This window comes from Aythya ferina (genome assembly GCF_964211825.1).
Source record: "Aythya ferina genome assembly, chromosome: 3".
In the NCBI taxonomy this organism is placed as follows: Eukaryota; Metazoa; Chordata; class Aves; order Anseriformes; family Anatidae; genus Aythya; species Aythya ferina.
Genome location: NC_140298.1, coordinates 66,619,710 through 66,753,178, shown reverse-complemented (window position 1 = coordinate 66,753,178; position 133,469 = coordinate 66,619,710). Strand labels below are relative to the sequence as shown.

The following is a 133,469-nucleotide window of genomic DNA, read 5'->3' as shown; positions in this document are numbered from 1 at the left end:
ATTTTAAAGTACATCACGAAGTGCACCTCTTCCTTTCGACACTGTGTATTCCGATGCTGAAATGTGCATCAGTTCCCACAGCTTCGTAGTTATGAAACCGAAGAAACTTGTAGGTGTCATCTGTCGGAAACCATTTTTTCGTTACAATCTGCGGATTTAATGCCTTTTTTTTTTTTTTCTTCCTATTCATTGTTTGTGCTATTAGAATGAAATCTAAATAAAATTATTCAGATTTTTTTGCCTGATCGCCCGTGGACCACTGCCCTCATCTTCCCCAGTGTCAGCGCCTTGAAGTGTAAATATTCAAATGTGCGTTTAGAGGAAGACGATGGATTAACCTCAAAGTTTCCCTCTCACACGGAAAAATACGGGCACACACATAGAGGGATTCTCTCTTCCAAAACTAGCAGGAAAAATATTCTTTTTCTCTGACTATTCCTTTCTCGGCTTTTTTCATTTTTTATTTTCGGGTGGCGGTGTGTTTTTAATAAACTGAGCTCTTTAAATCATTGGCACAGTGAACCCTTCTTAAAACCGGGTGTGAATTAAGCAGCTCTCGGAGTGCCCGCATCCCGATAGCTCCGTGTCACCTGTTTCACAGTCGCGGTGCCTGCCGCATGGGTCCCTCTGCCCGACCGCGGTGATTTGTCACTACTAAACCCATGCTTAACCCCGTGTCCCGAGGTGTTAGAAGCCAAAAGCGGGTGTGCAGACTCAGAAAAAGCTTTCCCCTAGCCCGTGTCAGCTTGAGCAGCTCTCGGACGTGCGCAGGATCCGGCCCTCCCTTCCCAGCAGGGCCCCATTCTCCGGGGAATGGAGGAGCCGGTTTGGGGGCGAGCCTCGAAATCCCCCTTCCCAGAGGGCTTTCACGCCGGGAACCCGTCGTTTCCAGCAGGGAACGTGAGCCCGGTGGCAGCGAAGGGACAGCCGGTGGCCGGCCGGGGGCTCCGGTGCGAGGAGAGCCCCGCACCCCGAACACCAAAGGAGCAGCAGGCTGAGGGGTGCTCCCCGTGCTTCCCGATGTGTGCTGAGCTGGGAGGAGGTGGGGTTAAACGGCGGAGCCTCCGTGACCCAGAAATGAAAACACTCTGAAATACCAGGCTACCCTTTGGGGATGCCGTTTTGGTTTGTTTTATTAAATGACTTTAAGTGCAGGTCGGAAGGAGATGGCTGAAATAGCAACGTGATCAAGGAGTAGTCGCAATAAAGCTGATAGTTTTAATCACATCTCTGTCTCTTGTTATTTATCCTCGTGTTGTAAACTGATCTATTTTCCTCACCTACTGAATTCGTCCTGAATGCCTTCCACACAAAATACTAAACAGTTGCCTTTGCAAGGTTCCTCTGTGTGTGTGTTGGGGGTGAGGGCACTTCATATAATTAAAAAAAAAAATCTCCAATACAAATCACTTGCCCCTAAAATTGTTGATCAAGACAAACAAGACCCTTATGTTCAAATATTACTGAGCAGCTGTATTTTTACTTCATATATATGAACATGATTTGTGGATACTTACTACCGGTTTGACATGGGGTCACTTCCAGAGTCACCACTGCTCGAGTCCACCTCCCTCATTGCAAAACATAGCCTAAAAGACCACCGCTATTGGAAAAAAAATATCAGACAACTGTCACATTACCTAACTTGGTGAAATCATAACAAAGGCTTCCATTAGAAGTGACATAACATAAGCTGGAAGCGGTTTTCAATTCCACTTACACTTCTTTTGCAGTTCCCCTCTCCTTCTCTGAAATGTCTCACATTCTCGTCATGTTTCGTGGAAGCTTGATTAAAGTCAGGAAATCTGGTTTCGTACCACTCATTCGTTTCCTGAGGGGATATTAAACAGAAGAGGGCAAGCACGAATGCTTATTGTCAGATCTGCGAGAAGATACATACTGTTTTCAGCTATTAGATGAATATGTAAACATGCAGAAAAACACGGGAGTATTGGTGACTATTTTTTGTGTACAACTGAGGGAAAGGGCTAAAGGAAATGTTGTATGTGTTATTCTGGAGGACCTATGAAAAGAAACAGAATGTGCTTCATCCTTCACCCATTTTTATGCTATTTATAACATCTGGATTGGAAGAAGCACTTATTTTGTAAAAAAAAAAAAAAAAAAAAAAAAAAAAAAAAAAAAGAGTCTATCCAACTATCCCATGTATATTTATATCTAGTGATGGACTAGTTAGTATATTCAATATGTTTGTGATGGGTTTTATTAGGGGGGCAGAGAGGAAAGAGATCAGCAAGAGCTGACAGATAATTTCATCTCACAGATAGGATGAAGTATAATTTTACCTGCAGGTTCTTGGCTGCGATTTTTTTCATCCTACATCTGACTGTCCCTCAGAGCAGCAGCCAGGTCCAGGGCTGAGCAGGAGACATCAGCACACAGAGCAGCACTGCACATCTGTTTCATGAAATCTTCGTTTTCCTGCATTGACAGAAACACACAGAGAGGACATGGTAAATAATGTGATGCTCGGCACACCTCCTGGAAGAGAAAGGCTGCAAAGCAATGTCAAGGGAAAAATCACTGCCCTGCCTGCCCCTTGCGATGCCCCTGCCCAGGAATGCACCTCCTGGCTGGGCCTCCAGGGAGATGGAGCCACAGCAGCATCTGCATCCTCCAAGAAACACGGAGAGCCGTACACGTCTGTCAATCGCCCCCACACCACGTAACATGGCCCCATGGCTCCAAAGCAGCCACAGGACTCCTAGCTGACAGTGGGCATCCCCAGCACGCCCCAGTCAAGAGGAGCCCTCACCCCTTTGGGGGCAGGACTGGGAAGGACCCCCCTAAAGCACTGGAAGCCCCCTGGGTGCCACACTGAAGGAGGCTCTCCAGCACAGCAGGGTGTCTCTTTGTAGGGCAGCAGAAGGGTGGCTGAAGGGGTAAATGGGTATCCCAGGGGGGGTTTGCGGCTCTCTGGGTCTGTGGGGCAGGATCCTCCATAGCACCGTGCCGGCGTGCTGTGAAATGGGGTCAAGCAATGCAAGGTTTGTCCTACAGAGAAAAGGAAAGTCTGGGAGAAGGGCTGGCATGACCCTGCAGTGCCAAGTACTCCTGTTCTTGCAGTGCTATATAGCCCCTCCAGAGCCAGGTGCAGGGCAAGCAGAGCTGTCCCCTATGCCCTGGGTGAAGTGTAGCAGCAATATTTATCATAGCTATCCTAAGTCTCCCACCCAGTCCCTACTATTTATTTCCTGCAACACTGCAGCATGCAGAAGCACAAATCACCAGCATGAGGTAGCAAAACACAGGTATCGAAGCAGAGTGAGTAAAAGGCAACCGGGCAGGTAGAGAAGAATGGTGAAACAGAGATCCTTGCTTGACATGATAAGCAGTAGCATGAGATCCACTGCAACTCTGGTTCTCTATTGTGCTGAGCGAAGCGATAACACTCTTTTGTGCAGTGGCTTATCTCTCTGTGCTGTCTCCTGGGTGCTGCGCTAGCAGGGTGTGATGCAAATGGGGGAGGCAAGGGGGGCTGCGATCAAAAGGTGCATACTGGCAATCTGGTTCCCCTCATTGTAGCTGTGACACTGAAATAGTGGAATAAGGAATTTCTCCTTTGCATTTGCATGTGCTCAGCAGGTTCTTCAATGTCTGGATGTTTTTTCTGAGAACGATGTCAGGTCAGAGAGCCTCCACAGAAATCCCACAGAACTCAACCTTCAGCTTTCACCATGTCTCCTTGCTCTGCAAAGAGAAGGTTTGCAAATTCTTACTTCCCTTCCTCACCCCTCACCTCACATTCCTACATATTATTAATGTATCAAACCCGGACTCTCTAACAAGTCAAGAAGTGTGTCTCCTTCCCCAGTGAAGCCCAGAATTTGGAAACACCACTGTCTCCATCTTCTTTCATGCATCTTCTTCACTTCATAGCTCTTTATACAACTCTAGCATCTTAGCTATCCCATCAGTAGCAGCAGATCACTGCACAGTGCTGTAGGACTGGACCTGAAATGCCTTTCAGGGGTACTTGGTCAGTCTGAGGACAACCAGTAGGTGCTTCTCACAGTTCCTGCTACTCAGTTCTTGGTTTACTGCTCCCAGTACCCAGCCCCTGACAGTTCCAATGTAATGCTCAGACAAAGCGTGCTGCTGGGGCAGAAAGGGCATTCACGGAGCATCTCTACTGTGACAGAATGAAGACAGCATTCAGATTCCTCTACACAAACAGATGCGGGTTTTATATATGTATTTGTATATACATCTATGTACCTCCAGGCTCATCTTTGCTTAACACGATGCCAAATAGAAACATATATACACATATACATATATATATTAATTTTCCAAAAATACACAAAACTGCATTTATTATGTTCTCAATGAAAATGTAGAAAGCTCCTAGGTTCTCTTGATTGAAGCCGTTTCCTGATGATAGGTGATGGTGCTGTGGGTTACCTTGCAGCAATGTTTACCCATGGCTCTGCAAACAGTTGCTCAGATCAGGTTCCTGAAGCTGAAGGAGATGTTTGAGGTGGTGAATGAAGATGGAGTGAGCAAGCTAACTATGAGGAGAATCCTTTGGGTGTGTGGACAGCCAAGGCATGCTTACATTTTTGAACAAATAAGTTCTGTCAAACCACACAAAAATAGTCTTCATGTGCTGACAGGTCTTTACAGCCATTAGCACCAAACACAGTCTTCCCAGCAGGACAAGCCAGGAGTTACTCCACCTTGCTGAGGCTCTGTCATATTGGTGCCTCTTGCTGCCACCATGACTGATGGTGGAAGCTCTCATGAGTTTTGTGGGCATGGGGACAACCCCTCCGCTGGGGGGTCACGGTGGTTTGAGAAGGCCATGGGGGTTCTCCCATGGTCTCCCATGGCTGCTTCCAGCTGCTGTCTGTCTGTCTTGTGTGCAAGCATCTTTCCCCCTTGCACCCACACTCAGCCCTAACACTTGGGCTTGGGGGAGGAATGAGTACATGCGCTCAGGTGTGTATGGCAGCGTGGGCATACGTGTGTATTGGGTGAGGGAGGAAATAACACCCAAAATACTGGATCTAGGTTCTGCCACATTAGGGTTCCCATTAGGGGTGACTAGGTCAGCTTTCATTTTGCAGATTCAGAAAGCAGGTATATTGCAAATACATTGGGGTGCAACATTACATCTCGTGAAATGAAGAGGTCCCTTTTACTGCGTCCACATTGCCTCCTGGGGCACCTGCCCCACATGCCAGGCCCTGAGGGCACCCACAGCCTTGTCCTTGTCCCTGTCAGGAGGTGAAAGGAAACAGTGTGAAAGGGAAGGGACAAAGGACTTGGGGCCTGATCCTTACAATGAAGTTGTCCCAGAGCCTTTCCCAGATGAGGAGAACCCAGCTCATAGCCGAGCTCTGAGGCCATGGGGACAGACGGGACATGGGGGCATATTACTTCTTTATTATTTTATTACTTCTTTATTGATCACCAAACACAACAGCTTCAGCGCTCTCCCAGCACCCACCCCCCGTTCCCGGGCACGGCGCGGGACGGGGGCAGCGCGCTGCGGGCCGAGGGGCGCCCCGGGGCTCGGGACCGCTCCCTCCGCTCCGCTCCCGGAGCTCGGCGGGGGACGGCCCGGCCCTGCCCGGCCCTTCCCGGCCTCGCTCGGCCCCGCCGGGCGGAACTTGCGAGCGGGGGGAACGCTTCGCAGCGCCGCGTGTTGCCGCCCGGCGGCGGCGGCGGCGACGGGCACGGGGCGGTGGCGGCGGCGGCCGCCTCCTTCCTGGGGCCGGCGGCGGTGGAGGCGGCGGGGCCGGGGCTGGGGCCGGGGCTGGGGCAGCGCGGGGCCGGGCGCCTCCCCACGGCTCCTCATGGCCGGCAACTTCTGGCAGAGCTCGCACTAGTGGGTGCCGCGGGTCGGGGGCGCCTCCTCCATTCATTGCCGGGACCGGGGCTTCGTGGGGGGGGGTTATGGGGTCTGGGGGGGCCCGGGGCGCCCTGAGGGTGCGGTGGTTTTGTCCTCAGGGGGAGGTGGGTTTGTCCCGGGCGGTGTTTGTGTTGCTGTGGGTGTTGGGCTGTGTCGCCGTGTCTCGCAGTGAGCACCCTGAGGTTTGGTTTGCCTGGAGGCTGCTACCCCTTTGGTGCTGAGGCACAGTCTGTGCAGGAGACGCTCGGTGTAGTGTTCATAAAGGCTTATTGAAAGTGTTTTCCCTCCCTCTAGTTTACAATGGATTTTGGATAAGCAAGATCTACTGAAGGAACGCCAAAAAGACTTGAAGTTTCTGACTGAAGAAGAATATTGGAAGCTACAGATATTTTTTACTAATGGTAAAATTGTTTTTATTTTCGTTTCTGCCGTGTGCTTATATGTTATCTGCCATGTCTAAATGCCACTTTTCATTTAGAGAGTGTGGGTTTCTTTATTGTTTTACATATATTTCCCCAGCACGCTTTAACAAAGAGCTGGACCGTTGACAAAGCTGTTCAGGCAGTTGTACTAACTTAATTTTAGAAGAACTTGAAGTCAAAGTGGCTACATACATAATGTTTGAACCTGTGGTAGGACAAAACATGGTACGTTTTCTTATTTTCAAGAGGTTCTTACCAAAAAAAGCAGAAGGAAAGGGAAGCAAGCAGAAACTGCTCAACTAGTATATTAAAGGCTCAGCGACAAGCAGTAATACTGTGCTCCTTGAGCTTTTGGTGGGTTCTGAGGATGTGGTGAGTATTTTAGCTGATGTGAGCTGTCCTCTTAAACAACACGGTCTAAAAGCTTGTTACCAGTGTTTGGTTATGTTCTTTGAAACCCACACCACAGCCCGTGTCTTGCCTTGCGACCAGTTCCCAGCAGTGGGTGGCTGGCAGATTGCGCAAAGTTGTCTACAGCCTGTTCTCCCAAAGAGTTTAGGGCTTGTCTGTGAGGTTATCTAAGACTTGATCCTGCAAAGCATTTAAACAAATGAATGCTGCGTTGGATCATATCAGATTACATAGGCACTTAAACTCTTTCCTGTGCAATTGTTCAGTATTTAAAAAGAAAAAGGCTCCCTAAGAGGAGGATGTTGCAAAGCAGTAATTTGTTTGCAGGCAGCTATTTAAATATTTTACATAGCAGTCCTTTAAAGTAACGCTTATTTTTTCATCTATCTGGTCAGACATGTTTGAGACAGAAAAGTGAAGTGACTTTGTCAAGGCCACTGCAGGATGTTTTGTCTGTACTAGAACTGTAACTGAAAGATACTTATGATAACGTCTCTCTTAGGTTAGCTGTTTTAAATTGAGTATGCTGCAAATCTGATTGCTGTTGACACACCTGTGTATGCTTATACAGGAACAGCAAGTCAAGCTAGCAATGATGTATCTGTTTGATAAGTTCATAAAACTCCTTGAGGTTAAAACAAAGTGTCATAGCTTCCTAGTGCAAAAAGAAAAATTGGGATGCTGATATTTTTAAAACTATTTCTGTGTTAATTTTCACTAGTATTAATTATGAAACAGGCCTCTTATGTTTCATTTTAACATTTTTCTGGAGTAAACAAAGGTTTACAAAGTAGATAAGTTGGATTCAGTTTGTGGTTCTCAGGGTCTTTTTTTTTTTTCTTTGGCATTCCTTTCCTGCCCTGAAGGAAGGGTTCAAGACCTATGGTAGCTGGAGAATGGCTCTGCTGCTGTCTCCTCTGCATGTGTGTGAACACAGCAGGCCCTGTAGGGAAGAGTGGTGCTGGAGCAACATCTTTTCTGTGGTAATGAAAGGCACCTGCATGGAGAAAACAGTCCGGGGCTGCTCTGTACTGGTGAGAGCTCATACAGCGTTTGCTGCATTGGAGCCCTCAATATGTGTTGTATCTCTTCACCTGCCTCTGAATCAGGGGCTCTGCTTTGGATGTATAGAGCTTCTTCCATGCCCTACATTGTCTGGGCATGGCTATGAGCAATGGTATGAGTTGTAGTGTTCAAGATTTCTTCCCCATGAGATGGTCAGTTGTTCCCCAAAGCAACTGGAAAGTTACCCAGAGAGAGGCAGTTTCCTGCTGCTTCCCTATTTGGAAACAATTGCTGTAGATTGGCAAGTGATAGTGTGGCCGTTAAAACTGTCAAGAGGGAAAACTATAATCTTCTACAATAGTTCAGAAAAGAGAGATTAATGTCCACTTCTGTCTTTGTATCACTGAGGTTTTAATTGAGTCTTTGGTTGAAAAGCATATTAATCAATTTCTCTTTCTGGTTTAGTGCAGAAGCTGTGAAGTTTGTGTCATAGGACACTCAAGACATTTGGATTTGGAACAACATTTTTTTTTTTTTTTTTACTTAAAACAAAACAAAAAAACACAGCAACCTGAAACTACTTATTTTGTAAACATAAGGGAATAAATAACCCAACAGCTCCTTTAAAAATATTTCAAAAATGAATTGCGAGTATTGGAATTTTTCCCAGCATATAAAAGCTTCCATTTCATTAAGTCTCTCTAGGCTTTTGTCCATTTTATTTCCCTAAACCTCACTTGATTTTTCTCTGACAGCAGATGGCCTATCTGCTCCTGAAAATCCCATGGGAGTGAGAAACATATTTGGAAAATTCTGTTTCGCTTGATATTTGGATTTTTCTGACACCTTAATATTAGGACAGCTTTTTAGCCCCATCATCAAATCAAAGAGAAAAAAATCTTTCAAACCCCCCAAGATACACTGATAGATATTTTAATGCTTGTGCAGGCACTCTGTTCTGGACTTGACCTCCTTTCTGGCAGTGTTGCCTGTGAGTCCTACAGTTACTGGCAAGCTGGTCCCAATTTGGCATTCTTTATCTTTAGGAAAAGAGTGATATGACATAGAAAGGGACTTAACAAGGCTTTCAGTAATCATAGTGGGTGACAAATTAGTTACTTTTCTGTGTTTAAAAAAAAAAAAAACAAAACCCTATGTTGTCAGTCATCAGTGTTGGTCAGGATGACTTTCTCCTACGTTGATTTGTTTTCCAGCCAGCTTTGTGTTTGCATGTTTTTAAAATGTTCATTAAAAGGGAGTGCGGTGTGTACCCTGGCTATTCCCAAGGAGGAGGGGATGGGAAAGAAGCTGGACCTTTAGAAATTCTTGTATACTTAAGTGGAGATTAAGTATTTAGCAGTTACTGGTAATAGAATTCTTTGCTTTTCACATCGATGGCTGCTGCCTTGGTATTGCTGTATATACACTTAAGTGTATATACACTTTTATTTATATATATATAAAAGTGTGTGTGTGTGTATATATATACATAAATGTATACTTATAGTTACATGTATATTAAATGATCATTTTGGACATTCCAGATGAGGGAGGAAAATAAGAAGGAGTCTTAACACAGCCAACCGAGCCTTGCTCAGGATAATGGCTGTGAAGAAGTATGGGAAAAATACCAAATAACAACCTTATGTTTCACTCTGTCACTCTGTATATCCAACCCCTGCTCTTAATCCCAGCTTGATGCATCTAATGTGCTTGGCACCTTTCCTTTGCCTGGGAGGCCAAACAAGAGCTACCTGCACAGATGACACCAGGGTTGTTTCTTGGCCAACTGGCAGAGGACCACTGTGATGGAGCAGCTGACTGCATCCTCTGGTCTCCCACCCCCTCTCCCTGGACTAAATATGTCGTTTCTTTAACACCTGCTGCCTCTGCCAAATTTAATGACCATGTTTGTGTTGGCAGCTTTAGTTGTTTGAAAAAAAACACATCCATTTTGCATGGCCCAGAAAAGCCATAGAGTTAGATTTCAAGCATTTGGGTTTCTTTTGCTATAAAATGGAAAACCCAAACTTGACCCTTTGAGATTTGTGTTGTGATCTTCCTAAAGGTCATGCTCACTTTGTACGTGATGAAGTCAAGTAACCATCCCCTCTTTTAAGGTGCCCGCAAGCCTCAAGATGCAGCAGCACTTCTTCACCTCCAGGTCTGTAGGTTTACAGCAACGTGTTTTCTCCCTGGAGTGGTGTATCTGAACTGAAGGAGAAGGCTCCTTAGAGTCCCCAGCACTAGCTGTGTTTTGAGATCCTTTGCTATTCGGTGTCAAATTGTTGTAAAAACTCAATTCAAGCTTCTGTTCATTTTATTTTATTTCTTTAAGTTATCCAGGCTTTAGGTGAACATCTTAAATTAAGACAACAAGTTATTGCCACTGCTACAGTCTACTTCAAGAGATTCTATGCCAGGTAGGACTGTTTATTATGATGGTACAAGAATAAAACATTTGTTAGGCACATTTTGGCACCCTTTTAAATTCTGTATTAAAAACAGTGCCACTGTTGTTTTCTGGATGGTGTAAAGCTTTTATGCTAATAAAAGTTAACTTTTAAGCTCTGCTTTTCAAAAGGAAGTGTGGTGCTCTTAATAGATTAATCGTTCTACGTGTGTGAAACAACATATTATAATTTTGTTATAACATTTCAGATATTCCCTAAAAAGTATAGATCCAGTATTAATGGCTCCTACGTGTGTGTTTTTGGCATCCAAAGTAGAGGTATGAAGTATTATAATTTTTTAATGTAAAATTATGTGATGTATAAGAGTGAAAAAACGTTTAGGACTTAATTTTTTTTTTTTGTCATTCCTCATGCTTTGTGGGTTGAAACTTTTTTTTTGTATGGATTTCTATAGCAGTTCAGGAAAAGGAGACAGAAGCCCTTCAATCATATTATTTAGTATTTGATCTTTCTCAATTTTATCTGAATTACTAACACTGAAGGGCCTCTGAAGATTTTAAAGAATGTTTTGAGTATTTTAAATGTCTGTTTACATATTTACACGGACTATACCTTAAATTGTTTAGTTTTGCTTGAGTGTCTCCTTTCTGATGTGTTTTTCCTTATTTGTTTACTCAAAGTTTAAAAAAGAATTAGATACTTTTTCCTAATTATCTTTTTAATTGAAAGCATGTTGTAGCTCATATGCAATCTTTGGGAAGGAACTGACTTGTTAGGGTAATGGTAAGAAGGCCTCAATCCTCCACCGTTAGAAAGTCCACTTTAAAGGTGGCCAAAAGTTAGTATCAGCTAGACCCTGTTCTTCCTTTTCTGTAATGGAAGATGTTTTTCAGGAGTTTGAGAAGTGTCTGCGTGATAGGACAAAAAAGAGCAAGTCTATGATACGTTAGCATTCGTGAATTTCATGAGAGGAACTTAAATACGTAGAAATAGTCCTACTGAACTGATGTTCATATGTGATGCTGCAGTCTGTACAAATACTGTGATACCTTCCAGTGTTTGGAAGAGATAAAGGAAAGGAGAAAGACACAGAATATTGGAGAACGTTTGTTTTTTTTTTTTTTAACCAGCCTGTTAATTAAGCCTTTAAGAAAAGTGCAATGCAGACATTATGTATATATAGAGATTTACCTTGCATTTTAGAGTAAGTACAAGAAGATAAGTGTAGGCTTCCTTAGGCTAAGGCTTCTGCAGATTCAGAGGCCAGCTGTAGAGGTAATGATTCTGCTGTGCACATCTCTGAAAGAAAACTTTAAATAGATTTTTTTTTTTTTTTTTGGCTTGCTGAGACCCTCTGTGGAGAAGCTAAGGTTTCATAGAAATGTAATCAAAAAGGTAGAAAACGACAGGTTTATAAAAATGATTTTCTCTCAACGTGGGATGGGAAAAAAGGCACATGTTATAGATGCTCCCTTGTCTATTTTATATGTAGGACGTTACTAAACTAATCTTCAGGTACTGTGGCTTTAGTACCTTTTATAAATGTTTATTTTTCCTCATTCTTCGTAACTCAAACAACAAAGTAATAAATGGAAAAAACCTCTTTAAGTAAGATCATGTAATTTACACTGTTAACCTTTAAAAAGAAAAAAGGGGAAGAATGAGAAAGGGGTGGGGGAAAATATAGTACTGCATAAAGAAGGCCATTATTTTCACTTGATAACAATGTGAATAAGTGGTATTTCTGGTGGTTCACCTCATTTACCATTCTTTTTCTTCAGGAGTTTGGTGTTGTTTCAAATACAAGATTGATCTCTGCTGCTACTTCTGTATGTAAGTATTAGTGATTTTCATTGTACTGAGTTTATTAAGTCATGGGTGGTTACATGTTGACTGCAAGGAGCCAGTTAAAGCTATTTAGCATAAATAACTTCTGGTTTTAAATATGGAATCAGAAGGCTCCTTTCTTTATTAGTTTTGGTTGCTTCTGGTTGGAGCTTGTGACGAGCATAAATAAAAACAAAATAATAAAATTAAACTACTTCTTAGCAGTCTCAAGTAGTAAATTGATTTCTGAACTGCTTAAAGATAGAATTGGAAACCTACGTCTTTATAACGGGTATGTTTCCATGGAAATACCTCTTTGCAGAATTTTTACTAGACTCCACACCTTCTAACACTTTAAATCCTTTTTAACCATCATAAAATCAGTTTTAGTACATGATACTTATTTCTAAGTGTACATTTTAAAACCTAAATATTGTTCACAAAGTTAAAATGCAATAAAATCATACTGTAGTTACTTCATTTTCGGTCTTTCCCACCTGCCTTGTATTTCCCAGTTCCTGTAACTTGCATCTCATCCATCGAGTTCTTAAAGTGATGGCTTTCCTAACTAAATGCAATAATTTGACCCAGAAGGTCCAGCTGCTCTCAGTAGGCTGTTTGTCACTGTGCTCTTCAAAATGTAGGTCAGTGCTTTCAAAATCACTCTTAGCTGCTGAGGGGACAGGTGACTGGCTGCATCTGTAGCTTCCGCATGCATTAAGTGGATCAGTCCATGGGGCTGGCTGTATGACAATTCCACCACCAGGAACTGAAACACATCTTCAGTGCCAGCTTGACCAAGACCAGTACTGGATTTAGCAATGAAAATGCTATTTTTACAGTGGAAGGATCTCAAAGCACAAATCTGTGTGGCTGTTTCAGTACACGAATTAGAAGCTTAGATGGATTTTGGCAAATCTGCAGCAGTCGATTTTGCTTTGACTTCTACTCTTCAGCCGTGCTATTTCTGAAAATCCCAAGGCTTGGAATCCCACAGAAGATTACCCTCGTCGTTCTTCCTTCAGAGGTAGAAATCCCTGTGTGCCCCAAGGATGGAAGTGGGGACAAAAAACAATGGGTTTTCTCCTAGCATTTATGTGTCTTTTAATCTACCTGGTCTCCCTGTACTTGAGATGCTTTATCAGCACACATCCATTTTTTTGGAGGTCTCAATTCAAAAGGAGAAAAAAGATGAGATGTGACAAGTAAAAGGAAAATAGCAGTACAAACTGACTAGCATAGTAGTGGTCAGATTGTTTTTAGGTAGAAAAGTTGGAAATGGTACCACGGGCTTCCTCTGTAAGGAAAATACTTCAGATTGGTTTCTTGCAAACTCTTCAAAAGCTTTTCTATGCATTTCCACGGGTGACTAAAAGGACAATTCCATGTGGTTGTCTCCAGCGTGTTTTCTGGAAACAAATGTTTTGTTTCCATGCTTTCCCCTCAATTTGTTTTTTTACTATGCATTTCTTTAGTTTGCATGCTTCTCAAGAAGAATATCTTATGCATTCTTCTCTGTCTTGAAATAATTAAAATTTCCAACCAGCAGCCTAACCTTACTGTCCTAGAGCAAGTATTTTAGCAAAGTCCACCACAGGTCTAAATGTTGAATGCTTTTTATCCAAGTGAGTTGCATATGGATTTTCCAGCAGTAGTATTAGTTCATAATTGACTGTCTGCCGTTAACATCCTGTAAGTGCACGGTACTGCAAATGTTTGATGTTACCTGTTTTTCTTTGGAGAATGGGGACTTAAAATAGTTTTTGCACATTTCACTTGTAGAAATCTCAAATCCACATCTTCAAGGATATTTAAGTTTTCTTTGCTCGGCAATTTAATTTCAGATCACTCTTTTGCTGCTTAACGTAATTCTTAATGGTGCACTGAATACCTGTTCTCCTTGTAAAATGCACAAGGATAATTAAGTATCTATATCAGGGATCATCATAAACTAGAAAAGTGAAGATGTATTTGAATGTTCTCTTGAAGACAAGAGCATCTTGGATTGTATCATGTGTCTAAGTAGATGCTTTTAAGTGCGAAAACTCAAGGAGAGAAACACCTTTGAAAAATCTGATAATCTAGTCCCTTGGACATATATTTGCATTGTGGTGAATTGACTTCTTGCTTTTAATTTGAGCCTTGTTTTTGCATATCCAACATCTTTACAAGTATGTGTGTACAAGATCTCTTGGCTGGGCTCCTTCCCACCCAGATTTCCCATCTTGCTTTCCCAAGTCTTCATTATATGATTTAAAATGTTTCATGCTGAAGGATCAAGTCTATCTAAAAAATCCATGACAATTCCATTTGGGTTTAGTCTTGGGAGTGAGATCCTAAAACGGTCTCTAGATTGGAGTGACATGGGTAGGTAGGCAGCTCTGCGAATGATAACTTGCAGGAAGTTAGGTACCCACCCATACGGCTAGAGTCCAGAAGATTTAATTGTGCCCAGAGCATTAGACAAGTGTCTGGCTAAGTACTTGGGGAAAAAGTGGGTTTGAGGTGTATTTCTCTTGCCCTTTCAGGATCTTAAATCTTACAACTTAACTTTTCTCTTTTAAAACCAAACATTTTCATGCTGCAAGCAGTTTTGCTGCCAGCTGGATTCAAAGGGCACTGTGTAGATTAATTAGTACAATGACAAATTAGTAAAAGTATTAATTGCATCACTTTTAACACAATGGTTTCTTTTTACTGTAGTGAAAACTAGGTTTTCGTATGCCTTTCCGAAGGAGTTTCCTTATAGGATGAACCATGTAAGTATTCTCTACAAACTATAACTTAATCAAAATAAATTAAAAGGCAAGTAATTGTTAGGAGGAAATGCTATCCTTTTAAATTCTAGGAAGGAAATATTTTCACGCTGGTATGTCAGGTAACTCATAATCTAACCAAAATTAATTATTAGAATAGGTAATTTAAAGACTAATAAATATTGTATAGCCTCCTTTCCTTAAATGTGTGAAAGGAATGCTATAAAGAGAAGTAAAGTGACTGAGTGACTAAAATACCAATTTTTATGTGGTATGATAATAAGAGATTTAACTTTTTTTAATCATCTTGTTTACAAATATGTTGCTCCAGGGAAGATAAATAGTTCTTGCACCTGGGGTGCTTCGAAGCGCACACGTAAGAGCAGTTGGCCTACAGTTTTATTCTTGCCTATAAAATGTAATGGCTTTTGAAAAATAATTTTTATTTATTAATTAAAATTTAAATTTACTAGTGGTTTTCAAGGCATTCTCAGTTTCAATGCTAAGGAATTTTGTAGACTATTTCTTGAAACCGGTATTGCTATATGCTCTAGTATTTTCAAAGTAAATGCATCTAACTGTTCTTTAGGTTGACTATGACAAGTGCTACTTTTTTGTGATTTTGCTTTTTGCCAAATTATATATCAGAATATAAAATATCTGTAAAACAGCAGTGCAATTTTATCACAAGCACTTAAGATAAAGTCAAATGAAAATATATTTTGGAGTACTTTTCCTGTAGCATAAAGAGTTGAGTCTTTATTTCGATATGATCAATCTGTTACTTTCTCTATGGAAAAAGAGAGTCTTTCTTAAATAGCTACAATTGTACAGAATATTTCATATGTAATTAAATATGAAAGTACATGAAAAGGTGATTTGCCATGTTAGTTGCATGCTGAAAAAGCTCTAATTCTAGGCAAGGACTTCTGTATTTCTTTTAAGTGCTTATAAACTGGGAACAATTTTCTGCTTTCTTCTTAAAACAGATCTCAGATGAGTACTGCCAATAAAGTAGTCTTTGATAGTAAACTTGATCCAAATGGTTCAAAGGCATTGCTATTATGATTGGGGTTCATTTATAATGGTGGTAAGGCAATGCCCGATAGTAGTATGGTTTTTGCTTGGTTTTGTAGTTTCCTATGAAATGCAGTCAGGAGTGTTGAAAATACATGTGTTGAGAATTCCTGTGCATTTGTGTTATTCAGCTGGATGCTATTAATTCATTCTGCTGTCTGAAACATGCTACTGTTTAATTGTGATGTTACTTTCTTGCAGATACTAGAATGTGAATTCTATCTCTTAGAATTAATGGTAGGTGAGGTTTTCTGTTTTTACTGCCACCTCAGTTTACTCTTTATGTATTTAAAATGTTTTGAATTTTGTGCTATGGAATATGTATTGTGCTGTCGTCTTTTTTTTTCACACCGATTTTAGTATGAAGTTCATGTAGATCTATCATGTACATTTTCAGCAGCATGCCATAATTAGTGTGCTGTCATCTGGGCTGAGTGAGGGCGTTCTCAACAGTTTGTTGAGCAATGCAAACTTCAATGCAGAAATAATGCAGATTGTGGGAGCAGTGGGGACGGGGCGCATGTATATCTCTGTGTCTGGAGCACTACTGGGAAGAGTAAACCCTAAGGTCTTTTTCCAGGGCTCTGTTTGTTTGTTTTTAAAGAGAGGTAACAGTACGTTACAAAATCCTAAAATGGAGAGTAGGATATTGGTGTCTTTACTTGCTCAGATGAATGACCAGTCAAGAACATAGAGTTGTATTCCTGCTGTGTTGAATGTCTACTGATTTTGTAACCTCTTTTTAGATATCCTGCTTAGATTTAGATATCCTGCTTAGGTTTAGATACCCCTGGTATACATGGCAGGAGCTCTTGTGTTTTGTATATTGGAGTTTTACCACAAGTAACTGCATTTACAGAAAGTTACATTTTGGCAATTAACTTATTTTTCCAGTATGCTATGCATTATATAGTATCTGTAATAACTGTCTCTCAGTGCTCAGCTTTTCCCTGTAATATCCATGCAGTTGACTTCTTTCAGTGAGTTATTCCTTGTTGTATACATCAACCTGGGCCTGGAAAAGAGAGATTTCAGGGCTCTGTATTTTTTTCCTCTTTCCAAACCAGTGTCAATTATTTTGGCATGCTTTCCATGTATGGTATTTAGTGACAGACTGTTTTCTGGCAGCATTTCTTATTTCCAAGTGGGAATTACGGGTTTGTAAGCAAATGAGGTTTCACTGTGCTGCAGATGTGGCTTTCTGTGTCTCTTGGGGAAAAGACATTGACAGACTGGCAACCATGCTATATAATGGTATTCTAGAGAGAGCAGTGCCCTCATTATAGCAGGGTTAGGTGTCATAATGCTACTTCAAAAAATCAGTAATTGATTTGTGAATCAAATGCTTCTAATGCGAGCTGACAACATGCTCTGCGTTGTAATCTAACTTTTATCCCACTGATATTTTTCCTAGGACTGCTGTTTGATAGTGTATCATCCATATAGACCTTTGCTCCAATATGTGCAAGATATGGGCCAAGAAGACATGCTGCTACCTCTTGCATGGTAATGCAGACACTGATTAATAATAGTGCCTCCTTTCAGCAAGAAAACAAGTGTTTAACAGTTATGCCTCAGAGGTGGTTAAGCAGGCTTAATATTACAGAGTACCCTATTTAATTTACGCAGGTATATGTTACTGGATTAAATTATTGTCCTTGTTGTCTCTTAACTCTCTCTAATGGTATTAAATTGAAATGGTCTAGTTTTTTTATTATTAGACTAGATCTAACAGCACAGTTTTTTATGCTTTTGAATGATGACTATGAGTAGACAACTTCTCTTTCTGCTAACATCTGCTTTTGGTAGAAGTAGTAAGTTGTTTCTCAACTAGGTTAAGCAGAACTCCTTAAATACTTTGTTTCTCAAATACAGATAGTCGATAAAAAATACTGCCTTTATGTTTGCCTTAACTTGCTTATTTGTGAAATGGGAATAATTATTTTATGGTATAGGTGAACACCCTCTGCAGAATGATATTTGTGATGCTATAACATACTGCTTCCAAATAAACTTCTGCTGTGACTACAAGGAAAACAATTAGTCTTTATTAGATTTCTACAAGGGGAGAGATCTCAGCTGCTCTATTTTGCCCTGCGGACTTACTGTTCCTACAATTTGGGAAATGGACGAAACATTTTAAAACTGATAAGTTTATGAATCTCATAGTCTAAAGGTGAATTTTTGCTCTGTTTTGCATAGGAGGATAGTGAATGACACATATAGAACTGATCTTTGTCTGCTGTACCCTCCTTTCATGATAGCTCTAGGTAAGTAACACAAGCAATATACCCGTCTTGTTTAAATGGATGCCTTCTGTACACTGTCCCATAACAAGTATTCGTTAGAATGCCCTCATAAGCTTCACCAGTCTGTGTTTCATACAGTAGTGACAGTATAGTCTTGCAATTTAGAAACTCTTGAAGAAAAATTGGATAATTAATCCAGAGTGTTCTCTGTTGAAAACTGGATGAGGTTGTTTGCAAAGGAAATGAAGAACGCTGAACTCCATAGTATTTTGCCTGACATACGATGTTTCTAAATGTATTTAGAGTGGATTTTTGTTCTATATCCATGTCACCTGATCTTTGCAGCTTGCCTACATGTGGCCTGTGTTGTCCAGCAGAAGGATGCAAGGCAATGGTTTGCTGAGCTATCCGTGGATATGGAAAAGGTACTCTTTTTACCTCCTGCCACCTGTTAGGGACTGACCAGATATGTTAGCCTTGGTTATAAACCTGTCTTGCATACGTGTGATACTGACTTGAACTTCATTCAGCGATCACGTTACGCACTGTTGAAATTAGGTAGGAGAGAAAAGAGGTCAGGCCATTCGGTTATCACCCTGCCCTGAAAGCCAAGACTAAAATGCTGCATAATGACAAAGTGCTGCTGCTGGTGACATTTCTCAGACTGAAATATAAAACCAATATCCCATGCTTTTTTTTTTCCAGAAAAAAAGATTTCGTAGTTTTTATCATTCAACCTTCAATGATACTCTAATTTTAAAATTCTAATGTGTGTAATTTTCTGATTCACCTTTCAGCATCTTGCCTACATGTAGTTCTTAATTGCTCCCTATTGATGGATATATAAAACATTCTTGACACTTCCAGGATGACAAGGACTATGACTTCAGTCAATGTTAAACAAGGGCAAGCCAAGATAATTCAGATGATTTTCCTGCTACTGCAAATTCCGTGTCAAATAATCCACTTCATAAATTTATTAGACTTTTAGGTGCAGGCAGTTACGCTGATACCAGTAATATTCTTCAACTTAACTAGTTCCTTTTGTCTTCAGTTGACTTCCTGAGTGCATTTATCCCTCTGTAACCTTTGTTTAGCTCAGGCAAGCAAGCTATACTCATACTCATTCCCCTTATCACAACGTGTCATTCTGCACATCTTTTTCAGTCTGAGTTTACATTTTTTGAATCTGAGTGCCCCAAATGGAATAGAGTATTTCAGATGAGGACCCTCTGTGCCCTCAGTATTATACTTGATCCCACTGATGATATCCTGGAATTGTATTTGTATTCCAGAATGCATCTTCAAATTTAAGCAGTGTGGATGCTATGCTGAATCAAGATCTCTGAATTACACTGTCATGCCGGCAAAAGCAGAGTGATAATAGATTGGCAGCACAGGAGAAACTACCTATATTTGACAGATGAGGTTACATAAGCTTGCTGTTGAACATGTTTGAATGTTTAAATGTCACTGTCCTCATACCAGTGATACAATCTAAGCTTGATTTTATTTATATTTATTTTTTAACATTAACACACCATGGACCTGTTAGCTAAGAGGTCTGAGTTTAACTGTAACTTTTCTTTCAATGATAGATAGTGATCTAGCATTTAATTGAACTCCATGAATTAGAAAGAAGAAAGTCTACTCTGTTAATTTAGTGAATGGTGAAACAAATCATGAACCAAATATCCACCTTTTGCGTAGAATATCGCATTAGAAATTTAGTAGGAAATTACTATAGCTGAGGTGCAGTAGATAGAAAGCTTCCACACTGGTAGAGAATATTTATGCTTCTGGAAACAGAATATGAAAACTCAGTGATTCGTATTTTAAAGTATTTAGATACTTCTTTGCTCTATTTTTAGAAGTAAGGAACTTAGACCAATGTTGTTGCTTTTTTTTTATTTACGCTGTGCCTCTGATGCATATAGAACACTGATGGTCATTAGATTCTTAATTGGTAATCTGTGTTTATCCAGCTTCAGTCATGCTGCCAGGTGTCCGTAGTTTCCCAGTGGCATGAAGTATAAGCTGTAGCAGTAAAAACAAATTAAAAAAAAAAAATGTTCAGTTCTTGGGGCAGGAGAAGTGGTCAATACAGTGGGAGGAAAATGGAATGGGAGGGAGGGAGTGAAAGCATTGAGGCTTCCATTCACAGTTAAACCAAAAACTATTTACAGAAATGGTTGATTGCCAGACTGGGTTATACATGAGACGGACCTATTTCTGGTATGAAATTTGCATTTCTTAATTTAAGTCTGGGGCATAGTTAATTAACTGCACATTTAAAGTGACTGTGATAAATACAAAGTCGCTATTGTGTCTGACCTTAAAATCTGTTTTCTTTCAAATCAGATTTTAGAAATAATCAGGGTTATTCTGAAACTGTATGAGCAGTGGAAGAACTTTGATGAGAGGAAAGAGATGGCTTCTATTCTTAGTAAAATGCCTAAACCAAAACCACCTCCAAACAGGTACTGTACTTCCACGTACTGCACTTAATGTATCTTTCATACAGGAAATCTGAACTACTATCTTAAGCATGCTCAAATGTTTAATTTGAGGTATAGTGTATGCTTTTACAATGCAGCCCTTTCTGTTACAAGTACACAGTCAGTTCAAGAGCTAGAATATAACAGCAGAATATTTGTTGTTTTACGGAAAGCAGTAACGTAATTACAGTGTGATCAATACAGCCTAGCAGATGAAGGAAACAGCATTGTGAGGCCCAGTGGAGGGGCCTGATTCTTTGGAATAGCGCCTGTTTGCTGCCAGAGTTAATTACTGTGATTAACTATCACTATTAGGAATCTGCACGTGCAAATTCCTGTGCATGAGCTTACATAATATGACCTGTAAAATGTTGATTTTGGAGGTAAATTCAGTGTATTTGAATAGTAATTTCAATACGTTCTGATACAGCTAGCTGCTGAAGTTATTTATGCATGCTTAGAATAATATTTGCATTTTTAGTGAGGCTGCACGGAATATCTTACTCTATTTGCATATGTCTATATTTTCCTTCAAAAGGCCTTCAGAATACTGTATTTTTTCATTTGAAAAAGGCAAAAATGCAATATGATACTTCTTTTTTGAAGACTTTTTTTCCCCTTTTCTGTCTTCCTAACAGTGAAGGAGAACAGGGTCCAAATGGTAGCCAGAACTCTAGTTACAGTCAATCTTAAGACATTCCAAAGAATTTCTTCATGGACCACTTTGACTCAAGACATCCTGGGATCTTTCCTGTGTTCATGAAATGGACAGAAGGTTTTAGTAACATCTTTACAAAGAACTTGAAGAGTAACTAGCTTGTTTGTGTCAAGCATTTTGAAAGCTTTTTCTTTAAAACTGTATCATTTTCTCTGACGCTGGAGTAAACGTACTAAGATTTCTCAGTGTAAGGAATCAAATTTTAAACCAAGCTGCAAAAAGATTAACACTATCCACTCAAAACAAATAGTTCATTACTGGTTTTGTTTGCTTTGAGAAAATTGTAGCTTGCCTTTAAAGTGAACTTGTATTTTTAAGGAGGCAGTAACCTTGAAACCTAAGTGTAACTATATTAATGACCTGTGTTGTCTTCATTTTGTTGGTGACTGAAGGAAGATAGTGCACTGTATGTTAAACCTATCCATTACCTAGAGTTTTTTTTTTTTATTTTTTAAATGAATCTGGATTCTGTAACAAGTGAAACAGCAGTCCTTCAGAAACAAAGCCTGGAAGAGTCTGCAGAGAATGTTGTTAGAATTCTAATGAAAACTGCAGGAAATAAATTCAGTTCCTTTTGGGGGTTAGAAAAATACTTGTTTTATTCAGTAGATGTGTCTGGATGTTTTTGCCTTGAAGCCTAGTAGCCCAGCTTACCAGAAAAGTGCAATATGTATAGTGATTCTGCAGTTTTCTTAAACATTTCAAGTGTTAGGAATTAAAAAACAAAAACCACCAACATACTTTTTTTTTTTTGCAAGTAAACGTACTGTATAGTACAATTAGAATATTTTACAAACAAATACAAATCTGGGTATGATTGCTATTTTTTATTGTGGATTTTTTTTGTACAAAAGATATACACTGTTAGTCTGCCTTCACTGTTAGTGTGAATTTATGTGGCTCATTATAGAGGTTATTTAAGAGGATCAAGCTTTTGGTGAACTTCATACTGGCTAATTTTAATTGTGATTTTAGGAGCAACTCTTTAGGATAACTGAAACGGGATTCCTTGGTTAACTGTGTGCTGGAGAAAATGTAATCCTTTCAAACCGAAGGCCATATCCTGTGTTCCTTACTCAGGCAGATATCCCACTGAAGTCAGGAATTGGCCTACATCAAATGTCATGATTTTTAGGTAACTTTGTTTCTAAATAATTTCTGTACAACTTCATTTTGAATGAGAATGCCGACTTGCCCAAGTATAAAGATTGAACAATAAAATAAAGTGAAGTACCATTGTTGTCTAGCTTCTCTTTTCCTGAAGCAACGCGTTTCACTGGTTTAAAATATTGGAGTTCTTGAAAACCCTAGCTCTGTGATGTGTCTTGGTTCAAAAAACAGATCCCTTAAAACAAAACAAAACAAACAAAAACTGAACAACATACAGGTTTTGTAAATAAACAACATCCTGGTTTTGTAGATAATGTCCCTCTGTAATTGGCTGGTCATTCACTGATATATAACTGAAGTGTATTTGTATGTTTACTGTGATGTTGAAGGAAAGCTGTAAAAACATGATGCTGACATGAACAAATTTAATTTCCCCCCTTTTAGACATACCTGTCACACAGAAATGTGACTGGCTTAAATTTTTAAACCCAGTCAGTGACAGCGTCATAGGGTAACTAGTTAAAGAACACGCGAATTTCTCTAGGCAAAAAGCATCTATGCGTGGGCTTGAGTTTGTAAGACAGAACCACTCTTTAAAAGATCCAAACCCACCGACGCATGCGAAGCTTGAAGGAAGTATCAAGCACCCTCACTTTAAATGAGAATAACCTGGGTATGGTATCACTACATGATTGTCCCGTTTTATGCTTTTCCTCAGATGCTTGTTACTGGTTGCTGCAAAACAGGAAACGATGAATGAGACGTCATGGTGTGACCCGATGTAACCGTTGTTAATGTTTTGTTGACAGTGTACTTTCAGATGTTTCCAACAAACCCAGCTGTAGTAACAAAACATGATTAAGTTTAGTTGAATAGCTCTCCCTGCTTTGTTCATCTGTATGCTGAAGTCTGGTGGTAAGGTCAATATAGGTAGGCACGATTAATTACACACTTTGCTTAATGTTTTCAGTGTATCTCAAATTTTCCATTAAACCTGGCCCTAATGATTTAGATCAAAAGGCAGCACTAGTCCTACTGAGGCCTGGCAAGACTCAGCCAACAGTGGGCTTCAGTTTCATCTTTGATTATGTGTCTGCAGCACTGTGAAATTGATAGTCTAGGTCATGTTGAACAGGCAAAACTAAAAGATTGTAGGATTTGGCCAAAGCCAACAAATGTGGTGGCATCTGTTACTCCTCCCAATCCTATCTGAAAAAGATGTTTCAGAGTAAGGTACCAGGAATTGCAGGGTAATTGACCACAACAAAGTAACGCCCGCACAACCTGACATTTTAGTTTCATCTTACTTTTATTATTTATCACTTAAACTAAACCAATATTTTGGAAATTATACTTAATTCTGTCTCTTTACATAAGTGGTTTGTTTGTTTTAATGGATTGGAAATAAGATACTGACTTTTTAGCAGTCTTACTGCACTGATACTTCAAAGAAAAGTGTGTTACTCTCTACTACGACAGCTTTGCTACTGGGTTTCTAATTATTAGAAGACAAGAAAATAACCCTCTCCATAAGACAGGGTAGCACAGTTAATGGTTGTCTGTACCATGTACAGGTGCTCTCCTCTAGGAACAAATTGCATAATTTATTGGAAATAAAATTCTAACAATTAGTTATTTTTCTTGTGTTACCTAAGCTTGGTGGGGTATATTTTTGATGTCCCTTGCTGTCCATGCAGAGTGGCCTGTCAGAATAAAAAAAACCTCTATGATAAATTGCTGCAATACCCACGAGAGCAGAATCAGAAATTTTAATTCCCTTTTCAAGACATCCTGCCTAGTCCTGGATTTTTGTGTTACAAGCTAAGCTTTCTAGAGGGCAGAGCAATTTAGCTTTGACAACTCTTTCAACCTGCTAACAGCATTTAAAAAAAAATTCCTTAGAATTATGACTATGCAAATTTATAGGTGTGGATAGGGTGGGTTTGTTTTTCTTTTCATGTTTAAGACAGAGAAATTAATGTACACAGAAGGAAGGGAGTTAAGTAACTTCTCTGACACCTCAGATGTTCCAGCTTATCCTCATAATAATAACTTCAAGTATAGGCAAGTTCTCACTTGATGTGACCTACTGAGGGAACTGAGCCAGCTGACTGCTGTTGCATGTTGTACGCAGAAGCAGACTGGTGTATATAAATGGATATTCTCTTCAAATAGGAATCACACAACATCTTGAACAGCAAGTATTCTAACATCAGGGCACTTTCTCTTTGTATTTTGTGACCGGTACAGGAGTTTTGGCCTTGCAATCACATAGTACAAACCTAAAACTTTTCTTCTCCATTTATAGTCTTGCTAACAGCAAATATTTTAACATCATAGCTATACATGAAGAATAATAAATCTGTGCTTAGGACAGTTACCCCAATTCCATTAGAACAGTTAAACTACAGTTATTCTAAACAAACTATCCAACACAGTTATTTGGAAAGGATAACTTTATGTGTATTATCATCATTTGTTTAAACAGTCATAAAGCAGGTCATACAAAATTCTTTTCACATACTTCTAGCACCATCATAGCACAAATTAAAGGTCAAACAAATTTAACATCTATTCATGTCATAGTACTTAAAGATAATTTTAACCAAATCATTAATGTGTATTACTATTTAAAGGTAAATGCCCATTTACACAGGAAAACAGAAGAGGACTGTATTCTGAAAGTGGAATGCAGGCAGTGCTAAAATCTACAAAGCATTCTGAAGGTAGGGCAGGGATGGAGGTAGTCATCTTCACTTTTTCTCTGGATGTTCACGTTTTGCCCATTCCTCAAAGCCACCAGGATAGTGTTGAACTCTGAAAGTTTGCAGAAGAGAGAATGTTAATGAAGACTCTTCCTCAGAAAGGTATGTAAAAGGACACAAAAAAGAAAAAATAGAGAAAAAAGCATATAGAAATTCTCTGAAATCAAATACACTAGTACATTGTGCAACCAGCCAGAGAGAGTACAAGGAATGTCAAACACTGTCTGCATCCAAGTGGTGTATTCTGTAATCCATTTCTTCCAAATGACACAATGCTGGAGATCAAATACCAAGCAAGTAGTAACAGACAGAAACAGTTTGCTGCCTTTTTTTCCAAGGTAAAAAAAAAAAGAAACAACTCAGTGTAGTGAGAGATTTGCATGACATTATGCCCAATACTTCAGATGTTACGAAGATCTTTAATTCCTTGCACGCTTACATGCTACATAGGCCTGACATATGACTGTGAAAAACTGGCCTCGAAAAAACAAAACCCACCATGAAAAACAATACTGACTCCTTCAATATGACAAATGGGTGATAAAGTATATTTTGCACTTATTTAAAACAATATGTTTATAAAACAAGGGCACAGTCCCCTACTTTTGACTAGAATTGGCAGGGATATTCCGATTCTTGATTTGCAGTTTAGTAAAAACCTATTTCTGAAATTCTACCCACAGTCTTCAATTCAGCAAAGCACCTTCTGTCATGGGCATAACAATTCTACCAACCCAATGCTGCTCTTGCTTTCGTGCTATCAATCTTGTTGTCTTTTTAGCTAGTCCCTTCAATATTTTATACCTAGCAAACAATGCACTGCTTTACTGAAAGCAAAGGCTTATTTTATCATTGGTGAACTGTACAGGTGAAACTGCAGTTCTACACACAGTGTGGTTTCATAAACTATTTAATATAATTTAAGATTGTACTTCTACAAAAATGAGCCTCTTCTACCTTTCCAATCATCATCCTGCACGTCAGAACTAGCGTTTATGAAGCTGTACAAGCAACATCTTGGCAAGGGAGACATAAGAGGTTGAAGAACCCTTCAGCATCAGCGTGGTCTTGCAGCATATGGCATCACCTGCAGCATATAAGCAGAGTTGCTGTGTGGTCGCTTTACAGGACATCTCACTTTCCCATAACACCAGACGGCATCTTTCAAGGTTCAGTGGAGACATAAGGAGGTACTGTTTATAAGTTGTCTAACTCTAATATTAATCTCTTTGTTCATATTCCACATTAAAGATTTTATCCATACCCGTAAGAAGCTCAGAGAGAGTTCTAGTTTACTTACTGGGGGAACTTGTATTAATTCCACCCTTACACATGGAAGCCACACACTTACCTGCTGAAACCCAAGGACGTGGCAAAATTCAGTGCTTGTTTACTTCTTGATCCTGCGAAGCAGGAGAAAACCACATGGTCTGACTTGGCAGGCATCTTCTGATTGTACAGCTCCCTGAAATCGGTTGGGTTCATTTGCAGAGCTTCCACTAATTCGTTCACTGTGAAATAAATAAATAAATAAATAAATGCTCACATGTAAGTTTACATTTAAAGGTTTCAAATTCCTCTGGGAAGAAAGAAAAGGAAGTTTAGTCTCCCAAGGTACTGGATGCCGTTTAGCACAGCTCCTCCTTGCAAGACACCACCCCTTGTCCACAGACGGGACCACCACCACCCGGACATGAGCAAACATTGCTGGGTAGCATCACAAACAGCTTACGCGGTATGTTGATGGAGGCCGGGATCTTCCCGTCTCTGTCAACCTCCCACCTCTCCCGCACATCTATGTGGACAACGCTGGATTTTTTCAGCTCTTTCAGCTCCTCGTAGGACACGCCGCGCTCCGCCTCGGCGCAGAGGCGGCGGGAGCTGCCACCGACCGCCCTGGGCTCTGCAAGAGAGGCGCAGCCCGTGAGCCCCGCGCTCCCTTCCTCCCCTACGGAAGGCCACCGCCGGGAACAAAGCTCCCCCGGGGTCTCCCCGGTATCCCCCCGCCTCACCGGGCACCGCCGGCCGCCCCCAGCGGCTGCCGCTGGCCGCCCGCAGGGCCCACAGGGCCCGGTGCCCGCACCAGCCGCCCGCCGCCATCCGCCCGCCCCCCGCACGCAAAATGGCGGCGGCGCGGCCCTGCCCCGCCTTGGGGCGCCCTGTCCGGGGGAACCCCGCCGTGCCCGGCCCAGCCCTGTCAGAGCCAGCTCTGGGACCTCGTCCCCAGCTCCAAGGGCTCCTGGTGGGTTGCAGCCGTGGTTCCAGAGAGGATAAATGGGGCCTTTCGATGTGCTTTACATTCCCTCGACGTGCTTTCAGCCTCTACGTACAGCGTGCTTGCTACGTACTGGCGATGCCAGTCTAAAACTGACCATGCTGAACCTCTCCTGCCATAACCACATTTTGAGGGCTCCATCGTTGAATCTTCACTAATGTGAGTTTTTTTTCTCAAAAGGAGAACAAAAATACTTCTCGGTGCCGGAAAGTGTGACAAATTGGAGCTGGCACGTATAGCTGGTTCACTAGCTGCCCTTCTGCCAGCCTCTCCATATGGCCTCCGTGACAGACATTTGCGAACTGTCTCTTTGAAGCAGTATATCTATATATGAGTCGAAGTTTTATGTGTTTTCCGTTTGTAACAAGATACGGGTAGACTGAATACCTCCTCTTCTGAGTTATCTTTTACTACATATTTTACCTGCTAGAAGGTAATGATTCAAAGATCGAAGCCGAAATTCCTTTAAGTGGTATATTCTTTATTGCAGCGCTGGATGCATGGGGGATCTCTCCACCTATCGTGCATACCCAAAGCGGAAAGCAGTCTTGAATTTATGCAATCAATCTATCAATATTCTACAAGCACCTATACATATTCATTACCTATCCCCGCCTTACCTTGCTTCTCATGCTAATTAGCCTTTTGGCACCTTGCGCCTGCGTAGAGCCTCCCAAGAATTGTGGGCAGGGGTCTTTGGGAGGAAGACCCCGAGTCTTCCTCACAGTGTACGTTTCACCTTTGGTCAGGAATCTGCTGAGTTGGCATGTTTCTTAATTGCAAGAGCTGGTTGTTGCTAATTCTTCCGTTTGTTGTATCTTTATAGTGAATTCCAATGTCCAGTTTTGAGATTTATAGTCCTTACATTTGTTTCTCTGTCCGTCTGCCGCTTCCTTATCATGAGTTCCAGTGTCTTGTTTCGAGATATACAGTCCTTGTCTGGGGATTGTCCCTGCCTCCCCAATGCCTCCTCAATACCTACTTAATATTTTCTCTGCCTCCCCAATGTCTCCTTAATCAGTAACAACCAACACTTCTGTCCATTTGCTGCATGTACTGCTGTGAAGAACTTAAACATGAGCTGTGGTGTGTCACAATGCTTTTCACATGAAATGTATATTCATATGGGGTCCTATTTTTATAAATGATTTTATGGCTTTAATTTGACCCTGCTTCACACGCACATACACACTGAACACACTAGCTTGTTTGCAAAAATAGGAACAATTCACAAGGCGTCTTTTGCAAGGTTTGGTTAATTCAGCAGGCAATGACTAAATAAACAGGAGAGAGAATGATGAGCAGCAATATTCCAGTGAACAATCCTTGCTACGGTATCACATAGATCACTGTTGCTAATAACTCTTGCCCATCTTTTCTCCTGAAACAGCACATTCTATTCTTCTTTCAACTATGGGCTATTGCCATTTAGCCTCTTTTCAGCCTCTTCTCAGCAGCTTTCTTCATTTCACCTTTTGTGTCTATCTTAATTTCTGCAGACTCCCACACTCATACCTGGTGGCTTCATTTGCCAGCTGACTGTTCAGTCACATTTACCCTTGCATGTTCTGTATCATCATCTCGTATGACTTGAAGTCACCATCGAAGGCAAGGTTCACAGACCTAGGCTTTCACCAAGTGTCACTTCCTTTCTGATTTTTCTGTTACTGCACTTCTGACTATCATATTTTTACTTTTTTTTTTTTTTTTTTTTTTTTCTCCAACCAAACTGTCAGCCTTCCCATACACTGGTACTTCTCTTTCCCACAGAATCCTTCATGATGCTTTACATATCCCAGTTTTCCCAACACGTTGGAAGTCTGTACATACATACTTCTGTCCTCACTCTGCACAGTCCACTTCTTTGGGGAAACTTCCTCATCTTTTCCACGTCCTTTGCTTGCCTTCCCTCTCTGTCAGTGTCCTGATATTCTTCTATCTGCTCCAGATATTCTCTCTTGCACTCAGTAAATATATTCCCCTTTACATCACACACTGTTGCTCTATGTTCAGCTTCCCTTCCTTCTTTCTTTAACCTTTTACTTTTTCTATTACTCTTGCAGTGCAAGAAATCTTTAACCTGTCCCATGAAGACGAGGAAGAACCTCCTTCTTGATCCAGTTTGTTTCCCTGTTATTGCTCCATATTCTTCTCCCTTTTCATGTTCAATGAACATGGTGTTCACAATTAAGGCCTGGTGCTCATCTGTTATATGGCCTGCAGTCTGCCTCCTGATCCTTGTGCTCAGTTGTCACTGCTGTCATCAAAGTGCCTAAAGAATTCCTCCTACCTAAATCAAACCCTGCTTGGTCTGTCAACCTCTTTCAACAATACTGTTCTTGATAACTTGTCTTTGCTCAGACCTATGGCTTCCATGTGGTTCCCTAAGCATTCCTAAAACCTGTTTGTCGGTAGATCCACTACAGGCTCTCCACCCTTGTTTTCTGTGGAGTCCCACAGTAATGCTCCCCTTCCCCCCTTTTTTTCTTCTCCATGCCATGCTCTAGGTGGCCCTGTGAGAAACTAAGTTGCGCTTCTGCAGTAAAGAACTAATTCTCTGACAGCTGTGTAGTCATAACAAGGAGAAATGCTAAGTAATTAAGTGGACAGTAGCAGAAGGCCTCACTGGTCGAAAATAAGGTAGGAGCTTGAGAAAAACAGGATGAGCAGTGCGGGAACAGTAAAACAAAGATCACAAGTTCTCAAAACATAAGAAAGAGAAAAAAAAAAAAAAAAAGGAAACATGAGAAATTAAAGTGTTGAAGAAAAAAATTATACATATTTGGTATAGAGGAGCGCTGAGTAGCTTGTGAACCTGTAGTACTCAGCCAATGAGGAAATGGGAGGTGATCGGGTGTCGGGTAATAGGGAATAAAAGGTTATGATTTGTTTTACTAAAATGTGCTCCTAGTTGGCACGATGCCTGCCATTGCAATTGCGAATAAAATAGCTTCACGGAAGATCCCGTCTGGAGAAAATTATTAGAGATTTTTCTCACAGCCCTGCTTGGGCTGGGGGGGTTGGACTAGATGTGCTCGGGAGGTCCCTTCCAGCCCCAACCACTCTGTGATAAGGGCATTCTGATAAAATCAAACTTCAGACTCGCCTCCTGTCCAAACAAAGGTGCCCCCCGTGATGCCCGGACACGTTTTGGGGTTCAGCCTTGAGACCTTCAGCCTTGCACACCCACAGCTCGGCCTGGGACGTGCTCTCACTCCCCTCTCCCCTGGGGCACACCGCCCGGGCACGACCCTCGGTGCCCGCGTAACGCCCCCATCCCCGGCCACCACAGCAGCCCCTTCTACCCCACACCCCCCAAGCTGCCTGCCTGGGGCCCGCTCCCTTCCCTGCCTTCCCCCCCGCCGCCCCGGCCCGGCCCCCTGGTCCCGGGCGAGGCCGGGGGCGGGCCGTGCCGGGCGGAGCGGCGCGGCGGGGAGCGGCGCGGCGGGGCCCTGGCTGCGGCCCAGCTTCCTCCGCCGCTTGCTGCCGCCGCTCCCTGCCTGCGCGCCCCGCCGCCGCTCCGTGAGTGCGGGCCGAGCGCGGGGGGGAGGCCGGGGCCGGGGTTGGGGCCGGGGCTGGGGCCGGGGTTGGGGTTGGGGGTGGCTCCGCTGCGGAGCTCGGGGCTCGGAGCCCGGCAGCGCCCGGCCGGGCCGAGCCCCGCGACATGGCGGCGGCGGCAGCAGCAGCAGCAGGCCGGGGCCGGACCGGGGGCACGGGGGGAGCCCGGGGCCCGCTGCCAGCCCCGGGGGCCGAGCGGGCGGCGCCGTGCCCGCAGGGGGAGGCTCCGCCGAGCGCCCCGCTGAGGGCTCGGACGGGCCCGGCGGGGCCCGGCAGCGCGGCAGGTGCCAGCCCGGGGCCGCCTGCGCCCTCCGAGCCTGCAGCGGCGTGAGGCGGCGGCCGGAGAGCGGGGATGGGTCCCTGGTACCCCGGGTTTGGCTTCCCAGGGAGGGAAGGAGAGCGTGGGGCTGAAATCTGGTGTTACGGACCCGCAGCGCTGTGCTCGAGCTCGTGCTTCCGTTCGCGATGCGTGGGTTTGTGTAGGGCTCCAGTTCCTGCTGTCTGAGTGCTGCTAGGGTTTCAGCCGGCTCTTGCTGTGGATCCGCTGCTCCTCGCGCAGTTAAACAAGATATATGCGGGGCTGCCTGTTAAACACGGAAGCAGGAGAATAAAGACGTCAGGCAAGCAGAAGCAGGTGGCGGTAACTTCAGGCGTCTTGCTGCATGATGGCTGTGGCTACAGGTGTCTCCGAATTCCGTCAAACAACCCTTTTATAGGGGAAAACTCATGTTTTAAAGGCTTCCTTCCCATCTCATTTTCACATGTTTTAGATACAGGTACAGTAGCGGCTCGCACATGTGCCAGGTTGACAGCAATTTTACAAGGCGTATCCTACTCTGCAGCTTACTACGGTTGTAAATATTTTGTCAGATTTCTTCATGAAATATTGAAGAAGTGGTGTTCTGTAGTTTTGTTTCCGCCAAACCGACAGAAATACAGCTGGCGTCTCCCAGGTTCTGCTGTGAACATCAGTCGTAGATCAAGGACAAGTTGTTCTACTTTAGACATGTCATCAAAACAAACTGGGGCAATTTGTGCCTGGGAAGATGATAGAATGAAATTCTTTGCTCTCGGCAGCAAGACTTTGACTTTCAAAAAGCCCAGGCTAGTTTTTCATAGTCCTTTGGTTTTATCGATTTTACCACCATTAATTAGTTAACTCCTGCAGCTTCCAAAGCAGATGGAAGGCTTTGCAGAGTCCTCATCTACCTGGGATCTGCTCTGATTCAGACCTTTAGGTGTGGGACTACATGGGTCTCTGGCACTGAGACTCTCAGCTTAAGTATTATCTTGGGTGGGCTTCATTCTGCTATCTCAAGCAGTGTGCTACAACCACAGTTCCTTTTCATTACTTGCTATTGACTTTAAAAAAAAAAAAAATTGGAATTCACAGACATTTCTTTCCAGTTCATCCTTTGCTGATACTGCCTTTTGTTTTCCCTTATGACATCTCAAACCACTCTTTTCCAAGGTTTTGTCCTATTGCTCTCCTGCCAGGGTGCTGTGAGTTCAGTCCATTTTCCAGCTGTTTTGGTTGTTACTCCCTCAAATTTTCGGTGGTGACAGCACTCTGCATCACTGTTCATGCCATGTGACTGCTTAGTCCGTCAGCTCCATCAGCCAACCGCCTTTTCACACACAAAGTCTTCATTTGCAGGCCAACACCATTACTTACAAGCTATGGCTCTTTTTATGGTGTCTATTTCACTTTTTCAGGGATGTCTGTGAATGTGTGGGAAAATCCATGTTAGACCATGAACGCATCAGCCCATATGTTTTTCCCTCTTGGCCTGTTCATGTTTTTGACAACATGTTTAAAGTAGGATAGAGAACATAAGCAAAAATTGGATTTGCTTTGTGAGTTGGATATTGAGAGGAATCCTTGAATTTTTCCATAAGACACTAACAAAACCTTTGCTATAAAGTGCCAGCCAAAATATGTCATCAAAGAACTACTCCTTTATCCACTCAATCCTTGTGTTTACTTTAGTCATAAAGCCAGCTACAGGCTCTTTCTGTTCCTGGGCACATCTGGTTTCTGTTCATCATTAGAAGTAGTTTTTGTGTGGCGAGTGGGTTGCAGTAGCAAAAACAAAGAGGATTGTGTAGGATGCAGACATGAACACTAACAGACCGTGCGTAGCATGGGCAGATGAATAAAAAATGATTAATGAAAGTACATAATGCTGTGGGATGTTTAATCTCACTTGGAAAGTTGTATCCAGTAGTCAGACATCTCTGTCTCACTTCTCGTGCAAAAAGTACGTGAGTGTCTCACCCTTCTGGGGCTGCAGTACGATGTCAGGGCTGGCGTTTGAGCTCTGGTGATGGTGCAGGATGTGTGATGTGCCTTTGGGCTAGGAAATCTCGGAGATGACACTTTCAGAATTTCAGATGACATTTTCCAGGGGAAGAAGTGTGGCTGCCACTACCAGTCAGGAGTTCTGGTCCTTTTACTGCTCCAGCAGGCAGCGAGGGCTTGTTTGCCGCAAAGGTTTTGGTGGCCGTCAGAGCGCGGAGCGCCCCGGCCCGCTGATTGATGACACTGCCCAGTTGCTGACCGTGATGGATGCGGTTCTTGCTGGGATCGGATGACATTTGATCTAGTAGCGAGCAAGCCAAAATGCCACAGGTAATGCTCTGAACAGACATCCAAAATATATCAACTTGCAGCTCGCATCAAAACATGTGGCAGCTCTGCAGTGGTCACAGAGGATCTGGCATTTCTGACCTGTGCGAGTCTCGTCTCTCTCTACTTTCACAGTTAGAAGGAAGCTTGTAAAGCCGCATCACAAATATGCTACAGAGCATCTTGACCTTTTGACTTAATCTGCACATCTTTTCTGTTCAACAGCCCTGTGTTTCGGTGGTAGTCTGCTCTTGGCAGCTGTACAGTTCTGTTAGGATACATGAAAGCCCTGTGCTAATTTTTGGAATGCTACATTCAGTGTTCTCTATTGCTTTTCCTGTCCAATGCAATTTTATTTTTTCTTCGTTAGCGACATAAAATTGTGTAATTTTAATTGGGAAATCTGACTACAAATGGTAAGGCAGCTGGAACTTAGCATACCCCAGCTGAAAAGAGGTAAAGGTAAATATATTTGCCCCAGCTCCTTTCAATTCAGATGCCCACTGATGAAATAATTAACACTACTGGTTTCACAGTTAATGACCAGTCCTACTGGGAGAGTCTTTCCCATATCCAAAGTAGTACCTGGAGGCCATCTGGAGACCCATGTAGCTATATTTCATAGGGTAAGCATGCTTAGATAAGCTAATGGTTATGATGCCATTTTTATCTTACCATTTGCATTCTGGTACTGCAAATATAATCCTCCCAGTTTGTCATGAATCAGGAAAAATGTTGTGATAAGTATTATACAGATAAGAGCAAAAATACGGCTCTTGCCTGAAAGAGCTGGCACCTTATTATAATATTACAAGCAGCAAAGCTGTGGCATGGGGAAGCACGCTGAGGCTGCACGTTTTGCAGTTTAGCAGGTGAGCTGTGGGGTTGTAGGAGGAGGGACTTAGCCTCTGAGTCAGGTGTGCAAGGTGGGAATGGGTTTTGAGGGGTTCAGGCAGTGAAGGCTGTTTGCTTCTCCACCTCTGCTGCAGGAGGATCCTGTGGAGAGGAAAGACCTGCTTATTTTTTTTCCCAAAAGAAAAGCAAATTCAGGTTCACTCCGGCCTTGTATCTTCTGTTGGTCTTAGCTCTACTGAGTTTCAGTAAGACATAAAACTTAAGAAATAACATTTATTTTAGGAACTGTATCCAACTCTTCGTAGTTCCTAAATGTGTACTTTACTAAGAGGGTGCATTTTTGTGTTAAATACAGTCTATTTCACACATACCTTACAGTAAAAATAGACCAGGTATGCCTTAGGTTTAAGTCAACAAATTTAGCACTGGCATCTTAGGTTGATTTTTGGCACTTTGACAAATCTGAAGCTTTTAAAATTAGGTAGGCAGATTGTTCTGCTACTTTTGAAGTGTTTTGATCTTTCTAGAAAGCTGGAAATTAGCAGTTACAGTGAGGAGCTTCTGATCTTAATCAGCTTTTTGTAGGCAGGCTGCCATTAGGAGTCTTTTAAAAAGTAAGTGAACCAAGAATAGCAAGTGATGATGATTACAGTTCAAACTCTTGTATGCTGAGCTCAGAGAGTATGAACAAGTTTGGCAAATACTAGTTCTTAGTTTTGTATGAAATGATCGTTGAAATGGGAGAGATTCAGCTCTTTCTATTTATATTCTTTATTTTTTCCATGAAACTGAGTAATTTTTGTTTAAGATTTTTACTGCGTGCTGAGTAGAGATCAGGGTGAAGGTAACATGCTGGCTGAACTCAGATTTTTCTACCACAGCAATCTTAATTTATTTAAAAAAGTACTTTTTTTATAAATTTATCTATAAAAGTACTGTACTTGTTATTCCATCACAAAAAGAAATTAAAGAAATTCCAAGCAAGGCTTCTTCCTGCCCATGTGTTCGGAGGAAGTCTTTCTCCTTTAGTACACTCCTCAGTTGATCACTGTAGCCACAAATTAGTCTTTGAACGTATTCAGAAAAAAAAAAAAAAAAGAAACTGGGGTTGAAAGAGACAAATCATGGGAATATTACCAAGGTATTTAATCCTCAGTGTATCAAGTTTATTTCATGTGAATTGTCTGTTCCCCCTCTGCCTGCTTGTCCTGAATGGGTTGCTCCTATGGCCAAAAGAAACCTAGAGAGTTTCTCTCTTAATTTTTTCTTAGCTATATTCTATGCTTTTTTTATTTTGGCTCTATTTTTGTCCAGGGCTTTCATTTCAATAACCTATTAATATTTTATTTCACATAAACTGAAGCAGGTCTGAGATGTAATTTCTGAAGCACCTTACATTTCCTCCTTGTTTTTCTCAGCTAAATGTAATAATCACATGGCTGGCGTAAGCGTTTTGAGTCTGAATTCATGGCCGTGATCTTAATCATCAGATTAAAATTCTTACTTGTAATGTTTTCTGTCCTTGAATGTGCTGGAAGAGGTCAAATAGTTCCATGTCTCTACTACACTACTTGTGTCTTGGATGCTTGCTGAGCAGCTGCCGTGTTCTTACTGCTTCATCCCACTTCCGTGCTTTTCAAAGTCAGGCACAAACCCTGGCTGGCGAGGTCCTTGGTATTCTGTGGCTTTTCTGAGAGCTCTCAGGTCAGTAAACATTGTCTGATGGATGCCTCCATGTGTGTGTTTATGAAAATTGATTAATCTAATGGTCCATGTTATCTTCTGCTGTGCCTGCTCTTACTCAAAGACGACTGCAGAATCTCTGGGTTGGTCAGTGGATTCCCAAGCCTGCAGTGTCAGTGCTTGGGTTTCCTGCCAGCGTTTGTTTCTAATGCCACGTTGATTAAATTCAGTTAGAAATGCCACGTTTCAGATCGTTCTTGGTACTAATTGACACTCAGCCTTCTCCACGTGTCCCCAAGGCTTGTGGAGAGTGGGTTCCAGCAGCGGGCAGCTCCTGCCCTGCTCCAATAGTGCCCGCTGGCCACGGGTTTTCAGAGGTGGAAAAGCCTTGCTTGCATTTCAGCTGGCTGGGGGCAAAAGCGTTCTTTTGTAAAGTTATCTGAGATCTTGAAATGACTTTCATTTGGGTGAAAGCTGTGGCTTGGACAGCTTACATAATCTGTCCAAATAGATAAAGGATTTTCGTGCTGAAATGAACTGGTAGATCATTTACGTAAGTGCTGAATAACCTAAACACAGCTATGTTCCTTTAGGGAGGGCATTTTGCTGCCTTTGCTATTAACTCTTTACATAATATAACACAAAATCCTCAGTTTTCTAACAGCAGCTGTATCAGCCTTGCTGTCTCGTGGATGTCCTGATGAGTCTTGTGCTTGGTTAAGTGGCAGCACAACAAGTGGTGATGTGAGGTTTCACAGGAAGCTTATGTGTGTATATATCATGAGATCCCAAGGTAGAAATAAATATACTTTTGAAGTCGTTTGGATCTGAAGCACATTGTACTGTTTTGGGGCTGCTGTGTTGTGTGGCTGTTGATGTACATCAAGGATTTGAAATGTTCTTGAGTATAAGTAGTCAAGAGATGAAATATTCAGATCTTCTTTACTGCTTGAGCGTGAAGTACAAACCTGCAAAGTCCTGAATTTAGCAGCGTTATTTACTTGAACGTCTAAGCATATGAAGCTTCATACCCTTAAGTACAGAAAACTTGGAAATCTATAATTTAAGAACCTGACTGTGTAGTGTACATTGATTGTGATGTAAATGTAGCATTTCACAAAAAAACAAAGTGTGTTCTCAAAGGCTGAGGGACATGAAGCCACCAGTGCGAGGAAGCAGAGAGCGAAGGTTTCTTTCTTACTCTATGGGATCTTGGAATCTGGACTCTTCCACCGATGAGCTTTACAAATACGAAAGGGGGAGGAACACCAAAATCAAGATTTAAAAGCTTAGGTAGACAAACTTTATAAGCTTTGACAAACTTATTTACTTGATCTATAGTAAGGGTATTTCTTTTGCAGTTCCCAAGTGTAGAATATTTCAGAGGTTTCTTATGCAACAATGTGGTAGGACAGTTAAAAATGGTATCAGTGGGGCAGGTGACGTTATTAACTTGTATGTGGTATGAGTATATGACTGTCATATATTCATATGCTTTTGGAAAACAGAACATATTTTTTTTTATTTTTTTTTTCCTGAAGCACGTTGTTGAAACACATCCTGTAAACTAAGCCAGGGAAGCTGTGATGCACAACTGTACTGATTCAGTGAATTCAGATTTGAATTTTGATTAAATGACAGTATGCTGAAATCTCTGAAGTTTTTTTTATTCATTTTTAAGTGTACTGGAAAATATTTATAATTTAGTTCTGTTTCTCTTAGGACTCCTTTACTAATTTCCTATGAGAGCGTTCATTTGTATGGGTTCTCTAATGTGTAATAGAGGAGTCAGCTCACACTGCGGTTTGTTCTTACTTGTAGTTGTGGACAGTTTCCCAAGAATCAAAAGTCTTCTGTATTTTCTTAAACTGTCAGAATTTACTCAAAAGGTTTTAGGGAATGTGCACGTGTGAATGGTCACAGAATCCTTTACCAAGATATGTTAGAGAAGAGAAGCTTTTATTTTAATGAAGTTTTTCTTATCATGAAAGTTACCAGTAACCTACCAGAACCTAAGGCTGGAACTTCGTAGTAGTTTAAAATGACAGAAATAAAGTCAATTGCAGTCTCCCAGATACTTACCACTGCTGCCTGGAAGAGTGTAGATACAGTTTATAACGTCATGTAATAAAACTGATCTTACAGCAATTCTTAGGAGTTCATTCCTGATACATTTGTATTTTTTATTACAAGATAAGTGACATTAGTCAAAGTCTGAAACTGTGTTCATGAGATTTGAATATGTGACTCGATCTTACACTTTTAGAGTTTAAACTCAATAAACCTGGCAAAGGGATTAGAAAGTAAAGTAAACTCTGTTTCTCCTTCCTAGTAAATAACAGATGCGGGTGAAAGATCCATCAAGAGCCAACCCTGAGAAAACAAAGAGAAGCAAAAGGCCTAACAGGCCACAGGATGAAGATTCTTCAGATGATATTGCAGGTAAATACATTTAAGGGTTTTTTTTGCCCTAAGGTTGAAGGCTAATAAAATCTATGTTGACTGATGAAAACCACATCTCAGTTGTACCAGGTAATACTTTTCCTGTTTGACTTTATAACAAAATGACCTCAATCAAGTCTTTCTGGCATGATAGGTTGTTAAACTACTTGACTGCCTTGAAGGGCATGGCAGCTTGTTGGTCTTCAGTGGCAAGCTCTTCAGAGCACAGGGATGGTCCTTTCCAATGTGCAGAAGTTGAGGTGTGCATGGCACAGAGCTGCTTGGCTGAGCAGGGAGCTTCTGACTAAGCTGAGGCAAAAACGAAAGACAGAGAGGGCAGAAGCATGTTTGGACTGCCCTCCGAGGGCCTCCGATTATGTAGGGATGGGATTGGGTAAGCCAGACTCGGAATTGAATCTGGTAGGGATGTGAAGGGAAAGAACAGCATGTTTGGGTACTGTGACAGCAAAATGAAGACTGAGGCAAGTATGAGCATGTAGCTTGAGGGGACGGGGCCTAGGGATAAGGGACTCAGGAAAAGACTGAACATTTTTTTTCCTCCCCTCTGTCTTCGTATGTAACATCTGCACACAGTCCTCCCTGGTGCCTGAGCTTAGTGGCAGACTCTGGATTTAAGCATTATCCAGAATAGAAGATGATTGAGAGCTGTTAAGCAAACTGATCCGTGGGATCGGGTGGAATGTATCTGAAGGTGCTTAGAGAGCTGGGTGATGGTGTCATCATGAGGCTGCGCTCTTGTCATCTTCGTGATGACAAACTGGGGAGAGTGGCTGATACCCTGGAGGGTAGATCTGCCATTGAGAATGGCCTGGACCTGCTGGCAGGAGGAATGGGCTGGCAGAAACTTCACGGAGATCAACAAAAGCAAGTGGAGAGCCCTGTATCTGGGCCAAAATAACTACATGCAATTACAGGGTGAGAACCTGGAATGGCTTGAAAGCAGGTTTGCAGAAAAGGCCCTGGAGGACCTAGTGCACAAACTGAGTATAAGTAGGCAGTGTGGCTTGTGCCCATTGTATACAGGTATTTGGAAATACATATTTTTTTTCAGATAGGAGTCAACTGCCTGTGTTGTTATGTACAAAAACAGATTTATGCAGTGTTTCACTGTTGACAAAACCAAAACAGGGTCATTAATTTTGTACAATAGTAGACCTATTAATAGTCCTAATACAAAGAAGCTTATTTGTTTTAAAGAGGTGGTGGTTATTGACTTGAAAGGGTTTTTAATTGTAGGAAGACTGAAATAGATCCTTTATTAAGTTCAGTATATGGGGAGCAACTGGCTGATGTTCCCTAGTTTTGTTCTTTCCTAATGCTGACTTGTTGAAGATCCTTCCTCTTTAACGTACATGTGCTCCCTTTCATAACTATTATGTTTAATTGTGTTATGTTCTGTAGGCTTAACCTGCCAGCATGTGAGCCAAGCAGTGGATGTGCATCATGTGAAGAGGGCGGTAGCTCAGAGCATTTGGTCAGTATGTTCAGAATGTCTGAAGGAGAGGCGGATGAGCGATGGCGAGCCCGTGGCCCCTTCAGACATATGGCTGTGCCTCAAATGTGGCTCTCAGGTAAGTGTGTGTTCTAAATTTAGTGGTGGATAGGCCCTGATTTTCTAAAGGATATGACTGGTACAGATCCTGCCTGTGTGGCATCTCATTCCTTTCAGTGAAGCGGTATGACATAAGTGCTTGGTTGTGAGAATCTATGCTTCAGCTTTAATAGAATGGGATGTGGAATTGTGTTCGTGTTTGATTTTTGGCAGTATTTTGAGTTACTTTTATGCATTGTGGTGCAGTTCAGCCTTGTAGGTAGTAGGTGATGGTTCCACCTTTTCTCTGTTCTTCCATCTCTTGCTACATATGGAAAATTAACTCCAGGAACTGTACAGTTGCAAAATGCATCAGTTCGTCTGGCTTATCGGGCAGAAGATACAGCCGACAAAAATGCATGAATAAATGAATATGTATATTCCTGAATCAGCTCATACTATGGATGCTCAGTTGCTAGATTTGATTGAAACCAGGGAGAAAGGACTGTGCAGGAGTGAGAATGCTGCTTTCTATGGCAGCTAGCCATTAGTCCGGATCAGTTATAATGTCAAATTGTGGTCCCAGAGTTTAAAATGGCAGGTCCTGACCCCAAGGGCTTGTGCAGGTTTCTGGCTTGTGAGTGAAGTAAAGGCTGATGCAGAAAAATTCAGTTTACAGGCAATGTCATGCTTAATTCAGCTAATAGTTGCCAGAAAAAAAGCATTTCACGTTTTCTCTTAGACTTTCTGTAGGTCTTTCTAAGTAAGGACAGATGCCAGCTTCTACCACGATTATCTAATCCGATTTAATTTTGTGCAGAAACATGCTATTAACATGCTTCAAAAGATAGTTAAGTAGATTTGAGGAGAACTCAGATTATCTCTGAAAATTTTCAGTTAAGGACAGCTTTTAAAACAAGTTAAATCTATGTGCTTTTTCATGTTTATGTAGTCAGTAGCCACCAAAACTCATGCCTTGTTCAGAGATGAGTCTTTACTTCTAAGTCCTCTTCTGTAGATACTTGAAAAACTGCAAATGCTTTCTCTTGAATTTGCTGTACATAAATGGTGTATTCTGAGTATATTTTTAGCGAAAAAAACAATTTATATGCCTTTTGCATTTGCTGTCTGGAATGCATGTAGCATTCTTGAGCAGTGAGGCTTACCTATGCAGTCCTGTCCTTGATATTCCATGTCCAAATAAGCTACATAGTCATTTCCTTCACTTTTTATTTTTAAAGAAAATTCTTATCTTTGTGAATGGCATAATTGTCTTTTTATTGACAATTCTTATTCAAAAGGTAGGAATTAGTTCTGTTAAATCCAAACAAGCTTAAGAACAAGCTATACTTGAAACTGATTTTCCCAAATAGAAAAGATGGGATTTTTTTTTTGTGTTGTAATGGGTTTTCCTTTATTAGAAAAAATAAAATGTGCTTATTTTTGCAAAAAGTTAATTCATATCTTTGTAATACTGAATTATAAAGAATGTTTAACCTTCTCAGGCATTGCAAGTGAATATTTGGGCACTATAACTTTGTTTAGTTTTAAGAAGTAAAGTTTTTGTAATTTATTTACTAATAGCTTAGTCTTTATCTACTTCCATTTTTTTCTTCATTGTGTTATGTTTCCATTTTTAGGGATGTAGTAAGAACTCAGAAGGCCAGCATTCTCTTAAACACTTCCAAACAGTGCGTACAGAACCTCATTGCATTGTTATCAGTCTTAGCACATGGATCATATGGTAAGAATGAGTATGCAGGTATTCATTTATGCTTATATATAAGGATTTCTTGTACCTTAAAGCAATGCCTTCTAATTAAAAAGAATCATTTTGACAGACAAAATGAATATCTTATATAGATCTCTAAAGAGTAGAGAGGCAGGCTTTCTGGAGTGAAAATTAGTTTGTCCTTGTGACTCTCAGAGAGGTCGGAAATTAAGTAAAGTAAATAGTGGTTTTGGTATGCTCCCTTCCTGCCCACCCGGAGAGAGCTTTTTTCTCTCAGTACCACCTCCATTGTACAAACACAGGTTTCTTCCTGCTAAACAACATTCAGTCACATCACCCACCTTTTTCATTGATATCAGTTGTGTTTAAGTAGACGAAATGTCTTGAATTGCCACTGAACTATAGTTTTTACAGTGGCCACAACGCTATTGCCATAGAAGATTAAAGCATACCAAGATAACTGTGAGTCCATTGTGTACTATAGAGAATTGGCTGGTTATAGGAGTTGTCTTTCCTGCTTGTTTTGGTATGGTTATTTTCAGGGCTACAAACTGATTTTAATTAACTCTGTTAATGTTGAATGCATTAGGGCTGATCATTAGGTGCTCTTCATTAGGCTTAAAGAGCATGTATGGGATGATGGGATTCATTTTTATTAATATTTTTAGTACTAAGAATTGAAACCTAGAGCTTAAGTAATTTGTGTAAGCTTTTTTTAAGAGGGGTCAGTTAAAACTGGGAGGTAAGTCCAGATACCCTGAATTCCAGTTCATTTCCTCTTTTGTTTAGGTGTTACGAATGTGATGAAGAGCTGTCAACACATTGCAACAAAAAGGCCTTGGCTCAGATAGTTGACTTTCTTCAAAAACATGGTTCCAGGGCTGAACCAAGTAAGTTTACACAAATAATTTTATCTGAGACGTCTGTAATGTACTGTCCTTAAAAATGTGCATTTCAAATTTTCAGTCATATTAATCATATTATTGACAAGTTGTGTGTGAGTGTAACACGGTTTGTAACTGCAGAGTTACTTGGGCAAGTAGTGATCATTGTAGTGTTTTTTATAAAAAAAAAAAAAAAATCATTTTTTTTTTTTATCGAGTACAATTAAGGGTTTAAAATATCACTGTAGGATGGTTTTCCCAGATTTTGCCTTTAATGAAGAGAAAGCTGTTTACTGTAGAGAAGATGTACCTCAAGTAAAATGCTTTATAAATTAATGCACAAAAACATTACAAAAGAATTAGTGATTTGAATTTTTCTAGTGTGGATGTGTCGCATCTTACAGTTTTCGATTCAGACTTGTTTTTCATAGTTAATTAAATTTGTGTAAGAGGATCTTCTAGTACTCTGGTGTTGGATTTACTGCTTTCTGTTCATTGATGTCATTGGGTTGTGATATAATGCTCGTTTATGTTAATAGAAAATTCTCTTAAATTATTTTCTTAGTTCAGGAACCTCCTATATCAGTATATATGATAGTAGATAGAACTTCGTATGTGTGGCCCTCAACTGTCTATTCTTGATAATGCTGATGTTATTCATTCCTACCATAACACATACTTCAGCATTTCTGGCTTGTAATTTATGGTATACATCAGATTCCAGGTTTTCTTTGCAAAACAAAACCAACAAAACAAACAAAATCACTTAACAAGCTTGTAAAACAATTGGTTGCAGATTTTAGCAGATGTTGGTAGTCACCTGGTTATAAGACCGGAAAAGAATGCCTTAGGGGATTGGACTACGTATTCCTTCAGCTGCATGTGTGCAAATCCTGCTAGTTCTAAGGGGTGATATGTATTTTTTGAGGGGGGAGAAATCCAAGGGTCACTCAGAAATTCATATTTTATATTTTGATCTAGTCACAAGTTGTGTGTTAAGTTGTTTGTAGTACATGGGTGAATTGCTACTTTTTGCATCTTTTTGCCTGGAACAATGAAAATGCAGTATGTGATTTCACTCTCATTCACAGTTTCAGTTTCACTTTACATAAAGTAATAAATGGGTTTTGTAGCTTGCTTGCAGATTAAAAAGCTGTAGTGTTTAATTTAGTTAATTCAATTTTTGAACTTCTGGATAAGATTTTCAGAAGCTATATGATTCGTTGGGCTTCATGTTTTGGATTCATACTTTGTGAAACTTGAAAACCTTTAAAGTTTTCTGAGTATGGTGCTTAGGAGTTTTTTGTGAAATGTCTTAAATTAAGCAACTAAAATTCCAATCTAATTCAGAAAATAGTAAGCTTATCTTTAAAATCAACTGCTTATAGTAGAACGGGGCAGAATGTATTTCTTCTATATATTTTTTTGTGTTTCATTTTGATACTCTGGAAACATATTTCATTTAAATATCTGCCAGGTATAACTGGAAACTCCTTTCTATAACTGGAAATTAGAATGTATTGGTTTTATTTAGGGAATAAACTTTTTTTTTCTTAATTGATTTAAACCTATCATCCAGTTTTAGTTTGTGGTTACATGGTTTGTGACAGTAGCCTATGGAGTTCACCCTGCTTGTTGTGGTGCCTCATAAAGTGAGGTTCTGTGGCAGCGATCCGTGGTATTAGCAGTAACTAAGTGCACCCAGTGACCCAGAGCTTTTACTGTGAACACAAGGTAGTGAGCGATGCAATACAGTTGTACGTAAGTGACAGACTAACAAGTCCACGTTCCCAGCACCTCACGCTGTCTGTGAGGTTTCTGAGGCAGTGCTGCCTCAGAAGCAAAAGCCCTACAGCTTGCTCCTGATCCGTCTTTCCTGGTCATTCTCCATCGAATTGCTTTGGGAACTGTGAGGGGCAGGATTCCTGCTGGCTTTTATCTGGTCTGGATCAGCTCCACAGAGTGATCCAGTGCTGGTGAGAGCAGCACTGTCATGCACCAGCGTGGCCGAGTGGTCATCCCCTCAGCAAGATGGCTCCGGAAGGGCCTGCGCCCTTCCAGGCAGGCTGTGGCCCACCTGCTCTCAGCCTGCACACCTCTGCTCCACGCTTGGAAGTCAGCGGCCCTTGGTCAGGCATCACTGCTGTTACCGGGAGCTCTGGGATTATCTGCCCAAAGATGTTCTGCTGGGCTTTCTCGAGTGGCAAGGGGAAGAGGAAAAAGTAGCTTGCCTGTCACAGTTGGTTGCTTCGGTCCCAGCTACCTACTGGAAGAGGCTAAGAGACATTGATGTGTTGATAAATAAATAATAGGTGTGAGCAGAAATTTCCAAAGAGTACTGAAGTACTGTTATTTATTTATTTATTAAGCTAGAATGCCTTTTAAATATTTTTTAAAAATAAAATCTGAAATCAAAGCCTGATTTGTTCCATTGTCCAGAAACAACACAAAGTATAACAATGAAAATTAACTCTACCATTGACAAATCATCTTTTATTTTATTTTAAGCATAGCATTTCATTTCATGTTACCACAGTATTTCCAGTATAACTATCATCCTTTAAATTCTTTGTTGGCCTAGATTTAAAAAAAAATATATATATATATATATTTTGCATATAAGTCAATAATAAACTACTAATTTTAGCCCAGGAAATAGGAATTATTAGCTGTCAGTTTTATGCTGCTTGTTTCCTACAACTTACTTTCATTTCTTTAAAATTGATATAATGCTTTTATTCTATTGCTTTTCTGCTTCCTTCAATTAAAAACAAACAAACATATTTACTTAATTTTCATACCCAAATGTGGCACCGTAAAAAAGATTTATCTTATATCTGGGTTGCTTTCTAATCTAACAACTGGTCGGCATGGTACTTCGTTACAATTCATATAGCATTATCTAGAAATTTCTGCAGAAATGCAGTATGAGCATAGATGTAAGTAACATGAGAGCTGTTAGGATTTTTTTTTTGATTATTGAAAGTTTAGGAGTCATTTAAAGATAAAATAATCAGTTTAAACATGTAAGGGAGGGTTATATAGATTTCCTAATTAATGCATCTTGGAAAATAAACAAAAGCAAAATGCTTGTCATTTGGTACTAATGTGGTGGAATAGTGTGGCAGCAGGATCCCTGCTTTTCACTCAGTCTCTCATAAAGATTCAACTTCACTTCAGCTGTAAAAATGTGCAAATTACATTACTACTACATGACTGACTTTTGTAATTACATTAAGCGATTGAGATAAATCCCAGTGCTGGGTTCCCAAAAGAATGCTTGCAGCTGTGTGATTTTCGCATCTGATCCTATGGTTTGTTGTACCCAGCCATGCCTGCTATTTTTTTCCCTTTTTTTTTCCCTCCCCCTTCTCTGTAGAGGAGTCTGTTTGGTTAAGAGGTCATGTTGGGCACAAGATGGAAGAATAAAGCAAGATTGCTTTCTAGGGTGTACCACCCAGAAATTTGTTTTGTGGAAAAGGTTAGCAGGCCATGATGATTTTCACAGAAAGGCAGGTGCAGTATTGTCAGTGTGGCACACTTGTGAGCTTCACATGGACATAATGCACATGTAGTACACAGGAACCATGCTGAGACATTGCTAGCTGGGTGTCTGCTCATTTGCTGGAGAAAATAAATAGTTTTGTGGTCTTAAAAATGCATATTTTCTTTTATAAAAGCCAAATTAGACATTGTTTGAAGACATAAGATTGCATACTGAATTTGTTTATAGAGCAGTTAATTTGTTTGTGTGGCAATAGAATGAGAAGGAGGAATATCTGTTCTCAAATTCTGTAGTTAATTTTATTATTGGGAAGTTCAAGCAGAGGAATGAGATTTTGCTAGTAAGTTCAGCTGCCCAGCTTTTGCCAATAGGTGAAATTTAGAAACTTGATTTATGGTTTAATGGGTATAATTAATATAAAGCAAAGATTAAAAAATATATGATTGTACAGTACAAGTAATGGGTGTTAACTTGTCTGGAGAAACAGTTTGAATAATTTAAACTTAAGCAAAATAATGCAGAATATGTTGACTATCCAAATCTGAGTTACACTTCAGCAAAGAGATATTTCTGTTCACAGTCATAAATTTTCTTTCAAAATTACTTATTGTTAAAAAAAATAAATAAATAAATTCAACATTCTGTTGTTTTTACCTGCAGGTTCTTCCCTTTACTGTCTGCATACTTAACTTGTGAGGTGTAGCACAAGTCATTTAAGCGTAGAGCATCAACATCAAGGGTTGAATAGGTTGCTTTTTCACACTATGCAGATGTGGTTTTTAGTTCGTAACATTTTGACAGAATTACAGTAATAAAGTTGTAGTCCGTAATCTTTAATTTGGTAGGATTGTAGCACCATAAGAGAAATCAATCCTTTAAAATGTAAAACTAGTGACCATTTAAGATGAGAACAGTGCTGTTTTCCTGAGGCTAGTCATTCTTTTCTACAGTGTTGGAAAAAAAATGATTTTTTTTAAATAAAAAAGGAGTGCTTGACAATTTAGTACCATTTCATAATATAGCATGATGAGAACTTAGTAAAAGAAAAGAAATCTATTAACCTTGCTTTCACTATGAAGACCTTCAGCTGAAGTACCAGAGCTCTATTCAACAAAAAATGCTTGACCTTGGAATAAAAGTGCATATTCCTGGAACCTCATTTTTAATTACAAAAAAACAAAAAACACTCACATTGAAAAGATGAGCAAAAATGCTTGCTCCCACAGCTGAAAGAAAAATTGGATGTCAGTTACATTTTTGCTTACATACCATCTGCACCCCCAGTCATATTTCAGTTTCAGCAAGGTAGGTATAGAAGACCAGGTACACTGCAAATGTTTGCAATACTGGCAAAACAAATAAATACAGAACCAGTGTTAAGTTTTTTGAATGTCTTTTGCCAGTGGGTGTGCCAGCACTGTTTGCTTTTACACCTGGTCTAGTGACTTCTTGTGATTCAGAAATTGAATCATTCTCTGTATAAAGGTAGGGTTGGGACATCTTAGTTGCGTACCTGTACAGCTGCTGCTGTGCAACCATCATTTCCCTGCCCTCAGAGCCTATGAGACAAGACTACAGCCAAGCAGGAGGAGGTAGAAAAGCTTAAGAAAACATTGGTGTGATCTTGTTCTGCATCGCAAGCAGTGCTGTAGCAGAGGAGCAGCCTCTGACTGCTGCAGGTGTTGTGAACTGGGGTTGCTAGCACTGGGGAGGAAAGGACAGCAGTGGGTGGCATGGCCAAGCACGAGGACTGTGCTGAAGCACAAATGCAGTTGTTTGGGAGTGCAAGAAGTGAGCACTTGGGGATGGATGTTGTCGCAGACCAGAGGCAGGTGCTGGAAGGTGGTCAGAGGGGCATGGCCAGCCCTGTGTAGAGCTGGGAGATGGTCTTGGCAGGGAGCCTGTGGAGCAAGATAGCCTTTGCAAGAGAAAAGGAGGCTGCAGTGATCAAGGCACAGCGTGGGTGGGGGTTTTTCCCACATGACAGGATGAGAAAGGACACCTCTACAGAAAAACTGCAGAAGGAACTTGATAGAAAAGTGTACTCTGAATGTGAGCCCCCCAAATTGTCAAATACGCTGTCCCAGTTATGAAGGGACGGGCCTGCGTGTGGCTGATGCCCACCCTGTCTGAGAAAGGCAAAGAAGCCAAGGGGAACTGTGTTAACTCTGAAAGATGTAATAGTGAATTACAGACAGAAATTAAGCTATGGATTTAGTCAGTTCCTTGCTTTTCACCCACCTTGCTCCAGGGAACACTAACAAGAGTTAACTAACAATGTTCCTTTATAACACCTACTGCTACGTGTGGCCAGGTGGCTGGAAGCACTTCTTTTCTCATAATGCTGTTCAGCCAGGAGTTGTAGACCCTCATGGATAGCAGTAGATTATAAACATTTTGATAGTCCTTTTGCTAAAATTCTTCTCGTATTTATACTGACTTAAAAGTCACTTTTAATATCCCAAAGCACTGCTGTGAAAATACCACAGGACTGCAGGATTCAGTTAGGAAGAGTCTGAAACAGTTCAGTGCAAATTCACTTTAAAAAATTACGTATTACTCTTTGATTAATAACAGGCTGGTAGCCTTGGGTTAATCTTGCAGAAGGACCCTTCAGCCCCAAGCTGTAAAGTATTAGCTATCACAGTCATCACCAGCATCTTCTATTAAGACTGACCAACTCTTCACATGTCAACTAAACATTCAGCTTTAGGCCTGTCTGTCATCTATCCCCAATCTGGGGATGCTGAGCAGAGTTAAACACTGCTCTCCTTCCTCTGGCTCTGTATTTGTCCTTAAAAGTGTTTGCACAGGGTAAGCTAGAGAGCTGATAGTGGTTGTGATGGCGAAGTGCCACTTCTGTCAGGATTTTTTCACAGATACAAAAAAAAAAAAAAAAAAAAAAAAAAAAAAAGAAGGAATATCATTTGAGATGAGCTTGTAAAAAGTATTGAAAAATCAAGGGACAGTAGTTAAAACCTTTGTAATGAAAGGAGACACCTAGACTTCTGTAACAACACACAGGCATTTTCTTAATTTACTGCTACTTCTCAGTGTGCTAATTACTAATTTGTGACAGTCGTATGTCTGGTTCTCATGCTCTGCATTTCACAACTGCGTATTCACTCGGCTCTTATCACAAAACTGGATGCTTTTGCTTTGTTTTTCCTCCCTCAATAATTTATATGTAAGGCTCAGCAAATGGAGCCTTGCTACTTGTGTGAAGCTGCCATTTAACCATGAAGTGAAATGCTTTTACCGGGTTTGCCCTGCAGATATGGTCCGCTGTGGCAGTGCTGTCCTTATTTGGTGGCTGTGCAAGGAGAGCCAGGTGGTGCTGCAAAGCATAGCACAGTGAAGCGTGGACAGATCTAGGTTTGACATTTGTCATCCTGTACTGCTAAAGGGAAGAGAAAAATCTGCTTTTCCATATGCTTATGCTTTAATTTTTGCCTGCAGTTTTGTCCAGATGGCCTTGTGAACATTGTTTACTTTAAGATGCTGTCCCAGATGTTTTTGAATGCCGATGGATAAATGCAACAACTGTGGTATACTAATACACAAATTATTTACACAATTTTGCCCTTTTTTTTTTTTTTTTTTTTTTTAACTCTCTCTTCTCCCCAGCACTTCTCTGTATGGCACAAATTATATTATTAAATTTCTGAGAGTGAGCAGTGCAGTGCAGATACGTGGACCTCTCTTTCTCCTGATAAGATTCTTTTGTAGTTCTTTGTGGATGGAGGAGTTTCAGATGCTGTAGTATATCCCTTGTAAGCATGTCGAGTAAAAAGTGTTAGTACACATAGCCTGTAAAACCGTGATTAATGTAGGGTGTGAGCAGCTCCCAAGCTATTTGTCATTTATTGTGTTCAAAAACTCTTTGCTTTTTCAAGGAGAATTTATTCGTTCTTTGCCCTTGTACTGTCTTCATTCTCCACACCAGTGGAATGGAGTATATTTTAAAGCTGCGTAAGCAGTATTACCAAGAACATTTAAAAATACTTTTAAACAGCAAAGCACCTCTTACTGCATTTTGACAAACTCAGATGCAATTTGGAAAAATAATTATGCCTTGATGGCACTATAGGGTGCAGACAAACTGCGTCAGAGGCTTCTTGCAGATAAAAAGATATTTTAATGACTTCTTTTTTTATTTAATTATTTTTTTTTCATCTTCTAAGTAAGAAACTATGCAGGAATGTACATAAAAGAACCTTTTGGCATGAGCCTTTCATTAACGTAAATAGGCTGGTTAGTTATTTCTCAAGAACGCTTTAATGAGACTTCAATGTGAAACTCATTAGAACAAATATATGAATTCATATGTCAAGGCATAGATTGCAGCATCACAATTCTTGGCATCTATTAAGTCCATAACTCGTTTACATTGACATGCATTGTTAATCAATATTTAAGACACTGCAGATGTCAGTAATGTTCATATTTAGTCCTGCAACCATGGCAATATGAAAGTTGCTAGTAGAATCCCAGGCTAAATATTGTTATCTCAAGTCTTTCCATTACCTCTAGGCTACAAGTTAATGACTGTCTAACTTTGCTGCCTCCATCTATTTAAATAATAAGGGAAATGGGAAACCCCATGGATGTTATACCGGTAGCGTATTCCACTGCAGTTTCACCAAATTTTTGTGGTTTAAAATTAAAACAACATCGTTGTATGCATTTGGGTTGTGTTAGCAACCCCTCAGGCTGTGACAAAGGGAGGTAGGTGGAGGAGTAAATGTAACATTTGCGAAAACTGTTAACAGCTCCAGTTCAGTTACCTTGACCAAGCTGTACAAGACAGTTTAAACAAAGCACAATAATTTATAGAGACTTGCAGTATTCAATTGGTAAATTCTGGTTACCTCTCCTTAAATGCACCAAGGAGTAGCCTTTGTGTGGTGTCTCTAGTGTGTGTAATGACACTATATATATATATATATATATATATATATATATATATAGAGAGAGAGAGAGAGAGAGAGAGAGAGAGAGAGAGAGAGACTTCCTGTTGTTAATAAACTGACAGAATCTGTTTTACTTTATTTATTGCTTAGGTAGTTGAAGAAGTTCAAGTCTTATGGGACAATCTCATTGTTGTGGGAGGCATTTACTGGTTACATGTAGCTGGGGGGGAGGATTTTTTCCAGGGATTTAACTGCTGATGTCTCTTGTTTTTTTTAAAGACTATGCAGAGCAGCTTAGAGTACCATCAAGGTATCCTTAAGTACATGTCAAAAACTATAAGTGTAATCCATGGAAGGACTGAATTGGTTAAACTATACAATTATCTAGTAACGTTAATCTATAGTTTAATTACAGGTTCATCAAAAATTATACGACTCCGTGAAGAAAACAGTGAAACAAGTGAAATACTGAAAGGCAAAAATTCTGGTAATGGTGCATCAGTTCCAGTTAAAGGAATAAATAATTTAGGAAATACATGCTTTTTTAATGCTGTCATGCAGGTAAGATGGAAAGCTCATATAGTCTTAACTCTATAGATTTCAGAAATAATTGATCTGTATAAACTGTAGCCTTCATAAAAGGTACTGAATGTTACCAGTTTTCATTCTGCTGTCTGGAGGTCCTTTTAAAATGGTTTTCACTTCTGGCTATCTAAGCACTATTTCCTTTTATAACAGAAAAGAGTTCCTGGATCAGTAGCATTTTTCAAAGTACTGAGACAAATGAAAATGTCAAGTATGTTACACACTGCATATGCGTGTGGGTTGTACTCTAGCATATGGTTTTATTTGTAGTTCAGCATTAGGCAGTCATGAGTAATGCATGGTATTTACCATACTGGTGGGTGTGAAAAGTGGTACTTTATGCATAATTTAAATTATCAAGCACCAATGTTGCCTGCACAGTGAGTTGTGATGATTTTAAGCCCCTACAGAGGATGCAGCTATAAAAGTACTTTTATTACTATATTTTTTTTTTTTCTGACCAGATTAAGAGAATGAATTATACCAATGTACTTTTATTGATTTGAGCCTATAAATAATCCAACATTGTAAAAATAGCAGCAACCCTACTGGATTTTATATTGGAACATCTTAATGCCTGCTGGTTGAGCAGAGACACCTGTAAATCTGCAGACAGGAGTGAGCAAATGAGACAAAACTGCTACAAAGGTGTTCTGAACTGTCAGGCTTTACTTAGCATTAAGGGTGGTGTTTACAAAACTTAGCCACCAAACAGTACATTTGTAAGGAGTAGCATTACTGCAGGTTGTTCTCTATGCATACTTGGAGCACTGTAGAAACTGAAGCGACCTGCAGCAAAAAGTAACTAAAAATAAAGGGGGAAAAAAAAAAGCTGAGATGTGTTGAGTTGGTTTCTCTCTTAAATTCAGAGAGGCGGTGCTTCAAAGCATTGCAAAGCCCCTGTGCTTCCTGGAGCACTATGAGGGAGGCTGCAGAGTTCAGAAGAAAGGAATGCTTTCTCATATTAGTGTCCTCACCATCCAAAATAAATAAATAAATGAACTTGGTTGTACAACAAAAATAACAAAGTTATTACCAGGAAGCTGTTTCAGAATTACAAAAGCAGAAGTACATAAAATTTTCAAAACAGCCTAAGATTAGTGATAGCTTTTACAAGGATGATGCCTGCTTTTTCTAGTGGTCTCACTTAAATTACCTCAGTTGTACATTATTGAATATGTCTGTTTTTGTCTACCCCTAACTAAAGAAAACTGTATAGCTGAAAGATCAGTGTGAGTTTCTTGTTTGTTTTTGTTTTTTTTTTCTTTAAGAACTTGGCACAGACTCACATACTAAATGAACTGATGTATGAGATGAAGGAAAAAGGAACAAAGTTAAAAATCTGTCATACTTCAGACTCCCAATTGGTAAGTGTGCAGTGACAAATACAAATTTGGGCAAATGGGAAGAAACAAGAGAATGGGAAATCACATCTCTGTTAAAAATACTCTTATTCTCTCATTTGTTTTTATCTCTTTATAGTCTAGCCAGTTGATGATATCCATGAACACACTCCTATTACAAAGCTAATTATTCAGCCCTGAAGGAGGGGAAATAATCACTTCCTTTCACATTTTGTAGCAGTGAAGTAGCAAATAATACCTGACCTTAAGAAAGAGTGGCTTATTTTTGTTTCCCATTTTGTTTCTTCAGTATGCATACATAATACAGAGAACAGTATTTTTATCTCTGTAAAGTGTTTATGAAATATTTTATTCCAGTCTGTTCCAGCTCTTCATTGATGAGGCTTGTAAAATTTACTGCATGCTTCACAGCCAGAGGATTAAACTGAGAGAAACAAAATTCTATTGAAGACTAAATTTCTTGTCCTCAAGTTCATTTGAGGCATGTGGGAAAGAAACTAGTTGTTATTATCAAAATAATATGCTGCATTTCCCAGTCATTTCCTACAGCTTTGGGTTTTCACAATAAGTTTTTACCAAGTGGGGTAAAGATAATACCCCTTCCCTCTGCTAGCTAGTAAGGCAGTTTTCAGATGCTGGTTTTTTTTGTTGGTTTGTTTGCTTTTTCTTCTTTTTCTGATGTTTCCTGTGACCTTTCTGGTGATGGTAAGGATTGAGAGGTGGGAGTCTGTTTCAGATACCTCTGACATTGCAAAGAATTCTGAATGTTGATGTTGGTGATGCTGAGCTTCTCCAGGCAAGGACAGTGTGAAATTCACTGTACTGTTATCTGTATTACCTCTAATGGGAGTTCTGAACAGCAGCATGTTTCACTAAGTTATTCCTGAGCCACAACTGAGGTCTGGAGCTTGTTTGTGCCTGGAGGCTCAGGAAGGCAGTGGTATGTTGGTTTATGCTCAATGTGAACCTTGCACAGCCGTAAGGTTGAAAGATTTGTTCTCTATTTAATGACAATGCTTATGGTGTAAGATCTGTGGAGCGAAGAATGCATTTTCTGGTCTCTGTATGTCAACAGAGGATTAGAGGACTACAGTAGCGTAACAGATAGTAATGGAGAAACTCCTTGCTTCATGCTTGGTAAAGGGTATTTTTCAAGGTTTGGTAGAGTATGCAATGTGAATACTTGATATTTGTGTGTATCCACAGAGATTACGTTTTGTTCAGTTCAGTTTTTTGGACAAGGCAGTCTCTCTAGTTGTTTGTCTGGAAGCTGTTGTCTGTTTTTGTGAGACTCCGACAAGCTAGGAAGTAAGCCCTGTGATGAGATAAGAACCTGGCCGCATGTAAGGGAGAGCTGGTGATCTTGGAGCACAAGCAGCACTGAAGCAGCTGAGGAGCATCTCCTGATCTAAGTCTATGTCAGATGGCCACAGGCCAGGTCCCTGCAGCCCTGGGGCCTGGTGGTATGAGCCTCACACCAGAAGGGGCTGGGTGAGACGTAGCATGGCTCCAGTTCTGCCTGCTCCCACCAAAATATCTGGCCTGTAGTGGTCTGCTGCTGGCCTCTGCTTGTGAACCACTGCCCCTGCCTTCCCAGCTCCTGCCTCCAGCAGGAGCAGTGGGTGCTCCTGTGGCCATCAGATGTGTGAGGATTTCAGGATACTGCTCTTGGCTCAATTCACACAGGAGTAAATCAGATAAACCAAGAGGTGTATGATGCAAACTTCCACTTGGCATTTACATTCTGAAAAACAGAATAAGTAAGCTTTCATAAAATGTGTTACTAATTAGTTTCAGAGAAGAAACAAGAGAAGGTTCCCTTATGGCTAGCTTTGATGTCCCATAGCCTGGCAAAATAGAAGAACTCCCTGTTTAAAAACTCATCCATATTTCTTACCTTAAGCATTATTGTATTACACTTTGTTCTAGTAATTATTGACATGCCTGTTTCTAAAATTATTGGTTAACCACCAGTTCACTGAGAATTGCTAGGTATTGTGGCTATTATTGTTTAATTATTAAGCTTGCTCGTTCACCATTTAAATCATGTAGGTGACATCAACCTTTTTTTTTTTTTCTTTTTTTTAATATTCTGAGACTAAAAGTCACATTGTTCTTTCTCATAAGTATGTTAACATGAAACAATACCTGTTTATCACTCATTTTGAAATCTGATGCACAATTTACCTTTGCTTTGAAGGATCCTTTGGTGGTAAACCTCTCTAGCCCTGGACCCTTGACTTCAGCGATGTTCTTGTTCCTTCACAGCATGCGGGAGGCTGGAAGAGGTCCTCTTTCTCCCAAAGTATTGTTCAGCCAGCTTTGTCAAAAGTATGTATTGTTAGCATCTTTTTTTTTCTTTTCAGTGATATATTTCTAAATATGCCATATCTGTTACAACACAAATGTCTTTCTGTTGTAAAATTGCAGGGTTTCTTGTTGTACTCCAGGGTTGTACCTGTTTTTCATGAAATGTATGTGCTAGTCCATAACTGCTAACATGCAGTGGGCTTTCACTAGGGTTTTAAGAGGGCAGAAGATGACGTAAAACCAAAAGAAAAAATACTATAACCTTTCAGATTTTGTTGACAGCTGTATATTAGCTTAAAACTGTGCTAATACTGCAAGATGTGTGTAGATGTTTTGGAAAAAGAAGAGTAAGCTTTTAAACGGGAAAGCTCTGCTTTTGCAAAGAGCTTACAAGCCCTAAAGAAGCCTGCATTTCTTGGTGTGGAAAATGTTTACAGTGGTGCTTTGTAGGTGTCTTCAATTATGATGCAAACAATCTTGCTTTTTAAAACACCTGTAGAATACCTATTTAAAAGTTGATACAAATATTTGATTATTGACCTTACAAGTAAAAGAAGCTGTAGAAACAAAGTTAGGAGGATCTTACAGCTGAGTCTCACATCTTAAAAGTTGTGGAAGTTAATTATGCATGTTAATTTATTTGCTATAATATTATTAAATGGAATTGTAAGTGTTCAGCAGCAAGAGAGTTAGGAAAGTTCCAATTTACTACTACAGAGTTCCAGGGTAACAACCTTGCTGTGCAAATATGGGTTTAATACAGAAGCTTTCAGACTAGAGCGAAGATTATTTAATTCTGATACAGAAACCAGTTACTATTTTTTCTTTATCCTCAAAATTCACTTCAGAAACTTAATATTATATTTTTTTCTATTATACTTCCTTTTGACTCTTTTGAGCTGTAAAAGGACATGTGTATAAAAAGTCCTTATAGTGACTTTGAATAGCAGTGTTCTCTGTTTAGTATCATCTACTTGAAAGAAAAACATACAGGGAAGTTAAAATATGTTGTTTCGTCACTCCCCCTCCTGTTTCTAGGAGGAGTCAAAAAAGTGGTTATAAAAACAAAATCTTAGTAGAGAAATGGAAGGGAAATGATTAAATAGGAATAGTAGCTTTCCCTCTGTAAGTGTTAAGGGTGGAAGGGAAAGGATAATATTGAACATGCTCTGAAGCCCACGTTAGCAAACTCATTGCAAAATAACCTCAATGCACTGCACTTCAAATGGCATTGGCACTTTTGAAATGAGAGCTGGTTTGTATTTGCCCGTTGTGTATGTGTGTGTATGTATTTGTGTAGTCATCAGGCGATGCAACAGTACTAAATCTCAGATATCTAGTTTTTGTTGTTGTATTGTCATCTTTAAGATAGGTGTATGCTTTAGCTACCTGCTAAAAGTTCAACGTTTTTTAAGTGGGCAGCAGACTTTTGCTGCTCAGATCTGTATCTGTCAGCTTCTGCCATCTCTTACTTTCATCCACGCTTCTTAACTTTTGTTAGCCTTGCAGAACACACAAAACTGCCAGGGTTTTTTTCCTGACTTAGCTTATGTATCAACGATGAAATGTCAGCCACAACCTGTTAGCAGGAAGTTAAGCAATCAGGGACAGTAAGTGGCTGCACAATTATGACAGAAAGTTTTGGTCTTTTGAGTCTTCTGTTGATTATGACATGGGCAAGAAAGGAGGAGAATTTCAGCAAATTCAGCAGTCTGCAGTGGTAGAAGTAGGAGAAGGATGTGGTGGATGTGATAGTTGAAAGACATGAGCTAGGCAGTAAATCCTGTAAGATACATTTACACGTATTTTTTTCTTTACTATGCTTACAGATCTGCTGAAAATGTTAGTAAAATTAGGTTAAGAGGACAAAAAAAAATTATTCAGGGTCTTGAACATGCTGCTTGGTTCTAATGGCAAAACTTAAGTGGGAAGGGTTAGTTGTACTTGGAAACACACTTAAGTCTATTATGATTTACTAAAGCCCATTACTGATCAGTTATTCCATGCAGGTTAATTTGCCTGCTGGGATGTACATTGGAGCAGAGATGCCTGTTTTTTTCTGTTTGGAGGTTTGCTGACGTTATTTTGATGCTGTGGCTAACTGACACTGAAGTGCCTGTACAGAGTGCAAAAATACTCAAAGCTTTTATTGAAACTGCTGTACAGATGTGTTCTGAATTATTGATTTCTAGGCAGTACTAGGTGAAATAATCTGAAGAGTTCAGTAACAAAAGTGATGAGTGTACCTTCTCTACCTGAGTGTACCTTCTTTCTAAAAAATGCCACAATTTGTATGTGTGCAGATCTAGGCAAAAAGATCATGTGTCTCATTTCAACTGCTAATGAAGGATGTTCTGTTCCATTAAATTGATGTGAGATCTTTATTTTGTCAGTTCTATTTCCAACAACTTTTCATTTTCAGGTAGAATGACCTGGCTCTCTACACTCTGTACATGCTTAAAACTGGAGGATGGGGGTGGGTATTAGCTTTTGAATATTAGAACTATAAAAGCTTCCAGGGAGGTAAAATTGCAAACATCTTTCCTAAAGAGATGAGAGGATGAAAGTGAAAAGGGAAGACAAGTCAGCTAACTCCCGGGGAGAAGGGCACAGGGAAAGACTTTTAACTCTATTGTTTAGTTTTATATATGCTACACAGAAGTTTGCTGAGTCCAGTTGCAGCTTGGTTTTCGTTTTTCGGTTTCTTCCTTCCCCATCACAGATCTCAAGATCTCACTGTCTGCGTCCCACTACACAGTATGTGACTGTACCTTCCTTCAGTAAAGAATTAATGAAGCAGATAAGATAGATAGGATAGGATGTACTTGTCTGTGATAACAGGAGTCAGAGTCAATGACCCAGTCCTTCCAGCCCTGTATTTGCCTTTACCATGACATTATTTTCAGTATTTGCTTGTAGTGTGCAAAATAGGGACGCACACAAATTAGTCACAAGTATTTAGATTTTTTACTTAATGCTTGGTATCGCTACTTCCAAATCCTATTGGGTTTCTTACACACGTGAATAATTGAAATGTTGAAGCTGTCAAGCAAGTGGTATGCAGTATTTCTTTACATACTTACATCCATCTATTGTTCAATCTGTTATAGCATGTTTTCTAGTCAAAAAGTAACACGGTGATTTCCTAATAACGTTTTTCTTATTTATAGCAGGAGGCTGATCCTTTAAAAATGGTGTCTTTTCCCTGATGACATAACTGTGGTATTTATATATAAACTTAAATTTTGTCTATCCAGCTATCTAAATCTATCAGGGCAAGCACTGGAAGCTCAGAGAAGAAAATTGTATTTTAAGCTTTTTATCTGTCTGTATCTCTATATCTCTATTACATAAATTGGTATGTCTGGGTTTTATTTATTTATTTATTCATCTGGTAGTTGAATGGTTACATGTTTTCATATTGGATCAGCTGACACAAAATATAGCAAAGGTAGCTGTATAATTTAACACCTGACACTTGCCCTTATTTGCAATTCAATACTGGAATAACTTTTGAATTTGATGTTTGGAGTTGTTTATGTATTTATCATCATTATTATCATTCCCTTGTAGAAATTTCAGACTTTACTTGTTTCAGGTGTTCCAGTGTAAGTGTGAATGCCAATATTTGAACTGGACATCCTTACTCAAATTGTTTGAAAAGTGCTCAGTGAAAGAAAACCTAAGAAGGCAAGGAAGGAAGGAAAAGCAAGAAAGGAGCAGATGAAGGCACTTAGGAATGTGGCTAGATGTGGACAGGGCACTTGTAAAGAAAAGGAGCAGGTGCTTCCTTCTTCAGCTGACAGCAGTGACATAGTGGATTCCCACAACCTGTAAGTGAAAACACTCAGGAAGTGGATGCATATTTTCTGCTGAAAAGCAGTAAGAGAACTGGGGCACAGTCCTTTCAACGGCAAGCTGCGTATTTGAGAGTCTAGGGAGATCACCGAGTGAAGTTCATCATCCTGTGTATGAAAGGGTGTTTGTGGTGCATTTTTTATATAAAATAACAAAAGAGAAAAAATGATACCAAGTGTTAATTTTATCAAGTGGTGGGGTAGCCAGGTTGAAGAAGAGGAGAAGAAGAAAAGAAATGGATGAGTCTTTCTATAGCAACTGTTTAGCGTCTGGTACTAATTCATCCACTGTTAATTTTGTTAGTGTTGCAGCTGTCAGATGTTTTGCTAGGACAGATTGTGAGCATAGCTACAGGGCCCTTCTGTTTGTTTTCCACTATTCTGAATATTAGGACTGCAGACTTCTGACTTATCAAGAGACTTAGTGACTAATGCAACATTTATGTATGAAGAGGACATAAATTTTCTTTCCCTTATTTGTTATGATTATTTTTATTGATGGATGAAAGCTTAGATTTGTGTAGCAAGTTAGTCTTGCAAATATAAGTGATTAATCTAAGAAGTAGTTACAGAATGTTAGAAAAGCTGTTTAAAATCTCCACCAAATAATTATTTATAATGGTACTATATAGATGCATTAGCAAGCAGGAAAAAATACTTCCCTAACAAGATTTTATTGATGGTCTTACAGAATACATACAGCTCTTTATTTATTTATTTTTCTCAAGGGGTATTAATTGTTTTTTATGCAGAAAAGTACAACTCAATATAGAGGTTTATGTGGGACTGACAAAATTCAGATTGTAGGTAGTTGGGACTATAGATTAGTTTTGGAGAGAAGCCTGAAAAATGCTTGGAGCATTCCATAATCACTTCTGAGCAGAAATGCTCAGGGGAGACAGGCAATGTTGTACAAGATTTTAAGAAGTGAAGGAGACAGGATTTTTCTTGTTAATTAGGAGTCTTTTGATACTTTTAAAATAACACTGCTGTAGAGAAAAATCTCTTCTAAAAAAAAAAAGATTTCCAACTTCCTTATTTTTCCAGTTTGACTTTTGCTATTTCAAGGAAAGGGCAGCCAAACACCGGGTTGATGTTTTTTTGACCAGTTGCCAAGAATTACTTTGGTCCCTCTTTGTGCCCACATGCGTGGTGCCGACAGTGCTGTGTTAGGTTCTGGTGCTCTCTGACAGAGGAGACCGAACCATCTCCTGCAGCAGAATTCGAGAGATTGTATCTGTCTATTTCAGTTCAGTTTGTCAGTTTCCACAATTTACAAACAAGTCAACAAAAAATTGAATGGACGAGGTTTACGAATTCAACCTAGTTTAATTGTATATACAAGTCATGTGCATTAGGAGGAATCATCTGCTTTTGTTCCTGAGCTTTGTGTTCACTTCTTCCAATCAAGAGGAAGAGCTGTACGTCATTTTGGACAGCAGAAGTATTTGCAGTGTGCGGTGTTGGTGATGTTGGTAAGCACTGTTTGTAGGTATAATAAAGAAGTAAAACAGTAATTTCATTAGATCCACCAGAGGTGTATCCACAGCTGGAATGTCCATGCTAACCAGAACAGAGCATTACAAGATAAGGCTCCTTCAGAGCTTGAAGGAGAGGTGACAAAGATAGAAACACTTCATGTGAAGAGGGACTTGAATATTAGGAATTCAGACAGGAGAGGAAATGAAAAGGGAGACGTTACAGCGAGAGAACACAGTAAATGATAGAAGATAAATTAGCTATGTTTATTTAACTGCCCTCATCAGAGTTCAAGGAGCTGTCTGTGAAACTGAAAGGCAACAGATTTACAGCCGGGGAAAAAAATCTATTTATTTAACATTCTGTATAACTAAGCTGTAGAATTTGCAATCACAGAGCACCTTTGAACATATTATCAAGACTTAAGGGTAGAAAGAAGAATTCAATGTCTATATAAAGAGAGAACTTCTTTGAAGCAATACTGGACCTCATGCAGAAAGACCTTTACTTAGCTACCAGCTGGTAGTCAGGAAGAAATACCCACAGAAGAAGAAAAGATATTTCAATTACTCAGTATAAAGAGCCTTATTTTCCCTCTGAAGGCCGAGTGGGAAATGGATCTGTTCTGGCATGTCACCTGTGACGTCTGTTGAAAGCTACTTCGAACCAGTACTTTTTGCTCATGTGTCAGCATGGTGGTGCATTTCAAGAAAGTGATGGTGTCTTATTTCCTTTTGGGGAAGATGAGGCAGAAAAAGATGAAGGAAATCATCCAGCAAATCAGAAGGAAAGCTAAATCCTGTCTGTTCGTGCCATCAAGATGGGACAGGCACTTCTCTTGTTTGTTAGAGCTGTGTGTGGCAAGCCCGTGTTTATTCCTGCCCAGCACCTCATGGTAGCAGGATGTTTAAGTCTCTGTGTCAGGTCTGAGATAAAGATTAGGAAAAGCAAGCAGAACAACTTTTCAGTTAGCTATTCTTCATTGGCAGTAAATGGATACTGTACAGTGTCACTGAGAAAGGTAAGTCCTGTGCATTGCTGTAACTTGTATAAAATGACCCTTCACCTATTTATTGGTAACTGATCGGTCTTGAGGAGAAATCAACGTCATCAGAGAGGCAAAATCTCTTTTCTCAAACTGGTATTAAGTAAACATTTTACTTTGCTTCTCTGGAGTTTACTGCAGTATTAAAGGAGTTCCTCTGCATTTTGCACTGCCAGAAAAAAAATCCCATAGTATGTTCTGCGTTCTGTTTCCAAGCACTTAATTGTTTATAAAGTTTTCCAAGGTGTTAGGTATTTCTAGGGTATTCTGCTCAAAGATAGTAATTATCAGAGAGATGACATCAAGAGGATTTTTATTAAAGACAGTCTATTATGTTAGCTCTGTGCAAAATGATTGAATGACTGTGATTGTGTCCAAATTTTGCTCTTAAAGCATAACTTAATTTCCCTTAAATATAAGATAGGAATTAAAAGTTTTAGTATTTAGAGGACTCTTTTTTTTTTTCCCTTTAGCAATGTATGGTACTGTGCAGTGTTTATTATTAAAAGCATTATATGAGAGAGATCATCACGAAAAATAGTTCTGTAACCGATAGCCAAGCAGTTACAATTTGTCTCCAGAAGAGTAGTGAGGAAATAGATAAGAGGCATGCATGTCGATGTCACAGTTGTCCTTCACCACTTATGGCCATTAGCGGGAGTTCAACCTGTTCTGTCATTATACTGCTGACACTGTACAACAGGTTGTATCGCGTTGGCACTGGCTTCCATATGTCAGCACATCTGTGAGCGGTCAACTCAACCAACCATCTTAAAGCCCCCCACTTTTGCCAAGGATCTTGCTTGAAGCATGTTTTCAAGGAGACAAGAGCGCACATCTTTTAGTTGTCAGATTTCTACGTATCAGCATGGATTAATTCCTCCTCCGCCCGCTGGTACTGGTTTGTAAATGTAGGAATTCTCCACTAAATGCATTATGTGAGGTGAAATTCCCTCCCTTACTCCTCTTGTTGTTTTTCTTTTGTGTCTTTTCCCTGAAAATAAATTTACTAACCTGATTTTTTTTTCTATAGGACATGAACTACGTAGAATTATGTAGCATGCTACAAACATGAATGACCAATTAGCTCTATATTAATGTATTGACAAAGACATCATTTGTCAGTCAAAATAAATGACTCATACCTTTCATAGCATCTTTGCAAGTCACTTGCCCTGCCACTTCAGTTTTAAAGTGGTAACTGTTACATTCCCATCATCCTGACCCCTTTAAAAGCCCAGCATGCAGATTTAGGTGAGGCTGGATGAGGATTTGGTACAAGCACAAAGAAGTGTAGATAATCTTGCCCTCATAGGTGGACTATGTGCTAGTAAAATGAAAGATTAAGAGAAACCAGTGCTGAACCATTGAAAGCTTCTATAGCTGGGTTCATTTTTTCCCCTTTCATTTAAGCTAATAAAACTGTGTAGAATATGCAGATGAACTATTTTCCCATGAAATATCTTTTAGGAAAGTAACTGTCATTTAAAATGAGTATTGTATGGTGCCTATCTGTGGGAGGTTATACTGCAAACCATGAACAGTAATAAAAAGGGGGGGAGGGGGGCTTTTTTCCTGATTTGCATGGAAAATCTCACTCTGGTGTGCCTGCAGTGGGCAAAAAAAAAACACAACTCCTGTAACTGTGATTGAGTTCTTGACTGCTTATTTGTCAAGTCAATATTCACTTTTCTTTCTTTTTACTGTATAGTCTTTTGTAGTCCTGTGACCCTGCTTTTGTGACAACAACAACAAAAATGCTATTAGTAGAAGGATTCAGTTTGGGTAGATGCAAGAATTTTGTTCTATCAGTATACACTGGAGCTATTAATGTGCATATATTGGAGGAGGTATGCTGAATATGCCTGTGAACTCTCACTGTATTGGGAAAACAAGACATTTCTCATAAATAAAATTAACAATTATACTGTGGATAAGTAGGTTTATCAGAATTTAACTGATCTCTGCATATGGGTTTAAAAAAAATTATTTCACATTCCTGGCCATTTAATAAAAAAAAAAAAAAGATGAGAAGACTGTTGTAGCAAATTGAAAAATGAAAATGTGTGTGTACATTCCTTAAACGTGGCCATGCAAGTACATATGTCATTTATTGTCCTTTAAAGTAAAGTGAATGTTGGATCCACCAGAAAGGTTCAGTGCTTTTCAGAAATGACTTGGCTTTTCTAATCAAATTAATTGGAAATAAAACATTTGATTTTAAAAGAAGCAAAAAAAATGCATGTTGATAGTATTAAGCCAAAATGTTTCATTTCTTTGGAGGAATATTTCAAATTTGAATTTATTGATATTTTTGTAGAATTTGAAATTAATTTTTTGGTTAACATGCATGTGCAAAAATATTTTGTTTTTATAGTAAACTTCCTAATAAAGCTATGCCATTAAGTCATTTTTAACCATGGGTATCGTTAAGAAGTAGATACAATGCACAAATGTGGAGTGACTGTGTTTGTAACTGGGAGCATGTTGTTTTGCATGTGCAAGTGCAGATTTATTCCACTTAATTTTAGGCACTGACCTTAGCTACCTGGCCACCTTAGCTCCTTCTCCAGTTACGTCCCAAAGCGCTTCCAGAGAGGGGTTCAAAACAGACCTTGTATCACCCACATGCATGGCACGTGGCCTGGGGCTGCCGTGCTTCTGGCTTGACACCTTGCCCAGCTTTAAGATTCGCTGTTGTAGGCACGTTGCGTGTCTGATGCCTTTTCTTACGGTAGCCTCTAATTTCTGCTGTCCTTGAGTGCCAATTTCCAAAGCAAACCTGGGTAGCTGTAGTATATTAGTAGGAAAGAAACCTCATCTGCAGGAATCCTAGAACAGCTCAAGAGCACGGCTGGGCAAGAAGGATTATTGCGTGTTGAGAAAATACTGATACATATTTACAGCTCAGTGCACTGGTTAGTCAGAGCGGGCAATCTGTGGCTGAAAATGAAAACTGGCTCAAGATGCACTTAATAAAATTGAATAACCGAGCGAGTGGTTGGTTTTTCTGGACACTCTGCCAGTTTGATAAAATTCCCGTTTGAGCCCTGCACAGCCAGTTGTCTCCTGTGCTAGATTTTGGAAGGTTTTTAGCACATGGCTAAGCCTGCATGCTTGCTTCTTACTGTGCAGCGGGAGGCACAGCTGCCATTTGGTGGCATTGCTGGAAATAAACAAAAGAGCCCTTTCGGATCCCAATTTAGATGAGTTGGTCCAAGATGTTAATTAAAGTTCAAAGGAGTAACTTGTCTGTAAACACACAGGCATGCTTTGGCCGGTAAGTTATAGTTAATGTAAATAAGAGTATGTTAATAGTGAATATTTAAGTCTTCATTTGGGTTTATAGGAAGCCAAAGATCCAAACTGCTGACAGAAGCCTTCCAGCTGTTATCTTAGTAAGGACAACACCTTAAGTATCTGTCCACATACTCATAGGCATGTAATTTTTACATAATCCATACCTGCAGAATAGTTACAGTGTATTTAAAGCAGTACAAAAGGAGTCAGCACTTTTGAGTAACAGTAACTACTGAATGCCTGTTTTACAAACAGATGCAACATCAACCCAGTGCAGTTGACTAAAACATCGCTGGTATAAGTGGTAGCACGGTCTGAAACAGATGCTTTTCCTCTTCTGGCTTACGAGGGACATGTGGATGCTGCTGGTGGTCTTTTTTACAGGAGCTGCCTTTCCTGCAGAGGCTTCAGTATCCATTTGTCCAGCACTGTGAAGTGTAACAGCAAATAACCAGCAAGCGCCAGTGTGCCTTCTGCATCCTTGGGCTGGCTTGCAAGCTGGCTGGCCTCTAGGTGCTGGTGCCAGGCACCATAAAGGAGGACAAGCTGCTCAAAGGACGATGGAGAGTGAGAGGACAAGGGCAACACCAGATGTGTGTTTCCCAGGACATGTAAATCCTTTCCTTCAAGACTCCTAGTTTCTAGAGATGAAGAGTGTGGAAGCGTGCTGACTTCTTTTTTTTTAAGTAGCTGTCACAGTCTTTGATGATTTCTCTTTCTGTTTAACCTGACTAGTAAGTATATATTATTCTAGAAGGTGGGCTTATTATCTTGGTGTTTCAGACAGTCGTTCAGTATCAGACATTCAAAAGGTGGGGGCATTATTATTTATGCAAAAGCAGTTTCTTTTCCAGTTGTAACTCAAATGCTTTTTAGCTTGTGGGCATCTGAAAAAATACCAAAAAATCCTCGCTTTGTTCAGCTTCATTGTAAAAAGGAGGGCTGTAGCACAGTTACACAAGGAGTGCTTGTCACTCACCCTACAAACAAAATCACAGGACAGCTGGAGAGCTGTAGCCTCGCAACTTTCTCCTGCAGGCCCCTGCACATGCTCAGCCTGAGATGCTGCTCGCTGCCGTGTTGGGGCTGGCCACAGGGAGCTGCCCTGCAGGAACCCATCCTGGTGGGCTTGGGGCTGGCGTATGTGCCATCCATGCTTACAGGTCCAGCTCAGAAATGAGGCTTTAAAGGATTTTACCCATGGTTATGAAGTTCTGGTGGAATGGACCCCGTTATCCCATGTTTTCTAAACTAGCTTGAGGAAAACGAGCTTGCTATCATGATGTTCTTTTTAATGATGACTCTTCAGATTAATAAACTCCTGGCGATAAGGAAATATAGCAATATTAAATCACAGTAACAGTGTGGATTTTTTATGATCTTCCATGGTGTATACAGATGACTTGTTTGCTGCACTCAGGAATTGCAATAAAAAGCTAAAATTTATGATGTTTTTTATTCAGTGTGCAGTGGGAGCAAAATACTTTATACACTTGGTTGTTAGGATGGTTGGGTAAGGAGGGTTCCTTTGAATTAGTGTAGAAGACGTGAAATTTGAACCTGTCATCTTTTTTTTTTTTTTTTTTTTTTCCTCACTCTCAAAACCAGTTGGGTATAAGATTCCCTTAAGCAGCTTTGGGAAAAAAACAAAACAAAACAAAAAAAAAAACAGATATGTGATTTATGACCTGTTTTTGCAGACCTGATAGTTTTTGGAATCTGTATTCAAATTCATTGTGTCAGTCAAAACATTTGAAGAGATTGTGCCATCGGATTCAGGCTCTATCTGTTCTAGGTATGAAGCAGTGTTTTGTTTGCTCTTAGTAACACTGTATGGTTTAACATCAGTTTCAGACATGATGTTTGACGTTCTGCAGTTTGTTAGACTGTAGAACAGAAATTTGAATGCGTGTGTGGAGTGATGTAGTGTGATAGGTGGATGTGATTCACGATGGTGAAAGGTCCTTTTAAAACTTCTGTGAAGTAAGTGTAACTCTTACCTGATGATATGAGTGATTAACTCTGCCTACCAAGAAAACCCACCCCATGCCCTGTCTTTTCTCATTATAAATACTTGTAGAATGGAAATTTGTTCTTTATTTATCTCCAAAATCTATAATATTAATTGCATAAATTTAGTATAAATAAAAGTATAATAGAATACAACAGAAATTTCAGATATCAAGATATGATAGTATTATCGTTTTCTCCTAGGTTTTCTTAGTACTATTTTGTTGAGGGATTTTTTGAAACAGCAAAAATCCCTTGGCTTGCTGTAGCTGAGCAAACCAAGCTACCAGGGCAACTATGAGAAGTTCCCATGACAGCGTTCCCACATCGCCCAATTGAGGAATTCAGAAAAATATTGTTACCAGTAGCTGGCTTCAAGGACAAGGTCTATGTGACTGCTAATCACAAGGGGGCTGTTTTCTTGCAGGTGGGGTTGTTTTCTTGTAGTTGTTTGTCTGAGTGCTTTTGACCAATAATCTTGTGTGAAACACTGTCCGCCCCTGTTAAGTTCACTATAAAAGTTAGGCTATTCGGGCAATAAATTGGAGCATGATCTGACTCTACTGGTGTGTGTCGTGCTTTCGGCCGTGCTTCCTGCAACACCATTTAAAATTCAAATATTCTGTAATGGTAGTTATTTTAATGTTTAGCATCCTAGTCATTAAGTGTTCATTCAGTTCAGTAAGCTGCAGATTAATAGAATAATCGACTATGGAGCTGTTCTGAGGAGATGGCCATATATACTTTGTATATATGAAGTTAAGATATATATATATATAAAATATTTGTATATAAGAAGTTAAGATACTCGGATTCTGACCTGCAGTTTTTGTTTGTTTTGATGCACAGCCTTGTGACTTCCCTTCCATTTCACAGTAATCTTTTTTTTCAATTCAGATTATTGTGCTGCTTCTGTTTTACAGTAGACAGACTGTTTCATGTACATCTGAGATTTCTTCTCAGTAGAGAGAAGGGTGGAATATCTGGAGAGGTTAAGCACTTTGAAAACCTTTTTCTTTGCTCTGTGGGTCTGTTTGACGATGAGAAGTACTGGTATTGTGTCACAAAGTGCCACACACTAGTGTGGGTGAAACTGTGCTGGCCAGGCAGTATTTAAGTCGAGCCATTACTAAGAGGGTCAGAATGCTTTAATCTAGGTTAAAGTGCAGCCTTGGTGAAACATACCAGAAGTTTCCTAAAGGGATTGCACCTATTTGTACCCCAGCAAGCAACAGGAGTCTAATGTAGACAGTATCTCCAAATGTAAAATTAAATTCCTTTCACAGGGCTCCTCGATTTAAAGGTTTCCAGCAACAGGACAGCCAGGAGCTTCTACACTATTTGCTGGATGCAATGAGGATCGAAGAGACAAAGGTAACACCTGTGTGTGTGTCTTTAATTTAAAGAACTTGACTGTATGGTAAACTAATAGCCATTACTACACTATTCTTCATGTTTCCAGTGTATTAAAGATGTCCTTAATAGAATAAGAGTGGCTATTTTGTTATCTTGACAAAAATAATGACGTTTTAGAAAGATGATATACTAACGTTCATTTTGATGTCTTTAAAATGGTTGACTGAAATAAAAGTTTCAGGGAGCAGTAGAAAGAGTGTGGTAAGTAGAACTTTAGGAGTCTGTATTGCTTACATTTATTAAAAAAAAAAGGGGGGGGGGGACGACAAAAAAGCTCCTTTTGAGGATTCAGGAATGTAGGAAGAGATCCTCTGATCTGGTTGACAAAATGCATTTTAGGATAAAGTTTGGGGATAGAAATTAGCAGCACATACCTGCCTGCCCACAATTTTCATTGGAACCTATTTCAGTAAAAAAAAAATTGGACAAAAATAAAATCTGGCAAAGTTTCTTATAATCTCTTGAAGGTTTGAAAAACTGTTTGTTTTATAAGTAAGGTGCTGCATTATTTAAAATGATTATTTATAATCTACAGCTAAGAAGGCAAAGTGTATAACCAGTTATATAAAAAATGTCCCTGTGTGTTTTTTTCCATGCTTCTTTCCCTTTATCGTTTCTGCCTCCTGCATTGCTGAATACAAGAAAGTGTTTTTTTGTTTGCTTGAACTATTTTGACTATATCAGATTTCATCTGCCTGACTTAGTCTTGGAGCCTTCTTTTCAGATGATATTTTGGTACATAGTCTTTTCTGGGTCTAGGCAAAAGGAGTCCCTTAAACATCGCACTGACCAGTGTTCTTCCTCTTCCGTCTCATTTAATAGCATGGTGCATGTAATGATCCTAAACTGAACTCTTTTGGAAACAAGTTATAAGCTGTATCAGAGCCCAGTTCCTGGCATCAGAGTAGCACTGCCTGAATCCCCATCCTAGCAGAGTATTAATAGAGGTTGGTCTTGTCAGCAGTATATTTAATCATAAACAGAACTAGCTACAGAGAAAGAGCTAAACCTTGGCATTGCCTCGCTTACAAGACTGCCTGTCAAACTGGGCATGGCACAGAAGCAGGTGCCTGCTGCTGCTTTCTCTTTGCAGTACAAGCAGTTGTCGTGTTTTTTACAGGAGAGGGAAACTTTATTTTGTTGTTTGTTCATTTTCATGCAATAAAAGGTGGAAACTGTATTTGCTTCACAACTGAGGATTCACCAAAAGCAGAGTCATTGCAAATAAGCTTCTCTGGTGACTGGCTGCTCATCCCCCTCCAGTCAATCTCCTGTTTCATCAGTGAACGTGCCATCATCACGATAACCTGCATTTTCCTTTGAAATCGTTTTATTATTTATTTTATGTCCTTTGAATCGTTTTATTAGAGAGCAGGACAGCTACTGAAGCTGACATAAAAGAGTAATGGAACATGTTGAGAATTGAAATTGTGTTTTAGGCAGCAGGGTATTCCTGCCACCCCCACCACTGGGCAAGCAAAGGTTGGTTCCACCCTTTGGTGCAATTTCACCCCTGTTTGCCCATAATGGTGCATTACCACAAGCACTGACTTCATCACCTCAGGCTGCTCAGCGAGGGTCACGACTAGTAAAAGCTCTGTCTTTTTTTTTTTTTTTTCCCTTTTAATTCTGTTTTTCGGGTCTGTAGATGGTGTGACAAACGGAGAGTGTCAGGCCCATGGTTCATTCAGCACTGCCAGCCGTGCCAGGCAGGCAGGAGCAGAGCAGGAGCAGGAGCAGCTTTGTCTGCCCTGGGAACGCCGCAGCTGTGAGCCGCACGCCTGCTGCCCGGCCCCGCCGCCCTCTGGGCTGCAGCCGAGGAGAGCTCCCGGCAGGATGTCTGCCACCAGAATCCTTTAGAAAGGATTACAGCCCCTAACATCTCTCCTTCATGCCGCTTTGAAACTTGGCGCCCCGAAGCAGGCACGCGTGGGCGACAGCCGTGCTCGAAGTGCCCGCTTTGTCCTCCACCTGCCAGAGGTCTCCTGGCCGGCTCTGTGCCAGGCCGGTACCCCCACTGCGTTCATCTCTCCAAACCGTGAGAGTTTTGGTGAGAAATTCATATAACATAAAGCACGGCAGGAGTGATAACAAGTTGCATAACTCACACAAGTCGCACTTCACGTTTGCCCTTGACGCCTGTTTTCACGTCTTAGCAAACAGCTTTCTGAAAGCAGCGTTCAACTTTTTCCCGTCCCCATTAAAAGCGTTAGAAAGGGGGGTATGTACACAAGTGGGTTTTTAAGATAAAAGGCTGTCGATACGACAATAAAACCGGCATACTGTCTGCTGGATCCAGCAATGTGGGCCGGAGATTGTTTCACACCAGGGCCCGACGTAGCTGAACCCTGCTGCTAATTGATTAATGTCTGCTGCCATTGTCGGCAGCACCCTGCCCATTCAAAGACTATGTCTTTCTTTGACCTAAATAAATGGTTCAACGCGCTAATCCCAACAAAAGGCTTGCTTATGGCCCTAAACCCATTTATGGTGTTCAACTTCATGAATTATCTATTGATTAGTCCTTTTAGTATATTGTTGGCTTTAAGATGAACAAAGCTGAGCTCAGGGCAGTGGGAGTTAATTCACAAGCCAGGTCACATACTCATAAGGTAGGAGTGTGACTTAGCCTGATGAGTGCCTGAACTAGAAACCAAACCTCCGGAGCTGCCTGTCGTCATCAACACTTCAGTAATCGATGGCTTGAAAGTGCACTTCGCTGTCTGCAAACAAAAGTTGCCATTTTTTTCTACTGGTACCCAGGTTAAGGGTTACTTGCACCATGTTTGGTATCGCCCTTTGTTCCTAGAAGGGTACCTTGCTCTAACTGTGACTTCAGTATCACATTTCGTTGTATCATTTGCACACCATCAAGTTTCTGGACTAGAGAGCAGGTACATTTGCCAGGAGAAAAGAAAACCCAGGTCAGGCATCCTGCAGTGTTCTCTGGTGATGGGTCTCATACAATCCTCTGCTTCCCTCTTTACAGTCTATCACAGGATGGGCCGAGGTACATTTTGTACCAGCAGGTACAATTGTGTTACCAGCATATTTATCCAAATAACTCATAAGAGTACCTCATTATCCCAGTTGCAACTGAGCAACCCCAATTTTGAGGTGCAACTACAGCGCATGTGCATGAATTCATTCTTCTGATTCTTCTTTCAAAAATGCAACTGTTAGGATTCTGGGGGCAAATGTGGATTAAGTTTACATGGATTCATGAAAAGCTTGTAAATCTCTTCTAAGGTTTTCTGACATTTGAAATGTACAATGCTAGAAAATGAGCAGAAGTAATAAAAACACTGGATTAATATAGCTATTGAAGTCTGTCTATTGAAAGATACTTAGCTGCCTTCAAGTATTTTGTATCCCAGTCAGTCAGTAATAGACCATTTTTCTGTTAGCATGTTGTTGTTGTTGTTTTTTTTTCCTAACTGTGGAAGAAATGAAAAGCATTTGTTGGCAGAAGATCTCATCATTTGTTGATAACCTCTCCAGTGCTCTGCACAACTGCTCCCTCTTTACAGTGAGGAAATTTTGGGATGGTTACTTACTAAAGTTAAGGTTGTGTAGCTTTGACAGTGTTAACGAATGACGACAGTAGATTTAAAATGTTAAAATTATGCTTCTTTTATGGAAATAGGAATGGAGAAAATCTAACTGTATATTAATATTTTTTAGAATATTTGCACTTAAAATACTTCCTAATAATTATTTTTTTAATATTATAGCGTATACAAACCGGTATCTTAAAAGCTTTTAATAATCCAACAACTAAGACAGCAGATGAAGAAACTAGAAGAAAAGTCAAAGGTATGCAGTGCTTTATTGAATCGGTTTATAAAATGCACACATTTTTAAATATAATTTTCTTCAAAATTGACTATTGCAAACAGCAATCCCAAAGTATTGTAGTTAAAATATTTTTATTATGTATTATTCTAGTGCCACCTAGTGCATATCTAAAGTATAGAGAGTTTATTATGTACTAACTTTATATCCAGAATAAAGGCTTCCACTGCATTAATAATGCCTTCTGTAATGCTACATAAAATTTAATTTTGTTTTCTAAAATAGTCTGCTGAATATTTGGGTTTGTTACATAGCCACAATTATTGTAGCACTCAGAGCGGTCACTTTCCAGAAGTAAAAATGATTTCTGCCAGCTGACTGATACTATGAACACTCTAAATATGATTACAAAGCCAAAATTGGAAGCTGTTCAAAAGAATGCTTGGGTTTCTTTTTTTCACAAAACAATAGGTTTAAAATTATTTTTTTCTTCTGTGTATATGCAAAAAGCTATTTTTTTTGCTTTAATTAAAGTCTAAATACTGATTAACTTTCCTAAATCTGCAACAGTTAAGACATAGAACAGGCTTTTTGTTTTTTCGTTTTCTGTTTATTTAGTTAGTTTTATATGTTTTTTATTATTTAGTTTTGAAGACTATATATATATACTATGCATTAAAAAAAAAACAACAGATTTTATTTAAATGCTTCTTGAGAGCTACTGTATGATTATTATGTTACTGTAAGTGGGGAAGGGAAGTATAAGGGGATTGTATAACTAAATAACCAAGATGTTTTAAAATGTTGGAATACAGTATATGATATATTAGTTACCATGTTGTGTTCAACATGTTTTGAATAAGTATAAAAATTGTTTTCACAATAAATCTTAGAATTTTGTTGTACTTATAGTGTGGCATGGATCTGTTATTTTTCACATTTAAAAAAGGCAATGTTTTTTCAGCATATGGAAGAGAGGGTGTGAAGATGAACTTCATAGATAGGATCTTTGTTGGTGAATTGACTAGCACTGTCATGTGTGAGGAATGTGAAAATGTAGGTATTTTGGAATTTGGTTTGATGTGGAATAGATCACATACGGGTTTGATTACATTGTCTTCAAAGTATAAAATTGTATTGTCAATTTTATACTTGTTTGTTTGTAAAAGCAAGGCTATTGAAAGTTTCTCATTTAAAATGACTTAACTTCTGCCTTTAAAGCATTATCCTCCATAAACGTAAGAAGAGGGGGGTCATTTGAATTCAAAACAGATTCAAATACTGGGCTTCGTTTTTCATCTGATTTAGGGCTGGAGGTTCCAAATTCTTTAATCATCTGGGTTACACTTAAATTTTTATTTGATATTTCTGAAACGCCTACCTATCTTAAAATATAAATCCTCCTGCCTACTCTTCTGGGATATACCTCAAAATTGGGAATTACTTACTTTGAATTAATATGAGTGGGGAAATGCTAATTATTTTTTTCTTGAAGTATTTTTGAGAATTAACGTAATATCTCTAATGAAGAGCATATTCCTTTCATAATTAATATTACTGACATTTCATCATAAATGCTTTCCATGATCCTTATCATTTTCTTTAACTTTGGAAGAGAAAAAAAATCTTATTTGCATGACATTTTTAATTGAATGCTACATTTGTGTTTGGTTTAAAACATTCTATTTCATATTGTAGAGATTAAGTAAATCAATCAGAGTACTTAAGCACAATTCTGCAGTGCCAGGTAAACTTTCCTGTGTGTGATGTGCAGATTACACTTCAATGTGCTACTAGTATCAATGAAGAACTTCAGCTATATACAAAATAGATGTAGTATGTATTTTGTGTGTATCATTTATTTTTGCTGGATACTTACATTCTGCCTGCACAGGACTCAGGACTCGCTAGCTGTAGCTGTATGAGGACAAGTTTAGTAGTCTCTTACCTTTGCCTGCATTGGCAAGGGTATTTCTGACTAGTGCTTGTTCATGCAAAGTCACTCTCTAGAGGAACCCCAGTCTGAATATCGCTCATCAGTCAGCGAGTCAACGTAGTTAAAGTAGTTTTAATCTAATATATTGTTTTACTGGAACCTAAATTGTGCTGAGTCCCTCACACAACAGGTAAACATAAGCTTTTTGCTAAGAGGACCCTACAGTCCATATCTAATGTTACAGGTGGAAGGTAGGGTCATAAATACAAGAGAAGGGCAAGGGCAACAATGACAGTAATTGAGGGCATGACTGTGTTCAGTAATTTGCGTGCACATCATGATGTTATTTTTAAAGGCTTTGTTTTTCACAGTCTTTCCAGAGGTAAGATAAGTCAGTTTTGGAAGGAGTTTGAGAGCGGCAAGGGAGAGAGCTTAAGAAACAGGCTTGGACGGGACGTTGTAGCCATAAAGGCAGATGTGAAGTGCTGTGAGAGAATGTCTTTAGGTATGATTTACCAGATATTTCCAGTTTCAGCTTAGATTTTATATGGTTTATAGAAGGGAAAATAAAATTGTAGAACAGACAATAAGTTATTTTTTTTAAATAAAAAAGCCTCTTTTCCCCAATAATTGGCTTTATTTTAACAATTACTAGTGTATGTTATGTTATGTTATAAGTATTTCTAATAAAACTTCTGGCTGTAACCAATAAGCCTGATGTAATCTTTTCTGGGAGCATCAGGCTAGACCCTGTCATCTAACTGTCATTAACCAGTTCTTGCTGCTGAACAATGTACAAGATCAAATGCCTGCACAGATATGTCCAGCATCAGGAAATGCTTAAAAATTAGTTTTTCTATACAATTCTACTGGATTTGCTGCTTCTGCTGTCCAAAAAGTTGTGATCCCTCTAGATGGCCCCCATGACTTGAAAATCTGTCTGTAGCTCTCAGAAACTGAGCACCAGAGTGCTTCTAGTTTGTGCCTAGATGAATGACCTTGCCCTTTCTGTTTGGGTGCTGAAATTTTGTGCAGTATTAGAAAGAAAACCAGAGCTAAATTAAAATTGGAAAAAAAAAAAAAAAAAAAAAAAAGCCTGTGGGAAGTTCTTCATTGTAGTTTGATGCATCTTGAAACTAATTAGCATGTTGCATAGTTTCTGATAATAATTTGATTTAAAAAAAGGGGAGGTATGCGCTAAACCTGTATATCATTCTTTGCATTTAATATGCTTTTTTTCCTTTTTCTTCAAGATTTCAACAGTAAAAGAACCTTTCATTGATCTTTCACTTCCTATAATAGAGGAGAGGGTAAGATACAGAATATATAATAGATATTGTTTCCAGTGGATTACTTTTACATACATTTAAGAAGACGTTTCTGTATGTATATATGCACAGTTTTGATTTCAAGTCTAAAAATGCACGCTTATCAGAGAATTGTCTAAGTTGGAAGAGACCTCCAAGATCACCCAGTCCAACCTCTGACCTAACACTAACCGGTCCTCCACTAAACCATATCCCTAAGCTCTACATCTAAACGTCTTTTAAAGACCTCCAGGGAAGGTGACTCAACCACTTCCCTGGGCAGCCCATTCCAATGCCTCACAGCCCTTTCAGTAAAGAAGTTTTTCCTAATGTACTCTCATACTGTCCATTTGTTTTATGGCTTTTATATATGTATTTATATACATGTATACAGATAGAGACACATGATTCTATGATTCTTATGTCATAATGCACATACATTTTTCAATTAGGCCAAACTTAGAACAGATGACTTATTTATGACTTATTTAGTTATTTACAGCATATGTAGGTGTGACATTAGTTTAATTTAATAGTGCTTTGAGCATATAGATTGTTCATAAAATTATTTTTGAAGGTCCAAAAAGTTAGATTCTAGCTTATTGGTTTGCTTCTAAGGAACTGAAATGTACCTAAGGGATAAGTCAGTGTGAAAATAGACTTTATTTATACTGGTGTTTTGGCATAAATAGTTTGCAGTATGTCTCTATTAACTGCAGAGGAATTGCATTACTTTTAAAGACATAAGCTCTGTTTCTGTGGGACTTGGGGTTTTCATTTGGGATTAAGGGGATGGATTGGGAGTGGTTCTTCCCCTACCCTGCCTGTGTTCACATACCTTTAAGGGAGAGAATTAATTTTACTATTTAATCCTGTATGAAATGTACTTGTCTTCAAATACCACTTTTGCTCATAATAATAGTAGGTTTTAGAAAATAGTAAGTTACTATTTTCTAAAGCCTGTGTTCATGTTTCCCGTTTGTTGCAAGGGAATAAAAAATTGACATATATCCTTTCTTAATTTCCTGTCTAATTTCTAAGGTTGCAAAACCCGTGCCTTTGGGAAGAACAAGTAAAGGTAAAAGTGTACAAGAAGCAGATCTGGGTCAGTGTAACTGTTCTTCCATCAGTACACTGAATAATCAGCCTAAAATTGTCAAGAAACACACCCTAACAAAAGATAAGGTAAGAACCTAAATACCCTCGCTAGTCAGTCATCTTGAGTTTATTCTGAAGTTTCAAGGGTTACAGGGTGCGAATACTGACAGTTATAAATGTTCTTTTTAAATATATATGTATAACTAACAGATTAGCTTTAAAATATTTAGATCATTATTAGAAGCGTGACAAATGATGGCCTTTGTGAGCCATTCAGTTTTCAATTATGGGGTTTCATTTGTAAGGGAAAAAAATATGCAGGTTAATTTCAATTCACGTTAATTCAGATTTTCTTTCCGGCTTTTTGTTTATTGTGCCATTAGTGTTTTTTTTTTTTTTCTGGCTGCAATCACATGAATCATAATGCTGGCCAAGAGAGCAGGCAGGTCTGCATTAGTGCCATCAGAGGGATTAGCTGACAGTGGGCACAACAAAAATAGTACCGGCAGCAGAGACTCATGGAGGCTGGGAGCGTGATTTCTGTGAAGCACTTGGCCTTCAGTAACCCCAGGGATGGGGAGGTCAGCCCGGCCAGCCTCCAAGTGCAGCCTTCTAACACAGTCCTTCCTGAGGGCAGCAAAATATGCCAACCTAACAGAATTATCTGTGTAGTTCACGGATTCAAAGAAATCTGTAACAAGTATTGTGCACATATATTATTATTAATGAAAGAAAAGCTCTCAGTGCTTATTAATGTTCTAGTTTTTTAATAAGCCTTATAATCCATTTAGGATTATTTGCACAAATAGGATCTATCTTAGAAGAGAAATGGGAAATTCCAAAATAGGGTGAATAATAGTATTAATACTGATGCATACAAGTGTGGTTACTGAATGGTTTTCAAAATTAAGGAGGTAAAGTATGGTGTGGTTTCAACAAACTAGTCTAGACAATAGTATAAAGGAGGCAACAGCTCTGCTTTCAGTAAGAACAGGTAAAGTGATCTGCAAGGTAAGTCGTTCTAACTGATGAGGCTTTGTGATTCTGTGCTCCCCCTCCATCTTTTTGGACATATATTTTTTTTCTTACTTTTGAATTATTTCGTAAGATGTCTGTTGGTTCTGCAGTAAAACTTCTAACCCAAAACAAGCAATTGTTGAATTCATTTAGCACATGTTGGTATTCTGTGAGTTCTGTTAATCAATGTATAAGTTTGCTACAGAAAGTGGGGTAGTCCAATAAGTGGTTTTACAGCTAACAGAGTATCTGAACAGAGGGTGCTGTGCTTTCCTCCTAAAATGGGGACCTTCACAATTCTAAGAATTCTTTGAGTTCTGTTTGCATAATACTCCCAAAAAGTAGCAGTAACTTCACACGAGTTCCTTTCCCTCTTCTCCATCTATAAAGAAATAAAACATAACTGAGATGAGAAATGGTCCTAGTTGATAAGTGTTTGGGTTTTTTAATTATTTTCAATTGGATTTTATTCCTTTTTTGCTAAATTGTTCTCTTGCTTTTAAGCTTAAGGACTTTGAGTCTGAAGGAGAATGTTTATTGTAACTTTAAGCCCTGCTTAGGAAAACATTGAGGAATGTTATTTGCCTTTTATATTGACTTCATTTGGACTTAAGTTCTTCCTTAAAGCTTAAAACTGAGTAAGAGCTGAAGGTTCTTCAAGAACTGAGCCTTGGTGTGTATTTAAGGAATAGCCTGGACAAAGGTCGGACAGATGCCTGCAAGATAGGCACTTAACTGTAGTGCCAAATGTGTTGGTCCTTGTGACCTGGAGTGGGATACGAGACTTCCAAGATTTACCTCTATGTGTAACAAAGAGAGTCCAGAAGTCCTTTCTACTAAATGAGAATCTAGCTTCCAAAGGTTTTCAGCTGAAAGAGGGTAGATGAAGACTAAGGAGGAAATTCTTCACTCAGAGCGTGGTGAGGCCCTGGCACAGGCTGCCCAGAGAAGCTGTGGATGCCCCATCCCTGGGGATGCTCAAGGCCAGGCTGGATGGGGTTTTGGTCAACCTGGTCTGGCAGGAGGTGTCCCTGCCCATGGCAGGAGTTTGGAATTAGATGGTGTTTAAAGGTCTCTTTCAACCCAGTCCATGCTTCTAAAGATAGTAGGAAGTCCTAAACATAAAGTCATGTCTATAATTAGATGTTTGCTGCTACTTAGGCACATGACCAAGTGTGCAAAAGGTATTTCTGTCCACTTAGTTTTCCTGTTATGGAAGCAACCCATGAAAGTTACTTTCTGTAGTTTGTTCTGTGTAGGCAATGATGTGTGTCAGTTGTGCTGTGATGGTCTGCTCCCCGCCTTTTTTTTTCTTTCCTTTACAGATATTTTCTTAGTGCCAGTAAGATTTAAATTTGTGTGCCTAATATCAGAGTGAGTCCTACTTGAAGGATATGTGCTCTGTTGGGGACTGTAAATACTCTTCTGAATCAGGTCCTAACACAATAAATGTGCAGAAAAAATAACAATAAACATACCAGAGTGTGATAGAAAGAGAATGAAACAAGCATAGAAAATAAATGGCTTGGAAGATGGAAAGAAAAAAGTACAGAGATCAATTGTCATAGGAGAAAAGATATAAAACTTTAATTGTTGAGGTTAATGGAAACTCCCACTGGCATCATTGGAATCTTGATCAAACTTGGATTAAAGAAACAGCAATGAGGAAGGAAAATTGCTCGTTTCTTCTGGAAAGAAGCCAAAGAAAGAAAGAAAAGAATCATGGATACTTAAAAATAATTTAAAGTTATGACAGCTTTAAGTATTTTTTTAAATATGTAGTAGTAGTTTTCTCTGGCAGCAACACTTTTTGTTCTAGCTATCTGTCTTCAGCCACAGTAAAATATACAAATTAACAAACCATACTGCTAGGGATGGTTAATTTAGTTCTAAGATAAGTGCCTACAAAGGGAGAAGAAGGTGCTTGTCAGCTAAGGCCTCACGGAAGGTTAGCTTAAACTTGAGAACCTTTGGGAAGCTTAAGTTAGATTAAATGATACCATTTCAAATGTGCCATCCACAGCTGTCACAAAGTGAATGCAATTAGTTGGAGGAAGTATTGATCCCACAGTAAGTATAATGCTCTTAGCTGACTGGTGTGTAGGTTTCCAATCCTATATTAGTTTAAACAGGTCTTAAGGAGATCAAGTAGCTTAAGCAGGTGAAAGATGGAGAAGATAAAGCATTAGGTTTAATTTGCTTTGAATTTTTTGTTTCAACAGTTATGTTAGATCACAGCCCTGTTTTCTGTTTCTTCCCTGTGTTCCTAAATTAATAATGCCATCATTTACAGAATCAGTTGAACCAGGAGAGAAGGCTTGCCAGAAAAGCTTCATCTAATGAAGAAGAAAGAAGTCCTATTATCATGGAGGAAAAAAACAAAACACGTGAGCTGGAAGGTAGCTCTGGCATGCTATACCCCAAAGACCCAACTGCTGAATCTGCTGTGAACGGGAGCCAGACTGAGGGCAGTGAGAAGGAAGCCAGCCGCTCGGAAAGCAGCTTTGATGCAGACAGTGAAGCCTCTGAAAGTGAAAGTGCTTCTAAGCAGTCAGCTTTTAGCTCATCCAGCAACCTCTCTGCTTTGCATGTCAACCACATCAACGTGAAAATGCCGCACACCAAACCAAGTGACAATAGCGATGAGGTGATTTCCAGTGCCATATCCAAACTCAGCTTCTGTGATACTATAAATGAAGATGAAAAATCAAGCCGTGGTGATTCAGGTTTATCGAATAATTCCATGTTCTCTGTAGACAAGTCTTCACTATCCCAGAACCCTCAAAATGCTTTTCAGACTCTTTCCCAGACCTATATAACTAGCTCAAAGGAATGTTCTGTTCAGTCCTGCCTTTACCAATTTACCTCTGTAGAGCTGCTAATGGGGAACAACAAGCTTTTATGTGAGAGCTGTACAGAAAGGAAACAGAAGTATCAGAAGAAAACCAACTCCACAGGTAATTTGCTGGTATCCAAATACGGGTATCTATGAGGTTTCCTCTCAAAACCTGTGCAACCACTGATGTTTCATTGCTCCAGCATGGGCTTCCCCCTTGTGGCTGAACAGAAAATGTCTTCCCAGACAGAACCTGCTTGCAAGAACTTAAAACTTCATCCTACAAATATTAAAACATAATAGTAGATGTAATTTAGAATTTATGTTGCATTTTTTGTTTATTTCTATCCAAGATAAGTCATTTAAAGATTATCATAAACTGAATAGGCTCATTATTTGATATTAATATTTTCTGGTGTTTATGTGTGCTTTACAATCCTGGAAGCTTTGAAATAAATGCCATAATATTCAGCTCTAGCAACCCAAGTACTCAGGGAAGTTATGTAATTAAGTAGGTGAGGGGCGCAAAAAAAAAAAAAAAAAGACACTTCTAATGAAGAAGAGATTATTATGCATGATTAAATTAATAAAAAAATCTAAATCAAAGAAAAAGTAATGATCATTTATCAGACATTGGACTGACAGGGCTGTGTAATTAATATTTTGTTTCAATGGGCACAGTGAAAAAATGGAAATAAAAAGCCATTTACAATCATTAATTTTTTTCCTCCTAAAGCGAAAATCCTAAGAAGTCATCTACTTGTACCTGAAAAACTACATTCTGCCTCAACTGAAATATTTTGCTTTGGGCATGTGTAAAATAAACCAATTAATTGATTTTTTCAGCAAAAAAAAATGCTGGTGTCCTGTTCTCTGTACTCTGTAGCTAACCATGGAGCTACTTTTGGGCAGAGCCCCCCATTCAGTTCCCTCTGCACCAGGTGGTTCCCTGTCGTGCATGCTCAAGCGAGCAGGTTATGAGATGTCCTGAAATGGACACCATCCCTTCAGACCTTTCTCAGAGTTGAGCACAAAGCATTGTCTTGCCATGGAGAATGGAAGATTAATCTCTAGCTTAGTGGCTAGGACACTGGCATAGTTGAAGAGACCTGTACTTTGCATTTCCAGTTCCAGTGATCATCTGTTTATTTCAGGTGAAGTGCTTTTAACAGGGAGATGGGGCATTACGGTAGCAGACACCGTATCTCAGTGTGCACTCTGACCTTGCACTTCCAGCTTTTGGTCAGATTTGCATTGAATGGGTTAAAATAATGCTCAGATTTGGTATGTGATGTTTCTTGAAACCAAGAAGAATGAGAAAATATTTTTTGGTTATTCCACAAAATTTTCATTGGAAAATATATACAGGCACAAAGTCATTGCAACACAGATCTATTCTGTCAGAAACTTAAAAAATACATAAATTGTGTGCCTGCCCTCACCTTACAAATTATTGTTTTAATATTCATAAATACAGAAAGGAAAATGGAAGGTGTCTACACAAACGCTCGGAAACAGCTGCTGATTTCTTCAGTTCCTGCTATTCTTATTCTGCATCTGAAAAGATTCCACCAGGTAAAATGCCCCAAATCTCTTGTATATTCCTCTGCCATGGTGGTGGCTGAGCAACTATTTAAGCGTCATTGTGCATACTAACGTTTCCTTTTTATATGAAGGATTGGTAGAACCACTGTTTATTTCTGTTGGGAAATTTGCTTGTGTTTTTATTTTGAATACCTTCTGATAGTATCTGAAGGTATCTATTCTGATACCTTCAGAATGCATTTAACCATTCAGATGTATCCAGAGAAGCCTCTTAGGTGTCTGCCATGCTTATGGTAGCATGCACTGTATTGAAAACCTAACAAAGAGTTTCAGGAAGTTACAATCTTATTCTTGGTTTTGGTTTATTTTAATAGTACAGTAATACACATCAGCTTTAGAAAGCTTCCTAGTAAAGGTATTTACGTTACAGTCTTTTTTTTTTTCTTTTTTTATCTTAAGGCTGGTTTGAGTCTAAGGAAAGTGAATAGGCACGTGGATTTCCCACTGATTTTGGACTTAGCACCATTTTGTTCTGCTTCTTGTAAGGTACGTATTTCAAATCTGTGTTTTTGTTGTACTTTCACCGTTATTGTCCTGAATGCAAGTTAAATTGGATTGATGATGATGATTATTCCTTCCTTTCCCAGAGAAATTTTAGACGGAATGCTTTCTAGTAGCGCGCTGAAATCAGAATGTTAGCTGACTGAAATTCCATTCATATCAATAAATAGCACTGATGTTACCTAGTACTAGTTAAGCTGTGCTGCCCTGATGGTTTTAGTGTATCTTAACTGCATTAAGGACTGCTACCGTGCTGCTTCCATGGTAACTGTATTCAATTAATAAACTCTTAAGTCTAAGATGTGTTTCACCACTGGAAATGCTGTAGATGTCTGGCTGCTTTTTTCAAAGTAATACTAATACTGTTGAAAACTATTTCACGAAGAATTTTACAAATATCTTAATTAATTCATCTTTATTTTCTGTGTTTCTGGCAATACAGAATGTTACAGACAGTGCACGAGTGCTATACAGTCTGTATGGAATAGTGGAGCACAGTGGGTCAATGAGAGGTGGTCATTATGCTGCATATGTGAAAGTCAGGACACCCTCCAAGAAATTACTAGAGCATATTTCTACCACTAAGAATGTTCTAGGTACGTACAAGAGAACCTCCATTGTGTGTGAGTAAAACCAAAGCAACCACTGGCTACAACTTCTTTTTGTTACAAGGATATAGGATTGTTTTAGCTCAGAATATGATATTATTTCTAGGGCCCGTCATGTGAGTTCTTCTTTTTCGGTTACACACAGTGCATGACGTGCTTCTATGTAACCACACATGGCTGAGTAAACAATGGAATTTTAGTTCAGTTATTAAGCAGAGAATTGATGGAAAGTGCTTCTCCTTTTCCTAGTCAAAATAGTACATTCACATGAATGGCACTGCCCTCTAATATATCATTATTTGTAGATTTGGCATTTGAAAATGTTCTAGCACAAAAGCTGAATCCAGAACAATTTAAATCAGATTTTCTATATTTTTGGTATCTTACCTATTTATATTTGTTAGGATTTGAAATTTTGTAATGCTTAAAAATCTGGAATACTCTGATTTAATGTAAACAGCAAGAAACCTTTCCATGGAGGATAGGCATTTTTTGGTAGGGTTTCTCTTGGTATTTTGCGTTCCAGTTCTTTTTAATATGTTTTGGTCATGTAGAATGAAATAAGGTTCTAGAATAGAACCTGTTGGTAAATGATTTGTTGGAGGCGATGTTGAGTTGTCAGAGCAAAGTAAATGTATTTGCTATTTGCCTTCCTGGAGGAACAAGAGACAAGCACACACTTGTCTATCCTGCAGTAGCACTTTGCATTTGAAGCTCGTCTCCCAGGAGAACAAGTATTTTATATTACTTTTGAAACAAGTCTCCCTCCGTCCTAGGCTTCCCATGCAGTAATTACTAGAACTAATAACTAGATAAGATTAAATCCTTTCAGCGTTCTTAATTTCACACTGGCCAGGTTTTGAAATGTGATTTTTTTCCTGTCAGAACTGGTTGTGTGTGCTTACATAGTTTCCTGTTAGAATTTAGTAAGCTGTACTTAGGTGTCTTAGGTTTTGTTAATAAATATGAAAAAGATGATGACGCTGTACATTTATAAGTATTGTCTTCCACCAATTTCTCTTACGGTGTTTTTGGACTTGTACATTTCAAACTATAAATACTGGACTGCATCTAACTCATGAGTTATTCTCGTAGATTAGAAGTGATTTTTTGTGTTCTGAATCATCTTTTTATTTGTTCAATGATGGTGTGAAAGACAAGAAACATGACTTCTTTTGCTGTTGCATTTCAGGTTTAAAAGAAGCTGTGGGCACATCATCAGGACAGTGGGTGTATGTTAGTGATGCCCATGTTCAGATGGTTCCGGAATCAAGAGTACTAAATGCACAAGCATATCTGCTTTTTTATGAAAGATTGTTACTATAATTCTCAACAGTTTAAATTAGAAAAAAATGGTTGTGGTTATTTAGTTTATCTTATTTAAAGCTGCAGTGGTAAGAGTACCTGTAAATATTGTGCCTTTATCTTATAGAGAATTTATCATATGTTGACTCCGAAGTTCAGTCAAGCTATTATAAATATCTGAATATATGAATCTTTTGAAATATGCACTTTGCCATACACTTTAAATTCCTGGATTCATTAAAATACAGTACAGTTAGAATGTAAGATAATGTCCTATCCTAGTGAGGTCAGTGAAAAGTTTGGTTCTTGATTCTAATGAAGAAAAGCTTTCACCCATAGTTCTAGAACAGGTGAGAATAAAAATGCTGATAGTATTAAGTGCCTGGATTTGCTGCTGTACAGTAACAATATAAAGTATTTCAACTTATTTGTGATTTAGTCCAGATCTTTCCCATGTCTGGGTTGGATGTCTGCTGTTAGGCTTTCTGCAAACAAGTACATGTCAAAGCATGTAGCTCGCAGGTGTAGTAATTGGAAAGCAGTGTTTCCAGAACAGGGTAACCACAGATGTCTCTGGGTAATGCCACAGCACACTTTCCCAGTGTATTGTTGGGAACTGATTGGGAAAATGTGACAGAGAACCCTCAGATACTCAACACCCGTTCAGCTGTCTCCAACGGGCGCTGGTGTAGCCATGTACTCCTGTTTTGTTGTAAATATATACTGTGGTGTACATGTATATATCCTCGGAGATAAATACATATATATATATATATGCACACCATAAAGCCATCAATATATATTGTCATTTTGCCTACTAGGATAGGAAAGAGAATTGCAAATACTTCTGTATTTAGTAAATTTTCAAGTTCATAATTATGACACATGTACAGCATATAACAAGCTCGTGTATGAATATGTATGGAATTAAAGTGTAACTGGGTAATTCTGTTACTTTGGGTTCCAAACATGAATTTATCTGTTCCTGAATACTTTTCTCACAGGAGTAATAAACTATAAATTATTTTTGCACTGTGTGTGTGAGTTGGACAGTAAATGATGACTTTTGCCTTCTGATGCGTGTCTGGACTTCCCTTTGCCCTTAGTGGAGGACAGCATGTCTTCTACTGGCAGAACATGCTCCTGTAGTCTGGCTCCTGTTCATATTTTGACTGCCCCATTTGTAACGTTTACTTATTTTGGTAATTGCCCATTTCCATCCCTGATAGTAATAGATACATTTTAAAGTCGAAATCTGATGATGATTTTGAAGCTGTGTGATTATGTATTTATTCCATAGGCAGTTTTTTAAATACAAACTGCTCCTTTAACAATTATATCTGCTCTAGCTTGCTCTGGTAGAGAAGCAAACAAACAAACAGTGTTTATTTCTGCTTACTATTTTCATTTATAGAAAAGTTGTGTTGTGAAAAAGCTTGCTATTCTTTTTACCACCTCTACCATAGGTTATCATTTCTACTTGCACAAATTCTCTATTCTGTAGTTCTATTTCAGAGCTACATCTCACCTGTATTTACCTTTTTTTCCCCAAGAAAATAACAGAGCCTGCATTGTTGCCTTTGCTCAATCAAACTGCTGTGGCGTATTTGATAGTTACAGTATTTTCACATACTTGTGTAGGCAATAAGGGCTGTTTGGCCATGCAACTGTTTGTCAGAACAGGTAGAGTGAGCTTTGGTCACACAGGATTTTAGTTTTGAATGGAAAAACTCCTCTGGTTAGGTCAAAAATAGGCTATATGTCGTGGCCAACCCAGTCAGTTTTTCCCTTTGCTAATTAAAATTGTCTCAGTGTACCCAAAAGTGGCAAAACTCAGAAAAACTAAGCAGACAGCTTTAGCTATCCATATTTCAACTAAACGCATCCTAATTTTGAGTCTACACTAAAACAGAAAAAAACACACTGTGTTTAGACTGGAGTCTGTTAAAATGTTATTTTTTTTTACCTTTGTGTCTTCTTGCACCCTTCCCCCACCTGCCTTCCCCCTCTTTGCGTATAGTTGACCAAAACTCAAAAATAGTTCTGAGCAAGAATCATGCCAATTAAAGAGTAAATTTCATTTCTGTGACTCAATCTTATGTACAGACCACAGATGGAGTATATTTGACCCAGCTTAAGGCAGACAGATTGACTACATGAGGCCCTGAAGTCCCTGGTTTTGCTGACTTCTGAAAATGTGTAACTACTGAACTTACATCAGTACCTATATTAATCTCTTACTATTCAGCCTAGAAATAACTCCCTAGAGTGCAGAACCCAGAGAGAAGCAGAACAAGATTTTCTTTCTGTATTTAGTTTTTTTAATGCAGTTTTCAAGGAACTCTCTTTGAGGTGGTCTTTGCTTCCCTTTAACCATGGTTCACGTACTGTTTGGACTGCTGAAGATGTCCAAAGTGCGCGTAGTGATTAGGATGCCATGAGAGATGCTGGTAGGATGATTTTCTCATTAACAACACGGAAGAAACACGGAGGCAAAAAAGGCATGGAAAGAAGCCAACACCTTTACCCAAGATGATCATTCTTGCTCCTGGGTGAGCCTTTCTCACTTGACATAAAAAGCAGTTTTGGCAGCAACTCCAGTTAGTTCAGGGTCAGGAACAGATACAAGAATATTATAGAAGAAAACATTCTGTAAAAATAAGTCATTTGGTTTTAGAATTAAGAGTTCAAAGCTAAACAGAATGCTATCCACAAATTTTAATACAACTCATACTTAGGGTGTCCTTCATGACCACAGATATATATAAATATATATATAGTGCCAGAATTAGGCTTCAAATCAAGTAGCTGCAAATAATATGCGTCCTGAAGACCTGTTGCAGTTTTTTCTCCGGAATTGCGTAAGTTCAGAGCATTCCTGGAAAATGGAGGTTGACATCCTGTAATTGTTAAACACAATTCTAGAGCCTATTTCCAAGGCTGAAGAACTGGGCTGCGACCACGAGATGTGTGCACACTATTGAAAAGTAATGGGTTTTCAGAATTTAACTGAAGGGCTCCTTCCTTGAAATCTGTTACCAGACCAGAAATCTCTTCAGGTCTACAGCATCTACTCTTCATAGAGCTATCCCATACCTTTGTTTGAGAAAGTGCAGCAGTAGCCCGCTTCCTCATTTGGAATAGCTTGGAGACTTCTTTCTCTTAGTCCCACCCTTCTCTTCGCACCAGTCTTCATAAGCCTCACTTGTTCTTTGTGTTTGGGTTCTCCATAAACTTCTGTGCCAATGCCTTTTCTTTAATGATTTCTTAACCATAATACATGGTTTCCCACTCTCATCACCTTGGTTCCTTGAACTAGCAAAACCTGCTGGAAGAGGTACTCTTCACCATGATGTTGCTTCTCCAAATTACTCTGTGGGCTCTGTCTACAGGTGGCAGTATAGCTGTTTGTAAAACTGACTCCGGAGCAGCTCACACAGCGATGCCTTTAAATCAATGAGGAAGAAAATAAATAATTGCCCATCCCTCCGTAAGTAAACCTAATTTATGAGAAGTATTTGGTTTGCATATAGGGCAACCAGAGCCTCTACAATAGTTTCCCCAGAGCTGAGACATCAATAAAGACGGCTCTACCAGCTAAGAAGTTAGTCCCGATTATACAGTCTTTTTCCTCAGAAAGCTTTGTTATCTTTGGATCTCTATACCATTTATGCTATATTTGGCTGAAGATGGCGAAAAGTGTCAGGGAAAAAAATTATACTAACCTGTCTCTGCCAATACACCTACAGACATCATGTTTGTATAAGCATGTTCTCCTAAGAGTGTGCTATATGTACTTAGTGGTGAAGGAAAAAGAAAAACCCCCTAAACTTCTGTGCCCAAGATATGTGCGCTGTAATTCTTTGTTTAGAAAATGAAATCCTTGTAGTCTGCCAAATCTTCCTCTCCTATTCCCATCTGCACCTTTCTGTGTGCGTCAACGAAGTGCTCTTGCTTGTAGATTTCAAGTGGTAGCAGGTGAGAGTGGCTTATAAATTCATTAAAAGGCCAAGATGTCTTAACTTCACCATTTGCTTCTCTTTTGACTTCTTTATACTAACATGAACTGAATCATAAAGGGACGTGCAATTAATGCACCTACATTCGTGAAGTAACCTGTTTTAAAATTCTCATTTGAACTTACTAGTAACAAACTAAGATTTGGTAATTAGTAATTTCTTAGGAGATGGTTTAAGATGTGATAAAATAGAGACAAAGAAAACATTCAAACACAACCTTCAGGTTAGCAAAAATTAGCAAATTTCATTTTAATTAAAAAGTAAATGGCAGAATACTTCACAAAATAGATTTACTAGCCCTGATTAAACAAAACTTTGGTATTTCTATTTTTATTAGCTGGAAACATTCTTTTTTTCCCTGAGACCTGTACACGTATAAAGGTACAAAAACTTCTCAGTCTAAAAAGTCTAAAACTTCTCAGTGGATTATTTTTGCTTCTGTACCTACTGTGTCTTGGGGTGTCACTTGCCAGTTGTTTTAGCTGTTTGTACCTCTCCCTTTGGTAAATAAACTGCAGAAACAGGGAGAAAGTGATTATTCAAGATGATTCAAATTTATTTTTTTCTGTAAACAGATTATAAATACGTTCAGATAGAAGTCTGTTAGTGCAAGTCAAAACACTTCCTTTGCACAATACTACATAAAATGTCTAGGTGAATTGAGTTTTTGCCATAAAACAATTGCAATTCTTTGCAACTACATTAAAAGTACTTGGTATACATTCTGTCTATTTAAAGTTATAGTTATTTCTGTCTTCATGGATACTTATGCAAAAACATTATTTTTTTACAGCATCAAGAATATTTCTTATATCTATTGTAGCTTCCAGTGTGTTTTTAGCACAAAATACAAAGTTGCAGTACTGCTTTTAAGAGAACAAAACAGCATTCCTTTTGAGATGGTTTATGAATTCTTAACACTTACCTCATTGCTTTGCTAGGTTAAATTTTTGCTTTTGTGCTATGTAAACTGGGGTTGTTACAGTGAACTCTAATGACACCACGTCAATGGCAACAATTCCCTATTTAGCCATTTTACAAAGTTACACTTTGATCCTACTATCATTCCTGCATGTGGATAAGCCCTGCTATGTTCACATCTGTTTGTATTTAATACAAAAGACAATCTAAGTAATCAAACAAACAAATAAACAAACAAAACACCCTGTTGTTCAGTCTGAAATACACAAAAGCAGTAAGTCTGTTAAGGTTTCACCTTGCTTTCACTCATTTACTCATTTCACTTCTTTGAACTCATAGTCTCTTTATTCTGCAGGTATTTAAATAGCAGTATTTTAAAAATTTTACCACAGTACTGAAATTTTGTACACTTTGTATATTTCTAATTCTAAATACTACTAAGTAAACAGGGCCTTAAATGCAGACTCTAATAACATAGAAGTCTCAGCAGCCTCTATCTTTGGTGCTTTCACAAGTTTCTCAGAATGAAGTTGCCATTTGTTTTCATTTTGTCTTTTACATCTATCATACATATAATCTGTCAAACATATAAATAAAACATCTAGTCATTTGGAATACTATGCCAAAGTACAAAATGTATGTTGTACAATTGAATTCGCAAAGCTTCCATTTTTTTTTTCCCTAGCTGAAGGAAGAATGTTTTTTTCCTTTTATCTTATGTGACAACTTCACAGCACCTGGATGAGGTACCCAGATACAAATCCATATCCTTGAACATGTAAACTGCACCATGTTTCCCTATTGCTTTACCACCTGTGGCACAGGTCAGGGACAGAGTTCTGCTACCAAGAAGAGAGTTTGGTGACTCTGTGGTCAGTAAGCCCTGGATCAGGAGTGCAGGTCCCCACACACCCGGTTTCAGCAGTAGTTTAAAGCTTGTCCACCCACAAAATGCCAGTCCAGGCTGCAGTTTTCTGTCCGGTTGTTCATCCCTGGTGCTTAATGCTTCTGTAACACCGCTGTTTCTGGAAAGCATTCTTGATGCAGCCATTTCTTGCAGCATAGAAAAAGAGACATCTAAAACACTGCACTTAATAGTAACATGATGGCAGCAACAAGCCTTTCAGTGGCATTGCTGCATGAAGTAAAGCACAAGTTCCCTGCAGTTTTCGGTTCTCTATAGTCAGAGAAGTTAATTTATTCTGTTAATCGACATTGGTCTTAGGGTTGGTTTACCCAAGGGCCAGACATAATGGCTGTTTGGTACATTCACATCAGACGAAGCCCAGAGGAGGAAACGAGGTAAGGACGGCATTAGCTACTGAAAATCTGTCCACTGCACCTGAAGCAGCCTCAAATTCCCCGTGGGGAGACCCAGCGTGGTTCAGGGGGTGACAGGGGGTAGGGGGGCGGTTGGGCCAGGTGATTTGGGAGGTGTTTCCCAGCTTTAATGTTCCTGTGATTCTGTGGACACGGGGGCCGAGCCCCAGGGGCGACCCCACAGCCCCGCTCCCATGGGGGCAGCCCCCAGGACGCGAAACGAGGGCGGCGGGCAGCCCTCAGTAAAGATGGCGGCGCCCAGGGAGGGTGCCTGCACCCGTCCCTCTGTGGGTGTGCGCGTGTATGCAGCGGCGGGACGCGCGGCCCTCAGTAAAGATGGAGGCGGGCGGCGCCGGCGCGGGTCAGCGCCGTGACGCGCTCTGCTTCCGGGTGAGCGGCGGCGGGCGCCATATTGTCTTGTTCGCCGAGCCGAGCCGAGCCGAGCGGCGGGCGGAGGGGCGGCCGCGGGGCCACGGCAGCGGCGGGAGGCGGGGGGCAGCGTAAGTAGCGGGGCGGCCGCGCTCCGGGGGCCGCACGGGCCGGGCTGGGCCCCCTCCGCCTCCTCCTGCCGCCCGCGGGAGCCCCGCGCCGTGAGGCCCGAGCAGGGCCCGGCCGTGCCCGGGGCCGGGGGTGTGTGAGGGGAGCGGAGCGGAGCGGGGCGGGGGGCGCGAGGGGCCGGCACCCGGGCGGGCCCTGGTGAGGGGCGAGGGCTGAGGGGCGAGGGCTGAGCTGCCCCGGCCGGCGGGTTTCTGGAGCAGGGCTCGCCGGGCGGGCGGTGTGGGGCCGCCCGTGGCAGGGCAGGGCCTTTGTGGCGGGTGCGGGTGCGGGTGCCGGCCCGCTGTCAGCGCCGCTCCTGCAGCAGGAGGCTCGGGGCCCTGCGGGGGTTTTGCGGAGCTCAGGAGGCCACGAGTGTAGCGCGGGCAGCTCACCTGCAGCGACAGGAGGGCTTTCCGTGTTTGGTTTTCAGGTAGGCACGGGATTGTGCAAAGGTTTTATGGGGACAGGAGCGCCCAGTGTCTGCTTTTCGTGTCTGAGGTAGCTGAGGATCACAAATCTGCCTTTGGCAACAAATAATTCTAGGCAGCATATCTGTGGGTAGGCTTTATTGCTTACTTATTTTTCTTACTTCAGTCACTGAGGGGCTGAGGTTGGAAGGGGCCTCGGGAGATCATCTGGCCCAGCCCCCTGCAGGGATGCCCAGAACAGATTGCATGCATCCAGGTGGGTTTTGAGTATCTCCAGAGAAGGAAAATCCACAGCCTCCCTGGGCAGCCTGTTCTGTGCCCTGACACCCTCACAATGGAGAAGTTCTGCCATGTGTTCAGGTGGAACTTCCTCCGTTTCTGTTTGTGCCTGTGGCTGTTGTCCTCGCCAGGTCACTAGCTCATCTGTTTCCTTAAGTGATAGCTGCATTTGTCGCAAGGGGTAAAATCTGCTCACGAACAGTAAGGAATAGCTCTTTGTTTATTTAGGTATTGCTTTTTCTGATTTTGTTAATTAGTTATTGGTGCTGTTTGCGTTTCATACAGAACGTGTTCGTATAGGAGGAAGTTGCAGATGGACAGCAGGGAAAAAGCGCTGTTACGTGGCTAACTGCAAATGTAACATCAGGTCTTCTAGTGGAATGATACGTGCAAAAAATAATCAGATCAGACTTTTTTCCAAGCCCAACAGAGTTATGACTCACTGCTTAAGTTGCTTTGGTGTTTCTGTAGCAATGTTTTAACAGTGTTTTTAGAGCTTGTGATAATCAAGCATGTGTTAGTCCTTATGTCTCCAAAATGCAAAAAAAACAGTAAATGATACCTGGGTTGCCAATTTCTGGTCCTTTTGTTTGTTTAAAGGGATTGGCTTCAGCTCAGCGGATATGTGGATTTAAGTTTAAAATAACGTAACTTGGAGGCTATGCTGCTTGAATGACTCACTGTAGGAGTTCTTGTAGTATTTTTTTTTTTTTTTTTCAGTTTGGCCTTTGTTCAGCCGACTTCATTTTAGTAGAGCTGTAAATATTAGTCGGACATGCTGACCCATGAAATAGGTTCTGGAAAACTTTGTGGGTACCAAACGAGCTGGTTTCTTCAGTTCCTTTTATGTTTCTGTATCTTGGATCCTGGCTACATATTTGGAAAGCCTCTGGTCTTCAGTTTGAGAAAGAGCAGTTCCTACGTTAGAACTGGAGTGGGGAAATGTAATTGACTTCCAGCATTCTAGTGATATGCAACTGCAAATAGGCTAGGAGAACTTAACACTTTTTTTTTTTTTTTTTTTTTGGACTAGACATCTTGCTAACAAATCCCAGCAGGCAGCTTGGTGTAGTTTCTGGTTCTCAGGATCAGGAAGAGAAAAGCCCTATAGTATCTAGGCATTAAATACTTGCAACAGCTTAAGGCGATGCCTTTGGCCAACCAAAACGGGGTGAAACAGAGTAACAATGAAGATACTTATTTTTAACTTTTTTCCTTCATAATTGCAATCTTAACTTGCCCCATAAATGTTTCATTTTCTAACCAGCGGTTCTGTAACGTAGTAGCAAATACCTGCTTCCATTTTATTTGAAGAAAATAAGTGTGTTTTTCTCCAGGTGATAGGTGTTATCATGACCCTAATGAAGCAATAGCACAGCACAAAGAAGGGCGAAATATTTTTCCCAGAGTCGATATCAACTACCTTGAATGAAAGCAAAAGACTTTCTGTTGGAACAAGGCGCTTGCACAGAAGATCAGGACATTGGGCTGTTGACTTCAGAGAGGTCTCAAAGGTCCTTGTTTTCCTTTAGGTTCTTCTCCAGAGCTTAAGGCTGTATGGGAGATGGAATATAATTTTTTTTTCCTAGATACCTGACCGATGAGTGGAATATCAGAAGGAGCATGTGTCATCTCTTAACCCAGTGCCCAAAGGCAGTAGTTGTGTGGAGGGTTCTCAAAGTATGCATTGCAGCCTGCAGTTTCAGCTTCTCTGCTTAGTAAGGCACTGCATTCTTCTATGCTAAAATGCAGCACCTGTTTGGAAGGCCTGTAGGACCAGATCTTTAGTCACCAGGAGAACTTCGGCAGCTACATATTAGAGCTCAGGCTGCAAGTAAAACTCGTCAGGCCATCTCCCATCCCTGTCCTTCAGGGGTGGTGAGTAACATTTATCAGAAAGGTGGTGCAGCAGCCCCTCTTTTGCATCAGAAAGCGCTTGATTGTTGGCTGTGGTTCCGTAGGTTCCAAAACCACCCGCCTTCAGTCTGCCTGTCTACAGGGCTGAGTAAACCAGGCTGTCAGTGTGCTGGTTAGGTTATATGGTCAACTGATGTTAGTGTCCGCTGTAGGAATTCCTGACCTTGATCTCTTCAGCTCGTGAAGATGCTTCTGCCATGTTCCTCCTAGGACAGCGTGAATCCTAGGCTGTCTCCTGATTTCTTGGAGTTGAGGTAGTTTGGTGCATTCCTTTTGATCTTGCTTTTAACAAATACAATGTTTAATTCCTAAGAATATCTGTTTTTTTCTGCCAAGATACTTCACTTCCAGGAATGTCCTGGGACATGCCGTTAAGGATCTCCAGATCTCTTTTCCGGCAGAAGCTGCTGCTGTATAAGGTGTTCTGTGGAGTTTGGGTGCTGTGTAATGCTCATGGGAGAGGAACATATTTTCCCAGTGACGGGAGGTTCTTGGGAGGAGCAAGAAAGCCTGCTAGATGTACTCATCACATAGATGTGGTTTTCTTCCTGATGCTCTTCTGGAGTGCAGCTGACTTCGTAAGCCTATGTGCTTCTCATCTCCATTATCTCTATTAAATTTTGTTTATGGGCAGGTCTTCCATATCACTCCAGGGAAAATTGCTTGCCACTTCTCAGTTCTGCTGTATGCAGTGTCATAAAGTATGTAGTGGAGATAGCCCACTTGTCGTCGTGGTGTTGCTTTATCTTCTTACATTCATGGGACTAAGCCTCACTCCCCAAAACTGCTCCTCTCTGTTGCTGAGTGGTCCAAGCACGGTTAACTGTGCACAAGCGCTCTTGAACTGGATGACAGCTTCTGTGAAGCTGCCAAGGCAGAGAGATGTCCAAGGAATCTGAGTGAGTCTAGTTCAAGTTCTGCTGGTGGCTTTGTTTAAAAAACAGCCCCATCCTTGACGTCCACGGGCAGCTACCTGGAACACCCCTGGGGCTTTCACCAAGCACTGTGCCGCTGGGAAACCCATGCTGTATGTGGCAGGGCGGCATTGCTGTTGGTGAGCAAGTCTGTATCTGCCTCAAGTGGGGTAATCTGGGGGGAGTGCTGGGGAGAAGTCTCCCAGAGTTTAAAGTGAGCATAAGAATTGCCACTAAAAGCTCTGTCCTCTGGTAAGTAGCTTCTGATTGTATACTTCTTGGTGTGTGTGGTGTGTTGGGACACATCATACAACTATAGCGGAAAATACTTTATTTGTGGACAAAGAGGCAAGCTGAAGAAGACATTATTTTTCCTAAAAGAACAGGTTAACGTGTAGGTATAGTCTGTTGCTGAGATTCACATCGTAGTCAAGGAGAGGAGCGGACAGGTACCTTTTAAAATAGCTCTTCTTCCTCTGTCTTACCCTAGCTTCAGTGTAATAGAGAATTTGACCCCAGCCTCAAATTTGTCTGGGTGCTGTTACCCTCAGAGTTTACTGTCTGCTGGGCATTGAGGTAAGTCCTGGGTATGCCCCCACACCAGCTTTCCTTCCTAGAAGAGGAGCTCTGACCAGCAGTCCTCTTAAAGGTGGCACGTTTTAGTGCTAGTAATTTGGTATAGTAAAACTTCATTCAGAAGGCTCAGGCTTTGAATAAAGTTCCAGTCCTAGAAAATGGATGACTTTTTTTTTAAGCATGCAACAGAACATATTTTGGAGCAAGTCTGCTTTTAAAGGCTTTATCAAAATTTTGAGGCATTACATTAATTTCCTATAATCTGTTAAGTACTTGTGACTGAAATTAAATGCAAACTGACAGGGTTCTTTTTTGTCATGTGATTGTTCCTGTGTAAAGCAAAAATAATCCTGAATTGGCTTCTGTTTCTTCATTGGTAAACAGATTTTTAATAGATTCAGGTTCCTGTTCTGTGATCTGACATCAGGGAACGGTTCTTGGAGCATCAATAAATGTCCTTTTGTTTATTCATGCTTCTGGAGAGGCCAAAAGCAGAAGGGCTATATTCAATGAAATTGGAGGGTAGAACAGCTAAGTAAAGGAGCCTTAATTCATCATCATGAGGGAGGTCAGTATTTCCCTTTGCAAGGAGGGATCTGTAAAATCAGTCCATTCTTTGAACCTGCTTCTCTTTCAAAACTTGTTTGCGCTGGTGGCACTGGAACCAGAGCGTCTTAATGGCTTCCAATTTGATGCACCCCTTCAGTTAGTAAGGCAGAGTCTTGCTAATGGCTGAATTTGGTATATTCTAGCCAGTAAAGTCTACCAATCATCTTCTCCCTTTTTGGCAGAAAATAAAGCTTGTTTCAGTGCAATTTGGGTGCTCTGCTGTGTGTGGCCTGGTATCACTGGGGGGAAGCAGGCTTAGATCTGTCTGCTGCTGTTAGGTGAAGTCTTTCTTTCAGGTGATGCTGACTGGGGAAGCCTGGAAGAAATTAACATTCATTTGTTATCAGTGTGGCAGGATCCCAAGCTAGTTTGGGCAGTGCAAACTACAATTAGGTCGGAGAGGATGTTGATTCTCTCTTTTCCATCCCTTCATTATTGCTACTTGAATTGTGTCATGAAAATAATGTTTGCTTCTTGTCACACACATGTACGAGGGTGTTCAGCTATTTCAAGCCTTTAAGCTATTGACTTGGTTGAGGGGAGACTTTTTTGTTTGTTTGTTTTCCCTCAATATTATGGATTAATATCTTGCTGTAAAAGTAAAATTACTGAGAACAGGTTGTGTTTTCTTAGCTATGTTTTACGAGCTCATCTATGTGTAGTTTGTGCCCTTTGTGGTTTGTGGCACTCATGTTTAAATGTGTCATTTTGTTAGCTCTCACGTCTGTTTTCATTAAGTGAAGACATCTCAGTCTGCATGGATACTGTTTTTTTTTTTTTCTTTTGAACTCTTTAAAATAGCATCACTAGCAAAGGGAAATGTAAGAGTGATGCATGGGACAATGCTGAGCTTCTCTGGAAAAGGTCAAGTTACACTCTTCTAAGTACAGGTGCACAAGCAGTGAGCAAACCATTACCACTTCTTATGTAAAACAATAACATCAAATAGTCTACATGCATGTAATGGTATGAATGTGTGAGTAAGTAAGATTGATTTAGTTATCTTTTAGATTATAGTAACTTAAAAACAAGGGCTGAAGTCTGTTTATTTGCCTCTGAAACTTGACAGAAGCTGAAGTCATTAAATCTGTATTTAGGAAAACAATTCACGAAGGCAATAAACTACCTTTAAATTCCTGTAGTAAGTGAGAAAGCTTGTCATCCTTTCAAGTACCTTTTTCATGTGAACTCCGTACCAGTTAGTAAAAACTCAGTAAAAGTGCAGGAAACCAAGCAGGGGAGTCTGTTTCTCTTCCAGGAATAAAATGCAGTGATGTGTCCTGTTGCCTCTGGGCACTGTGTAGATGAAGGCCTTAGAACAAACCACTTTTCTTCACTGGCTGTGAGTAGTACATATTAAAATACATCAACTAGCTCTGAATACTGAAAGAATTTGAACACGTTTTATATTTTCCTTTAGTAAGTATATTTAAAGATCTTATTTATTAAATATTAACACTTTCAGATGATGATTTTGTTTCTTTCTTATCCAGTTCCCATTTCTGTCTGAAAAATAGCACAGGGGAGATGAGCTGAAATGGGTAGAAAATTAGAAATGTTTTTTGGCCAGTTTTCCTGCGATATTTGTAGGAGTACTTCTGTGTGCACATACACAGATGCATAAAGAAAGTGATGCAATTGCTAGAACATTTGTGTAGTATGTGGTTTTGATTAGTAGAGAAAGTTTTATGCTAAATTTGGTAATGAATCTGCTTACTTGAAAACCAGCATGTCTCAGAGTTGCCAACATATGAAAATTAATATTTCTTAAGGATAACAGTGAAAGTACAAATGCAATACAGCATCAAGAGCTTTCAAATGCAGCTCATAAACTAACATTAGCAGTTTTAAATAAGTTTCGTTTTGGTTTTTGATCATTCTGCTGTGTTTGGCATTGTTTGAATTAATCCAATGTTGAAGGTCTGCAGAGTTGCACAGAGTTGTTGCTGTCTGGTCATATTGTTGTGCATCAAAACAGGAGGTGGCTCCGTGTCTGTCATGAGCTCTTCACGTCTGGCTTTGCACTTCCCTGCCTGATTTCTGTCCCCAGAATAGCAACAGTAGGGTGAAATAATCTCTTTGGGGAAAGCTGAAGGCTCTGGGCCATGCTGCGTTGCAGAGCGGCGGGGAAGTGGCAGTGGGTGCTGACACAAAACCTGCTGGCGCTGAAGCCAGCTGGCACAGCAAATTACTTCCTTTGAGCAACTTGCACAACGGTAAGCTGCTGTCTTGAGGGCAGGTGATATGGAGGAGATTGGAGGAATTTGTTACTTTGCATCCGCTTCTTTCTTTCCAAACTGGTGCTTCAGTTCATCCCTAGTGAGAATCCTGAGCATAAAGGGAAAAAGGAGGGAACACTGAGCAGCCTGTTCAGTGCACAGTCCAGGAGAAGCAGGTAACTGCTGGGTGTCTTCACAGGGACTGAAGTGTACTGCAGACTCATTCTCTTAGTTGGAACACATCAAAAACGTCTGCCCAAGATTTTGGGACAGAGGTAGAGCCAGTCCAACAGAAATAAATCTTACCTCCTTCTGTCAAGTGAAGATTTGGAGATCTCCAGTTCTGTTGAATTTCTGGAGGTGCTCTTAATAATCATATTTCTACACTTCATAAGAGAAGTTAATATTTCTTAACTGTATTAAAATGTGTTTTTTTTTTAATTTTTTTTCATTATTGCCAGAGCTATTTAATTTTCTACTTTTTTTTTTTAAGGTTATTTTAGTAAATATTGGCAAACTTTGTTCAGGGAATTACATATTTAGTTAAACAAGTGATGTCAGAGTTACCAAAACACATTTTTATTACTGCTAGTGGGATTTAACAGCTGGAAACAAACTGAATACATGCCGTGAAGCTGTTGGGTTCTTTGAAGGCTGGTGCTTATCTTGAACCGCAATTGTTACAGCTTTGTTTTTATGTAAGCAAGTTTATTTTGACAATGGAACCAATCTGGGTTCCGGAGGGGAAAATGCATTGAGGGGAGGAAGAAAGTTATTTTCTTTTTGCTTGCTTTATGCTGAGTAACCTTACTTCAGGCACGTGAGTTTGCTTTTTCATACTTTGTGCATGAAATGTTAGCTTAAAAGTGGCAGGGTGGTTCCCTTCTTAGAGGCTTTTTTTCACTGAACTGGTGCAAGAAAGTTGACTTCCTAGGTACATACAGATCAAAATGTAAAAGTGTACAGTGAAAAAAAAAAAGACATGGTATTGACCTACTAAAAGTATTAATATCACAAATATGTCATTGAAAAGTTAAACTTATATGGGCTTAATTTGGCAAGGAAAGATAGGGAAAATAATAAAGCAGGATTTGCCTGACACTCTTCTCTGTTCCTGAACTTGATCTGGTCTTGTTTAAAGCCCCTCCTTCCCCCCAGAAGGCATTTTCAACTGATTTATTTTTTTTTTTCATGAACCATACACACAATTTTTGTACCGGCTTGAATGTAAGTGGTCTCAAAACAAAGGTGACCTAGGGTTTTTCAGATTACCTATTTTTAAAAATGGTCTGTAAAATACTCACCTGTGTTCATCTCTGCTTGACCCATCATCTCACAACTTTGTGTGCAGTTGTGTGTGTGTTTTTGCAGCACGCTGTTTTCTTCGTGTGCAATCGTGCAGTTATTTATGTGAATGTGTAGCCGCTAGGCACGAGATCCCTTTGCAAGCAGGATCCACTGTAGTCGCACTTTTTGTGTGTGCTGTGAGCTGGCTCCGCTCAGCACGGTGCTAAATAAGAGTGGTCGGGGCTGTGTCCCTGGCTGCCCCTGAGGCAGGCAGGCTCTGTGTTTTCCTTCTGCTTTGCACTTGGCTGTGAACCTCCTGTGCGTCATAGGTGCTGTTTTGGTGACCTGAGGGAATATATTATCTGTATTTCGTACAAGTTTGGAGAGACAGCATATGTGGGTGATGCCTTTATAGCATGAAAACAAGGACTGTGTGTTCAACAGCATGAGGATCATATTGGTTGGGTGGAAAGCCTGTTGAGGAGTTGTTATCTATACTGGCATTTGGGAACAGTTCCTGGACTGAAATATTCCCGAACTGTGCCCAGGCTTGGTGTTCAAGAGGGCTGTGTGGAGCAGAGCAGGTGGCCACGCTGGCTCCCCGTATGTGACAGGTTATCTGTGCACAGAGGTACATATCACCGAAAGAAATCTGTTAGCTGTTATGGACACCCCCAACTTGTAGGAGCTGCTGTACCTCACCCCCTTCCTGCAGCGCTGGCCGGAGCCCTGCCACGGCTCCTGCTCTGGCAGGTCCCAGTGCTGGCACTGCCAGCCCAGGGGAGGCGTACAACACTACACCAAAAGTGCTTCTAATGACCTCAGGGGAGTGTGTGGTAAATGTGCATTTAGGTAGTGATCTTAAGGCATATTTTATGTAGGAATTATGAGTCTGCACAATACATCAAGTGTCTGTGGATGCTGACTTGTACCTGTTTGGTTCTCCATGTAGTTGGTAATGATCTGGTAATCATCTGTGTACCATTCGGTGATGTTCCTTTGTCTCACTTAACGGCCTTGCATGAAACTAGTACATAAAGTACACAGTTTTTCTCTACAACACAGGCAAGGTTATCATTTAAGTAATGTCTTATCTACTTTCACTTTCTTTGAATTACATTTACTGACGAATGTTTTTGTCATACAAACCTGTGGTGACTTTCCTTGAACTCCATGTAGTAGTTAATTTCTTCGCGCAAGTGCAGAGAAAGCATACTAGTCTTCTGAAATCTTACAGTGGTGTTTTCAAGTGTTGCTCTAAAGGATGAACCATTTCTTCCAGCTTAAAATATTAAGCCAGCATTGCTTCAGCTTGCTTTGCAAGGCTTAAATGTAGCTGCAATTATGTAAGTTTCAGTTGTGTGATATTTCATGGGCATCTATTTAAATATACAACTATTATTTTTAGTTGAAATATAGACTATATAAAGACTTAAAAGATGTGGGATCAACCTTGGCAGCAATGGCCTTTGAACCAACAGCAGTGGATGCAGTCATTTCAGCACCAACAAGATCCAAGTAAGTATATAGAAAGCTTTGGGGATTAAATTCTTTTTCTGTTGTAATTTGAATTTTTGAGTCTTTGTTACAGAGCATGGCTGAGAGTTGCTTTTCTGTGTCTGCTTTCGAGATAATACATTTATGGTGCTTTTCTCAACAACTAGAAGAAAGAGTCCATACATTCATTTCAAATGTTTTGATGTCTTTAATATTTAATATAGGCCAGCAAACTGAGGGATTCTGGACAAATTATATTAACCTTCTACCAGTCATTCGGATCTACATTTAGACCGCATTTACTTTTACAGAATCTGTATCCCTTTCAGTTCTTTATCTAAACTAAATCATAAGGAAGTTTTATTTCAGAAAATCTCCATTTTTGTTCAGTGCCTCTGGCAAAAAATATTAACGTAGATGTGTACACAGAAAGAACTCACTAGAAAATCAGTATGATACTTGGTTTAGGTTATGGCAGTGATGATCACGATCAGTTGTTTGCATTTTATTCCCATCAAAAAACACTTAGAACAGAGCGTTACTTACCTTAAATTGAATGTGAGCTGACTGCAATTATAAAGGTATTCAGAGAATGCAGAAATGGATAGAGAGGATAGAGGAATGTATTTAGTACTCAGGCAGAGTGATCAGGCTGACTGGTTTAACATTTTCTGTCACTTAAATTCCTGTAACTTTGCTAGAGAGATTTCCTGATGTGATAATGAGCAGAAGATGTAATGCTGTCCTCAGATGAGAGTGCAATTTATTTGTCTACTGGTAGGAACGACAGCAAAGAAAGAAGGGGAAGAGAACTAACATGCAATAGCATTCCAAAACCTGTATTACTTAAAAAGCATACATTGCAAAATGTGATTTACTAACTATATTAGAGACTTAGAACAGTTCAGTCTCTATGAATTTAGAATTTAAGGCTATATATAGTTCTTTTTGACATCAAAATTAGTTTATTTATGGGGAAAAAAGTGTATTACTGTTATCTACTCAGTGTTAATGTGAAGCTAAAATAATTTGCTTTACGGCATTTTGGACACGTGCAGGGAAACTCAACTTCAGCAAGTATGTACGCTTTGACATTTGTTTTGTTTGTTTTACTCTACCCTGTAAAGAAGTTTTAATGGTGCTCGTGGTACTTGCTGAAGGCAAGCATTACCTGTTTCTCTTGAGCAATGAGGTATAATTGAGAAACAGTGTTAGATTTGAGAAACTTGAATACTAACCTTTTAAATTTCCTCTATTTTAGGCCAGATTGACTGGGCTGCATTAGCTCAAGCATGGATTGCTCAGCGAGAAGCCTCAGGGCAACAGAGTGTAGTGGAACAACAAGGAATGATGCCAAATGGACAGGATATTTCAGGAATAGAGTCTGGTCCAAACAACCATAATAATTTTCAGGGGGATCCCAACTTCAACAGAATGTGGCAGCCAGGTTTGCTATCCTTCCCATTCTTTTTTTTCTTTTTTTTCCATGTAATGAAATTTTATTTTTGTCAGGCATTTTTAGGTGTGAATGTGCCCTGTCTCTCAGGTGTCAACATGCAATACTACCAGTAGCAGCAGCTAATTAGTTGAGCATCACAGCTGCTGCTTTTCAGCCAGTGTTCCACAAAATGGGTAACGAAGGTCTTGTAACACAGCTTGGTGATCTCTATATAAATGTGAAATATTTGTTCTGTCCTTGAATGTTGTAGAAAGGTAGTGTGAATAGCAGTTCTGTATTTATTTCCCCCCAGTCTTATTCTTACATCGTTTATGTGTCATTGCTTATCTCGTGGCACTAGGAACTGCAGCACTGAGGGCAGCAGGCTGCTCCAGAATTACAAAACATCCATTGCTCTCCTGTAGCATAATACCTGCTTCTGATATGATTTTGGCATGTAGAAAGAGTTAACCTAGAGGACTAGCAGATAGTAGCTTCTGGTGCCTTGAAATCTTTTAAAGAGAGTTGAGCAAAATTCCGTGCATAAAATATGGTGTTTTTTTTTTTTCTATAGTTAGTTAGTCTGTCTTTTTGTCTTATTTGTCTGGTTGTTATATGCATAACTTCTCAATTATCATACAATCATAGAATGGCCTGGGTTGGAAGGAACCTTAAAGCCCATCCAGTTCTGAGCTCCCTGCCATGGGCTGGGACACCTCCTGCCAGACCGGGCTGCCCAAAGCCCCATCCAGCCTGGCCTTCAGCACCTCCAGGGATGGGGCAGCCACAGCTTCTCTGGGCAGCCTGTGCCAGGGCCTCACCACGCTCTGAGTGAAAAATTCCCAACATCTAATCTAAATCTCTTCTTTTTAGTTTGAAACCATTTCCCCTTGTCTGTGGCCACTATCTGCCCACATAAACAGTCACTCTCCCATCTTTTTAATATGTGAGGTGAAAAAAAATCCTTAGTGCAAATTTTTGCACATAAAGTGGTATAAGTGAAGAAGATGTTTCCTTGATAATAAGGTATCATTTACTACATTATAAATGTTGGGAACCCAATACTCCCACAGAACATGCAGAACAGGAAAGCATCCATTAAGGATTAGATCCGGAGTGGGAAAAACGTAACACATTGTGTTAATGGGAAACACTGTGCCACCGTGTTATCATTTGATAACCAAATATATGATATATCAAATGATAACATACAAATGTTATCGTTTGGTATATCATGCAGAGAATGTGATGTTTTCCCAGTGTTTTGGGATGCTGATAAAAGACTCTGCTGATGTAGGCAGGGCCCAGCTTCCCCTAATTTAGTCAATGTCATTCTTAGTGTCTAATTGTCTCAGAAGACAAAGTAAATCATAGTATACGTGGGTAGCCAATGTTGTCCTTCACGTATTTACTGTTTATCTTTCTCTAGTGTCCTTCCAAGTTTCTGTGTCAATTCTGGATCTAAAAGTTCTTTGCATGCTACTGAAAAGTGGCAAAATGGCAATACGAGAGCCAACTGCGTAACTAGCAGGCAGTTCCTTCTGAAGGGTGTCATGTTCCAGAAGTGAAAACAACATGTTGTGTGCAGCTTGCAAGCTTTCACATCAGTTGATTTCATGTAAACTGGGCATTTAAGTAGTGTCAAAAGTCAACATGAGCAATAACTGTTGTAAGCTGTACTTAAAGGATAAAGGATTCTGTCTCTTAGAATACTTCAGAAACATTGATTTTGGAAAAAAAGTTTGAATAATCAGCTAAATATGACCTTCCAGGATGACAGTGAGAGTGAAAGGAGTTGATGCCATCTTTTAACATGCAAATAAAAGAGTAACCAAGTAGAAAAACTGTTACCCTTATTTCGTTGCTATTATGATGCATCCAATCATAGAATTGAGCATGCTGAGTTGGAAGGGTCCCACAAGGATCACAGAGCCCAACTCCTGGCTCCATGCAGGACCACACAAAAATCAGACCATGTGTCTGAGAGCATTGTCCAAACACTTCTTCAGTACTGTGACCACTGCCCTGGGGAGCCTGCTCCAGGGCCCGGCCACTGTCTTGTCGAAAAGCCTTTTCCTAACATCTAGCCTGACCCTCCCCTGTTGCAGCTCTATGCTGTTCCCTCAGATCCTATCACTGTCAGCAGAGAAAAATTATCATGCAAAGGATACTAAAAACTAGAAAAATGAAAAGAATTATTGAAGGGTTGGAAGCCACAACTTAGTCTGAGAGGCTAAGTATTTTTACTGGTGAAAGTTAAAAGGTAGTAACAATCAGTGTCTGTAAGTATTTATACAGTGGATATAATTTTTGGACTGATGTTCTAAGAAGACAGAGCTTATGACCACACAAGCTATTAATTCCTCAAAATCTCTGAATTGTAACTTCAGCCAATTGTAACTTCAGTTTGATGGTTTATAGCTGTAGCTTATGCTGGGCCCTGTGCCTGGATACTGGAAGCTCCAGGGAATCATCCTTTATCAAAACATGTCTGCATAAACCAGGATTCAGTGGTTCTGCTGCTCACAGAACTACTTACATTTAGAAAAAAACTAGTATAAAAGTATTATGCAAAGGAATAAAATAGGTCATTATTTTAAAAGCTAAAATAACAGAAGTAGAGAAGTAGGAGCAGTTCTTCTAACAGTTGACGTGATTTCTAAGTGCTGTAATGGATGCAATAATACTGGAAATTAACTAAAACAAACTGACAGATCCTTCTCTCTATCCTCCCCCCCCACAAATGTATGTTCTAGTTCAGCTACAGCTTATATGTATTTCCTTCACTTAGTTATATCACTGAGATAGTAAAGTACAGCCTGTAGGCTGATGATTTGCCATATCTTTATCATCTGTGTTGCTTTGAGGAACCTTCTGATAAACAGAAGAACACTGAGTGATGGGTGACTCATATAGACATTATTAACTTGTTATTGAATTGTATTCTGCATCCTAAACAGAATGGGGAATGCCTCACCAACCCCCTCACCCACCTCCCGATCAGCAGTGGATGGCTCCAACCCCAGGTCAAATGGAAATTGTTCCTCCATCTGAAGACAGCAACAGTCAGGACAGTGGGGAGTTTGCTTCTGACAACAGGCATATATTTAACCAGAACAATCACAACTTTGGGGCACCTCCCGATAACTTTGCAATGGGGCCAGTGAACCAGTTTGACTATCAGGTGAAACATATTTGTTGCTTTAATATTGTAGACGTGCAGAGTCCCTTCCGTGGATGTGTTCCTCTAATATCACCTAGCGGCGACTTTCATTCTTCAGTTCTACAAACAACTACAGAATCTGTTATCTGCTAAGATACATTTTTACCAAATACTTTACAGAAGAAGACTTTTAGAGTTTTCTGTTCTATTGAGGCCAATGTTTTTTTCTAGACTAGTAATGAGAAATGGCTGTTGTCTGCAATATTAAAATGAATCACTGTTTTCTAGTATATAAACTAACATTATGAAGTTTTGTGTTTTTTTTTTTTTTTTTTTTTTTTTAAACAGGGAATAAAGGTCAGAAATACCAACTTAAATACACTAGATATTGTACCATAGGGAACACTCTCCTATTTGCAGGGAGATAGACTGGATGATCCACTGATCTTTTCCATATCTCTCTACTGTGATTCTTTGAATAAACAATGGTATTTCTAAAAAATTCACATCCAATTTTTTCTTCATTCTGGCATACAAGTTGTATAGCACAATAAAACCATAGGTGGTTTGAGCACTAGTCATAGAAAGAGGCATTGCACAAATCTCTAAATGTAGAGCTTTTGGATCTTTCTCCAAATTTCAGTATTTTTCTCTCAAAACTCTTGATGTAAATGGCAAACTATACCTTTTGAAATGTCTACATCCTGTTCATAAACAAACCCAAGGGCAGGCTGGTAGAGTTGTTTCTGCCTTCTGGCCTACTTCTCTCTCTTACTCAGTTTTCATGTTCAGCTATATTGATAGGCAGTGAACCATTCATTTTCAATTACACTAGGTTTATAATGGTTTCCTATGTTTACTATTCGGAGACCAAATCTTAAAATGAATTTCTCAAAATTTTCTAAATACTACAAAAAATTTGTTTTGCAGAGAATAATGCAGAAACTTAGATAAATAGTCAACAGAATATAATTAAAAACAAACAGCAACAAAAAACACTTGATGTTCTACCTTTCTTCCTAAACGCCACCCTCTTAAACAATTTAATTAGGCTTCTTTGGATGCCAAATACTTTTAAAACAAAGAATCCCACTCATGTATGCCTCATGACTTGTGACTTTTGGATTGTAAATAGGTTGCTTAGAATCCAGGGTCTGTACTAAACTTGCATATTTGTGAACTTAATATTTTAATCAGCCATATTAAAAACACCTGTGAGTGATTACTGGAAGGTATGCAATACAAAATTTTTTCTTTTGTACTCAAAACTCAAACTTTTCATTTTTGACCTCAGTTTGTAGGTGCGAGGAAATGCTGATAACATAGCTGGAATTTTCAATATATTTTTTTTTTTCATTTAGCTGCATGCTCTGTTGATAAGTTGGGAAGGAGCTGCTGGAGATAGATGGTGATTATAGGGCTTAACAGTTAGCACAATGTGAAGGACTGAAGCCCATTTGGTTTCACTAGTATCTCTGCTTAAACCTAAATTTACTCAATGAATATTTAAGGAAAACCTGTTTCATAGGGACCACAGGAAAGGAAATTGAGAGACCTTGTAGCCTAGAAATGGTGGATTCCTACTTGCATGGATTTCTGTAGACCGACTTGCGCACATGCTGTGTACAGTGTTCAATGTGAAGGAAAATAAACTGCATTACTCTTTCAGCATGGGGCTGCTTTTGGTCCACCTCAAGGTGGATTTCATCCACCTTATTGGCAGCCAGGACCACCAGGGCCGCCAGGTCCACCAGCACCTCCTGCACCTCCTCAAAATCGAAGGGAAAGACCCTCGTTCAGAGACCGACAGCGTTCACCTATTGCGATGCCTGTGAAGCAGGAGCCTCCACAGATTGGTACATGTTAACCACTCCTTAATGAAAAAACAAAAACATAAGAACTGTGTTTAAAAAAATTGCAAAATGTGAAGACTTTTTTTCTTATAAAGAAAAAAAAAAAAGGAAAGAAAAACCTATTGTAAATGCTTGTTTCTTTCACCACAATCACTTGTGTGACTAGTTTGGATTTGGGTGGAGGGTTTGCTTGTTTGTGGCTTGCTTTTTTTTTTTTTTTTTTTTGTCCCCCCTGTATTGGGGAAGGTTTTTCATTTTATAGAACTGTAAACTTTGTTTATGCAGATGCTGTGAAGCGTAGAACTCTGCCTGCCTGGATTCGCGAAGGCCTAGAAAAGATGGAACGAGAGAAACAGAAAAAATTGGAAAAAGAGAGGATGGAGCAGCAACGTTCACAGATGTCTAAAAAAGAAAAAAAGGAAAATGAGGATGCTGAAGAAGGGGATGGCCCTCGGTTACCTCAGAAAAGCAAATTTGTAAGTAGATGCTTGTTAGGTGTGTATTTCCTGAAACTGTTAACTTTTTAGTCCCTTCAGAAGAGAGACTTTGTATACCTGGCTATCTCTTTGTTTCTGTTGCTTAAAGTAAGGTGAAGCTGCTGCTTCTTAAAATTCCCTTGTTGTTCTGAAGTTGTCAATGTCTATCTAAGATGTAGAAGTATATTACTTGATTTGAAGAAACAATGAAAAAATGTGCTTTTTGCTCTTCTGTTTTACTGGAAACATATATGATCTTTTGAAATAAGTAGTTGAACAAATTTGGCTATCTGTATTTGCTAAACTGAGCCCATTTAAGTAGCCTCGTGTTGCATTTCCTTCAGCAGTTATCTCATTTGTGTGCAGGTCTGAGCACCTGGCTGGTAGTGAACTGGCAAGCATCTGTTTACTTGTGTGGGGAAAAAGGGACCTGTGTGTTCATTATGAGGAGAGAAAAGAAATTGGGTTTTACGATAACTGTAATACAGTTTCCAGTGCAAAGTAAATCAAGTTGATTATCATAAGCAGAAGCTAATGAGCTTTACATCTTGTTTTTTCCCTGAAATGTACAATGCTCCTGTAGGACAGCGATGAGGAAGAGGAAGATGCTGAAAACACAGAAGCTGTAAGCATTGGGAAAATCAGCAGGAGTCCATCCCCGGCTCCTCAAGAGGAGCAAAGTGAACCAGAAATGACAGAAGAAGAAAAGGAGTATCAAATGGTATTAATAATGTAGTTCTCACCACGTATTGTTTATTTGCTGATATTGTGGGCATAGCAATGTAAATCACTTTTTCTCTTCCTGATACTGTTAATAGAGGTATTTGATACATCATGCGGTGAGGCAGGGTTAAATCTGCATGTCTCTTACTCACATAGATAAACATACGGGTTATAAAAACTCATATTTAGCCCAGTAGTTGAAGAATATAGTGAATATAATCTTTCCATTGACTGCTGTTAATTCTGTATTTCTGCTTAATTTGTCAAATTCCTAATAACTTTATATATTAAATACATCCACCTGAAAGCTATACTTCAACCTCAGTCCCTGAAAAAGGGGATTTAAAAAATGTTTTTTTTTGCAAGGACGTGCTAGAAACTTAAGTCTTGTACATGTGACGGTTTTATTGTGTCTGCTAAACTGTTATACCTTAAATCACAGTTGTACGCCAATTGTTTAACTGAAACCTTGTTAATGAAGGCCCTGGTTGCTGGGGAGGAAAAAAAAAGCTCTATGAGTGTATTTAAATTTTGTGCTGTGGCTTTGTGTATGCGTTTTTTTTTTGTTTTGTTTTGTTTTTGTTTTTTTTTGTAAAGCATGTCGCTGGGTTGGACAGCTTGGAGAACCAGCTACTAACAACTCAGGTTTTCATAATAAATAAAAACTAATAAAATCCTATGTCAGTAACCTCTGATGCAGGATGGGAGTGAGTGTGACAGTATGCCAGACAGAAATGTGTTTTTTATTTTTGAAAGAACAAATAGGTTCGATCTAAGCATAGTTCTGATTATATATTCGTTTTTTGCATCATCTTTGACATTAGCAGTTAGTGCCCTGCCTAGCCGTGTATAATACGTGTGGTTATAGTTCACAGTCAAAATACAGGCTGTTCTGCAACTTTTGACTGCAGGTCAAATGTAAATAATTTCAAACTCAGGTTTTTGAGTCATGTCTGCTGAAAGGAAGCATTAAGAAATATGCAGGAGAGTAGTTTCATAGCCATCAAAAGAATTGATTTTTTATGGATGTAATTTAAATGCAGAATTCATTCAAGAGGTTTTGTCCTTTAATTTTGTATATATTTTATAAAAATATATTTTATATATATGGTCTTTAATTTTATATACGTTTTTTTCAGATGGTGATGACAAAAATGCTGCTGACAGAGATTCTTTTAGATGTCACAAATGAAGAAATATATTACGTGGCCAAAGATGTACACCGTAAAGCAACTAAAGGTATGCCATTTCTTTTTTCAGTTTCTTCTGTGAATATTCTATATTTGCATGTCTCTAGAGCATTTAACCTTCATAGCTGTCCCCCAAGAAGAATTTCAGTATAATGCATCCAACCTGATACAGTTCAAATCCAGTAACCATATACTATTGTCCTGTGCAGTGTATTGTGAGTTACTTCAGTTGTTCCATTTCTTTCATACAATTCATTTATTTAGTTAAAATGGTACCTGTGTGTCAATGGCTCTTCAGTTGTAGCTGTTTCTTAATGCTATCATTTATATCTCAAGTTCTTAGCTGTTCAGAAGTGAAAACAGATGAACTTTGAGTCCTCAATAGTAATTTATTCGCTTTCACTATTAACATGTTTTTGTACTTGCATAATATTTTTTTTAACGTAATTGAGTTAATCTAAATATATAACTACTGAGACTTGAAAATTATGTGCAGATGCTGTAACTTGGAAAGTGATTTATGAGTATCTGTTTTTTTTTTCTCTTCACTGTTGATTTGCAGTTAAATTCTAAATCTTCGTGGTCAGAAAATCTAGAATTGGTTTTAAATGGATGATGCGTTTTTAATGTTTCTTCTCTCCCTCCAAAGAACAGCAATAGTAGTAGATTTAACAATACCATAGACTCATGACTATGAAATCGTGGCTATTTGTGTTAACATGTTGTTCCTGTTGTTGATGTGATACAAAGCTCCTGCAAAACAGCTGGCACAGTCCAGTGCACTGGCTTCCCTCACTGGACTCGGTAAGTATGTTCCTTATTTTTGAGAGGGCTTAAAGGGGGAGTTTCACTCTTGCCTTGCTTTTCTAGAAATTGCATTTTGAAACTAGATTTTAATTGCCCGGGAGTATGGGTCACTTTACAGTAACTTTATCAGCACCTCTGTTTGTTCCACAGGTGATCCTACTGATATAAGTGGGATGGTTTTTGGAGTAAAGGCCTAGTCAGTGTGAGTTAGTGTATGAGAATCTTGCCCTGGTTTTGGAAAATACATTTTAAAAAAAGAACCATTAGATAAATTTACTTTCCAAAGTATGATTGTTTCAGGAGCACACTGCAGTCTTCAGAGAGAGGAATACTGTTACATGTTTGTCTCCTATTTTGATCCATCCATACAACAAGGGAAAGCTGATAGAACAGTAATACTTATTTATACTTAACAGCTTATAAATAAAACTGTTGTCATCTTCGCAATTTTTATTTTGCTGAAAAACTACATAAGCACAGAGGCTCCCATATCATGTATTACCAGAGTCAACACAGGAAAAAGAAATTGAAATTCCAGCTTGAGACGCAGCAGCAAAAGATCTTTCCCAACATGTGTTTTATCATCTAAAACATACTACAGCGGTGTCAGTGATAATTTATGTGCTTGTTACTTGGATTTCTGATGAATTCAATTGAACATTATAATCACAAGTATTCAAGTGTTTTAAAACTAACTCAGTAAAGATTGTAAGAACCTCAAGCTGAAAGAAAGTTAAATATCTCCGTGCCAGGTGTTTAAATTGACTTTCTGTTTCTTATCAGTCCAGTAATTGTTAATATCTCTGGGGGAGAAGAAAGTTCATTTCTGTTCCATCTCTAAACCTGTCAAAGTGCAATATTTCCTAAATCAGTGTAGAAAAGTTGATTTGGCATTCAGAATTTCTGTAGCCTTGGACTACGGAGGAAGCTGAAGTCATTTCAGAGATGTCTTTCGGGAAAGATCCCAGATATTTCACTGTTTTTTCTGTCCGGTTGCTGATACAAAGGAAGGCATTGTTATGATCTCCACAGGGAGTTTTTTTGCCCTTCCATACAGTGGAAAAAAGTATCGTGATCACAGTGGTTGCTTGATGAAAATAGACGAGCTGTTCCAGAAGGAGTAGAACCGGACAGTAAGCATCAATGCAGATATGGGGGCCTTGTTCACACCAGTCAAACAACATTGGCACTTACCAGAATAAAGTGACTTCTGCTCAGAAGAGGAAGTGAAGGAAGGGCAATGTTACTCTCCTCTTTGCCCACAGAAATATTAAGAACAAAGCTTAATCTTTCCTCGTGATAGACTGGACTTTATGCACGCAGGTGGACTGGGTGGTTATGGATCAGGAGACAGTGAAGATGAGAGGAGTGACAGAGGCTCTGAATCATCTGATACTGATGATGAGGAACTACGACACAGAATCAGGCAAAAACAGGAAGCATTTTGGAGGAAAGAGAGAGAACAGCAACTATTACTAGAAAAACAGCTAGAAGGTAACTAACATAACGTCTTCTTACTATGCTGCTGTGTATGTAGGTTACTACTTAGCATATACAAATTTGTGGGAGAGAAATCACATTTTAAGCCAAAAAAATACGAAGTCTAATTTAGAAATAATGTTCTTTAATTAAATTACATTAATGAAAAAGAATGATTTTTGAGCTATTTGATCCAAATTGGGTTTGCTTCTTTTCTAACAAGGAAAAAAAGATTTAATGTTTTCCATAATTTGCTAGACTTCAATGTTGAAAAGATCAGACAGCATATAGACATATATGTTACCTGTGGAGATTGTATCACATAAAGAATATTATCTCTTTATAAAAAATGGTGTCTGGGTATTTATATATATAAACTATTAGTATCTCAGTTGTGTCTGGGGGATAGATTTCATCCCTCTGCACCAGACTGTGTTTTATATAAACTCGATTCCTTAAAGTTGCATATAAAGCACATTTCACTTCATCTGAAAAGCTTGCTCTTGTGTTACATAACCTATGCAGTATGCCTTTCAAACTGTACAGTTGGAAACTACAGTTTCTTTGAACTCATTGTTCTCAGCTGTAGATGAGGTTTCTGTCCATATACGGCATCTTTATAACAAGGTTTCTGGACCTAATACTGGGAACAGATTAGTGAACCCAGTAAGGTCACATTTAGCCTCCGAGAAGGTGACAGGGTTGATTTGGGTTGATTTTAATAAACAAATCTGTGATTTACTTCTGCTTCTCCCTACAAGGTAAGGCTTATCCCTTTGTACCAATATTATAGCTCAAAAGGGTATCACAGTCACCTTGCACTGCTGAAGAGCAGTCTAGATGGATGGATGAATACAATGGTAAGAAGTTCACATAATTTTTCAGGATCTAAGTTAAATTGGAGGAGGAAAAAATGCTATTAGAGCATTTTTTTTGTTATTTTTACATGGATTATTTTGTCCTTTTTATTTTATCCTTTTAGGCCTAGAAATAGACGTGAATCCCTCAATAAAAGAGACGCGTTCCAGTGTGACATGATCTAGGTGTTCCTGCTCCAGCAGGGGGATTGGTCTAGATGATCTTTCAAGGTCCCTTCCAATCCGTAACATTTTGTGATTCTGTGAAAAGGCTGGACTAGCTGAACATTTTTTTTCCTTAACATTCCTGTGTCTCTCTGCATTTTTGAAGATTTATTGCATAAAAGGGTAGCAGTGGCTTATGACCTCCCTCTTCCTAGTGCAAGACGTTAAGTGCCAGTTCAGGGACAGCTCTGTTGGACTGCTTGGAGAAACATAAATCTAGAACCCTGGAATGGTTTGGGTTGGAAGGGACCTTAAAGCCCATCCAGTTTCACCCCCCTGCCACGGGCAGGGACACCTCCCACCAGCCCAGGTTGCCCAAAGCCCCATCCAGCCTGGCCTTGAGCACCTCCAGGGATGGGGCATCCACAGCTTCTCTGGGCAACCTGTTCCCATGCAAATGAATAGAGAAAGAAGCTGATTCTGTAAGCCCAGCATAGTGAAGAACAGTAAGGGCAGGGTTACCTGCCTGTTATAGAGGCATTTAGAAAAGACAGATCTATAGTATACGATATAGCATCTTCTAACATAAACTGGCTTCTGCGTGTGTTGCCTAATATCTCAGGGACCGGATGGAACTGTTTTCTGCATTACATTTGAGCAGAAGTTTCTATTTGAAGTACTCTGGGTTTCCAGATGCAGTTTTATTCCCTAAGTTAATTCATGAACTGATAGCCCACATCAGAAGGCCATATTTTGGCTAAAAATGGTATATGTCAGTTCTTTTTTTCTGGGTTCAATTAAAAATGGGAAGGGGAAGTAAACTTGGCCAGTGATGCAAAGGATCCATGTGGAACAGAAATAAGTGAAACTTCTTTAAAGTCGGAACCCCCTAGAAAATGCTCTGAGAGTCTGAATTTCTTTATTTTGCTATATGAAAATCCTGGTCTGCACATTTATTGTTACTTTCAGGAAATGTATTTTTTTTTTCGACAATTATCTCCTTAGCATGTTTATAGTCTTTGCTGACTACCAGGCTTACATACAATCTCAACTGATGTTAACTCTTTTTTTGTAAGAGCTTCTCCATCTGTCTGTATGAAATACTGTGGTTTTTACTCCTTAGCTGAGTTTTAGGCAAATTGGTTACAAGTTTCCTTTTTATGCTGTTCATTCTTTGGAATTCCTGGGCTAAAAAAATATAAGGAAAAATGTAAATTGCTTGCACTAGTTAGCGTTTAGGAATAATCTAACTTTCCTTGCTAAAACCCTAAGCTGGCTTTTTTGTTTAAAAAAGCAGGCATGCCTCACTGCAGGACCACACACTAACAGGGCTGGAAGGAAGGAAGTACAGGTATAGCTAGAGGGTTATTAAAAGAATGAGAAAGAAAGTATGTAGAATGGTTGCAGGAGAAAAAAAAAAAAAGTGTGTGTAAATGAATTTGGGAGTTTTGTTGGCTCACAGTATTCATTTGAGACCTTTGTCTTCAGCCACTGAAATATGAAGTGACATTGAGCGCTTCTAAAAGTGTCAGGTTTGTGCGCTCTTGCTAGACCAGGGGAACAACCTTTCTGTGATTACGTTTATAAAGAAATAAAAGAGCAAGTTGTTTGGTAGGTAGTTAGTACAATGGTAGACCTTGTATTAAAAGTATGATGAAAGGTGCTTGGAAATCTTTTTGGCAAAAGGAACAGTATGGAAATTTTCATATTACTCTAAGTAACTTATACTTTTCTTATGTGTATTTCTTTTTCAGAAGAAAGGCTACAAATTGACAAAGTTTCAAAAGAGATGAATGAATTTATCAACAAAGAACAAAACAGTATTTCAGCAGCACAGGAGACAAAAGAAATTGAAGCTGATATGGTTCACGAAAAGAAACGATCTCCAAATGCAATAGCCCCTGATATAGAACCCAAAAAAGAGGGCAAAGAAAAAGAGAGGGCAGGGAGGAGTAGATCAAGAAGCTCTAGTAGTGGTAGCACTAGCAGCAATAGCAGAAGCAGTAGCAGTAGCAGCACTGTATCTAGTTCATCATATAGCACTAGCTCAGGTAGTAGTCGCAGTTCTTCACGTTCTTCCTCTCCTAAAAGGAAGAAGAGGCACAGTCGCAGTAGAACGCCTTCGCATAAAGTTAGGCGCAGCAGAAGCAGGAGTTATTCTCACAGAAATAGGAGAGAGAGGAGTAGAAGCAGGGAAAAAATAAGAGAAAGGAGAAGATCTAGCAGAAATCGGAGTGCTGAAAGAGGGGAGAGACGAAGAATTCAGAGCCCTTCTCAAGAGAGAAGCTGGGATAGACGTAGGAGTAGTAGCCGTTCGAGAGACAGACGAGCTAGCCGTGCCAGTCGCAGCCGAAGTAGGGATAGACGCAAAGCTGAAGACCAGCGTAGAAGTCCTCCGGGAAATAGGCATAAACATAAAAGTGATGGTAAAGATCAAGAGAGGAAGAAAGAGCAGGGTGGAACTGTAGATAAAGACAGAAAAAAGAACAGAGAAAGGGAGAGGGATCAGGAAAAAAGAAAAGATAAACCAAAAAAGGAGGAAAAAGAAAGCAAGGCTGGCAATCATGACGACAATAGATTAAAGAGAAAAAGAGACAGTGAAAGAACTTTCTCTCGCAGTGATTCAATAACTGTGAAAATATTCAGACAGGATTCCAGACAAGACAGCAAAAAAAGTATAACCAAAGATAGCAAAAAACGGTCAGGCTCTGAATCTAGTGCAAGGAGTAGTTCTGAATCACCAGGAAGCAGTAAAGAAAAGAAGGCTAAGAAATCGAAGCATATTCGATCATGCTCCATGGAGAAATCTCAAAGGTCTGGTAAGAAGGCAAGCCGCAAACACAAGTCTAAGTCACGATCAAGGTAGTATACTTTTTAAGTATTTTGTCTGACTTTTTTTTTTCTATTCGTCTTCATGTGTACGACATATGAACTTTTTTAATAAAGTATGGTATTTATTAAATTTTCTTAGGCAAAAGTAACTTTGGAAAAAAATTTTAAAACTATTAATTATTAAGCCTGACGTGTGTGTGGGTTTGGGGGTTTTGTATTTTTTTCCAATTAACTTTTCCCCCTTTTTCCTTTATTTTTCAGATCAGCAACTCCTCCTCGTCGTAAACGCTGAGGAATTTATGGCACCAGTGCTATGACATTTAAAAATTCCATGAGTTATAAAAGGCTTGTCTCATTATAGAGGCACATTGTGGCTATGTAGGTGAAACCAGAATCCTTTTTTTATCTGTAAATAGGTGTATTTTTTTCCAAATGCTGCTCAGAATTAAATACCTAATAGGATTTCTTTGTATTACATTTTTTCAAGAACGGTAGTGCTTAATAAGAATATAAAATATGCCATTCTCTTTCAGCTGTAATGTTCTTAAAATTACTATTGAATGTACTGTGATGTCAATAAAGCTCTTTAGTTCATTTTTGTTTAAAATTCTTGCACCTGTATTTTGTATTAAAATGTAGGAAGTACTTAAAAAAAAAAAAAAAAAAACAAGAAAAAAGAAAAAGGCAGCTTTTTTAGTATAACAAATTTTTAAAGTACTTGAAAAAGGATTTTAATTTGTCCAACTATGTTATTTGTGGAGTTGATGAGATTAATCTGTTGGGTGGGGGGTGTGGAAGAACAGAGAAGAGTCATCTTTTTTCTTTAGATGTGTAATAGATTTTAAAATCCTTTTTTTTTTTTTTTTTTTTGGACTATCAAGTAACATATGCTTTGTGTGTAAAATATGGGTCACTGTAATCCAAGCTATACATAAACAGACTGAATCCCAGTAGGAATGTGTGCAACTAACTGATCGATCTTGTGTGATAGTGTTGAGCTCTGGAACTATATTCCTCACCCAGTTTTCAGAGAAAACTTTGTGGACATTTAGGGATATTACAGGAACAAGACTCAGTATTTTAGATGTTCTATGGAATATATTCATAAATGGCACTCAATACACATTAGAAAACTGACAATAGATAGATTTTACATTTTGGCATATGCTTTAAATGTTTAGTAAACATTAAATCTGGTTATTTTTGCTAGTGTTACGAGAATTGTGGTTCCTATAAAGCTAATACATTGGCTAGACAGCAACTTATTTAATTTTGTTAATGTTTTTTATATCACTATAAAGTGAATGAAATCACTGATTACCTCCTTCTTCAGGAAATGAACTACTGTTATTAGTAACAAAAACAAAACTAAAAAACCTGCAACCCTAGGCCACTGACTGTTAGAGAAGAATGAGTATTAATTCTGGGGAAGATTGGAGACCTATTCCTGAAAGGTCTGGTATGATACCAGTTGTGAAAAAGATAAAAGGCTTAACATCAAAGTAAGATCTCTTTGATGGCTGTATCTTCTAAGAAAAAAATACACCAGTAAAGGCAACTTGCAAAGCATGTCATCTTGAACAGATTAATCCATTTAACTAAAAGTAGAATTCAGCTATGTAGCATTTTTGCCAATGTATTTTCTTTCATAATTAGACACAGAAGTAAACTGCTTCACTGGAAAAAATACATTTTAACTATACATTTATTAAGCAAGTTAATGGCTGTTGAATACATGCATGTTTATTAAAACAATGTTACAAATAATTAGTTAATTCAATTACGAATAGCATACATCCCAAACTGAGTACTTTTATAATAGAGTAGAATAAGCAGTCCTACCTAATAGCAAAATAAGGCATAAATTTTCAACACACTACTTTTAGTGGCATTTATACAGATACAAATAATGTTGATCCAATCTCAGTATGCTATTGGCTTTCAGTAAAAGCAAGGATTTCTTGAATAGTATAGGTGGCATAGCAGCTCAAATATCTCAAAAGGACTTTGTTTTTGAGAGAGAGAAGGGAAATAAAACTAATTTTAAGAAAGGCTATTGAGGAATACAGTTTCCAATGTGCATTGAATTTGATTTTCGGTTCAGTTTTTATATTATCTGTCTACCAATTAAAAAAGATTGTATGAAGAGCTTTATATACTCTGCCAACAACTGGACTTCTGTCACTTCCTGTAAATATGGACATTATTTTTTCTGACACGAATGCACTTATATGGGTAGTGACTGTATGCCAATAAAAAGAGCATACGATCTCTGTACTTAACTGTTTCAGAAATTTTACTGAACAGCTTACTCAGCACACCAGTACTTAAAATTACATTGGTACTATGTCAGTTTCACATACATTAGGCTTTTTCATGTTTTAGTGACTCCCTTATGAGTGTTTTTTTCAAGTGTAAAGGTTAAAATAACATCCAATCGTGATTCCGTACCTTTGAAGTGATTTTAAATTAAAATGTGTAAATATGTGCTACAAAAATGGGAATGTGTCATTTTGGAAAAGTCTGAATTGTTTTTTTTTTTACTCTATTCTTCTACATTTTTAAATAAACATTTAAAAGTTATTTTGATACTTGTGCAATGTAGGAGAGCAAGACATACAACTTCCAACTGTCATGCAGTAACTCTAAGGGAGTTCCCTTGACTTTTTTTTTAAATTTATAAATAAGGGATGGTATCGGATCAAGTGAAAAAACTGGTTTCCATGCAAATAATGCTTTGAAGACAAACACAACAAAAAACATTGTCAATAAATACCCAAAGATACGTGTTTTGTAATCTAATAACACAGGCTCCTGCTGTGGATAGGCCAACAGTAGCAAAGTAAAACAATGTAAAGGTTGAGCAGCTACAAACTTCCTGAATTCTGGTATGATTCTTGGTTTGTGTCTTTGAGGGCCTGCCTGTCTTAAGGCCGAAGGAAGCCTGGGCCGTGGCTTTTAAATGCTGTTATCTTAAAATTTGCATTTAATAGTGGAATAGCCACCTCTAGTTTAAAACCAGCTTATCCTGTTAAGTAAAATATATTCCAGTGTGCATGTGTTTAATTACTTGTTACTCTTTTTTTCTTTAAATAGAAAATATAAAAAGCAATGGCAATGTATTGGCTCTCGTTTCAGATCATGCCTTTGCTCTGCTAAATAAATGAAAAATTATCAATTAATTTGCTTAAGGAATATACATAAGCACAGGCTGGAGGAAGGCTTAGTGTTGTGCTTTAAGGAAGCTGTACAGATGCACACCGAGCACATTTGCCATGTATTCAGACACAGCAGCGACAATCTTCTCTGGGACTTTTCAGTAGTCTTTATTTAGATTTTTTCTTCTTCAAAACAAAACAACTGACTACCAGATGAAGTATGACGGCAGATCTGTAAAGGTGCAGATCTCCATCAGCGCACTGGTGGAACAGGCCCGCAGCAGGCACAGAGCCAAATGCATCGCATCGAGGCTGGGAGCGCCTGGGGATGCCTGCTTGGTGGGCTTACTGCTCCAACCCGTAGCTCAATAAAGCGTCAGGAAAGCGTCCTCTCCTTGGTTAAACCTGGCTTGGATCATTGCCACTCAGGAGTGTTAAACTAGCTCCCTACCGCAGCCAGCCAAGGGAAAGAGCTGCCTTGACTTGTCAGCACTGAACTGCTGGAGTTGCTTACAGGGGTTTACGGGTTCAAACCCCTCAACCCAACCCTGCAGCTAAATCAGCATCTTGTGGTGCTCGAGGAAGGGACTGTCCTCTCATCGCCCCTGTAGCAGCTCCTGCACTCGCTGGTGCAGCTCTCACAGGGCTGCGACCACACTGACCTCGGCTTCTCCAGAAGCCTATGGGGAGCTGATCACGGTGTCAGCCACTCTCTGCTAGAGGAATGTTTTCTCATCCCAAGACGAGCTCGGATCAGCTCTGCACACAGAGGAAAGGGGCATACATGTGAGTGAAGTCACTGCCTCTCTTCTCCAGGTGCAACCACGGGCGAGGCAGAGGGGAGAGGTCCCACTGCCCGCTGTGGCTGACACGGCCGTGCCTCTGGGCAGCCTTGGGTGGGTGCTTGCAGCCGTGCTTCTTAAATTCCATAAGGCTTTTGGGGGGAGGACACGGGAAGAAGCAGCTGGAATGGCTTCGTTCGTCATTTTCCGTGATTTTATGGCAGACAGGGAGCTCCCGCCAGCCCTGCAGCTTCTCCTCGCTGCCATTTCCCTCACACGTCCCCAGGCGCGTCCCATCAACGTGACTTCCCTCCACCTTACCCTAAAATAAAACCCCAGCAGCTTAAAAACGTCCACTAACAACGCTTCAAATACTTTATTAATAACCTCCAGCAGCAGCCCCACACAGGGCCAGGCGGCTTTTAACAAGGGATGGGGAGGGACGGACCGGGCGGGCCGCGGAACGCCGCCGCGCCGCCTCCGTTGCCGCCGGACTCGGGGAGCAGGGAGCGGGGCGGGCCCCGGCGCGGTGCTCGGGCGGCGGCGGCGATGTGGGGCGGCACCGGGGCCGTGTGGGGAGGCAGCGGGGCCGTGTGGGGCTGCCCCGGGGCCGTGCGGGGCGGCAGCGGCCCCGGCCCGCTCCGAGCCATCGCCCGCGCCCTGCGGGGCCGGCGGGAGGCGGCGGCGGGCGGTGAGCGGCCGAGGGGCCGCGGCGGGAGCCGGGACCCCCGGGGGGCGCTCGGGGCGTGCGGCCGGGGCTGGGGGCGGCTGTGAGGGGGGTGCGAGGGGGGTGTGAGGGCACAGCTGGCGTGTGCTGGCCTGGGGAAGGGCTCCGAGAGCGGGCCCGTGGGGGTTTATGTGAGTTTCCTCGGCAGTGCCTTGCGCTAAGATACAGCGAACCAGGAACTGGAGCCCGGGGGGGGTGTGGGTGTACGCCTCCAGCAGCACAGTGAGCAAGAGCCTGCACAGTTAATATCTCAATAAAACTGTAAAGCAGTCCTCATGACTTCTAGTGAGCCACCGGCTTCCTTTTCCTAATACAACCATAGCGCTGAGAGCCACATGCAGGAGTTCTTAGAGCAGCCCTGGTAAACCAGATCTCTGTGCCTCTGAGCTCTCAGCGCTGCTGTTTCCCATCCCGTCACCCTTCTTCTGTTCATGCAGGTGGCCATGGCGAGCTGTCTTTTTGGACGGGCCCAAGGCCTGTTCTGCAGAAGTATAATCACAAAGCACAGCTGGAGGCCAGTAGCACTCTGCCCGCCCCTCTGACTGAAATAAAAAGCAGCATGTAAGTAGTGCGACTAAAATAATTCCACGTGACTCCTCATCAATAATAATTTAGGTTTACTTTGTGACAGTGTCGCTTGAAGTAATTCTTAAACATCATAAAGTGTTCTTTTCGAAGCCTATTTTTGTTTTACAAGTGACTAATTTAAAAATTACAGGTATGCGGCCATCTGTTTTGGAAGACACATTATACATACAGTGCAGAAGATCTGTTTGCTTGTAATCAAGTATAATGAGTCTCTAAAGGACCATGAGTTTTATTTATTTTATTTTTTTTTCATTGTCTGAATATGCAGGGTTTGTTTTTCCCATCATATTTCAGGTATTAATTTCATGATACTCAGCTTTCATTATTTAGGCTCACCGCGAAGAGACTTTTCAGCACCTCACAGTCATCAGTGGATCCAAAGGAGATGAAAAAATTCCAGCTCCTTGCACATAAGTGGTGGGATGAAGAAGGAGACTATTCAGCCCTTCATTCTATGAATGACCTTAGAGTGCCATTTATTAGGTATGGTTCTGAAGACAGATGTTTTATATGTGCTCTATCTGTGCAACCTCAAAAAAAACACTAAGAATAACAATGATCCTTAAGGTAACTCCATGTTACATCTATTAAACCACCTTGTATGTTTGGCCTTAATCATGTCCTTTTTCTTTCAGAGATACTCTGTTGAACATGAGTAGCAATTATCATCTGGGAAGCCCGCTTTCTGGAATAAAGATTCTGGATGTTGGCTGTGGTGGTGGACTGCTAAGTGAGGTAAGAAACAGGGTGCTCTGTTTCTCTTGTTAAAAAGCATATTAAGTTTTTTAATTGTTTAACCATTATGCTGTTTAATGCCTAACCCTCAGAGAAGGGGCTTTCTCTTTCACAGTAGTTTAGTTGCCAAATGTTCTGAAGTATTCTACAAACAGCACGGACTCCTGAGCAGTCTGCAGAAACTTGGGATTGAGAAGTAACGATTTGCAGTGGCTGTATTCTGTCAGTAGACTTTGGGTATTTCATAAATTTAGCATGACAGATCTGGCTGAGTTATTCTAGGAACTGCATCAGCATCTGAAATGAAGTGTTGCAAAGGCACCTGAATTTTTTTTTCTTTCTTTTTTTTTTTTTTTTCCCTCCCCCTCTAATACATTCTAAGCAAAATGCTGTGGTCTTTTGACAGTCAGCTCTCTGACAAGACTGGCAAAACTGATCTGCTGTGTGGCCTTCTCAGGCTGAATGACCGGTGAATTTCAGGTTGGAATAACATACATGTGGTCATGTTCTGCAGCCTGTTTCAGTTTCAGAAGAGGTGATGACTGAGGTGTTAACCTATGAGTAAGAAGACACTGGAGAAACTTGAGTGACAGCCAAGCGTGATGCTATCCTAGCAAACATCAGTGTTTAGTTCTCAGCAGTGAGAAAGTACCAGAGATAATCATGCATTAAGTAACCATTAAAAAGATATGAGGATTTACCATTACAGGTGGATGTCAGAGAAAGTAATGACAGTAATTAAATTTGGCATTGTTTTCTCCCCTTTGAATACTGTTGATTCTTCCTCTTTGTCTTTCCAGGATCTGCAGGTAATAGTGGAGGAAATCTTTGAACTCAGAACAGTTTATTCTGAAAAACAACTTAAATGTATATATTCCAGTATATAATTCTGTGTTTGAGAAAATTATTCCCCCCCATGCACTAAATGTGTGTTTCTTCCCCTGTAATAACCATTTAAAACAAAACTGTTGGATCAGCATTCATCATTTATTGTTGTTTGTCTTTTTCCCATACAGGTGTTCTCTGCGCCGTTTGTGTACGTTGCAGAGTTGCTGACACCTTTAAGTAAATTGTTTTCGTGCAGAGAATAAATTCTACTCTGTATTATTAGCCTCTAGGTAGACTGGGAGCTTCAGTTACCGGAATTGATCCTCTGGAGGACAACATTAGAACAGCAGATCAGCACAAGTCATTTGATCCAGTTCTGGCCAAGAGAATACAGTACAAGTCCAGTTCACTGGATGAGATGGTGGAAGAGTGTATGGAAACGTTTGATGTAATTGTAGCTTCAGAAGTAGTGGAGCATGTGGCTGACCTTGAAACGTTTATCAAGTGTTGCTCCCAGGTGTTAAAGGTAAGAGAGTTCTTGCTTTCATTATTGGGAATATTTATTCTCTTTTATTATCAAGGCTTTAACTTGAAGCTATGTGAAAACACCAACATCTGCATTCATTCACCCTGAAGTGCTTGAGGTCTGAATCATGCTCTGGAGGTGCCTCCCATTCTCCTTGATAATGCGAGTACATCTTCCTGATCTTCCCAACTTTGGGAACCTGAAGTGGGAGGAAATTTATTTCCCCAGCCCTGCCTTAAAAAAGTGCTAATGACACTGTCTATGTGTTGAAATGTTGCTTTGCATCAAGACCTTAATAAATCTGAATGAGTCTGATTTCATCTAGGTAAGAGGAAACATGGCAGTGTTAATTAAAAAAAAAAAAAAATCACCTATCTTTTATTCATTTCCTGGGCAATATTATAAATGACTTTGTTAGGTGTTTTTGGGGCAAGGAAATGGTTTTCAGACCATCCAAGACTTTGGTTATGCGAACTTTTTAAGGACTACCAGGTGATGATCTTAGAAGATTATATTCTGACTTTTTAATTGTATTTGTATGCTTGTAAATAACCTGTCCTGAGATGAAATTAGTTCTTACTCTTGCGGCATATCAACTTGTAGATAGACAAGTAATGTGTTTTAATGCAAGTAAATATGCAGTTCATTTTTTTTATTAAATATTATTCTAACTGATCATTTTAATATTTTAATTAGCCTGAAGGTTCTTTATTCATTACTACAATCAATAAAACACAGTTGTCCTATATCCTGGGAATTGTGGTCGCAGAGAAAATAGTAGGCATCGTACCAGAAGGAACGCATGAGTGGGAGAAGTTTGTTCCCCCTGAAGAGCTGCAGCGCCTCCTGGAATCATGTAAGTACCAGGCCAGGTGATGGGAACACAGAGAGAGACTCAGATAATCACTGGAGAAATGGCAAGGGGATGAGATAGGTGGGGTGATGGCTACCAACAAGGGAAAAGGCCAAGCAAGGTTTTCCATCCTGTCCTGATGGCAGGATGTGTGCCGTGACGTGCTTCGTATCTTCCAGGACAGGTGTCAGAAAATAACGGTATTGGCACTCGGGAGCTGCACTGCTGCTATTGCTTTGTCTGTCATCTTCCTGTTAGGAGGAGGTGTTTTTATTTCTGGTTACTGCTCTATGTTCTTGATTCTTACAATGTTACTAAAAGATTTCTTTAAGAATGCGAAGATGAAACCTACCACAAATTCATTAGTCAGCTATTGACAAACTGTACCATGCTGATTTGAACAAATAATTTAATTTCTGTGGTTTGATTGCTTTTAAAATAGACAAAGCACTGAGCTGGAAGAGTTTGCTCATTGCCCTCCTTCTCTGCAGATGTTTTAAAACCCTCTCACCTCATATTCCACTTTCCTTTAGTTCCCTGTAAAGAACTTGGAGTATGAGTTGTTATTCTTTCAGTAAGGATCATGACTAACACCTGTTCACATGCTGGTGGTTCTTTCCATTCTCTCTTCAGAAGGAGAAGCAGGTGCTGTGGAGCGATTTGTTTTGATAGGGTGTTTGTTTTCTGCCTTGTCTCGTGCATCCCCCTGGGATACAGCACAGTCATGCAGTGAACTGAGAGCTGCTCAGCAGGGAGTGCTAAATCCCTCTGATTGTGCTGAGTCAGTGATTGTGTTCTTCTGCCTTTCCTGTATTTCCCATTCTAAAGGGAATCTGCAAAACCCTTCCAAAGACTTGCACACATTTTGATTTTGAAGTATACGGTGTCGATCTGAAGGATGTGTCTGCCTACAGAAAATGTTACCGTTCACCACAACGTGGTGGTGTGAAGCTGGGGTTCCTAGCAGGCTGCTTTGCAGTGGCTCACCATGTAGCGTGGTAATGCTGGCCTGGCACAGGGCTCCTGCTGCTGCCACCAACAGCAAGGACCAGCGATCACCAGCACTGCCAGTGGTGATGCTGCTGTCTCTGCTTCTGGTGGTATCTGACAAAAACAAGCTTGTGAAGCACTGTCCACAGCTCAGTGGAATAATTTCAGACGCCATTCTAAAGTGCTTTATGTGGCAGCGATTTACAGTATTTGAAGACACAGTTGCTGTATGCCTTCTTACTTTTCTAGATGGCTTCTCAGTTCAGGCTGTGAATGGGATGCTGTACAACCCCCTGACGGGGTCGTGGAGCTGGATGGAAAGCACGAGCATTAACTATGCGATGCACGCTGTGAAATCTGGTGCTGGGGGACCGTCAAGCCCAACAGAGTCTCTGTCAGAGATGGAAAGCGAGCAGCGCTCAGCCACAGCTGGCACCAGCGTGTGACCATCTGAGATGCGTGCTGATGGACTGCCCCAGGAACAGAAAAGGTTTTACACAGATGGACATAATAAAGCCTTTTGTGACAACAAGCTTGCAGTTTGCATTAATAATGCTGACGCTATTTTGGACAAATATTTTCGGGCAGTCTCAGAAAAAAACAAGCGCCCATTATCTCAGGAATCATTTAAGATTGAAGTGAGCAAAGCTTTTGAAGAATAAATATTTTTATGAGAAAGTAGTTTCAAATTAATCTGTCAAGAGCCTCCCTCCAAGCTATTATGTGTGATGGTGTTTGTGTGTGATCTGAGGAAAACCCAGATCTCCAGAGAATGATAGCTTAAGTGTAGAGTGAGTTTGAAAACAGTGTTTGAGAACTGAAATGCTTTATATGTATCCGTTACACAACTGAGTCAGTTAAAATATACAAAACACTTCAGAAAACACCACTTGTTTCCATATTGTGCTTTCTTCCTGAGAGGGAAAAGATAAAGAGAGCAGCAAACCTTTTCTGTTGGGTCGTGCTATTTCTACAGTTGATGTGAGCTGACTTCAGTGGAAGAAGAATTTCCTTGCCCAGAATGCCTCTGTCTCAGAAGTCTTACCACCATAAAGGTACTTCGTCTGTGCCTGTTTCAACCTTCTTCTACCTGAATAAAAGGAGCAACCAGAGCTTTAAGCTTGAAAAATGACACGTTAGCAGTCTATCCTAGAATTGCAATGCCACACCTAGTCAGATGTTAAGTCCTGGTGCTAAGGTAAGGAAAAGTGTTAATCTGCTCTGAAATAGGACTTCCTAAATAAAATGTGTTATGTGTGTTTATGGTTTTATCTCTTTCCTTCTCTTTCTTTCAGCTATGTCGGTAGAGAGGTGGGCTGGCCATGCTAACGTGCAGTTTGCAGGGGTGACAACTAAGCTTTTTTTTCTGCTACTTGGGCGTTTCTACTGTGGTTTGCATTATTGCTGTTTTACTGCATGGTACCTTGAAATCCACATTTCATGATGGATCTGATGATGTACATAAGAATGTAGCTAACTGGTAATGTAAGTAATAGCATTCATAGATACTAATACTGAAAAGGATTCTCTAGCGTGAACGTTTCTATGACAGTAAATGCTGCTTTGTATTACCTGGGCAATAGTTTAGCTTGTGGTAAGAAAAATTCCCAAGTTCGATGATGGAGAAGGCACTGTCGATGAGGAAATGGTTCCGAACGTTCATTAGTTGAAATGGTTTAAACTCAGTTGAAATGGTTTAAACTCAGATTCCAGCCAGTGATGTCCTAACATCTTTTTTTTTTTTTTTTTTTTTTTTGTAAATGCAGTTGGTGTAGTTTTGAGTCGAGTCATCCTTTAATCTCAGTCTATTTACTCAAGAGAAAATGATCTCTACACTGTGGCAGTAGTAGCTGTAAGTTTCTGAGTTTGTATAAAATTTTACAGTAAGAACCTGAATCCATTCCAGTTCTTGCTCTTCCTTTTTGCAGCATGACAGCAGAGATGGATGCAGTATGTGAGCTTTCTGCAGGAGTAACTCCCTCATTCTGCTCTGCCTGACCTTGTTCTTTCGCATGGGAGCCTCCACTCCCTTGGTCACCTGTGCAAAGAAGGGCATAGTGTTTGGGAGACAAGCAACACTGGGAAAAATGTGAAGCCACAGCAGATAACTAGCAGGCTTTGTTCCTAGCCCTGTGTTTAAGCATTTTAAACTCTGTAATTTTAGCTCCCCACGCTAAGTAACCAACTTCAGTCTAGATGACTTTCAAATCTCATCAACAGTGAATTGAAATAATACCTGAAAAGCACTGAGACCAGGACAGATTCCTGCAGGAGCCCACTGGAAACATTCCCTGAGGGAGATAATAGCCTATTTACCTGTTTGCTTTGAGACCAATTAGGTAAAATATGATTAAAGTAATTAAAACTGGGATAGAACAGCTGATTCTAGCTTGCTTTAAAAGTCTTAAATCCAAGTATTTACATAAGTAGCTGTTATCCTGGCTTTCTAGTCCTTGCTTGTTGCATACTTGTATTTATCGTTAAGCTGTGAGCTGCCTGGGGAAGGAACTGGTTTTGTTTGTTTTGACTGTATTTCTATGGCATCTAGCACAAAAAACCCTTGATGCTGCTTGGGTTCTCTGCCCAGCCTCACAGAAGAGCTCGTGTACCTAATTAACAATGGCTGGCATTTAAACAACAGGCACATGGGCCTGATTGCCCAGGGCTCCTCCTGTTCTTGATGAAAACCTTAGCATGGGCTCATCTGCTGCTGCTACCTGTGTAGGAGCCCTGTCAACGTAGGAGAGCTCAGTGGGTAGGGTGGGCTGCTTGAACGGGTCCCTGTACCCATGGCACCCCTCCAGATGTCCCCATGTGTCCCATCCTTGTGGTGGTTTCACCCTGAGGGGCAGCTCAGGTCCAACATACCCCTCTCTCATCCCACCTCAAAACATCAGGGGGAGAAAACATGATGAAAAAAGGCTTGTGGGTTGGGATAAGGAGAGGGAGCTCACTCAACAATTGCCATCACAGACAAAACAGACTCAGCATATGGGAGATTAATGTAGTTTACTACTTATCACTAGCAGACTACAACAGTAAGAAAACAAAAGCAAACTAAATACACCTTTCTCCCATCCACCCTCTACCGTGTCCTCTCCCTGAGTGGTGTGGGGGAACGGGGAATGGGGGCTGTGGTCAGTCCCTAACGCTTCATCTCTTTTGCTCCTTCACGGTCACTCTCTGCCCCTGCTCCATGTGGGGTCCCTCCCACAGGATGCCGTCCTTCCTGAACTGCTCCCACACAGCTCCATACCACTGGGTCCATCCCCCAGGAGCAAGCTGCTCCAGCACGGGTCCCCCACGGGTGGGAGGCAGCTCCCCCCAGACCCCCTGCTCCTCCATAGGCTCCTCTCCATGGGCTGCAGCTCAGGCCCAGGCCCTTCTCCTGTGGGGGCTCTCCATGGGCCGCAGCCTCCTCCAGGCCACATCCACCTGCTCCACCGGGGGCTCCTCCACAGGCCACAGGGGAACTTCTGCTGTGTGCCTGGAGCACCTCCTGACCTCCAGCTGCACTGGCCCTGGTCTCTGCAGGGCTGGTTCTCACTCTTCTTTCCCAGCTGCTGTTGCACAGCAGTTTTTTTTTTCCTTTTCTTAAATCTTTACCCCAGAAGCTCAACCAGCCTCACTCCTCGGCTCAGCTCTGTCCAGCAGCAGGTCCCTTTTAGAGGCAGCTGGAGCTGGCTCTGCTCTGACATGGGGCAGCTGCTGGGCTCTGCTCACAGAGGCCACGTCTGCAGCCCACCACTACCAAAGCCTTACCACGTAAACCAAATATAATCCTCAGTCCTGAATTTTTCTCTCCTGATGGAAAATCCTAACTATATTCTGTCTGTATTTTATCCTTCTGGTTAAAGCAACCTATTTGTAAGCTAGAAAGTAAATGACTGCACTAGAGATAACTCTAGTATGATATCAAATACTGCAAAAATATCTTTTTTTTTTTTTTTTTTTCAAAAAAAGATCCTTGATTAAAAAAAAAAATAAAATCCTTGATTTATTCATAATTTTGCATCCTGACACAATATAATCAGGTTCAGTACTGTGCACTGAACATGTGCTAGCTATTCATGCTGCTTAAACTTTTTTTTCTTTCTTTCTTTTTTTTTTTTTTTTTTTGTGATTTGTGATTGGAAACATTTAATGCTTCTCTTAGCCTAGTTGCTGTGGAAGTTTAATGGACAGAAGTGGACAGAAATTAAGTCAAATAAATTTGCAAATCTTTGGCTTTCCTTTTGCAAGTTTTTCATGAGTATGGAGCCATAGCCCAGAAGCTTACAAGAATAGCAGTAGTAGGGGATAAAAAAAGTAAAAAAAAAAAAAAAGTAAAAGTCATATAGCACCAGGTAGACACCTGGGATTGGGTGTAAGGCAAGAGTGATTCTTGCCTTGAGATTGGGAAAAATGTAAAATTTGGGGCTTACTTTTTTTCAGCTTCTGTTTTTATTTCTGGTTGTTAATCCTTGACTCTCCTGTTCCCAGCTATTTATTTCTGCAACACACCAAATCAGAGCAAGGAACTGATCTGGTTAAAAGGTGCGACAGAGCAAACTGTTCTGGCTGGTGTCAGCTGCTCTCGCCCCTTGGCCCACACAGTACCACCTCATCGCTGCATCTGATGCTCGTCCAAGTTGTCTGCATACTGTTTTTTTTTGTTGTTGTTTGTCCTCTTTTTGGGGGGTCAGTAGTGGTTCTGCTGTTCATTGAGCTGAATATTCCCACTGTCAAGGACCAGCACCAGCTGGGGCAGTGGGAGCATGTGGCCGGGGCTGCAGCACAACGGCCCTTCGAGTGGCAGTAAGCTTTTAGCAGGCTCACTTTCCCTCGTGGAAGTGCGCTTTCAGATAATAATTGCAACATTAATTGCCCTCCAGCCTAATCTGAGTCATATGAGATCCTTGAAGAGATTTGCATTTAATTTCCTTTTTAAATAAAACCAGAACCTGAAGTTTGCACGATGCTTTATTACGCTGTCTCATTGCCCATTGTTCCCTTGTGGCCAAGTGACTTTTCCCAGTCATTTTAACAGAACTTTAAAATGTCTTTACATGTGTTTTCACAAGCTCCCTGTGTCTGTTCCCTAGGGAATGGAAAAGAAGAGGGAGAAAGTAGTTGGAACAGAAAAGCGTAGTGGCTGTGAGTAGAAATAAGAATAGAGACTATCTTGTAGAATATTTTTCGGAGAATGGCTTCTGAAGTTCTTTCATTATGTTGAAATCTCAGCTTTAATTAAAAGAGAGAAAAAAAGGGCTTTTTCCACATACTTCCAAGAAATACTTGAAAGGAAGAATCGCATACAGTCTAGAGGTTCAAAAGCCAACAGGCCCAGCTTCTATAATTAACTGGTCTGATGAAGCAGGCTGAAGAAAAAGACAGACCGAAGGAACAGGAGCCACCCTGTGAGTGTCGGTAATGTAGCTGTGGTGCTCTGAGATGAATCCAGGAGCATCTGGACTGCAGGACAGCACTGAAGAGCCGAAACCATAGAGGGAAGAACAGTGACTGCTGGAAGAGGAATATAGTTCTGAGAGGCAACTGCAACGTGAAACAACGGTACGTGGGGCAGTCAGCTTCAACTGTGCCTTGCAAGATGAACTATGGATGATTGGGAGAGTGCCTCTTTGGCAGGTTACAGAACATGTCCCGTATTCACAGCCTGCCATATGTTTGTGAATTAATCCCTGGTGCCTTTTACCAAATACATATGTCCTTGCAGAGTTCCTGGAAAGGAAAAGTGGGCTCCTCTAGCTTCAGACTGAATATTGGTCACTCGTTGCTTGTGTGGAGCTGCCAGCTCCCTCACTCATGGGAAGACTACCGAGAGGCAGAGCCTGCTGCCCCTATCTTCCCATGTCTCGCTGTTTCCCCCCAGCAGAGCCCACAAGTGCCCAGCTCAGAGTAAGCAGGCACGGTGTGCCCATTTCACAGGCAGGCAAGCTGAGGCCCAGAGCTGTGGGTGGCTGTGGGCACCTTGCTGGAGCTGGCAGCAGAGCAGCGCCCAGGCTCACGGCTTTCAGCGCAGGGATTGCTGTGCCAAACAGCACAGCAAGGGAGCAGAAACATTTAGTTTGTAATTATCCTTCAGCATCTCTAAAGCAGGCTTTGTGGTTTGTTTCCTTCTGAGCTGTCTCAGAATAACTTTCTGTTTTTCCAACCTGCTGTGACTCTTATTGCACTGTCTCCTGCTTCATGATGGGATAAGTGACCAAAAAATTGTTCCCATTATGTGATGCATGTCTTGCTGTCGTAACCACATATCTTTTCCTAGCTCCCCTCCAGTGGAAGGTAGGACATTGCTTTACAACCCTTTCAAAAACAATTAATTCTGCTTGGACTGAAGACTTACATAAATTTGAATACAAATAACATTATTTTCAGATGATGTTTTCAACCTGTATTTCCCCTGTTTCCCCCAGGCTGTAGGATAAAACTCTAATCATTTAATATTAGTAGACCTTTGTATTGACACACTCAGGCCCCATTTGCTTGAAGCAATATGATGTCATGTTTTAACCTAGCCCAAAGGGCTGGGGCATCATCCAGGATGTAAAATCACCTGACCTGTCTTGGCGTACCCGTGCATTAACTGCACCGCCACCTCTGCTGATGACATCAGCGCATTAGGAATTCAGGATATACACTTTGATCTGCATTTTATCGTGCTTTTATTCCCACACGGAGTCACTCCAGTGATGTAATCAATACTCTCTTTTTCTAAAAAATATGTTTTTTTTTCCGCTTAAAAGGATTGTGAAGACCATTAGCGTTCCATTAATAAATTTGAAACCTCTCTTTTGTCCTCATGGGTTGGGCGAACTGAAAAAAATATTGAGAGATTAAAACACTAATATTGCCTTGAAATAAAGTAATTACGTTATGAAAACTTATAATAACAGAAGATACAGAAGAAGATTTGATGTGTTTATTGTCCTGGATTAGAATAAGCAGATGTTTATATCTTCAGACATAAACATGACAGTAAACAATAAAATAAAAATGAGACTTGAAAAGACTTTATTCACACCACATACATATCTGTGAAAGACTGAGTAATGAATGACAGCATGCTGGATTTCAGTCCAGTCTTTTTATTCATTATCAGCACTAAAGAACATGTGAGAAACTTCCACAGGGGCACGTCTGCCAGGAGACTGCCCCCAAACACCCTGTGGAAAGGGCAGCTCTGGCACTGGAGCCTGGGGCTTACCGCCCAGCTTTGCCTTCCCTCTGCTGGACGGTGCCTTGCCACTCTTGGCCCAACCCCAAATCCAAAAGGGGATCCCCCAGTGATGCTAAAAACCAACAAACCCCAAAATTGTTCTTTCTGAACAAAGCCGTAGCAGATTTCTTCAGAACACCAGAGGAAGGTGCCCATATTGACCAGCTCCCTCCCCCAGAACAACATTTCTCTGTACACCCCCGCGAGGAGACATCCTGCCAGAGCTTCCTGCAGAAGGTGTCCACTAAGAAGAAATGCACATCGAGGATGAGATCCAGCTCACCCAGTGACGGCTGCTGCCAAAGTGCTCCGGAGACAGCTTGCTTTTTCCTTCTGTGGAGGAAGGATGAGATGCCAGGTGAACCTGGGTGCCAATGTGTCTGGAGCCGCAGTCAGGTGAGGTGGTCTCCCAGGAAGGGACAAGGGAGGGAGGGAGCTACGTGAGCTGAAGGACCTCACGGTGGGTACAGGAAGGCATTTCAAACATCCCGTGTAGACAGGACAGCACTCCTGTGCAGGCTGTGCAGCACCTCTCTTATTGCATCTTAACTGTTGGTAAGGGGAAAGCTTCTGGCTGCAGTGCTGTTTGGTGAGCACCTATTTCCAGAACCAAATTCACAATAAACCACAGCCCTACTGTCTGCTCTGGTGCCCATCAGTTCACTCCCAGGGGATACAGACAGTAGGTCAGTGGCTCTGCCGCTGTCTCTCCCATCTGTCTTTATTTCCAGAGCTCCTGGGACATGTAAGAACAGCCTTGGCCTCGGGGACGCAGCCTCTGAAATGGGCTCTCCTCCTCCCTTTGCCATTCCTGCTCATTCTCCTGTGCCTGCCAGCAGCTGGGAGCTGGTTTGCAGACAAATGTGCTGCTCTGAAATGACCAGATGACAAAATGACCTGGTCATTTCAGATGCTCTGATCAGATGTGCTGGTCACAGCTCCTGTCACCTTGTCCTGGACTGGCAGGGTGTGTGTTCACTACGGGTACGTCGCTCTGCTCTGCAGGGTGTGCAGCAGCTAGCGCT

At 40.1% G+C, this 133,469-nt stretch overlaps 5 protein-coding genes across 15 annotated transcripts; 4 read left to right on the top strand and 1 right to left on the bottom strand.

Moving 5' to 3' along the window:
- Positions 1-5,742: 5,742 nt before the first annotated feature.
- Positions 5,743-25,146, top strand: CCNC (cyclin C). 3 transcript variants are annotated; one of them, XM_084514545.1, is made up of 12 exons: positions 5,743-5,854; positions 6,173-6,279; positions 10,055-10,139; positions 10,378-10,447; positions 11,912-11,963; positions 14,661-14,716; positions 15,992-16,027; positions 17,205-17,296; positions 17,993-18,060; positions 18,385-18,464; positions 20,401-20,519; positions 21,176-25,146. In XM_084514545.1, exons 1-12 carry the CDS (start codon positions 5,823-5,825, stop codon positions 21,228-21,230), a joined length of 852 nt encoding a protein of 283 aa, XP_084370671.1. In that variant the 5' UTR covers positions 5,743-5,822; the 3' UTR covers positions 21,231-25,146. The 3 variants fall into 3 exon arrangements, with proteins under 3 accessions (XP_084370671.1, XP_084370669.1, XP_084370670.1); XM_084514543.1 differs by having other exon boundaries at positions 5,840-5,854; positions 10,063-10,139; XM_084514544.1 differs by lacking the exons at positions 5,743-5,854; positions 10,055-10,139.
- On the bottom strand, positions 24,804-27,254 carry TSTD1 (thiosulfate sulfurtransferase like domain containing 1). 2 transcript variants are annotated; one of them, XR_014691438.1, is made up of 5 exons: positions 27,143-27,254; positions 26,863-27,033; positions 26,482-26,641; positions 26,088-26,217; positions 24,804-25,182 (listed from the first exon to the last, which is right to left on the bottom strand). XR_014691438.1 is itself a non-coding variant. In XM_084514546.1 (4 exons), exons 1-4 carry the CDS (start codon positions 27,228-27,230, stop codon positions 25,119-25,121), a joined length of 483 nt encoding a protein of 160 aa, XP_084370672.1. In that variant the 5' UTR covers positions 27,231-27,253; the 3' UTR covers positions 24,804-25,118. The 2 variants fall into 2 exon arrangements, 1 of the variants encoding a protein (XP_084370672.1); XM_084514546.1 differs by lacking the exon at positions 26,088-26,217 and having other exon boundaries at positions 27,143-27,253.
- Positions 27,255-30,800: 3,546 nt separating this feature from the next.
- Positions 30,801-85,569, top strand: USP45 (ubiquitin specific peptidase 45). Of its 3 annotated transcripts, XM_084514541.1 has the most exons (18): positions 30,801-30,927; positions 38,463-38,572; positions 39,995-40,164; positions 41,765-41,868; positions 42,646-42,746; positions 51,574-51,719; positions 53,015-53,110; positions 55,308-55,438; positions 68,395-68,482; positions 72,259-72,340; positions 73,284-73,375; positions 75,509-75,565; positions 76,604-76,747; positions 79,971-80,634; positions 81,991-82,088; positions 82,518-82,604; positions 83,062-83,215; positions 84,420-85,569. In XM_084514541.1, exons 2-18 carry the CDS (start codon positions 38,473-38,475, stop codon positions 84,551-84,553), a joined length of 2,448 nt encoding a protein of 815 aa, XP_084370667.1. In that variant the 5' UTR covers positions 30,801-30,927; positions 38,463-38,472; the 3' UTR covers positions 84,554-85,569. The 3 variants fall into 3 exon arrangements, 1 of the variants encoding a protein (XP_084370667.1); XR_014691437.1 differs by lacking the exons at positions 79,971-80,634; positions 81,991-82,088; positions 82,518-82,604; positions 83,062-83,215; positions 84,420-85,569 and adding an exon at positions 74,627-74,760 and having other exon boundaries at positions 76,604-76,680; XR_014691436.1 differs by lacking the exons at positions 73,284-73,375; positions 81,991-82,088; positions 82,518-82,604; positions 83,062-83,215; positions 84,420-85,569 and having other exon boundaries at positions 79,971-80,631.
- A 5,560-nt stretch (positions 85,570-91,129) lies between these two features.
- Positions 91,130-116,645, top strand: PNISR (PNN interacting serine and arginine rich protein). Of its 5 annotated transcripts, none has more exons than XM_084514539.1 (12): positions 91,130-91,256; positions 100,967-101,076; positions 102,317-102,502; positions 105,454-105,677; positions 107,326-107,512; positions 107,795-107,985; positions 108,569-108,706; positions 109,848-109,947; positions 110,649-110,702; positions 112,029-112,199; positions 114,961-116,068; positions 116,300-116,645. In XM_084514539.1, exons 2-12 carry the CDS (start codon positions 100,998-101,000, stop codon positions 116,328-116,330), a joined length of 2,469 nt encoding a protein of 822 aa, XP_084370665.1. In that variant the 5' UTR covers positions 91,130-91,256; positions 100,967-100,997; the 3' UTR covers positions 116,331-116,645. The 5 variants fall into 5 exon arrangements, with proteins under 5 accessions (XP_084370665.1, XP_084370662.1, XP_084370666.1 ...); XM_084514536.1 differs by having other exon boundaries at positions 91,179-91,292; XM_084514538.1 differs by lacking the exon at positions 91,130-91,256 and adding an exon at positions 91,713-91,759.
- Positions 116,646-120,481: 3,836 nt separating this feature from the next.
- Positions 120,482-127,253, top strand: COQ3 (coenzyme Q3, methyltransferase). Of its 2 annotated transcripts, none has more exons than XM_084514535.1 (7): positions 120,482-120,529; positions 121,143-121,266; positions 121,624-121,776; positions 121,929-122,028; positions 123,140-123,382; positions 124,079-124,238; positions 125,475-127,253. In XM_084514535.1, coding segments are annotated over exons 2-7 (855 nt in total). In that variant the 5' UTR covers positions 120,482-120,529; positions 121,143-121,264; the 3' UTR covers positions 125,672-127,253. The 2 variants fall into 2 exon arrangements, with proteins under 2 accessions (XP_084370661.1, XP_084370660.1); XM_084514534.1 differs by having other exon boundaries at positions 120,507-120,669.
- Positions 127,254-133,469: the final 6,216 nt, after the last annotated feature.

Coding starts and splice junctions, on each gene's coding strand:
- CCNC (XM_084514545.1), top strand. CDS start 5,823: ATGGCCGGCAACTTCTGGCAGAGCTCGCACTA. Junction 6,280..10,054: donor ACAGATATTTTTTACTAATG/GTAAAATTGTTT, acceptor TATTTCTTTAAG/TTATCCAGGCTTTAGGTGAA. Junction 10,140..10,377: donor TTCAAGAGATTCTATGCCAG/GTAGGACTGTTT, acceptor ATAACATTTCAG/ATATTCCCTAAAAAGTATAG.
- TSTD1 (XM_084514546.1), bottom strand. CDS start 27,230: ATGGCGGCGGGCGGCTGGTGCGGGCACCGGGCCCTGTGGGCCCTGCGG. Junction 26,642..26,862: donor GGCCTCCATCAACATACCGC/GTAAGCTGTTTG, acceptor TTTATTTCACAG/TGAACGAATTAGTGGAAGCT. Junction 25,183..26,481: donor ACGTCCTTGGGTTTCAGCAG/GTAAGTGTGTGG, acceptor GCAAACTTTCAG/AGTTCAACACTATCCTGGTG.
- USP45 (XM_084514541.1), top strand. CDS start 38,473: ATGCGGGTGAAAGATCCATCAAGAGCCAACCCTGAGAAAACAAAGAGA. Junction 53,111..55,307: donor ATACTTCAGACTCCCAATTG/GTAAGTGTGCAG, acceptor TTTGCTTTGAAG/GATCCTTTGGTGGTAAACCT. Junction 68,483..72,258: donor TGAGGATCGAAGAGACAAAG/GTAACACCTGTG, acceptor TTAATATTATAG/CGTATACAAACCGGTATCTT.
- PNISR (XM_084514539.1), top strand. CDS start 100,998: ATGTGGGATCAACCTTGGCAGCAATGGCCTTTGAACCAACAGCAGTGG. Junction 107,986..108,568: donor TACCTCAGAAAAGCAAATTT/GTAAGTAGATGC, acceptor ATGCTCCTGTAG/GACAGCGATGAGGAAGAGGA. Junction 108,707..109,847: donor AAGAAAAGGAGTATCAAATG/GTATTAATAATG, acceptor CGTTTTTTTCAG/ATGGTGATGACAAAAATGCT.
- COQ3 (XM_084514534.1), top strand. CDS start 120,528: ATGTGGGGCGGCACCGGGGCCGTGTGGGGAGGCAGCGGGGCCGTGTGG. Junction 120,670..121,142: donor GCGGGAGGCGGCGGCGGGCG/GTGAGCGGCCGA, acceptor CTGTTCATGCAG/GTGGCCATGGCGAGCTGTCT. Junction 121,267..121,623: donor ACTGAAATAAAAAGCAGCAT/GTAAGTAGTGCG, acceptor TTCATTATTTAG/GCTCACCGCGAAGAGACTTT.